The sequence below is a fragment of the Anastrepha obliqua genome, chromosome 1 (assembly GCF_027943255.1).
Source record: "Anastrepha obliqua isolate idAnaObli1 chromosome 1, idAnaObli1_1.0, whole genome shotgun sequence".
NCBI lineage: Eukaryota > Metazoa > Arthropoda > Insecta > Diptera > Tephritidae > Anastrepha > Anastrepha obliqua.
In genome coordinates, this window is record NC_072892.1 from 1,285,275 (window position 1) to 1,407,170 (window position 121,896).

Genomic DNA, 121,896 nt, shown 5'->3' on the forward strand with positions numbered 1-121,896 from the left:
GAGGAGATAGCAAAGCGAATGCCAAGTGTAAAGGGTGGTAAATACAAGTTTATTTTTGAGTCACAGGTTATAGGCATATTTGGGTACTGCTAAATCTCTTTCAGCTCGAAATCTAGGCTGCCAGGCAATATTGTAAGTTCGCCGTTAGCTTTGAGAATGTTAGTAGATATTTTGAGTTAGTTGTTGTTTCATTGTTTTAGTAGCTTGCAAATCACAGCTAGAGCGTTAAAATGGACAGCCGTCGTCGCTTATAGTTACTATCTAACGATAGTCCCAGAAAACTGGTAATAATAACGCTGGCGGCATTAGTGAGACTAACTTTGGTATACCATCAAAAATTATTTTCCTAAATTAAGTTTTATTTTTAAAAACAAATTTGTATTTGCACCACCCTTTGTTGCGGCGGTAACCAAAGCTGATCGCCATGGTAGCGCGACATAAAATTGCAATCAAAGTCCGGTAGTTCCCTGCCTGTGTGAGCCCACGACAATCAATCAGCGGTGTTAATTAAGCGTCATTGAAGGCGATGACTAAGCGACCCTGCCGAAGACAGTGTAAAAAATCTACCACTGGCTGTGGGTAAGCGAAAGCAAAACAAAAGTGATAATCAAGTGTAATAGAGAAAACAGCTAAGAAGAAAAGCGAAATATATAAACAAGACCTTTTGGCAATTGTTTGTAATTTTTACAATTTTATTGATTTCGAATTTTGTTAGCGTGGCTGTAATTTTTGCAAAATTAAGCTATAATGTATTATTGGGTATATATACAGTGAGTGGCACTGTAAATCGTACAGTAATTTTTTGCATTGTTTCTAAAGTTTATTTCGTTTGGAAATAATGATGTAATAAAAAAATTTAAAAGAATTCTACGAACTTTCATTCTTTTTTAAAGCAATTTCGTTTAAAAAGCAGTTCCAAACACTTTAATCCGATTTTTGTAAAACTTTTTTAAAATGTAAAAATAAATTTGGAGGTTTTGGAAAAGTCTTTAGCTTGGACTTGAATTGAATTTTTTCAGTTTTTTGTAAAGTTTTAAATAGTTTGGAGCGTTTTTATGAGAATATGAGTAAAATGACAATTTGACAATTAACACAAAAAATAAATAAATTTAATATAAAGAAAAAACGTGTACAATTTCAGCGACACTCACTGTATTGAGGTTAAAAGCTTATTTACGTACACGCACCACTGCATACTAAAAAAGGGTCCCACAGTTTAACAAAATCTGTAAATTTTAATGAAATGCGCCCGCTTTTCAAAAAGTTTGAGATTTATACGTTTTTTTTGTTTTCTGTTCTCTTGTTTTTTTTTTTTGTTTTTTGCCTTTTTTGTTTTTTTTTTTTTTTTGTTATACAAGGTGGCGCAAATTTAATCATCCAATTATTAGAACGTAGGTTCGAATCTCGGTGAAACACCAAAATTAAGAAAATCATTTTTTTAATAGCGGTCGCCCCTCGGCAGGCAATGGCCAACCTCCGATTGTATTTTTGCCATGAAAAAGCTCCTGATAAAAAAAATATCTGCCGTTCGTAGTCGGCTTGAAATTGTAGGTCCCTCCATTTGTGGAACAACATCAAGACGCACGCCGCAAATAGGAGGAGGAGCTCGGCCAAACACCCAAACTGGTCAGAACGATCAAATTTGCAAACTCGAAAAAGCGGCAAAAAATCTTATATAATTTTAAGATTTGGGCTATGATTTGTAAATATATGTTCGAATATGAGGCTTCTTTTTGTAGATATTAAATAAGTTAATAAAAAAATATATTAATAAATAAACAAATAAATATTAAAAATAAAAGTAAAATTTAAAAATAATAATGACAAATTTATGTCCGATTTTCAATGGCACTCACTGCGTGCAGTAATAAGGCCTATTAATACCCGATAATGGACTATGAATAAGTTCGTGCGGTTTTACAACAGAGAGCTACTGTCGTAAGGCACAAACGTCAGTATAAGTTTTTTATTTGAAGCGTAAACAACAATATTTTTACCACACTTGAAAATGTCGAATTTCGTGCCAAATAATGTGTTTTTGCGGGGAATTCTTCTTCATTATTTTAATATGAAGAAAAAAGCAGCCGAAAGTCATCGTATCTTGGTGGAAGTTTATGGTGAGCATGCTCTAGCTGAGCGAACGTGCCAGAAGTGGTTTGCACGCTTTAAAAGTGGTGATTTTGGCTTGGAAGACGAAGAACGCGAGGGTGCGCCGCCAAAGTTCATGGATACCGAATTGGAGGAATTGCTCGATCAAGATCCGGCTCAAACGCAAGAAGAGGTTGCAAAAACTTTGGGAGTTGATCAATCAACCATTTCCAAACGTTTAAAAGCCATGGGAATGATCCGAAAGGTAGGCCATTGGGTGCCGTATGAATTGAAGCCAAGAGACGTTGAACGCCGTTTTATGGCATGCGAACAACTGCTTCAACGGCACAAAAGAAAGGGTTTTTTGCATCGAATTGTGACTGGCGATGAAAAGTGGGTCCATTACGACAATCCAAAACGTCGGACAACGTATGGATACCCTGGCCATGCTTCAACATCGACGTCGGCGCAGAATATTCATGGCCTGAAGGTTATGCTGTGTATCTGGTGGGACCAGCTGGGTGTTGTGTATTATGAGCTACTGAAACCGAATGAAACGATTACGGGGGATGTCTACCGACGACAATTGATGCGTTTGAGCCGAGCACTGCGAGAAAAACGGCCGCAATACGCCGATAGACACGACAAAGTTATTTTGCAACATGACAATGCTCGGCCACATGTTGCACAAGTGGTCAAAACATACTTAGAAACGCTCAAATGGGATGTCCTACCCCACCCGCCGTATAGTCCAGACCTTGCGCCATCCGATTACTATCTCTTCCGATCGATGCAACATGGCCTGGCTGACCAGCACTTCCGTAATTACGATGAAGTCAAAAAATGGATCGATTCGTGGATTGCGGCAAAACCGACCGAATTTTTCACAAAGGGAATCCGTGAATTGCCAGAAAGATGGGAAAAAGTAGTAGTAAGCGATGGACAATACTTTGAATATTAAATTTGTAACCATTTTACGTCAATAAAGTTTCAAATTTCGAAAAAACCCGCACGAACTTATTCATAGTCCTATTATTTCTACCGACTGTGAACTAACTTTTTTCGTATTCATTTCACGTCCCTATTTCTTCACATTTAGTTGACGTGATTTTTATTTATTATTTTATTGAATGCTCCAACTTAAAGCATCTCTTAAATATGTTAAGTAATAATTTTGAGTAATGACAAATCGCAAATATTATATTGTAAATAGTGAATGTGAAAAGATAATAGGTTTTAAAAATCTAGACGGATTTTTGAGCATTTATATATATTTTTCCCCCTCAAATAATTTTTACTTTTATTTAAGGTCTCTTTTGCTTCTTTCTTATGCTTCATAAGCTGCTTATGCAATTGTTGCCTACACCATTTCCTCTTTATTGTATTGATTTTTTTTTTGTGTCATGAAATGAAATTTTTACTTTTCTTACCTAATTTTATTTTATTGTTTGTTGTCCATCAATGCCCATGATTTCGATGTTATTTGCTCAAACAGAAATGTGACCTGAATTCGATGGTTTTGAAAAATTGATAGATATTTGCTTTGACATCGTTCGAAGCTGAGTTAGACCAAGATAAGACCATCCTTAATGGCATGATTGTGTGCGATGCATAGATTAGTTGAAGTGCCATGAGTGCCGAAAGCTTAGCTGTCCTCATCAAATAATGGCTATTCATAAAATATGAGAAATACAAAATATCCGGTCATGCAGCCGCTAGTTAATCTCCCAATTGCTTGCTAGGGCTTGCGTGAGCAGCCAAAATGTAGGTTCAGATATGCATTTTAATTCATTTCGACTATTTACTTTCGACTTACGACTTTCGACAAATACTCAGCTAAATAATTTAGAATTTAGATTGGCGTAGCATCTTCCAAGCTGAGATCGACAATAAGACTACCCGTAATAAGACTTACCTCCATCAAACCTTACGATTTCTGTTGCTAGTCAAGCAACGATCAAGGCACTAGCCTCAGCGCATATCAATTCTAGATGTGTTAAAAAATGCAGGAGATCGCTCTCGCTTATCCAACAACGCAACACTACACTTTGTACGGTTCGCTGCCACTCTGGAGGGGAGGGAAATGAAAGAGCGGATGAGTGTGCAAGGAAAGGCTTTGAGCTTGAACTTCAGCGAGTGGTAGAGGACATAAGAATTCTTCTAAACGATCTGTACACTCCGATTGGCTTGAGCGTAATCGCGTAAACCAATAACAGGTGACCTCTGACTACTAACTGCAGGGTCTCCAAAGCGCTCTGACCAAAACTGAATCTTAAAAGGATAAAATGTCTGCTTGGATTAAACAGATCAACTACCAGCGTCCTCACAGATGTTATAACGGGTCATTGCACTAGCCAGTAGAATGGGTCACAATGACTTCTGCAGGAGTTGTGGAGACGAAGAAGAAATTGAGTTGGTACGATACTTCCTCTGTGAATGCCCCACTTTAGTGTCAAATGACTAAGGCACTGTTTTATTACTGGAAATTTGAAAGAACAGGCCAATTATTATAAGACAACTATTTAATAGCTCTGGGACATACGTGTGGGTTCCACCTACAAAAAGTTTTTCGTTTTTTTAGTTGCACAAGAACTATCGATATCGAGATATCAATAGAGATTTGGCAGCTGAGAAAGGCAGACTGTGTTCGCATTTCTGTTGAGTACAGTACGCTTACGGATGTTGGGAATTTACTTTGAAAAAAATAAATTTGCTCGCGTAGTTCATAAAGCGATGTGTTGAAGAAGGCGTCGAAATGTCGACTCTCCGTCATTCTCAACTTGTTGACCTTTGCTCTTCGACTACTCACAAAACTTTGTGTAAGGGTATTGGCTCACGTGCCCCTAAAATACAGCCCGTGGAAGAATTGAATCCAAATGATCAGAAAAGGGATTACAAAAATAGTCAAAAATTAGACTGATCGAATGGGCCATATAACTCGTAGCCGGAGAGAATATATGCCGGAAATTATATTCAAAAAACAAATTCCAAATAATAATTAAATACAACCATTCCATCTTTATTTAAATTTTTTATTATCATTTTAGTTCTCAATCTGTTAAATACACCCTTTAGAAGGCTATAAAAACTCAAAAATGTATATAAATGGGCTTCATTTATTCATTATAATTTTTCAAGCGGCAAGATTGGTAAAATTGGGAGTTTCACTTCACTCTCGAGGGAATGAAGCAGTTAAAAACACAAATTTAATTTGATTTACGTAATAATTTGCCCTTTGGAGTCACTTAATTTGTTGTAAAAGCTGTGAAAGGTGCCAATATTACCAACTCAAGATGTCTGATGAGATGGGATGAATAAGTTTTCCAAATTTTCAAAAATGTTTGCAGTTTCACTTGCAATTCTAATGATAATTTTGAAAATTTTTTCCGGGTGGGCGTAGGGCTAAATTTCAGTAGTCAGTTTCCTTCGGAAAGATGTTGGACGTGCGCAGGTTTTCTAATCCAATGGTAGAACCGCAATCTTTAATTGTAGGCTGCAATTGCCAGGCATATAAACACACCTTGGTAACACATTTAAATCGCGTGCCATTTAATGCCAGACGGACGCCCTCTATATGATTGCTTGAACTTCGGCGCTCACCGCCAACCTTTTCGGCTTGGAGGCCCTATCAATAGCTACGCTACTGCCGTCATCGTTGTCATATTAAGCCCCTAATCACGGCAAGATAACAATCCCTAGAGGAGGATCAAACAAAACCCTAGTAAAAACATTTTTATTTTTCTGTATTAGCGACTAGATGGAGTTTATCAAAGCGCGTATGTTATTTTTTAACTCTCTATCTCTGCGAAATACTTACAGACGTTGTCGCTGACTGCTAACACATCGGCAAGGCTCGAGATATGGTCATCGTTGTCAGCATCATTGTACATATTAAGCCCCTAATCACGGCAAGATAACAATCCCTAGAGGAGGATCAAACAAAACCCTAGTAAAAACATTTTTATTTTTCTGTATTAGCGACTAGATGGAGTTTATCAAAGCGCGTATGTTATTTTTTAACTCTCTATCTCTGCGAAATACTTACAGACGTTGTCCCTGACTGCTAACATATCGGCAAGGCTCGAGATACGGTGTTGCGACTTTTGCCGATTCTGCAGCTCATCGCCAGAGACACCATCATACCTGCTACTTGCCTATTGGTCTGGTAAGACAGAAGGAGAAGCATATATCCCCAACACACTCCAGTACTATCTTCGATTTCTTTAGAGAACTGAGTCTGGATGAGGTCTTGTAAGAGGCACGACAGAGCTAACAGCCAAAATACATAGATTTCTTTCATATCTACTTATATTTTTCCCCCTTTTGGGAGGAGGTGGAAGGAAATGTCAGAAATGATATGTTGGGCATACTCCCGCTAAAACAGACCTCCCCTCTTCAGCTAACCTCCGCCCCGGGACCGCATTTGCACATACGTCGCTGATACTCTCCATTACTCATGAAGCAGATGTATCTTCAGAGCATGAGTCGTTGACTCAAGCGTCTGTAATTGTCATCGGTACGTCTGAGACGACCTCCTCTGGAACACTGTTTCATGTTGAATTCAGCACTTATCGGGAAGTTCGGTGTAGTCAAACGCGGCCCAGGGCATTGATATTATTTAGATCTAGCGGCCGGTGCTAAAAAAGCTCTATTGTTCGGCTTTCTCGTCTTGCTTGCGTAACGTACACAATACTTCATTGGCAAACTTGCATGAAGGGTAGGGATATGAGTCCCTCAGAAATGAGTCCATCAGCTTCTGGAGCTTTGCTTGTTTTGAGTCTCTGCGCTCGCAATGGTCAAAGTCGAAAAATTGCAGATACATGTCATCGTCAATTGAAGTATGGGAACTTTTAGCCTCCATGTCGGTGTCAAAGAGTGAGCACCGTGGAAAAATGCTCACACGATAAACGAAGTATGCTCTTGTCTCTTCCTTCAATAGGTCGCTGTTCTTATTGTTACACGCATTCAACGAGATCTTTTAAATTTCTATGGACGAGCGAGCTTTCTAGTAGAATTTGTACACTTTATTTATCTATTGTTTGGTTTTCAGCTGAGCATGATACTGTATAAATTTTTTTTTTGTACTTTTTTTGATACTTTTTATGACCTTTTTTTGGATTCCCTATCACACTAGTATGGGTTAAGTTTTCGAACTCGCTGAGATTCAAAGTGCAACCTCGGCAGCGATTTGTAGAGCGCGAGAAAACAAATACCATTACCACGGCCATAACTTCCAAGAACAGTTCTGCCAGAGGGAAGCAATACAACTGTTTGATGTCACTCTTTTTCCGCTACGATCTGCTGCCTGTAAACTCAGCGCATTCCAAGCTCTTGAAACAAAGTAACTGAAATTTATCGACCCTCACGAAAAAAACATTCTATTATAAGTTGACAATATCAAAATTATTATCAATGACTGTAAATTCGATTTCGGAAAAGTGTTTTCCAAAAACGTCCAAAATCCTTGCCCCAAAATCTTTCTCACATACCTACATCTTCATAATGTTTGTAAGTGTGTGTTGGCATCCATGAAGGAATAAATCAATAAGTAATAAATTTGTTGAAACTTTTACTACTGCCTTCACATAATTAACATTTTCTGTCAATTATACGCTGTCCTCATTTTTTACGTCACATATACAGGGTGCTCCATTTAGCACGTATTTAATTGCGGCTATTAATAAAAGACAGCGGATTCGATAGACGCAGAGAAAACCACAAGATAGCATCACGAGAATGGCATTTACTGGAACTCGCAAGGGAACAAAGGTCCAGGTCGGCCAACGAATGCTTGCAGAAAGTAGCAGATGCCGACATCACACGGGACAGATTCAAAAACAACAGCGCAGAGCCGTGTACTATGGAAGTGTGCTGTCGAGGCCCTATACTCCCGAACGAAGTGAACAAGGCAAAACAAACTCATAAAATACGCATTTCTAGTTTGAAATGATTTTTTTTTTGTTTTCTTGAGAAGGAAAACAATCTATTATATATAATATTAAGAATTATTTTTTTTATTAATTTTTTTTACAATTTTTTAGTAAACATTTTATTAGACCTTGTAATCTACACAGATTTGTATACATTCATATAAAAAGCTACATTCAAATTACTTTAACGCATGGCTGAAAAATTCCGGGCCTAACAAAGAACACTCGTTTTTTGTTCAAAATTAGCTTTATTCATCAACGTAATTCTCATTCGCAATGATACCAGCGCCGGTGTAACATTTCGATACAAATTTTGCAGAACGATTTATCTATTGGTCTGCGAACAGCCAGTAAGCCCTGGGAACCAAATCTGGCGAATGCGTTGGATGTGGAAGCAATTCGTAGTTTAATTCATGTAGTTTTGCTTTGATTGAGTTGTGACTGACTTGGTTTTGGTCAATAGTGAGCAAACGCGACACCCACTTTACGATGTCAGCTAACCCACGTAACTTCACTTTTCAATCATTCAAAACGGTTTTGTGGCTATTTTTGATGTTTTATGGTGTTACCACCTCATTTGGACGTCCACTGCGTGGTCCCCTTAACAGATAACACTTTCCAAGCCATTGCTTCGCCTGAACGGTATTTTTCCAATCAACCCATCAACAGGTAGTGTAAAATTAAAACTCGAAACTCTTGTTGGTCCATTGTTTTGAAGATAACAAAAGTAGCGTCACTCTTAGCCAAAAACTCACGAACTAAGGAATAGAATATCATGAAATTTTAATATCCGCCTCCTTAAGGTTAGTGCAATAAAATTTTAATGCCATCCATGTATTAGGCCGTAGACTTTTCAATCCATGTGTTATATTCTTTCACGCCCAACCTTTAGTCTTTCAGCCTAATTTTTAATAGATTTTCGCTGCTTTCGTCATTTGTCCCACCTACGTCAACTTCGGTTTCAGGGATCAACTCTTGAAACTTCTCTGAATGCTTGGCGTAGCATTTATCTTCAACGGCCTGCCACCAAAAGTAGCCTAATGAAGTCAAATCGCAAAAAGTGGCTCATTTTGTGAATATCTAACCATAGCCCATGCTATTTTTTTTCAACTGATAAAGTGGAAAAAAATGTATTGTGAAACTCCAAACACTTAACGAACCACCCTGTATGGGATGGTTGTTTTTTACTAATTTTATTTGAAGTCAATTTATTGCCTATTTGTCATCGCACATTGCTTTATAACTACATATAACCTTTTACGCCATTAGGTGTCGAAAAAATAATCGCGATGAAAAAAATCTTAACAAATGAAAAACAAGAAAACGAAAAACAACAACAGCACTATATTTCAACTTTAGTACACCCATGTACCTACTTAAATGCTACTAACTTCCAGCGCAAATCAATAGTCACCAGCGCCACTCGATCGAGTCCCACTTTGGGGCGAAGCGCTTAATTCTTGCTAAATTTGATCGACGATTTGGCAGCTGCGCTGCAGCCACCACCAGTGCCACTGCCACTGCGTAATGGCCGTGTTGACCGAGCCATTGCAGATGGCTTTCATGGTTTTCAAATCTTGGTCTGAGTAATTTCTACGCTAATCGCCTGCAGTTCATCTCTATAACGGTGATAAATGTGCCCATCAAACGACTGTGAGGCATTAATCTTATGTTGGCGTTTTATTGTGTCACAAAATAAAATTGCTAACATTTATTCGCCACACAATGTGAAATAAATTGTAAAGTATTTTTCACAGACCCACAGACATATACGTATGCACAGATGCATTCATACATACGTACATTAATATTAGTAATCGTAAATTGATCGCTCCAAAGAACGTAACGAGTGTGAAGGATTCACACAAAGATCCATCTACTAGGTATTAACAATTTACCGTAAGTCATTAACCATTCGCAATTAGCTGCGATTATTTTGGCTGGAACTGGCTTCGGTTGTCGAGATTCCAGTTTTTATGTTTCCTTTTTGTACTAGTGGAGGAAAACAAAGCCCCCACTAATTGTGGACAATTTTAATTCTCAAATTATTCCCACTTACGCTACCAGCCCCGGATAGCGAACGACCTCCTCTGCCTCTTTCTCAACTGAGTTTGGTCATAAAAAGTTGACTGCATATTTTTCAATGAACGAAGAAGAAGAGTTCAGAATTCTTGAAGTCTTTCATGCGACTAACAGTTTTAAAGAATTATGAATTGATTGATTCGAGTCATTACCAGCGGGCAACAACAAAACGTGTGTAACAAACAGCAAATGTAGTAATTAATAAAATTTGAAGACCGTTGGAAAGAATGTGATACGATTCCTGTTAACCAGCAACTTGTTCAATGTTAAATCAATAAAAAATATATGAAAAAGCGTCTAGAGTTAAGAGTGCAGTCGCTGTCGCCTAGCATTCTGCAAATTATAAGAATTGTTACAGTTTTTATTCATTACAATGAAACAAGTAAATTATAAGATTAATTTATTTTTGATTGAATTATTTAGCATCAAACTGTTCCATAGTCTGTAAAAAGTACTGGAGTTTTAGATTACTAAATGAATAAATAAATAAAGAGGTCTTGTGATACTCGCCCTCGTTTTAGACAATAGAAAAGTGTTTCGTAGAAGCAGCGATGTCTTGACAGACAATAAAAAGAATTTGAAAAGCAAATAAAGGTTTGTTCTTTTTATAAATATACGCAGGGGAGCGCAGAAGCGATGAAGCTCCATATCCTTATGTGCCATTTCGAAAAGTTTTTGGCTAAAATAGACGCTGGACTTAGAAAGTGCTAAATAAGAATTCTCATAGGGAGTGGAAGTCGCATTTGAAAACGTTGAAGAACGTTGCCGGTACTTCCTTTACCGAGTGAAGGGAATATTGGCCGGACTTTAATCTCCTGCTTTAGCTCACTAATTTTTCTTCGACTTATAAGTACAGGAAGTGTGATGGACTGCGTTAAGAAAAACGACACACAAAACCCTATGGAAAGTATTCAATGTCTCGTTGCACTCTGCACTACAGGGGCAATTAAAACTACTCCTACGGCAACACTTGAAAGAATACTGAACCTATCACCGGTTGGTATTGGGGCAGATGGTCTAGCAGCTAGATCTGCCGCAGGATTTAACGCAACTGATGAATTTACCTGTAAAATATTCGGGCATAGCTTAATAGGTATGAGTTATCGGACGAATACGAGTTAAATGACTCCAAAATACAATTGGGAAGAGACTCCGAACAACAATAGAAGAAGAGGGGTGGAAAAGAGATATGAAACCTAGCCCCAATACGCTTAATATAATATATTTCCTGACAGCTCGAAAATGATGGACGGAGTAGGTGCAGTGATTTATTTCGCAGAGCTGGACATCAGATGGTCAGTGAAGCTCCCTGACCAGTACAGTATTTTTTAAGCAAAAATCTTTTCGGTAGGAAAGGCTGCAGAAATAGCAACTCCAACATAAATGTATACGTTGAGATTCAAGCGGCAATAAAGGTAATAAACTCATATGAAACTTCATCTAAAAACGTTCTGAGGACTAGGGAAGCCATAGAGAGACTAGCCGCAGACAGACGGTTACACATCTATGTCCGAGTACCCAGGACATAACGACATTGCAGGAAATGAAATTGTAGATGAGACTGCCAAGAGCGCTAAACAGCGCATACAATTCGAACAAGAAAACAACTTACTGAAACCTTTGAATACAGTATACAATGGTATCGCTGCGAACAAAAAAGAACGGATAGACAGGAGGTGGAATAATCTATCCACTTTCGTACTAGCCCTATCTAGAAAGGAAAACAGAACTATCGTAGGTATGCTGACAGGGCATAATTTGCTAGCGGCGCACGCAAACAAAATAGGAATTACCAACTATGAGAGCAGCAGATTTTGCAATGAACTAAAGGAAAGGGAAACTCTAGAACACCTTCTATGTTCTCTCCCTGTATTACACAGCTCTTCGTTATGTCCCCATACCAAGTGTGTAAATTCGAATATTTAAGAATAAATCAATAAATGTTTATCTGTGGTGGACCCAATCGTCGGCAATTTGACCTAAAAGATATTTTGTGTCCTACAACATGTTTTGGAAGTACGGTGTAATCTTTTTTAACGGACACCTCTCTTAAGCGGACATCTCCCATAGGCAGACCCTTTTTTTAGTACATTCCACAAATCCTTAAGAATTTAAAAAAAAAATTTTCTCTTGAGTTGACAAAAATCTGGTGACCATGAAAAATAAGAACCGAGAGGTTGTGGCATACCTCCTTAATCAGAAAGCTCCCGGAATATATTCAGAAAATTCAAAGTTCCTTCAAAGAACTCCCATTAACTGTAACACACTTATTCCAGCGTTTTATTCAGCTCTCAAAATATTTCTGGAACTCTTTTCATAGAGCAGTTTTCGATTTTTCATTACTTTCTCTCGGCTATTAAAACGCCTACTTACCGTTGTAATCCATAAAAACTGTGAGCATCGACTTGGTTTTTTTGGTCTTGGTTCATTCGTTCACTCGAAGTTCTCCACTGACTCGCCTGATGCCTGCATTGCCACGTCTCGTCTCCAAAATGTTAATCACAACAAGAACAAGGGGCAGATCGAGAAACCGTACAAGCTGGAAGAATTATGCGAAAGAACTTGTCGCTTGTTGAAATTTTTTCTTTTTTGTGAGTAATTGAAGTTGTTACTTTATTTTGGTTTTTGTGAATAGACAATATTTATACATTTATAAATAGTCATAATAATAAGAAGCTAGTATGTAACCCCCGAAAATCGGGTGGGCTTTTTTCCCACGGAAAGTAAACAGCATATGTGACACTTTTATATATTAAAAGTTATGATGATTAGAAAAGTGTATATTTTTATTCATATGTAATATGTAAGAACTTATGCATATAACATTTTTAAAATTTTTTTCAGTTAAATCAGTAATTTTTTTTTTAAATTACTTCATTATAAACTACATTCAACGTCAAGTTTTCGTTATTGCCCATTTGAACTCGTATATTTTCCCAGGATCTAACCCGGCTTAACGCAACATAAAGTTGGCCGTGAGCAAAGCAGTCCTCCTTTAAATGAAGCCCCACCCTTGATAATGTTTGCCCCTGGGCCTTATTTATTGTTACGGCGAAGGCTATCATAATGGGAAATTGGAGGGGCTTCAACATAAAAGGAAGTGTGGTATCGCTCGGCTGCAAATTTATACGAGGCAATAGAAATCGCCTTCCCTGAGCCTTCCCGCTTAATACTTCCGCGTGCAAACAATTCGGATGCATTTGTTTTATGATAAGTCGTGTGCCATTCACCAACACAATTATACATTTTTTTTTTGCCATTCGTAAAATTTCTTGGATTTGCAAAAGTAAAAATTTTGTTTTCACAGATCTTTACGTTTTAAAAAATTTTAAGAAGAATGGTAAAAAAAATTTTCAAAGTTCATATTCATATATGATTTGATAATGGCTGCATACATAAAAATATACAAAAAACCCACTTAAAATGTATATCTGTGTCAAAAAGTTCGTTGATTTGATGGGTAATAGTGTTCTTTTAAATGGCGTTGGGCATCGTCTATTACTATAAAATTTGTCTGAGAATAGCCCAAATACAGTTTACCTTTGAAATAGTATCAAATAAATAACTAATTTGTCTCTCTCTCCTCATTTTTTAAAACTATTTAAAATTTTGAGTTTTGCAAAAAGGATCAAACGCACACAAAATTTTTAAGTACATACATACGTTTATATATTGTAGTTCAATTGTACCACATATGAACGAAAACAAAAGAGGATGCTTCTACTAATCATATCCAATGCGTGACGTTTCAAACATTTATCACTTACTTACCTGCTCTATTCCTCCACTTAAAGTAGGAACTCTTCTACGAACTCTTCTTGGTCGTCCTCTAGGCATATTTTAAAATTAAATATGGATGTACTTTTTTTTTTAAATAAATTCTATTTTGCGTCTGTCCAAAACTCTTTCTAATTTGCACTGTTACCGTTGTTTTAAGTGAATTGACAAATTTCAAGTCAATTATCAATTCATACCAATTATTGCCATCACAACAAAATTTTGAAAAAAATTCGCAGCACCCGTTGGGACTATGTTCATGAATACATATTTATTAGTAAAGAGAACAAAACAAAACAATTATTGAGAATCCAAATGTATAGAATGCTGTGCTCATTAGAAAGAGAGCTAAACAAAGCAAACGTACCCATATATATGCGTATATTTGTGTGTCATCCCGCTTTGCATAGACATCGCTGTTATCAATATGAAAATTTTGATAATTTTACACGCAAATATTTCATGAACAAATTAACCAATTTTAATTTTTATAATTTTCCGGAAATATGCTCATCAAAACCTTTCTTTTGATATATATTTCATATCTGTACATATTGTAGTTTAGTCAGAATAAGCGCCATGTTTTAAAATAATACTATAGATTGTAAAGCTACTCGACATTATTGCACGCAATGCCTTAAATGTTCTTAAAAGATAAAAGTGGAAAATGTATTAAAAATTAAAATAAATTAAATAAATTAATGCATTAAAAGTTTATTGAAAAATGTTCTAAGGGAACCCAGAAAATTCCCTGCCATATTGAGCAAGTGTAATATCTCTTCTAGCTCCTAGTAGCAGTGAACGATATTTTTTCTAAAAAATCTCTTTAGTCGTTAAAGCAACATCAAAAAGTCGGAAAAATGTTACAACTTAGCGTCCCCATTTCAAAGAATGAGCTTCAACAGAATCACTTTTCAAGGGCCACATTATTATGTTACTGTTATGTTCTGTAATGTAATGTAATACTATTATATGTTACGTTTTGTAATTAATGTTGTTTTGTATTTCGTGTCTATGGCTTGATCTTTTTTATTGAATGTCCAAATTTCGAAGACTGAACTTCAGATTTCTAGGGAATATCTTGTTCAAGGGATTGAATAGTGAAGTTACAACTTGACCAGACATACGTTAAGTCATGGTTTAAAAACAGGTATAACAGGTATAAGAACAGGCATAAGTTGTACAAATCTCTTTCTGTACACCACAATAAATCTTCTATGTTTATTGACAGAACTCACTTTAAGAGCAGCCTGTCTAAGATACCCAACGAAGATGAGTAAGAGTTTTTTCTGGAAGCTCTTAGCTTGAAAGCCATGCATTCACTCCAGACTGACCTAATACATTTTAAGACTGTAATCATTATTGCACATAAAGAACTGCCCCAAACTGACGCAAACTTCTATTTGAATCCACTCAACGTAGGAGAGTCTGATTATGGACCCTTTTTACATGAAAACTATTGTCAATAAGAACATCTCAACTAAAATGATTTTTTAGAGTTTCGAATAAACACTTAGAGGTAAACGTACTCTGCAACTATATACCTATAGCATGCCATCTTCAAATTGAATAAAAAGTTGTACTAAATAATTACGAGCAATGCTTCAATAAATAAATACAAAAATAAATCAAGTGAATACTTCTTTCACTCTCTCCTCTCCCTTGCGGGTACTTACAAACTTAACCACTAAGGTGTACTGTGTGTTTCGAGTGTCTACTCCTAACTTACATAGTGGCAATTTCGTAAAATCTTTAAACATAAACTGGATTGAAAAACAAAATGAATTGAAAAAATTTAATAAATAGGAGAAATACTTATAAAGAAATGTCAATATATGTTATATATATATATATTACATAGTTCAGAAAAACTATTTTATCAGTAATTTTTCTGCAAACTTCGACGTTATGCTTTTTTCTGTAATGAAATATAATGCTATCTTATGTTATGTTATGTGTTGTTATGTATGTTATTTTATTTGTTTTTTTTCATTTTTTTCATTTTCTTTTGTGTTTTTCGTAAATGTTGTTGTTTTTGCTTGTTTGTTGTGTATCTTATGTTGCGTTATATTTGTTATGCTTATCAGTTTTTAATAAATTTATGCTATTTCATGATCTGTTGCTAAATTTTTCATGATTTGCTCTGTTTTTTTGCTATGTTATGATGTGTTAAGTTATGTTTATTGTGTTTCCTATGTTGCGGTATGCCATGCCTCGTTACTTTATTTGCTTATTCATTTCTTCTTTTATTTATTTTTTGTTTAATTTTCTTTCCAATTTTTAATAAATTTTGATATTTTCCCTTAAATTTTTCTTGACTTTGTTTATTTAGCTATGTTATGTTTGTTGTGTTTCTTATGTTGCGTTATGTTATGTTATTTTATTTGCTTATTCATTTATTTTTTTGTCTGATGTTCTCTTCATTTTTTAATACATTTTTTTATTTTTCTTTAAATTTTCCCTCATATTTTCATTTTTGTTTATTTGTTTTCTTTTTTTTTTTTGTATTCACGAGCGCTGCTGCCTATTTCACATTCATTCAAATAAGCTCTCGGAATGAACCAATGCAGCCCAAACCATTGCATCCGATGAACTTCATTGCATTCGACCGATCGTGTGCGGCGAGTGAACCAATGCTTCACTTCGTGTGGCAGGAAATAACATGAATGAATGGTCACGTTTCGTGCAAGTAACAAAAAACAATAAAACTAAGTAAATATTGAGGCAAAGTAGCATCCCAATACCGTCGGGAGCGCTGCCCTACTGCTGAGCACCGACTTATAATCTTCGGCTTGGGCAAGCCACCTTAATTTGCGCAAACTCAATTTTTTTATTCAGATTGGCTTGCTTTACCTTCCATTTGTCTTTGCTTTACCTTAAAACTGAAATTAGGCGCCAAGCTTCTCCTGCTGCTTCACAGATCCGCTCAGTGTTTGTAAAAATATTCATTTGCTTTGCTCTCAGCGCTTAACCTGTTTGTTGCTGTGATTTTGCCTGCTTTTGCTTGGTTTATTTTCAGTTTTTGTATTTTCGTTGGCATCACCCAACATCGTCTATCGTCCGCCCCATACTCGTGGCTGCCGTTGTTGGGGTTGTTCGCCGTCGCTGTTGCGGTTGTAGTGTCAGCCTCATCTTCGCTGTCGCTTTGCTGTGTCATCCCAACGACCTGACCACCAACTCCACGCCGTCGCCGCTGCCGCTGCTATCGGCCAATTGTTATTATGGCTTAAACCGCTTTTTTTTATTCGTACTCTATGAACTTTTGTTGTTGTTGTTATAGATGTTAATGTTGCCGTTGCTATTTCTTATTTTTCCACTTATTTTCATCTTCGTTTTTGTGTCGCTGAAGAAGCGCCGATCAGACAATAAGGCAGTAAGTACTACTAAAGTTCGTCGGCACATTTGCCAAATGAAACATTCAAATGTTGGTAACGATCGCGTAAAGACGTCTTCAGCGTCCGCGTCTTCGGTAGTTTTGTGAAAATCTTTTGGGAAAATCTTAAAATCTCTAACGACTTCCTCAACTACGAGTGTCAATAAAGTGGTTGGTGTTTGTACTTATTTTTTTTTTTTTGTTTTTTCTCAAAATCCGAGGCTTTGAAAATTACGTTAACCGATTTCAAGTGTTTTCGAAAACATTAAAAAAAAAACAAGAAAAACAAAGTATAAAACAGTTAACGAAGTAAGGAGAGTAAAACTAAAACTAATATTTTCCTAAGTCAATGAAGTTCATGTAAAATGTTGAAGTAAAAGTTTATAGCTATGAAGTGTTAGTTAAAATAGCTCTGTGACATTTTCGAAAGTAATGAAATTTCACGAGACCAATTTTAAGCGATCTTAGCGACCAATAAATTTTCAAAGTAAAAAACAACTAAAAACATAGACAATACAAAGTGGACAATAATTGGGATTAAATAATAAAAGCTATTTTGAAACGAGCTATGAAGGAAATATAACGTAACAATTTATAAAAAAAAAATTGTACCAACCTAAAATTTCAATTACAGAGTAACAAAATTGCTGATAATTTTCTTCTTTTAAGTGCACCTAATTTTTTTTGAATGACACACGACATTTGTAAATGAATGTTTATGTAAAGTAAAAGTAATATCGCAAATTAAAACTGAAATTAGGGTAAGGAAATATTTTCAAGTGACTGTTAAATTTTAATTTATGCAGTTTACAAAAAATTGGGGACAATTTTTGATTGCTGTTTTAATCTTTGCACGGTACTTAGATGGCCATGACAGGCATTTTTGTAACGCTAATAAGTAAAACTTAAAAAATAAAACTAGAGGGTAAAACATTTATCCAAAATTAAAAAAAATGGTGATTTGAATTGATTTTCTATCAATTATTAAATTTGTCTTTAGAGTTGGAAAAGAAGTACTTAAAATTTCAATAAAAAAATGGTAAAAATTTAAAAATTAAAGATTAAAATTTGATTTTGAAAAGTAAAATTAATATTACAATTTAAATTTAAATTAAAACAAAAATTTTATTTCAAATTAAAATTAAAACGTTGACTAAAATGAGAAATAAAATTAATATTGAAATAAATATTGAAACAGAGTCCAAATACATTTTATTGAAATTTTAAAATATTAATATAAGTAAGTATTAACTAAAATTATTAAATTAAAAAATTAGAAGCTCAAATTAAAATCTTATTAAAACATAGTAAATGTTAAATTAAAATATCAACTCTAATTAGAAATAAAGTTTATTAAAGCTTCAATTAAATAAAACATAATAAAGGTCGAAGTCATTTTTTTATTAATTTTAATTAAAAACTAGTAAATATCAAAAATATTATAATTAAAGCAAAAATTGTAATAAAAATATCTGTTAAAAATAAATATTAAAACTAAAGTCAAATAAAAAATAATAAAGCTACAAACACAAAATATTTTTTTATTAACATTGGTTATCAAATAAACATTAATTAAAGTTAAAGGTAAAATTAAAAATTTAATTAAAACAGTAAAAATTACAAAATTAAAAATAATTTCAATTAAATTAAAACCAACGTTTTAATTCGAAAAAAAGTTGCTTAAAAACTAAAAATTGTATTACATTAAAAGACAGACTTTAAATAGAATCACAAAAAATCCTAGAAATATAAATTATTTAAAAAAAAAATAAGTAAAATGTAAACTAGTGGAATTAAAGTATTGATTAAAATTAATAATAAAACTTATTTATTTATTTATTTATTTTTACAAGAGTAACAATTATAAATAACTGCCACACGTAAGTACTAAGCGCTGGCTGCCAGGGCCTTCGGCTTATAATAAAACTTAAATAAAATAAAAGCCAATAAGAAATAAAATAATAAATATATAATAAATTATGAATAATAATAAAAATATTTAAAATTAATTTAGTAAAATACAAAATACCTATTTTAGCAATACTTCATAATTTTGCGAAAATATGAATTAATACAAATGCAAAATATTGAAAATAAAATTAAAAACGAAATGTTTAATTCTTAAAGTTAAAATATTGATTGAAATTAAAAATTAAATTAATTTTTAAATTAAAATAAAATACAATATAAAGCGAAATAACAAATCAAGAATAAATAATACGTAATAATAAAAAAATAAAAAATAAATTATCAAAATATAAATGCTTGTTTTGTGTTTATTATTGAAATTAAAATATTGATTATAATTAAAAATATAACTAATGTTAAAATTTAAATTAAATAAAAATTTAAATTAATAAAAATATATAATAATTAATAAAGCAATAAATAAATAATAGTAATAAAAAACTAGAAAGTTTAAAAGTTATCAGAATCAATTATCGAAATATAAAAGCCTATTAAGAAATATTTTATAATAATTTTCCAGAAATACAAAATAATACAATTACAATTTAATATATAAAACGTTGAAAATAAAACTATGCTCAAAGTTACAACTAAAATTATTATCTTATAAAATTTATAAATTTAAAAAATTTATATGAAACCGAAGTTAAAGTTGAAATACATTTTTTTAAATTATAGCTCTTTTTTCGCGGATAAGGAACTCACAAACACCCCGTTCTTTGCAAAAATGATTATTTCAATCTTTTGAAAGAACATATAATATAAAGCAGGCAAGTTTAATTTTCAAAAATTTCAAGGTAATGCAAAGACGACTCGAAATTACAAAAAAACTTAAGATATGTATAATTAACCCTCTGTTGGACACCTTTTTCAAAACCTACGGTTCGGCAGCTGGTTCTAGCCTTTTTAGTCCTGTTCGATGTTCCTTTTTAAAAGGTTGTATCCATAAATCGATAGAAAATTAGATTTTAGGAAGCTACCTGGCAGCTCAAATAGAAATATGTTAAATGCACGTCCAAAGCCGAAAAGCCCAACTAAAAATTAATGAAAATAAAATTGCACAAAGAACTAAGCGTTAAATTAGTAGTAGTAACAATAAAAATTTGATCGAAGCAGAAATAAACTAAAAAATTATACTAATAACTTTTATTTATAATTCGTGTGAAAAGTGAACTTTAACCAAAACTTTAATTAATTCTAGTAAATGTAAATAACAGTATAAAAATATCAAAAGCCTTTAACTTTAAATTGTTTGGTCGATACTTGATCACTAGAGCCATGTACCTACAAAATAATAGATTTATTTTTCCCAAACTAATATTAATATGTTGTCTACATAAGCAATGATTAGTAGATAAAAAAGAAAATATTTTCAATATTTGTGACCTGGTCTACGAAAAGGTACCTTACGTGCGAAAACAAGTTTTCGAGAAAACAGCAGTTAAAGTTTAAACTTCTAAAAACCCGTGTAACTTTTTTAAATATTAATATTTTTCAATCCGGTTTGGCTTATTTTCTTCAGCATAGATCACAGTATCAATAAAATTACGGAAGCAGTGAAAAACCTTTTTTATATATAAATAAATAAGAAAAAGTTAATGCAAATCGCAGAACTCGTTTTAAAAAATAAGTTAGCTTTTATACCGACATCCATGCCAAAAAAAACTTATAAGACGCGGTGACAAAAATTTTTCGAAGTACTGAATACGATTCTGGTGTCAAATTTGAAAATTTTTAAATAATTTAAGTTTTCCAAATAGCAACAATAACTATAAATAAGTGGCACATGTTTGTAAAGGTTTTTAAAGCCACTGACTACGAATATAATGTCAAATTGACAATTTTACAGTTGACATCTGCGTTACGTCTCCTTATTCTACTTCGTGGCTTTTCTGTTACTACGTTTATGTAATCATTTCTGTTAGTCTTTTGTTCACAAAATAGTGAAAAATGAGTGTTGACAAGGAGTTTAGTGCCATTTACAGTAAATATTTTCCTAAAAACGATGATGTTAGTTCGAATAACGATGATGATGGTGAACTATATTTCACTTATTCAGAAGATGATATGGAAAAAGCTTTCGTTAAGATAGATTTATCTACTGTGGATGAAGAGGAACAGGAGATGGTAACCAAATTTCTCTCTAATAATTGTTGTACTAACAAATGCCAAACAATTGTACCACGAAAAATGATCGAGAGTACGCGAAACAAAAAATTTGTCCGCCATATTGGATCAGCTATTTTGATTTTTTTAAATCTCACAACAGATTCGTCATCAGCGATCTCGCAAACCCCCGAATAACAGTTTTTAAATATTTTAATTAACTTTTGATGTTGAAACAATGGCACAATTCGTGACAAAAATTTTGACAAATCCTTAAAAACCACCATTTATAAAGTTATGAATACATTTTTTGTAACAAATTTTTTGAAAACAGACTTCAGTATCGTATTCACTGCACCTCAGACTGTCCAGGAATGGTTCAGTTTTTAATTTGCACAAATTATTGTCTTCGTTATTCTAATTTGTATCATGACAAAAAAAACAGTCTTTTTCGTATTTTTACTTCTCTTTTTTTTACTTTTAACAAACTTTTAAACAAATTATGACTTTCTGGTTTTCACCATTTTAAAGAGCCTTTCATACACTATTCGAATCAACAAAAAAGTGAAAATGATTTTTTGACACGTAAGGTACCTTTTCATAGACCAGGTCACATTTAGTAACCATAAATTTCAGAACAACTCATGCAGATATGTAAACGGCCCTGACGAATTGTTTGAATTAAATATTTTTAATAAATATTTTCATCAATTGATGTTTTCTGGCCATATATATAAATATACATATATATATATATATATCCCTGTGGCTCCATAGTAACGCAGAGGGCCACCTTATAGTATATTTTAACTTTTTTTGCAAATATTTTGCTTTTAATCCAGCGCACTTTTATATAGGAATTCATTAAAGGTTTGAATGTTGTGGAGTTATAAGCTTACTCTACTATACATTTTTTTATTTTCAGTAACGATATTTCATATTTTGATAACAGATATTTATGTATATTTTTGGCCCCATTTTTGAAGTTAAATACAGTTTATTATAATACAATTTGATTAAATATCCTAAGTATATAATTTAGCTTTATATTGAAAATTAAATTAAAAACACAACATAATTTTACACCTTTGCTTGCTATATGCTTTTTTTTATTGAAATAAGAATTTATAGAAGAGTTCAGAAGATTAATGAAAACATTATTAGACAAAAAAAAATCAAGTTCGATAAGAGATGATATCTGGTTGAACTTATTAAGAGCGCGAGAAATTGAATCGTTTCGGACAAATTTGTTGTATTACTTCTACTAAAAAAGGGTAGGAATTTCAAAGTTTTCTTCTTAGAGCATTAAAGTTCATTTTTTCTAGAAGGACAGTACAGTCAAAATCTCATTTTATAACGCCATATAGAAAAGTATAGTGTTTCCTATTTTCAAAAAGGGTGATCTTACCCTGCAACTGCAAAGTTATGATGGGCACAATTAATGAAAAAATTACCTCTTGGACTGAAAGAAACAGTATTTTAAAAGAGTATCAAGCCGACCTCGGGAAGAATTATTCCACAGTAGGCAATATATTCAATTTAGACGTTTTTGTTCATTTAAAACTCGAATAAAAGAAGAAATTTTACGCGTTTGATAGAGTATCAAGAAACGCCTTAATATACAAGCTGCACCACATTAGGTTAGGTTAAGTTATGGTGGTAGTCAGTCCATATGACCAACTCACTTAGACCTTACTGGTACGTTGTGATACCACTGTGCGACACGGGAACCTTGTTTATTTATTTTCATGAAACCATTTTGAGGCTCTTATGAAGCGCAGGATTGGTCTATTCCCGCACTGGATAGTTCTGTAAGAGAATTGAAAAAGTGTTTACCTAGACAACCTGCTCTGATTTTAGCTAAGGCTGGACAATTGCAAATTGTTTCTTCCTCTTACTAATCTCTAAAACTTCTGCAATATTCATGGGAGAATCCTCCTAGTCTCAAGGAATGCCTGCCAAATAGCCAGTGGCCGGTGACACAACCACGATCTTCGAGATATATTCTATTGAGAGGCTAAGCAATTCCTTTTTCCATTTCATGTTTGTTTCCGGCCATAGTAGCCTGGCTGTTACGCATGTACCTTCATCTTCCCATGACCTATTGGCCTCTTGGGTAATGTTGTTTTTTATTATTAATTTGCTCGTGGCCAAAGGTATTCCAATGGTACTTTTATCACGGAACACTTGAAGAGCAGTACCTTTTCTGGCTAGCTCATCAGCTCTACAGTTTCCCCCAATATCTCTGTGTCCCGGACCCCAATAAAGCTGACCTTGAATACGACGCTAATATCATTTAGGGCTGCTCGGCATTCCTGAGCAACCTTTGATCTTAGTATAACCGCATTCATTGATTTTATGGCTATCCGAGAATATGTTAGGTATGTAGCCACTTTTGATAAATGCTGCAGTAGTCTGGTAGTCGAACGGATAGTTCCAGCGCTAATTCTTTCGAAAATACTTTATAGCCAACTTTATCGTCTAGCTTGGAACCATCTATATAAAAATTTAATTCCCCCCCTTCTCCATGGTAAATTAATAATTTAGCACTTCTAGCGCTTTATTTGGGGTAGTTCTTAAAGCACCAGAGGTGCATAAGAGACCTGTTCTTTGGACCTTGCTCATGATTTTAACGTAACTCGTCTTTAGAGCAGATGGCCACCATACAAGTATTCTGCACCATATTAGCCTTGTAAAGAAACTGTAGAGGTTCATAGAGTTCATATAGGTATACAGCGATACAAAGACAGTTGAGTGGAATGACTCAGAAATTTCAGATACATTCAAAATAAAGAATACATATTTTTTAATGGATGCAACTAAAGCTTTCTAGAAATTAATAATCAAATGAAAAATATATGATTATATAAAAACATAACAATTTTCGCTTATAATAAAAATTTTATTAAATTTATATTTCTAATATAAAAAAAAACTTTATAAATTTTAATTAGTAACACAATTTTCTTCTTTAATAATTACAATTAAATTTTTTAAGCGAGAAAAAAATGTGTGTCATATATACAGATATATTTCCCGTAGTTTTTAGGTGGAACCAAAAACAAAATATTTATCATAAATACATATATTTTCATTTTGTCAGCCAAAGGCGTATGTAGCTGCCACTGCGTATTCTAGTTTACATAATAATTTTTAGTATGTAAACTATGTTAAAATAAAACACACAAATATTTAAATATTCAACTCCGACTCGCTTCAACAGTTGAAATAAAAACTATTTATTTTTTATGTGTTCAAAAATGCAGAAGAATAATTACCTACAAAATTTTACATCTCTGCGTGAAGAATTCATATTTTTCTTTTCTTTTTTGTTTTGCTTTTAGGAATTTAATTGCATTTTTTTTATATACTAATATATACCATAGTTATATTTTTTGTGCATGAATTTTGTATTTGAGTAATATAACTTTTTTTATAAATTTTTATTGAATATAATTTTTTTTAAATGCCCATACTTGAAAATATTTTAAATATCTTTTTAATTTGTATTTGTTTTACAAACTGAGTTATTTTAAAAATATATTTTTTTAATTACATTGTTTTTATAAAAACATGTAAGTATTTGTGTCTCTCGAATACGTGCATTTTTTCTAAAGTTATTTATGCATCAATTAGAAATTTAAAATTTTATTTTTATTTTTTATACGCACAACTTTTTTTATTGTATTTATATTAAATATTCTTAAACAATAATTGACAAAATTAATTTAAATTAATTTTAAACATCTTTTTAATTGATATCTTTCTACAAACATTTTAATTTAACTAGGTTTTTTTTAATTATTTTGTTTTTTATAAAAACATCTGAATATTTTTTTTATAAAACATATGCATTTTTTATTGTAAAAACATATGAAGACTGCTTATGGATCACTTAAATATTTACAATTTTATTTTCATTTATTATACGCACACCTTTTTTTATAAATTTTTACAATATCTAACATTTTTTAATGTACCCATATTTTTATGAAATGATGGAAAATGTTTTAAATAATTTTTTTAATGGAATTTTTTTATTAAAAAATTTAGTGTTTTGTTAAATAAATTTTTTTTAATATTTTTTTTTTATAAAATACATGCATATTGTTTTTTGTAAAAACATATAAGTACTGTTTACGCATCAATTAAAAATTTATAATTTTATTTTTATTTATTGTAGACATAACTTGTTTAATGAATTTTAAGGTAAATTTAAATTTTTTTGAGAACAAATTACAGTTGTATGCATAAAAAAAATTCAACATTATGACACAGAAATATAAAATATAATTTTATCTCAAACTTAAAACAAACAAAAACCACTCCACCTTCGGGGCAACCTTTAAAGACTAGAATAAAATAATAGAATACACATTGCAAAGATAAAAAATTTCGGACTCAAAAACGAAGGCCTACAGTAACTAATTTTACTAATTAAGAAAAAACAAACAGTACTAAAACTAAGGCGTTTCGGCGCTATAAAAACTAAAAGACCAAACCCTCTTCACACAAAAAAAAAGTTACTAGCACTTAAGCAATAAAAAACGCTTTTAAAAAGTGGAGCTCATTTGTTAGGACAAAAACCAAGGGGAAAAAAAATATAAACCTCATATACAATAATAACTATTCATGTTCAAAAGTATAACAAAATAAAGAATTATTACATACGTAAAGAACATAAATCACAATAAAAAATGCACAGAAACCTTAACACTAGAAACAACAAAAAAATGCAGCGCAAAGATATAAAAATCTGAAAGATAATTAAAAGTTAAACTAGCAGAAAGGCGTAAAACGCTTGAAGACATTGCATTGAGACAGAATGTTGAACATGCCATATGCAACAGGCGACAAGCAGCGTGAAACGTGAAACAGTTGCAGACAATTCGAACATTTCGACTTTTCATTTTTTTTCTTGCCATTTTTATTTCTCCTCTTATTTTCTTAGTGTTTCATATTTTCGGTATTGTTTTTTCTTTTCTAAATCTAACGTGAAAATCAAAAAGTAGTCAACGGTATATTTGCGATTACATCAATTTTGCAGTGCAGCAACAGCAGCATCAGCTTCAGCGCCGATTAGCGCACGAATAAACACATAGATACAAACGTAGATATCTTACATAAAATAAAATAAAGAAATATTTTATAAAAAAATACTACAACGAAAAATAGTGCAACATTTGCACACAAAAAAGAAAAACAGTGGAACAAAACCCAAAACGAAGATAGTAGAAACTGACGCAGAAGCAAAAACAGAAGTAGAAAAAAAGCACGCAAACGTCAAGCCAACAGTGACAGCCAGCAGTGACAGAAATGCGACCTTTTAAAGGTGAGTCGAATGTGACGTTTATTATCACATATGTATGTATGTATGTATGTATGTAATGTATGGATGTGTGCACGAGTATATTTAGAAATATGTATTTGTGACCTTCTTGTGCTTTGTAACAAAAAAAAGTTCTGTATTTATTTCATATTCTACTCGATTGGCCTTATAAGCATATGAATGATTAGGTCTATAAGTGAAGGTGGGGGTTCGCCATTGCCTGCCGAGAAGCGACTGCGCTTAAAAAAATCTGCTTGTATCATTTGGTGTTCCGTGCCCTAAATTGGTTTTGAATCTTGGCTATATAGAATAATAGCCACGCACAAACTTATTCGACCACGGTGACCGCCTCAAACATTTAAATTTGAAATCTTCCAGTAATTATACAAATTTGCGATCAAGAAATGCATCGTGTGACACCACTTCACACTCCCGGGGTTTGGTACTTCTTTGCAGAACGATAGCGTTGGGTGACAATGTCAAAACTTCCAAAGTTAGTTTTTTATACTTCATAATTCTTTTTATGGTATAAATTTGTCTTATTTATGAATTTTTTTATCGAAAACAAAACGAAACAAACATTTCATTTTTATAAAATTTTATTTGTGAATAGTTTGAAAAATTTTTTTTTCATCTTCATGATTTTACTCTTATATTATTTTCTAGTAGTTTTTTAACTTTTGTTTCTTAAAAAAAACACTTTTATGTATTTTTATGAATTCACATTTTTTATTAAAAAGCTTAATTTTTTTTTAATCTTAATATAAGTTTAAATGTAAATGTAGTTTTTGCTTTAACAGATATCAGTACTACTATGGTATTAATAATTTTCGGGTCGTAAATTTTTATTTATTAAATTTTACACTTTTTAAAATATTAAATTTTATATTTTTTATAGGTTTTTAAACATTTTCTTGTCGCAAATTTTTATTTATAGAGTTTTACATTTTTTGTAATTTTTTTAAAATTAACAGGTAGCAAATTTTTATTTATTAAATTTTATATTTTTTTATAAGTTTTTAGTAATTTGCTGGTCGTAAATTTTTGTACTTTTACATTTTTTTTTATTATTTATTATTTTACTGTTATATATATTTTTTATTTTAAAATTTTAAATTTGCTAGAATTTTTTTCTTGTTTTAGAAAAATTTCAATTTTTATATTTAAACATGTTTTTGTGCCAATTTATTTAACAAATTTCAATTTCCACAAACTTTATCTTTTTGAAATAAATTTTAGTACTAGTTTTTAATAATATAGAACAGCTACTTTAACGGGTTTTTGTTAATTTTTTGGTATTTTTTTAGTTTTAATGTTCTGGAGTTTATTTCAAACTCGTATGCATGGGTTAGCTTTAAATAATTTTATTATTTTAAAGTTGCGTAATATTTTTTAACTTTTTTTAGATTTATTCTGCACATTTACTTAAAAAAATTTGAGCTTTTTACAATTTTTAAAATTCCTTTGTTCAGCAGTATGACATTTTATTAAATTTTCGAAAAGTTAATCGAAAAAAAAAAAACAATTGCGATTCAAACAAAACGATAAAAGGCCAACTCAAAGATATATTCTAAGAGTCTCAGTACTCAAGCACGTTCTTGCATTTCTAATTTAAATTTTGTGTTCTGTATGACCACAATTTGTAATAGCCTATAATAGCGTACGTTTTTCTCGCTTAGTTGCTTGGCTGTCCACGGGATTTGCTCAGCCTTTACCTTTGCTAACGTTCTGCCATGCATACTTCCCTTTTCCCTCAACTGGGTTTATGACACATTAATATTAACTATAGCGACAACAGCAAATTAACATTTAATGGACCGCACTTCAAGAAGTGGCAACAGCTGTAAACAACAGTAAAAACAGTAAGAAGCAACATGCAAAGGCTATAAAACCAGCTCTACAACTTTGTTTCATTTGGACTTCTAAGCGACTCTTTTTCGTTTCTGTGTCACTTTTGCAGCAAATTGCAAATTTTTGAAAGGTTACGACGCGACTTGTATCTGCATCTGTTTTTATTGCCAAAAGCAGAAACAAATAACTACAAAAATAATAAAAAGCGAAATAAGCAAACACAAGCAAATAGCAGTGATAAAAAGTAATTTAAAAAATACATCGAAAAAAATATAAATCCAGTTGCGGCTGCTGTAGACACAAACACCTTCGCCAGCATGAGCCATGTCATCAGCAGTGCAGTTAAACAACTGTAAACATTTACAGCACTCAAATAATATACATTCACATACATGCATACCTGCATACTTAGCTGTCCATCCACCAGCTGATCCGCCAGCCAGCGCGCTGAGCCACTCGTTTGCCGCCAAATGTCCAGCGGTGCGCTTGTCAAGAGCAAAACCGTACATTCTAAATATACACACATATTTGGTTGTTTACGGCAATGGGAAATATTGCATCTGGATTAAATTGATGCTGCGCATACGTACTAAAACTGGCATATGAGCGTGCATACATACACACATTTAAAGTCAACATTTTTTGTATGAAAATTCATAATAGCTCAAATTGCAGTCTTCATTGGCTGTGCGTTTGCTGTGTCTTCTTTTATTTGTCCAATCGAGTTCATTCAATTCTTCAGATTTTTTATTCATCCCAAACGCTTCTTCTTATTTCTCCAAGCATTGCCACAGTCCAATTCTGTTACGTACTTAAAAAAAATCGTGGTGAATGTGTCTAAGGTAAGCGAATCTATTAAAATACTTTATCAAGTGTGCATTGGTTTCGTCGGCTAAAATAGTTGAAGCACAAAATAAGTACTAAGGAGTTTGAGCATAATATCAGTTTAAAATAAAATTATTTCAAATGCACAAACAGAAAAGTCTGACCAGGAAATTTTTTGCGCGAAGCAATTTCTTGACTTTTGGCAATAAATCAAAATCAGAGTGGACTAAATCTGGGGTATAGGGTGGCATCCATTCTCTAACATAATTTCTTCGAGTTCCTCAACAACATCTGAGGATGTCGCCTGAAGCGGCTGGACTGAGCGCAGATCATCTTAAATTGATGCTCTACCTCACTTTTTTGTTTTTATTTATTTTTTAAAGCGTTGTACAAGTGCACCTAGTATTTATAAAATTATACTAATAAGCAATTTTCATTTGATCATTAAACTTGTTTTAAGAAGCATTTGACAATATAATCGCTATTCGCTCTCCATAAGGTCTGCTACCGTTATACCTTTTAAACGTCATCGAGAAGAATTCAGCCAAAGTAAGCAGGATGCTGCAGCGTTAGCATGCATTTTTAGTGGCTGTTTGTGAGCTATGGCAAATTGCTTTGTTACTACAGTCACAGTTGGTATGCCAGAATTTCGTTTTCCAAACGTTGGAGAGAGGTGATGACTTTTGGCTAGCGCAACTACGAACTGTGGTACTTACGTTTCAAAACAAAAGCACCTCTAATGTCATCTGCTTTAACTCAGTGTGACATTTAAAACAATACAGGAAATATTTCATGTGCACGTGAATCTAGAAATTATATACAGTAATGCTGCATACTCAGTTTTTTATTTCCTTATCAATTAAAGGACTTCAGAAAATAAATTTTCAAAAAATATTTTAAAACAGTCTTAGCTACTCATTGATATTAATAGATAGAATATATTCAGAATGTATCTGCTATAAAAAAGTTTGCTCACTTTTCTAGTTCCTTTTTCATACTGTTTTATAAAAGCGTAAAAAATAGTTGAACTTTCCTCCAACAAAATAAAGTATACGCAGTGGATACACTGAAAAATCTATAGAATTTGAATGTTTGTTCTGACGCAAAGTACGAATGTCAAAAATAGCCATTCGTTTCTGCAATCACCTCCTCGTTTTAATAACATATTTTTGACGCCAGTCATTTCTTCAAATCGGAGAACAAATAATAGCCGGAGGTATCTGATGGAGCCAAGTCTGAAAAGAAACGAATTGGAACCCTATTTCTAGAAATTTGGCGATCACAACTGCTTAGTCTTCAGCTGGCGCGTTGCCGTGATAGAAAAGGACTTTTCGAAAATCACTCGACTTCCTCGATGCAAACGAATGCCAAACCCAAAGAAATATATATATATACTTAGATATGCGCCAGCAGTGCCACCTCTCGGACTTGTCAAATGACCCTCATAAAAAAAATTGTTTACAAAAAATAATTTTTTAATTTTTTTTAACACATTTTATTTTTTTATATAAATCCATTCCTTCGCTTTATATCCCTACTAGAATCGTAAACTGATTAAAATTATCTAAAACGATTTTCTGAATATTTAGTTCTTTGTATTTTTAAAGTCGTTCAAAAAGTGAAAGTAGTATGGCATTACTAGTATGAGGCATTACTAGGTAAAATCCATAGATTCACGTGAGTATGAAATTTTACCTCCATAATAAAAACCAAAAATATTTTTTGTATTGATTTTTGTATATTTTCCATATTTGGCAAGCTCTGAATGAATTAATTTTAAATATTTTATTTATTTTAAATTATTTTATCAAATTTATTTATAACCGCATATAGCAACAAATTTTATGAATATTTTTATATGGGTATTTTTAAAATATAATTATAATTATCACAATATAAATATATAATATAAGTTCAGTTCACATAACTAAAATTGGTTCTAAAATAAATTGACCTCCACCCGATGCAATGCAGCGTATAAAATATTCTGATAATTATGTTTCCTAACCCATTGCTGTAAAAAAGTCCTTGAAATAACTTCTGTTTAATTTCTCTAAATATAAACTTTTTTTCAATTGTAAACAGTTAGGAAAAAAATGTATTATCTTTATGTGTGGAAGTGGGTTTGCGAAATAGTTCGGCACCCAATTATCAAAATTAGCAAATATTTTCAATTTAATGTTTTATCTTCTGAGATTAGTTTCATATATTTCCTGCATTTTTGTGGTAAATTTGTACAACTAATTAATTAAGTTTTTTTAATTGATAATTTTGTAATCTTTTGTTTCTCTACTTAACACTTCGAAATTCTGTTTATTTTGTATTTCATAAAACTATTTATTTTTTTTTTAATTTATTAATATTATATTTATTTTAATATTCATACGCTTTTTAATTGTTGGTGCCAATTTGCATATTTTCCGCCTATTATGACATGCATCATAAATAAGCGTTAAAAACGTCAAAAACGAAATAATCCCATGAAACCAATGCCACATTTTTTCTAGAATTCATTTTATATATATCGGCCAAAGAATACTTGGACAAGTATTCCTGTGAATAACTTCTTGTAGAAAATAAAACTGCTAATATCTGTGATTTTGTTTTTGGAAAACATTTTTTGGAAATTTTTACATCGCACGTGTCAAATATGTTTGACGTATAACGAGCAAAAATTTTGCAAAAATTATAAATCTTCCGATAGGTTCATTACTTTTGCGTCACTTTGTAGAAGGCAGAGACCATCTGAAAAATATAGAAGCAATGCGTAGCAGGCTTTCTATTTTGGTACAGAATGCGATCTTATCGAAAACTGACTAGCTGATACAAACGCCTAAGAGAGGAATAAGTCCTACGTCCCCAGTATGGTACAAATTTATTGTCCATTTTTTTTCACATAGCCACCTTATAGCCTTGCCCTATATGGCAAAGTCTGCTTGGATTGGTTTCAAATACCCGAATCTAGTGGAGGTTCCTGGCGGGGAGTATCATTTAACTTTTAGCAGCGTTTGCTTTAAATCTGCTCCCCTATATCATATATCAGGAATTTTAGATTAGTTTACCCAGATAGTAAAGATATTACCAGTTGCTGTAAGTGCAATGTCATCAGCATAAGCTGTGATTTGACTGTCTTCAAATCTGCAAGTTTGAAAATACTGCATTCCAGGTATATTCTCGGTGGACGGAAGATAACAAAAAAATTGGTAAAGTAGTCCATGGATTCGAAGTAAAAATAATAAAAAACAAAAAAGTTTAGGAATTTGACAGAGAATCGAAGTGGAAGAGCAATGAAGATTAACATATCAGAGTTTACCAAGGTTGTCCTTAATAATTTACTTTCTTTTTGGCTGAATGACATACAAAAAATGTTATCATTTCCCTACTATTTAAATGTAGTAACGTATCATTATTCAGCACCGAAACGTTCCGGACCGCACCCACTTTTCCTCTAACAAATTGTGCTAGCCGACGAGCCCTTCACTGGAAATACAAATTGAAAACATCAATTCTTCTTCTTGATTGGTGCGATAAAAGATTAAGCTAGTTTGGCCGAGTTTTACAAAGCACGCCAGTTGGACAAACCAAGTGAAGTCAAGTTCTTCTCCACCTGATCTTTCCAACACTCGCTCAGCTCATTGTTCCATCGCCTACAATACTCGCCGTCGCTAAGGTGCAAATATCCAAATATCTTCCGCTTAATTCACCGCAGTTGGATATTTCACTCGTGAGAGAAATCAAGTTCTCTTCCCTCTTTCTCCTCCCTAGGGGACTTGCGGTCTACGGCTTGGCCTCAAGGCTGCATTCTTCGCTAAAGGTTACTGTTGAAAATCAAAATGTGAAAATTGGTAATCTTTTTGATACAGGACTCTTAAAATATGGTTTATATTAAACAATCTCACTCCAAAGAGCCAGCAGTATTCTTTTTCAACAATATTTCCTTGCTATAACAGGTCGAGGGGTCGTATTTATGCAGTCGAACCCACAAGCGCAGCCACCACCTAAATTATTTTAGGCAAATAGTTAATTTTAAAAAGCAAGAGTTTACTAATAATGGCTAATTTTTTAAAAACGAATGCCCAATTTGGTGACCAGATACTATGGAAATAACATTTTTTTTAATACATTTTTCATTTTCTTCATCGCCTCTTCTGGCACTGCTCCTAGTACGAGTAACAGCAACGAACTGATCTACAGTAGAAAGCATATTCCAAAATTATATTCGAATTCCTTCAAAGCTATTCTAAAATACCTCTAAACTCTTCTAATGTCCACTTACATGTCAAACTTTTTTACACTTCAAATTTTTTTTGTAATCAATTTTGTGCATCGTTTTAAATAACCATTTAAGAGACCTTTTAACTCTTTTGAACATAATTGTCGTTTTTATTTTCTTTTGCCTCAACTTCTTCGTTGCTGTTTGAATGTCAACACTCTGAATAGCCCTAATTAAATGACCAGCTCTAAAACAGCCAAAAGAAAATAAAGCAGGTTCGTGGCCTAAGTCTTTTATATCAAACTTCCCAGCGGCTTTATAGTTTGTAATTTTTTCGGATTGTGAATGGATGCCATCGGCCTTGAACTCCATCTGCAACTGCATCGCAGACATACAAAAACACACAGCACAATACATGCATCTATATATAAATAATCCTATGCGTATTTCTCCGCCCCTTTGCGGTGGTTTAGCCTCAAAATACACGTGCCGCAGTTGCAAAACCACATTCAAGTGATCAGCAGCAATTCGAAACTTATCCCCACCGCCACCTGCAACAGCCAACAGCAGTTGCCATTGTCGCCGATTATTGCCTGTAACTTGAGACGCAACCGGCAATGCCAGCAGAAATTGCGTTGGATTGAGAAGAGGTCGCGGCAAACCAAAATTGCACTAAACCGCAGTAATTAAAAATTATGAATTTAAAATTGTGTTTAATGGCTCACTGGTGGACAAGGCGGCAGGTTGGGAATGATTCAGCCGAGATTCAGTTGTTGGTGTGTCACTCTTGACGACACAGAAATTTAACACAACCGTAAAAACCAACAATAAAATACTTACATCACCCAGCATATGTGTGCGTGTGTGTATGCCTGGTTCACCTACAGCTTCTTTTCTTTTTTTCGAGTATTCAATTTTATTCATTGTTCAAAAGTTGGTCATTAATTTAATCAACGCAAGTAATAATTAAAAAAAAAACAAGATAGATGCCTTATGCAAATACTTTCAATTATGTAAAAGTGTGAATAAATTTCCTTTTTTTAACTTTAATTTGTGGGAAACAATTGCACAAAAATGTTTTTAAAGTGAAAAATTTTACTTTTATGTTCGAGATGTGTGAGCAAATGCATTTCCACATATCAACGAATTCATTTTGAGAATTGAGCAAGAGGGATTATGTAATGATGCAAATCTCCTAAGGCAAGTTTATTAAAAACAAAAATTATTATAAATAAACTAAATTTAAATTTAAACAAAGTAAGGAATGAATTAAACAAAAACTTTAAATCAATTTAAAAATATAAAGAAAAATAAATAAATAAAAAAAGCAAGAAAGGGAATAAATTAAAAATAAGTTTAATAACAAAGAATAATAAAATAAAAAAAGAGAACTAAATTGAAAGCAAAAATAAGTTAAATATATAAAGAAATAATGGAAAAAAATTACAAAAAAAAATTTTAAAAAAATTTAAAATGAGAATAAACATTAAAATAAGTTAAATAAATAAAGAAATAATAAAATAAAAACAAGAGTTAAAATAACTAAAAAATTAAAATATGTTAAAATATAGAAAAAAAGTAAATAAATATAAAATAAAAAAAGGAAGTTAAATTGCATGAGAAATAAAAGTAAAAAAGAGAACTAATTTAAAAATAAAAAAAAAGTTGAATTAACAAAGAAAAAATAATTCAAATGAAGAAAAAGTAAATTTACATAAATAAGTGAGAAAGTTAATAAATAAAGAACAAAAATAAAAATAAGTTCAATAAATAAAGAAGTAACAAAATAAGACAAATAAAAAGAAATAATAATTTAAAAAATTTAAATAAATGAATCTCTTATCACCGGCCACTGCCTTTTGGGCACTCACGCACGTCGGCTCGGGGTTCCTCAAAACGACCTGTGCAGATACTGCGAGGACGAAGATGAGGAAGTATCGAGCAGACATTTGCTGTGCAGTTGTCCCGGTCTAGCCAGAAGTTGACTCGCTCTTCTAGGCTCTCCAACAATTGAAAATCTTTCAGTACTCTCGAACCTGAAAATCGAATCTCTCATCAAATTCTCGAAACGAATTAATATCTTTGACCAAAATCTACAATAAAAATCTCGGTTAGGTGGGGAAATCATATAACATAATGAGCTCTAGGGCAACACAACGGACCCAACTTGTGGTCTATGTGGCACTCCGATGCGGGGTCACCCTTAAACCAACCAACCAACCAAATAAATGAAGCAAAATAAATAAATAAAAAAAAAATCAGAATTAAAATAAAAATAAATTTACTAAATCAAGAAAAATAACGAAATAAGGAAGTAAAAAATGAAAAAGAAAATATATCAAAAATAAAAATATATTAAAATAAATAAATTTAATAAGGATTTGTTTTGACCAGTAAGAATTGTCTTAGTGTTGGTGGATGTCTTTGTAAGAATTTTTTTTTTTTGCTTAGTAAAAAAGTTATTCGGAAACAAGATTGAATGATAAATTTTGCGCCACCTTGTACTTAAAATTCTTTCAACAGTAAGAATTATCTAAGTGCTGGTAGATTTCTTTGCCATCAGAAAACTTCGCCTTTCCCTATTCGCATTCCTGGCTACGTTGAAAATTATGAGTTGCCAAACATTTTTACAAATTTTTAGTTTTCTTTCAAAGAATTTGAATAACGCTTCTTCCCTTCGTAGACAATCTTTTTCAAACTGAAGTTATCTACTCCCAATTGAGTCATATTTCCAGCCTCAAGTGAACTTCCGCAATTGTGCCCTAAAGTCATGCCTACCAGCCAAAGAAATAAAATCCGAGAAGGAACGCTTCAAATGCAATCGATTCTTGTACAGTTTTTTGTATTTAAATTTGTTTTTTATTTGTATTTTATTTGTATTTGTAGCTTCGCAACAGCCATAGCCACACTTATTATTTGCAAATTTGTTGCAATAGGGCTGATAAAAATCAGCAGCAGCATAGCCAAATGAGTCAAAAATAGACAAAGCAGCAAAGAAGCAAAAGGTGGGAATAAATTAGCAAATCGAAAGAGTCAAATAACTAAAACAAATATAAATAGACAACAAAAAACCACATACGTATATAAGAAAAAGACAAATAAAAAGAAAAATATAACGCAGAAAAGAATCAGAAGAAGCCAAACTATGTGGCATTACAGCTTACGGCGGAAATTCCGGCTGTGCATATTTTGTTTACTGTGGCTGAGCTGCGGAGCAAAAAGCAGTGATTCGCAAGGCAAATGGCCTTTATGGCTGCTGTTGGTACGATTCTACCAAGTTATCTACCGGCACGCATGCCCACACACACACCCATCCATCCCTCCACTGTGCTTCCACCCATTTAGCTGTTGATAGAACAATTTTGTATTTTTGGCTGAATATTTTTATCTTTACTGCACACGCGCATCGCAGCGCTTTTATTGCAGATGTACGAGTATTTTCAAGTTTTTTTACTAATTTTGTTCACATTTTTCGTTGCTTCGATTCTTGCTGCCTCGTCATGTAAATTTTCTTATGCTGCCGGCTGGGAAGTGATTGCTACATTGTACCACGAAGCAAAATTTATGTGCACCTATGTATGTATATCTACTTATTGTGTGCATTTATTGCAGTGGTTTTGGCATTTTTTGGCTGTTTTCTATATTTTTTTTATTTAAATTTTTTTTATTTTGGTCTATTTATAGTTGTTTTTTGTATATGCTTGTTTTGGTTTTGGTTTTATTAGCGTAAACATACGTTTGTGTAAAATTTGGTATTGTCGCTCTTTTGATGTTGTTGCTAATTGTAATTGCATCTCATCTTCATGCATAACTGCACTTTTGTGGCAGCTGACGCCTTTGGTGTCAAGTCGAGTTCATTGCTTAAGTCCTTTGTTGTTCGAATAAACTTATTGTATGCATGCATCAAAGGGAAACCGATTGCGTACATGTTTCTGGAGATTTCTCAAGCATATTGGGCAAGGGGCATTAAAATTTAAAATCAAATACCCCTTAGAGGAGTGATAATCGAAATGGAGGGAATTGCAGTTTTTTAACTCAAAAATCGCGTGTCTAATTTTCGATATGCTACCTGTGGCATGATCAAATAAAACTAATTGGGTTTGAATAAGGCAAATGAAATTGTGAAAGCTATTTAATAAATAAATGCTAAAAATTGTACTTAGGTTTATTGCATCTAATAAATAAAATCTTAAACAAACTAATTTTATATACTTCTGTAGAAAAACGTTATGGAACGGTAAATTTTCATACCAAAATGTAATAACTACATAATTAGCAGCCATGTAGTTAAATGGTGAGTTAAATTTTATACTTAAAGCTGCCAAAAATTCGACAATGAATCAAAATTTTAACTAGGACTTAAAATTTATGAGGAAGTATCATTGACTTTGTACGATAGCAGTCGCCTCGACGGGCAATAGCAAGCCTCCGGTGTATTTCTATCCTGAAAGAGTTTCTTACAAAAACCATCGGGCATGCAGAGGCGATATAAAACTGCAAGCTTTTCCATTTGTAAGAAAAAATCAATTCCAGCTAAATATTATAAATATAAAAAAATATTTTTCGAAAAATTAAAACAAAGCCATCTTGAGATCTTAAGAATAAACACTACTTCATTATCATTATTGCTTGCTAGAGCACAACCTTTGGGCGCATAGTGGCGAAACTCTGATGTATGAATAGTAAGAAATTTTTTTTAACTCCTCTTCCATATTAACATACACGCTTACGAAAAAGATTTGGCGAGCCTAACAAAAGTTCGGTAAATTGAATTCAAAAAAGGAGAATTTTATTTTTTTATTTTCAATCTTCATTATTTTTACTCTATTCACTACTAATTTAAATATATTTTTTTAAGTTGTATTTTCCTCTACATTTTTTTTAACGGGAAATAACCACAAAATCACACAGCATCAGATCCGAAGAATATGGGGATGGACGAATTTCTTCAATGCCGGAAAGCGTTATCAAGCTTTTGAATTTAGTTCCAGCAGTAACTAACTATGAACTTATAACTAAAATAACTGACGATTACGTATCAGATTACTAAATAAATAAATCAAACGCGTCTTGTATATTAATTTTCCAAGGCCACTTTTTTCCGGCCCATACCTCGATGGCCAACATTTTCTCATGAGAGTTGGTGAAACTCAATTCCAATTTGATTTTTATTTCCAATTTATTATGAATAGCTCTAATCTTTCTTTAATAAAGACACTGATTGTAGTGGAATGGATACAGGTCAGTATGTGTGAAAAAATGTGTGTGCGCAGATGCCCTCAAAAAATTATAAACAGCTTATAATAAATGAGGATAATCAAAAACTTAATTGCAAGAGTGATACAAAGCATCCAAAGTCGGCCGAAAAGTATTCATAGATTTCTTTTGAAGTGCATACATGGCGTTCAGCCGAGACAAAAAAAAGCAGGTATACCGAAGCAAATCAGCATCAATAATCACCATACAAGTTTTGGGAAATATAACTTTTGCACCTTGCAGAAGTGGATTAGTTCGATTTGGGCCAAAGCTTTAGGAATAAGATGTACAATATCATGCAAAGGACTGTAAAAAAAGGCTTCGGTACACGAACTTTCGAAAACTTAATATACAAAATATTATAGCTAACTTCATTTGAATTTAACGGCGTCCACTAAAGCTTCGCAAATTCAATTAAATTTGAATAAGAAGCTGAAGTGGTAGACAAACTACTTCACTGATATGAGAAGGCGGCTCCAGTTGTCTATGTTATATCTGTAGAAGAGCCATTGCTTGCATGCTGACCCGCTTTAGGTAAGACGACTTACCTCAACCTGCTTTAAAAAGTGCAAGCAGTTAGTGGGGTTTGCCTAATTCAACTCCAAGTGAACTCTATGTTCCAGGTCCTAAGTCCTACAGCTTATCAAGTCAAAATAAACATTCCAATGAAGCCATTAAACTACGGATAATAGGGGTGGACTACACAAATGTTTATCTTCCTTTCGAGCAGAAAAAATCGCTGTACTCTACGGTTTCTGAAAGTAGTTTTAACACAAAACTTGCTAGCAGAGAGGAAGGGAGAGACAAGTACTGCACTCCTTCTAAAAGTGTACCCATCCAAACGGATGATTATAAGATGGTGATGGTTATAGAAGTTGTGGAAGCAGATGTGTGTTTGCGCGCAACCACTCTCCAAGCTCTTTTTCTGCCTTAGCCGATTATTGCAACGACCTCTTAAAGGAGCTCTAAGTTATTCTGGAAGCTGGAGATTCTTAAAATAGCATTCCCCTGGAAGAATTGTCTTCATATCGCTCATTGCTGCAATAGTGTCATAATTCAAAAAATTTTAGGGTAAAAAACTTTGAAGATTTCAAGTTACTATGCCTTCTGAAGTAAAAATTTCCACTATTAATTTAATTTATAAAAAAACACATATCAGACGAGCTTGCAAGGCAAACTACAACTACAAACAGATTCTTCCTCTTAAGAAAGCAAAGCAAGCAACCATACTTAGGGGGTTTACAGCAAAACTAGTGTGAACTAGTGAAGCTAAGGCACAGCTTGTTGGATATCAAGAAAAATATCGACGAAATGTGACCAGCAACGAGGTGTTCGTTCTCACGTCAGTGTGTTCTACGTTACCGAAACGACACTGATTGGTATACGACCAAGGACTCCAGCAGCATTCCTCATTACATTAAAGGGATATGCTTATTAGGGTGTCCGTTATTTACCAATTTGATTATTTTTTTTGCGACGCCCCCTCAACTTTAAGTTTTCCGTCTAAGAAAAATTATCAGATCAAAATCAGCTCTTAATATTCAGAATAAACCTTGCCCCAAACACGATATGTTTCCCATATACATTACATGGGATTTTGCTACTTTTTGGAATAAACTTTTTTTAATAAACTTTTTTTAATAAGAGAATAAACTAGTATGCTAATTTACAGCAATCAAAAACACATATTCTGATGGCAATTTTAACTCTCTACAAAAAAGATCTCTTAAAATTTTTCGATAAATTGACTCCTTTAAAAGTTAATCGAAGTTAAAGTTGAACTGTGTGTACATTTCAGACATTTTCACTTTTGCAGCAAAATTATTATTCTCACGTTTATATAAAAAAATAATCAATGGACCAGAGCTAAGTAAAAATTATTCAAACATTTTTCCATTTACAGTATCTAATCAACTAATATTTTTGACATATTTCATCAATTTTGGTCTATTGCTATGAAATGTCTTTTTCAATTATTTTTACAAGCATTTCTGCCAACATATGGTTTGGTTTTTTCTTGCATATGCCCACTCAAGCATATGTAGTACTTTGACTATAGTTTAGTCGGCACTCTCAACTCTCAATATTGTATGTAAATATCTTCTCATACTGTTGTGGATGTTCTCTGTCATATCAACAACAATTAATAATATATTGAAATTTGTTAAGTTTATAATTCTTTGATTTAGAATCGGTGTAATTATTGAGATACATAAACTTAAATATTCAATTAATATTAAATATCAGAATACAATTTAATTTTTAAATACTGTACTAACCCAAAAAAAAATTAACTTTACTTTTTTTATTGATAAGTGACAATAGATCGATGGATCTTAGACAAAATATATTTCTGATTGGAAAAACAATCAGCTCATTTTTTTTGTTATAACAGTAATAATTTTGCTGCATAAGTGAAAAAGTCTGAAATTTACACACAGTTCAACTTTAACTTCGATTAACTTTTAAAGGAGTCAATTTATCGAAAAATTTTAAGAGATCTTTTTTGTAGAGAGTTGAAATTTCCATCCGAATATGTGTTTCTGATAGCTGTAAATTAGCATACTAGAGAAAAAAAAAGTTTATTCCAAAAAGTAGCAAAATCCCATGTAATGTATATGGGAAACATATCGTGTTTGGGGCAAGGTTTATTCTGAATATTAAGAGCTGATTTTGATGATAATTTTTCTTAGACGGAAAACTAAAAGTTTAGGGAGCGTCGCAAAAAAAATAATGAAATTGGTAAATAAATAATAAATAGCTTATGCTATCACAACAATAAAAAATAACAATGGGATATATCTAAAAAGGAGGCTTATGAGGGTTGCTATTTACATTTCAAGGTTTGAAAACGTCTGGTGTTATCAGGCGCCATCTGACGTCTCCATTGGAAAGCTTGCCATAATTTACCATAAACGTACTCAGAACGTTTGTATGTGTGAACTATATCAGAGTTGTTTTCAGTAACTTTGAAAATTGATCTCAGCAAAAACACAAAAATGAAATTAAGCCGTCAACATTTTGTCCGATTATTCTTCACAAGTTCTTCTTCTTCTTGATTGGCGCGATAACCGATTACGCGTTTTTGGCTGAGTTTAACACAGTGCGCTAGACATTTCTTTCTCGTGTTAACCGGCGCCATGTGGACACACCAAGCGAAGCCAAGTCTTTCTCCACCTTATCTTTCCAACGCAGAGGAAGCCTTTTCTCCTTCTCTGCTACCGCCAGCATCGAATACTTTCAGAACCGGAGGGAAGCCGCTGAATCGTTATTCGTTGCGCTATGTTCATGCTTTACGATCCTCAGCGTGCACAACGAAATATCCGGTAACGGACAGAGGCTAATCGACTTCGCCGCGGCTCAAACCCTAGTACAGCAGCACCAGATTCTAGCACACAAAAGTACACAAAGCTATGTGGCTATCTCCTCATGGAAAAACGCGGAACCAGATCGATCAAGACATGTTTCTAGTATTTTAGATATCCGTAGGGTTCGAAGACCCAACAAGGACTCGGATCAGTATCTTGTTATAGCCAAAATACGCACACGCTTCTGTGCAGCAAAAAACATAAATCTAACTACGCAAAGAATGTTCGCCATGCTGCTGCTATCGCAACAGACAATCAAAATATTCACAACTCGACTCTTACTCCTGCCCTCAAAGAGTATTTTTCACGACGCTAATAACGTAACCGCTTACGCGATTTTGGCCGAGTTTAACAAAGCGCGCCAGTCGTCTCTTTCTCGTGCTAACCGGCGTCCTTCTCCACCTGATCTTTCCAACGCAGAGGAGGCCTTCCTCTTCCTCTACTACCACCAGCTGGTACCGCATCGAATACTTTCAAAGCCGGAGCGTTTGTATCCATTCGGACGACATGACCCAGCCAACGTAGCCGCTGGATCTTTATTTGCTGCGCTATGTCTATGTCGTCGTAAAGCTCATACAGCTCATCATTCCTTCGTTTGCGATATTCGCCGCTGCCAATGTGCAAAGGTCCAAAAATCTTACGCAGAATCTTTCTCTCCAACACTCCGAGCGTCACTTCATCGGATGTTGTCATCGTCCAAGCTTCTGTGCCATATGTTAGGACGGGCATGATGAGAGTCTTGTAGAGTGTTAGTTTTGTTCGTCGAGAGAGGACTTTACTAATCAATTGCCTACTTAGTCCAAAGTAGCACTTGTTGGCAAGAGAGATTCTACGTTGGATTTCAAGGCTGACATTGTTATCGGTGTTAATGCTGGTTCCTAAATAAACGAAGTCTTTTACAACCTCGAAATTATAACTGTCAACAGTGACGTGGGTGCCGATACGCGAGTGCGCCGACTGTTTGTTTGAAGACAGGAGGTACTTCGTTTTGTCCTCGTTCACCACCAAACTCATTCGCTTTGCCTCTTTATCCAGTTTGGAGAATGCAGAACTAACAGCGCGGTTGTTAAGGCCGATGATATCGATATCATCGGCATACGCCAACGATTGTACGCTCTTATAAAATATTGTGCCTGAGCGATTAAGTTCTGCGGCTCGTACGATGCTCTCCAACATCAGGTTAAAGAAGTCACACGACAGCGATTCAGCCTGTCCGAAACCTCGTTTGGTATCAAACGGCTAGGAGAGGTCCTTCCCAATTCTGACGGCGCTGCTGATGTTGAGCAACGTCATCTTGCAAAGCCGTATTAGTTTTGTGGGGATACCAAATTCAGACATCGCGGCATACAAGTAACTCTTTTCCGTACTGTCGAATGCAGCTTTGAAATCGACGAAAAGATGGTGTTTGTCGATTCTCCTTTCGTGAGTCTTTTCCAAGATTTGTCGTAGTGTAAATATTTGGTCGATGGTAGACTTTCCAGGTCTAAAGCCACACTGATAAGGTCCAATCAGTTGGTTGACGGTGGGCTTCAGCCTTTCACACAATAAGCTCGCTAGAACCTTATAGGCGATATTTAGAAGACTAATCCCGCGTTAATTGGCACAGATTTCACGATCACCCTTCTTATGGATTGGGCAGAGCATACTTAAATTCCAATCGGCAGGCATGCTTTCATCCGACCATATTTTGCATAGGAGCTGATGCATGCAGCTTACCAGCTCCTCGCCGCCATGTTTGAATAGCTCAGTCGGCAGTCCTTCGGCGCCCGCGGCTTTGTTGTTCTTTAGCCGTGATATTTCTATTCTCACCTTGTCATGGTGGGGTAACGGAACGATAATTCGTTTCTTCTTTCGGATAATACGTCTCTCTTCCTTTTTTAGCTTTCTGTAGCGATCCCACATGGCTCGCGTTGCGCCCAATCGCAGGGTTGCTCTATAGGCGGCATTCTTTCTTTCAGCGGCAGCATGACATTCCTCGTCGTACCAATTGTTTTTTCGGGCTCGCCGGTATCCGATTTCTTCTTCGGCGGCGGTACGTAGGGAACGAGAAATGTTGCTCCATTGCTCGTGCATGCCGGTTTGTTGGGCCATGGTCTCTGAGAGCAGGAGTGAAAGTCGAGTGGCGAATCTTCTGGCTGTCTGTTGTGATTGCAGCATTTCGATGTTAAACATTATTTGAGTAGGTAGATGTACGTTTTTTGCTGCACAGAGGCGTGTGCGCAGTTTGGCTACAACGAGGTAATGATCCGAGTCGATGTTGGGTCCTCGGATCGTACGTATATCTAATACACTAGAAGCGTGTCTTCCATCTATCACAACATGATCGATCTGGTTTCGCGTTTTTCGATCAGGAGACAGCCAGGTAGCTTGGTGTATCTTTTTATGCTGGAATCTGGTGCTGCAGACTACCATGTTTCGGGCCCCGGCGAAGTCGATCAACCTCTGTCCGTTACCAGATGTTTCGTTGTGCAGGCTGAATTTTCCGACTGTGGGACCAAAAATTCCCTCCTTGCCCACCCTGGCGTTGAAGTCGCCAAGCACGATTTTTATGTCGTGGCGGGGGCAGCGCTCATAGGAATGTTCCTAGCGCTCATAGAAGGAATCTTTGGTCGCATCGTCCTTCTCTTCCGTCGAAGCGTGGGCGCATATTAGCGAGATGTTAAAAAATCGCGCTTTGATGCGGATTATTGCAAGACGCTCGTTCACCGGAGTGAACGACAGTACTTGGCGAGGAAGTCTCTCTCCCACAACAAATCCGACACCGAATTTGCACTCCTTTATATGGCAGCTGTAGTAGACGTCGCAAGGTCCTATGGTTTTCTTACCTTGCCCCGTCCATCGCATCTCTTGGATGGCAGTGATGTCAGCCTTTACTCTCACGAGGACATCAACCAGCCGGCCAGAGGCACCTTCCCCATTAAGGGACCGGACATTCCAGGTGCATGCCCTCAAATAACGTAACTAGGCGTATTATTTTGCGTTGGAAGTGCACAGAAAATGGAAGAAAATGTTTCAGTAGTAGTCGCGCCTCGACAGGCAATGCAAACTTTCGAGTACACTCTTCCATAAAAGAGTTTGTCATAAAAAACTATCTGTCATTCGGAAGCGGTATAAAATTGTATGTATTATATCTACATCCTCAAGCGTTGTAGTTTTAGTCTGAGCTCAATTCTTCAACTTTCGTCAGGCTTATGAAGTGATTTATTTTTCTTTGTTCTCTCCGTTAGGCACTGGGCTGCTATTTGAGCCCGTGTGATGTCGACACCTTCTAGCTCGCACAACCTCAACCCTCTCCAAATATTCTTTGGCCGACCGCACCTCTGCTGCCTTGCAGCTTCCAATCCAGTGCCATTCTCGTGATTCTATCTCATGTGTCCCATTCACCGCCATCTGCTGCGTGTGATTTGCATAGGATGGCTTGATTAGGAAGAAATGCAAAGCTGGCTTTATATATGTGTGTCCACATCGTGAGCTAGATAAATAAACACTCAACGATGGAATAAAACATAAATTCAACACGCCCCCTCCCAGTCCCGCGCTTTCTAAGGTTATGTTTAGGTAAATAGGACAAATAAAAGCCCACCAGTGTTAGCAACAAAAAAATATTTTTTCTCTCACATTGTTAAATGAAGCAACGCAAAGTCGTATTTTTACACACTTGGCAAAAGTTGTAAACAAAGACTGAAATAAAAAAAAAACAAAAACCATCTAATAAACAGACCATTGAGGAGCTTACTACAAAAAGAACAAAGGGAAATTGTAAAACTCGCAAAAAAAATTGCGAGAATGTGCATAGAAGAGCACGCACTCCCACAATAGTGACTGCAAAAACAACAAAGCCAATATCAACACCAACAAAATCGACTGAGAAGGCGCCTCGCGTAAAATCAATAAATGACTTATTTTAAGGCAACCTAAAAATTCGCAGGCGAACACCTTTGCCACACAGGTTTACATACAAATACAAGTTTTAACGACACCAAGACAAACAACAAGACAAATAAACAAAAACAAAGCAAGCACTGACATCATAATAACAAATAACAAACAAGCGGGCAACAACAACATTTCACATTGGCGTGCACGCGCAACATACGCCTAAAGACAAATTGTGCGCAAAGCAAAAAAAGTTAAGAAAAAATAAATAAATGAGTATATGAATAAATGAAAAACTAAAAAAGTGTTGAAATCAACACAAAAGTCAACTGCACAACCATCAATAACAGCCACAAGCTGCACTAGTATAATAACTATTTGGAAAAACTACACCCTCACACAGTCGACACGCCGTTCAAGCAACTCACCTTGCTTCCCAGCACCTTCATCGTGGCAACGCTAGGTGAGTTAGTCATCAGTTCCATCATTATTTACACTTCATTAATCAGACAAAACATTGATCGGCGCAATGTGAGGCGGATGCGCGTACAGCACAAGTGCCATTAATGTTTGTTGCTGTGGTGTGTTGTTGCTGTGTGTTGATTTTTTTGTTTGCTTTGGTTGGTGTTGTGTTTCGCTGCGTTACATGTGCGTTGCAACCTGTTGGTTGGATAGGCTGCCTCCGAAAAGGTCGTTTCGCAGTGGTGTTCGAGATTTATTTGTACATACAGAAGGGGCGTTGCGAGTTAAAAAGGTTTTAAAAGCAATTATTTGTTGTTTTGGGAAATATTTGGATTTATTTTTAGGAATTCAAGTTTTGGTCTTTTTAATACTTACTTATTGAAATTGCTTAGTACGAAAAGCCTAAGAGTCAGTTTTGAAAGGTGGGACTATTACTTTTTTTTTTTTTTTTTTTGAAAGTTGTTTAGCCATTGATTCTGCTTATTAAGACAGGCTAATAATCAGCTCTTAAAGGTGGGCATTTCTTTTTATTTCAATATATTTTTTTTTTTGTAATAGTATTTACCTATTGATTCTGTTTGATAAGAAACGCATAACAAGTAGTTTTAAAAGATTGTCGAAACTCTGAAGGCGGGTCTGAATTTTTGTGTTCTGCATTTACTAGATTTTTTTTATATGCCACTTTAGTTTTGACCACAAGATTTGAGTATTTGGCGCATGTTTCCTTAGCACTTTAATGGACGATCTGTGCAGTTATCTATTTATTTTTTATTTATTTCATCAAATAGAACACGCCACTAATAGGTTTCTAAAATTAAGGTATAAAAACAATATACGCAGCAATAAAATAAATCAATCGCAGTTCAAAAAATTTGGCAACAGAGAATATATCTAAACCTGTGCAAAGTTGGTTAGTCCAGCTAAGACGGCGTGTGAACGGTTTGTTAAGACTAAATTTGGCTCTATGACACGGTAAATGAAATATGTTGCTAAATCTGAGGCCACGAACAGCCAGCCAGCTACAACGTGAAGTCAAGAAAAAGTGTCTTGAGGTACCTCTGAGATCTTTTTCGAACTTACAGTCGAAATGTACGAGTTTAAAATCCTCGCTAAGCGTAAACGGCTGTGTAACATAACGTGGAGTAAAATCAATAGGGGAGCCTCTCCCGATAGTTTATTTGCAAATAAGGTTTCAGCTAAGATGACTATCATGGGCTTTCGTTACTCTTATATTGCAGCAGATATCACAATCGTTCACAGCACAATCTTCTTCTTCTTCATTGGCGCGATAATCGCTTACGCGATTTTGGCCGAGTTTAACAAAGTGCGCTAGTCGTTTCTTTCTCGTTCCAACCGGTGCCATTTGGCCACAAAAACGGCCCACCTCTTCCTCTGCTATCACCAGCTGGTACCACATCGGATACTTTCAGAGCCGGAGCGTTTTTTCCCATTCGGTCGACATGACCCAGCCCACGAAGCCGCTTGATCTTTATTCGCTGTTCTTTGTATATGCCTTACTATTGGACAGAAAGTGTGGGTTTTGCCGATTTGCCTATTAAAAACTTTAAGCATATTTTTTTTGTTCTGTTCGTTACAGTCGGATACACAATTTTTTATATTTTTTTTGTAATTATTGAAATGCTACAAGTAGAATTAGCGTCCATAACATGAAATCTAGTTTAAAACTAATAAATACTTTTCATTTAACAAATCCAAGTTGAAATCAAATCACACAATATTGAAGACTTTGTTGCAGGTTATTTTCTCTTTGATCTTCTTAAAAAGTTGCTTCTTCACTTAGTATGGAACCTTAGCATTAATGTGTGTTTTTATCCTTTCAGCAAGTCTCATGGCCAAGAGATTGACTGTATCTGACACAGTTTTTATAGTTAAGCCCTTGTGCAAATCTGCATTACTCGCGTTCCAGGAGCTTTAACGATTTCCCTAATTTCCTTGCTTTGAAAACGCTGTATACCGTCAATGCTGGTCTTTGCGGTACATCGCCATAATTGAGGACCATAGGTTCCTACCGTTTTTAGCACTTGGTTGCAAATGAGGAGTTTGTTAACCAATGAAGGTTTTGCAATTTTAAATTGATTTCAGCTTTAATTTTTATGTGCACTTTCCACTTGAGCTTTGCAACCAAAACCATGCCCATATACTTGGCATTATCGCTGACACATGATAGAATATATACAGATTTAAATAAAGTTTTCTTGTTAGTGAAATCCATTAGTGATTTCAGTTCATGTAAATACACCCATAAAAATTGAAATTCCAGCTATTGTACATTTATACTTTTAAATTAGGCATATTTTGGCAGCAATCTCGGAACTTTCAGGCATTTTACAAACCAGTAATAATGCACCGGATATACAAATTCCAAATGCAAAAGTTTTCAAGGCCGACTTTAGTTAAAGCTCATGGTTTTCAGCAATTCATTTTTCGCCTCAAGCTTTAAACGGTTCTATCTTTTTATCACGACTTATTTATTGTTTACCTTGATTTGACTCTGTTTGGTTGACCAACAACAAATATTTCAATCGCGTAAGATTGTCTGAACATTCCGAAACAAAAACAAGAAAACAATTTCCCAGGCTATATTTCTATGCAGGCTCATCTTTGCAGGCATTCAAAGGTAACAAATAACCCAAAAAAAATCACATAAATAAGAACAGCAAAAACAACAAAACGCAATAACTGAATCGAATGAGAAACAAATGTATATACACCTATACTTTCGTACATTGGCATTGCCTTTGAGCGCCTGTGAACGTAATGCTGCAGCGCTGCGCTTAGTTGATTAGCTGCCAAAAACTGACACTATGGACTAATAAACGAGTAAGCAAAAATCGAAAGGTAGCTCTGAAAATAATGAAAAATGATTTTAACAATGCCAAAGGCAGTGAGTCTTTCATTTTATTTGATTTGTGTGCTGACAGTAATTTGAGCTGTTGAAGCGGCTGTTGCGGTCAAATGTCAAATTAGTTGGCAAGTCAGTGAGAATCGAAATTGGAAACAAAAAATAAATAAATAGAAACTAAAAATGAAATGTATAAAACATTTATATAACTTAAAGAATTGGTTGTTGCAGTTTAGCGAGTAGTTCATTCAATGCGAATACTGCAGAAACTGCAACGGAGTGCAATTGAAATGTTTCTGAATGAGGTGTTAATGAAACTTGTGGCAATGCAACATCAAATTGTTATTGTATTGTATTTTTCTTTTTGTTGTTTTTTGCTACCTCGCTTTGCCTTATATTATATTATGCTAGCTTTTATTGATCTGACTTCTGTTTCGACTTTTTTTACCCTGCCGTTAACCTTAGCTGCCTTCCCCTTCAATGCCCAAGTGAATCCGCAAGAAATAAGCGTGGAACTTAAGATTTCTGGCATGCGGCATTGTGTGAAATTAGTAGCATACAGTTTTAGTAGCAATGGCATTAAAATGTTTGGATTTTCGTCTTGATTTTGTGTGGTTCGATACAGCGCGAGTCCGCTGTTAATAAGTGGAGAATTGATTAGTGTTTGGCTGTGCACTCGCAATTGCACTTGACTGCTGCTTTGATTTTATTTATTACTGAACACTTTTTTGAAGGTCGCACATGCTACTGTGCTTGACATTTTTATGGCAGAGCAAAGATATTAATTAATCACTTTCACGCCAAGCCAGAATTTTATATAAGCGAAAAAATTCATTTTTAATGCACCCTGAAATATAAAGAGTGAACAGATTAGAGGTACTTCGGCGCTACTTGTCATACAGCCCATGAAATAATGGATTCAGTGCGTCTTCGTTTGGATGAGCAATTAATCTCTCGTCTCGGACCAGTGGATTGGCCAACAAAGACCGTGTGATATCACACCTTTGAACTTTTAATTGTAAGAGTATGTAAAGTATAATTAATTTGTGAATAAACCAGCTTCGATTGAGGCATTGAAGACAAAATTACTAGAGTCATTGGCGAGATACCAACGGAAGTTCTCAAGCGAGTTGGGAGTCATTCGAAATTGGTGTTTACGGATAGCCGAATTACGTCGCAGTTGCGGTCAACATTCGAAATAGATTATCTTTAAAAAACAAATATCATGAATGGTTCAACACAAAAATAATAAAAACCTCAAACAATTTGAACTTTCGTTATTTTATTTCAATTTAAAATCCGATACCTCTAAATTGATCCGCCTTTACTTTTAATGCTCACTTTACCTTACCTTCCTTTATCTAATATTCTGTAGATTCCATTGCTTTTAACTGTGGTATGTAGATCGCATTCCTAGACAGAGGGATATATTTCAAAAGGCAAAAGAAAATTTTGTAAAGCCTCTGACATTAAATCATTCTCTGGTGTCCGGAGTCTCCTGCAAGGGAACAGTAAAAAAATTCTCTTCAGGAGATTCTCAATATATAGGTTGGTGAAAAAGTCTTGCGGTATTTTTATTGAATTTTCAATTGTTCATAAAATTGGTTATAATAATGCGATTTAGGTCAAATATGCGCCGTTTTGTTCGATGACGAGTTCCCAACGAGATGCCAACTTGATAATGCCCCTCTTATAGAAGCTCGCTTCCCTATTGTCAAAAAACTCGGAGAGCCAATTTTCACAGGACTCTCTTGTGGACAACTTCCGACTACCAAGCTCGTTCGCCATGGACAGAAATAGGTGGTAATCACTTGGTGAGTGATCCGGACTATACGGCGGATGCAAAAGAACCTCCCATCCGAGCTCCCGTAGCTTCTGGCGCGTCACCAAAGATGTGTGTGGCCTGGCGTTGTCCTGATGGAAGACAATTCGGCCTCTGTTGATCAAAGATGGCCTCTTCTGCATGAGTGCTGCATTCAAGCGGTCCAGTTGTTGGGAGTATAGGTCCGAATTGAGCGTTTGGCCATAGGGGAGCAGCTCACCACCCACCAAACACACAGAAGAACCTTCCTGGCCGTCAATCCAGGCTTGGCCACCGTCTGGGCAGCTTCACCGCTTTTCGACCACGACCGTTTGCGCTTCACGTTGTCGTAAGTGACCCACTTTTCATCGCCAGTCACCATCCACGATTCAGAAGCGATTCGCATGCATGCATACGGGCAAAAATGTTGTTTTGCGTCAAGTCGTGTGGCACCCATACATCGAGCTTCTTTTTGAATCCAAGCTTCTTCAAATGGTTTATAACGGTTTGATAACTCATGCCCAGCTCTTGGCCGATGCTACGGCTGCTACTATGCCGGTCTTTTTCGATCAATTCAGCGATTTTATCGCAATTTTTGACGACAGGCCTTCCGGACCGTGGCGCATCTTCGATCACCTCTGCACCAGAACGAAAACGTTGAAACCATCGTTGTGCGGTGGAAATGGAAACTGTATCGGATCCATAAACTGCACAAATTTTATTGGCAGCATGAGATGCATTTTTGCCTTTATCGTGGTAGTACTGTAAAATATGCCGTATTTTCTCTTTATTTTGCTCCATGTTTGCGACGCTATAACTCACGAACGACTAAAAGCAAACAACAATTAATCAAACACGTGTGAACCGATGCGACGAATACAAATAGAACTACGCGCTTGCAAAGACAAGCTTGCGGAAATACCGCAAGACTTTTTTGCCAACCTTTATTTTGTATGTATTCTAATAAAAAATTTAAGTATCCGCCTTTCATTGCAGTAACGCTAAACTAAAGTGCGCATATCAAAAATGCTCTAAAGTATAAGTTAAAGCATACGTTGTGCTATATGTATGCCGAAGTATACGATAAAGTATATGTTAAAGGTTGGGTGTAAGTATATGTTGATGTATACGTTAAACTATAAGTTAATGGTATTTGTTGATGTATACAATAAAATATGCTGTAGAGTGCATTAGACTGTACATTAAGCCGTACGTTAACGTATACGTTAAAGTATATATTAATATATGCCAGAGTAACGTTAAAGTTAAAACTTCAACATTGATATCTTAACGTTCTCAACAATTAGGCATTCATGAATCGACTAATGGACTGTTTGACGTATTTTCGCTGTAGGTGGATATTTAAATGCTGTAATTTTTCAAATATAAATTTTAAGGGTCCTGTTTTTGAATTTTAGATGAAAATAGCTAAACCTGAAAGAATCCAGATTTTTACATGTTTTTTTTTAACACAACATTTAGGCGCGTCTTTTGAAAGACCCTTTACATTACGTTATTTCCAGACTGGCGGTAGAATTAAGAATTACATTTCTTCATTATATTCAACTGCAAAAAGTTAATTACAATATCTGCTGGTAGAAGATAACACCCAAACTATCACTTAACCAAATTGCAGTTACTAATTTTACTATCACCCATTAATTGTTATCATCCTTTGCTGGCATTTCGCCATAAGCGTTGGCCTCAGCAGGTCATCACAGCACTGATTCATTCGCTTTTTGATCGCCCACTGCCTCCTGGTAAAATAAATTTCTATATCGCAAACGGATTTGCTGGTGGTTTTGATGCCAAAAATAGCCAAAGATTATTATGCCGTGAACTCTTTTAATATAGTCGATAAATTCAATAATGTAGGCATTTTGCGGGCTGACAGTTAGTAATAAATAAAACTGTAACTTCAAACGTAAAAGTCAAAATTAATCATGAAGAAGTTAAATAGAGGTCTTGCCGTGCTTAAATTTAATTGCCATTAAAGAAGTGTAATAAATCATTAACAGACGCTACTAGTGGGATTTTTTTTCAATCCATGCTAAGGAACGAGTTAAATGGCCACTAAGTGAGTCTGAATGAGGCAGTTTTAATGCAGAAACATACAAATGAAGTAGAATTGCAGTAAAATTATTGGTTGTAGAGGCAATTCTTTTTAATGTTAAGCCATTTAGATGGTTAGATGATCAAATATTTGACTGCTCTATTTGCATATAATTTTTCTTCATAATTAAATCTAGAATCTTACTACTTACAGTTGTATTGATTTTTCTATAGCTTTACAACCAACGCATTAGTTATTCTAAATTAATTTTATGTTTCTCATATTTGTATCGTTGCAGGTAAGAAATAATACACAATTCTGGATATAATATTATATCTTGACTTAACTAAAGCACGGGAAAGCTGTAAGTGTGACGAAGTAATATTTATATAAGTACAGTTATGGACAACTAAAAGCGGCTATTCTAGGTTTGCCAAAATTTAGGAATGATTTCACTTTTAATTTTTGTTTATTAATTTTGTTACTGCAGGACGTTGAATTCTCTTTTCTCAGCTATATTCTAACATTTTTGCTCACCCTTAAATACATTTTCTGAGTGTTGATAGGAAAATTCTTACAAAATCAAGATAGCTTTGTTTAATTATCCAACTGAAATTGCTCCATCGAGACATTTACTGAAGGGTATCCAAACACATAAGATATTTTTAATTTTATTCCATAGCTAATAAAGATTTTGCAAGTCTGCATAACTTGAAAAAAAGGGGAATATAAAATATTATGTTGACTTTATTTAATTGTCCACATCTTTATTTGCCGATTAAAATTGCTCAACAAATAAGAGATTTTTTTTTAATTACATAAAATGTAATTATAACCAAATGAAGCAATCCGAATCCAGCTCAGCTTTTGAAATAGACACCAGCATTACAGCTTTGCTAATTGCGTTTATAAATACCGCGTCTAAAAAAACATAGTATTACTGGTTTTCAATTTTTGTTTACTGTCGCTGTAACGGTACTTTCATTATTAAGCTTCTATTTGAATTCCTCTCCGCCTTGCACTGAATTTGTGTTGTAGTTTTTTTATTGCCAAAGCAATAATTAAATAATTAAATTTGCAATGAAATCGAAAGTAAAAATGAAGCGCAAAAAATTCTAAAATTACGCCGAAGTGAGAGTAATATGAAAGAGTTGGCGAAAAGCCGCAAAGACTAAGAGGTATTTCCATTAAATAAGGAAATGTATGCTTTAAATATTTTATTTTGATGTTAACAATATTTATTTATTACCACTGTATATATCCCTACAACGCTCCATAACAATATTGCAGCATACCGAAAAGGCGCCACTTTGTTTTTATATAAATATTTATTTCTTTCTTTATTTATTTATCATCAGCCTTTACAAAAGTTTCTTCCTAGTAACACTAAACCTAACTAATAATTACTTTTAAAGTAATTTAAGGTATTTAGAATCGCTTAATATTCCTCCAGAAATTGAGAGGTCAATAATAATTCGATTAAGTTCTCTAAGACCTCGATTGGAAAATGCTTTGATGGAATATTTAGACTCAGCTATGAATAAGTAGAAGAAGCCAGGAGACGCGAATTCCTAGTAGGGATATTGAGAGGTATCCAACTTAGATTGTCAGGACAGTCCATAGTTCCAGTTGGCACTTTTAGAATATATAAGCTGGCGATATTTTTTTCTACTCTGAAGTGATTCTAAACTTAAGAATAAACACCGGGAATCTGCGAATTTTGTAAAACTGATTTGAATGCGCTCTATTCCATTAAAAGTTCAACAACTCTCCGCGCCTTGTATTGTGGGAGCTATGAACCCAACTCCAACGTCAGCTCACGAGGCTTTCCTCAATTAACACCGATTGATCTCTATGTGGAAAATCGGTTTGCAAGCTCAGCTGTGAGGCTACAACCTCTCAAACGATCAACTCACCTCTAGAACCTTCGCATATAACTCTATTACTGGGAATGCCACGGTATACTATTTGGTTCTAGTTACGAGTTGCAGAAAACCGTTAAAGATCGTTATAGAAGCAGATGGATGGCGCAAAGACTTAGTTCCAAGGAGTACCATGGATCGATGGATCAAAAATTGAAGAGGGGGTCGGCGCTGTCATATATTGTGAGGAAATAAGAACCAAAAAGTCATTTAAACTCCCTAACTATTGCACTGGGTTCCAAGATGTAATCTTTGCTTAAAGAAAACAGCAGAGCTTGCTACTGTTGGAAACTACTCTCTCGAAAACTAGACTATGCTACATGGGTGCTCTCAGTTTTGGAAGCATAGAAAGTATCCCTGAACTGGAGATTGAGCGACTCCTAAAAAGCGCGCACCTTAAGGGGTAACACCACTGTACACGCGTAAAATACACACGATTTTTAAAGAATTTTTTTGTATAGAAGGAAAGGGGAAACAACCACTCTCATTTGGGAAGTTATTACTTATATACTAAAATACAAAACTACAAAGTTTGATCGAAAAATTTTACAAAATGGCGGCCTTGGAGACATTTTTGTAATGTGGTTTCTCTTGAAGGAGCTCCGCGGCACGCAGCACAGAGGGTGCAAATTTTAATCTGGAACAAAGAAACATTTTTTTTCTTAATCTAGATAAAAATAGCTAGAGAAACACGTAGGGGATTTAAAAAATATTTATTTTTGTGGAATTAGCAAGCATTTGAAGGAAAAAACTCTATTTTGGACTAAAAAAACGGCACTTAAATAATTATAACAATCGTTTAAATTAATCTATCGAAAATCCACTACGCTCTTCTCTTAAGAAGGTTATTATACAGACATAGTGAAAAACCTGATTAAAAATATTTAAAATTTTTTGAGTTATGCTGCGTGCCAATTTCAGAAAACGTGTTTTGAGAAAAACGCGTTTAAAGTTTGGAAATTTGGAGAAGTCGTTAGGTAGCAGTCACTAACGCTTGGTTAAAAGCTTAAAATATTTATGAAATAGACTTCGGTAACGTATAAAACTTTTTGTTCTGTATTTTAAAAGGTTCAAAGAATTTTTTAAGCCTATAAAAAAAAAATCAATTTTTTTAAATTTCTACAGTGGTGTTACCCCTTAAGTGATTCATATTTTCGCTAAAAAAAAGGGTCCTGATCTCGTACTGTTGTGCAACAAATTGGTCTCTGTGTGGCTTCGGCCAGCCAGTATAACCTAACCATTTAGATATGACACTCCGGTAGGTCTTCAGATAATAGAAACATATTCCAACAGCAGCAGGGGCTTTTCCAAATCAGCTAGTTGAACTATGAATTTCCTTTAAACTGCCGAACACTTTGGTGTTTTTCGGACAGAAGCCTTTGCGATCCTGCAGACAGAATGCTTATGTAATGAGGGAGCGGGAGGTATTAATATTTGTTTCGCTAATCACACTACGATAAAGATACTAACGACGCCATGGTGCAGATCCAAACCGGTCAGCTCCTGCAAGTGATATTTCTTTGATCTGGGTTCCAGGACAGAGGAAAATAGAAGGAAATGAAATTTCTGTTGAGCTTGCCAAGAAGTGGTCGACTGAATTGGTCCAAGAGGTTTCCTACCCAGACATAGACATCCCTTTGACTATTAAAGTTGACAGTTAAAGAGGTTATTTCTCAGAATAGCGCAGGACAGATGGAACTCCATTTTTTCACCTGCTTAGAAATCAATTCAAGATGTCATGCCAAAAAATATTACCAATTTTGTAGGCAATGCCTTTTGAAAATAAAAATTCAGTCATCATGGCTCGATAGCGTTCGCCATTCAACATAGCGACAGCTCCTTCCTTATTTCGAAGAAAAAATAGGGCCGAAGATGACGCCAGTGATCTATGAACTTCGCAAACAGGTTTATTTCTTTGAAAGTAAATTTCCACAATTTGGAAGCTTTGTCCTAGCATTAAAAATTCAAAATGACTTATCAAATCTTACTGAATGGAAATTTCAATAGTTTGCAACTCTCAGCTATCAAACCAAAGTTATCGATACCGATAGTTCTCAAGCAGCTGAAAAAGTACGAATACTAGCCAGCTGGTGATTCCTCTAGTTTGGCGCATGCATATTTTTTCCTCGCTTATTTCTTATAGCCACAGCTCGTATGTTATTGACTTTTTAACGTTTAGTAGCCACAATCTCTTTTCAATATTTGCATGCATCATTGCATTAATAAAAACCGCCGTTTTATGGTAATAGCCATAAAGGAGCATTTTAATGCTTTCAGTGCATCAATCCCTTTTAAAACAACACAAATTCATATACATTTGTGAGGGAAAGTGGTTAGAATAAAATCCGTTATTTTTTTCTCCTTTTTTTGTTCTTTGTTTTTTGTTTTTGTCTTTTATTCTTTCTTTTGTTAGACGATAAAACCTCCTAACTTTTATGAGATTATAAAAAAATCAACAAATGTATTAAGCTTTTAAAAGCAAACCTTTGTTAATTCTTTATCTAGTTAGGCAAGTATCTCCATTTGGTTTGGTATTAGGGTGCGTCTCATGAAACCTAATACAAAACAAGTATTCACTTAAAATCAAAATGATATAATTTGGCGATGATGTAATTAAATGGAGGTGGCTGCCGAACCGAATGGGTTTGCGCGTGACTACTATTCGATGGAACCTAGTAATCTATTTGGAGGTAAGAAACATCAAGCGACAAAAGAGGATAAGAGGTCACCACCTCTTGACAGATTTGTATTTCTGAGAAAAATCTGCCGATAACCACCATTCGGAGTGGCCTACAGCCACAGATTCCTTCATTTGTGGAACAACATCAAGATCCACATCACAGATACGATGAAAGATAAACTGAGCTAATATACTATACTAGGTTGTTCAATACGTTTTCGGTTCGATAAGAAAAATACAAGTTTATGATTTGAAAAACTCTTCACTAATCAGAATAGTCTCCCGGAATATCAATACACTTATTCCAACGAGCTTCTAATTTATAAATTCCATAACTGACGTCAGAATCTACGCCTTCACAGCTGTTATGATCTCATCAACTGATGAAAAACGCCTTCCGCGCATGAAATTGTTTAGGTCTGCAAACAGATGGAAGTCACTAGGGTCCCAATCTGGTAAATGCGGTGGATCCTCCAACAATTTGAACTCTAATACATGGATTTTAGCCATTGTCAAAATGCTCTTGTGACACGGTACATAGTCCTGATCAAAAATAATTTTTTTCTTTTGCAAGCTGGGGCTTTTTACGAATTATTTCTTCAGCTGATCTAAAATACTACAATAATATTCAGAATTTTTGTTTTACCAGTTTGCAAGTAATCCACTAACAAAATTCCTTCCGCATCCCAAAAACCTAATGCTAACACCTTCTTGGCCGATTTATGGACAAGGCACTCGTTTCGGTGCCGAAGAACCAAGTTCACACCTCGCTTTAACTCTGGTTTTGATTTAGGATTATGGTGATAGGCCTAAGTTTCATACTTGTTGATGAACACAAAATTACCTTTATCTTTTCCAAAACGCTCTGAGTGTTGCTAACAAGAAGTGTTTTTGTTCCATTGTTAGCGAATGCACACAGCTTTCTGAAACCCAATAGTCCAGTTTAAGTATTTCTAACACTGCCCAATGAGATGCTGTTCCATTGTTAGCGAATGCACACAGCTTTCTGAAACCCAATAGTCCAGTTTAAGTATTTCTTACACTGCCCAATGAGATGCCTAGGGCTTCTTCTAAATCTCTTTTACTCATTCAATGAGTTTCCTGTATTTCTTCTACCGTTTCCAGTGTGCTGCTGTTTTTGGACGTCTTTGACGTGGATCCTCTTCCAGGCTTTACGACAATAGAGACTTCATCAAATAAATTATTATTTTTTTATTTATTTAGTAAAAAAGTTATTCCAAAACAAAATTGGATGATTCATTTTGCGTCAAATGAAAAAGTGTAGTGACAAAATTAGCTCACTTCGGGGATGGAATTCATAAATTGGAATCTCATTGGAGCAAGTGTATTGATGTTCAGGGAGACTATACTGAATATATTACTCAAGTATATTTCAAATCCCGAAGTTGAGTTTTTGTTATTGAACGGCAAAACTTATTGACCACCTAGTATCCCAGAGAAAAAATGTTAAGAAGAATCATGACGAGAACTTGTCTTGATTATTCTTCTAAATATACATACAGATATTTATGGCATTTTGTAATCTAGGGAAACATTTGTAACATTTTGAAAAAAGTGCCACTAACTTCTTTTCCTCAAACTTATTTTTGTTTAGTATTCAAAATGTTATCCTGTTCATATCATAAAATTTATACTTAAAACAATTAGTATCTATTATTTTCAAAAAGGTGCAGCTTTCATCGAGAGTTTTAGTATTGTAGAAGCCTAAATTTATTATTAAATAAATGTTTATAATCATATATAAATATGTGATGACATAATTTAAGTTCAATTAACAACCACTATTTTTCATACACAATATTTTAACAAAACCGTTTTTCTCGGCTTTGTTCTCTACTGAATCCTGAAAGCACAAACAAATGAAGCCGCTTAATAAATTAAGCATTAAAATAGCGCGGCGGAAAGAAAAAACTCGTATTAACAGAACTTAAATTTTAATAAATATGTTTGGACTTCGCATTCTCATATTTACCGCTTACAACTTCTTTCTATTTATTATAAATCAGTTTTAGTTTTAACAAATAATCAACATCATTAAATTATAAAACCAAAACCAAAACAAAAAAAACTAAAACTAAAACCAAAAAAAAAAGTAATGCTCAGCGCATTGCTACACAACAAAAATCGGGTAGAGAGCCACTTTTGAATAGCCTTTTTGCGTCACGCCATTACATCAGGTTTGTTTTTTAAGTCTTTTGTCTGCCCATAATGAACTTTTGCTTTTGATGTGGATTGGTGAATGATAATTTGTGAAACTTTTGCTGGAGAAAACTTAAATTCAATGTTAATTTGAATAGAAAAGTGCCGAAAATAAACCACCTTATTGAATTAGTCCAGAAAAAATCGACGAAATTATAAGCCGCAAGCTTCCGTGAATTTGGTAATGAGTAATTACGCCGCACTCTTTATATTGTAGATAAAAGCTGCGCACTTTGAATGCAATTTAGTGGTAAGTGGGGAATTATTTACGCAAAATGGTGATGCCTTTAAGTAAATTGTAGGTTAAGTACTTTTTATTTAGAGTAATCATGAAGTCATGTGGTTCGCATGTATTTGCTTTCTGCATGAAGTTTTCAAATATATCCGAGAACACACATATATGTAAGTAATGCATTAAACATAGAAATTGGTTATCATGGTTGCAATAACATAAAAAAAAACATTTCGCACATCACGAAAGTAATTCTGTAGTACCCTCGGCCGCATATAAGTCCTGCCATTTCAATAGCCTAGACTCACCAGTTGTGAAAACGGAAATAAAAAAATTTTACGCAAAAGTAATCGATTTCCTTTCCTCAAACTAGTATTTGAAAAAAAAAGTATTACGAATGCAGAAAATCAAGATGCATGAAACTTTGATACGTCCGGTTCTTACTTATGGTGCTGAATTCTGGACACTGAAAGCTAATGATAAAAACCAGCTACTGCGAAAAATGCGAAAAATTTACGGTCCTATTCGACTTGAAAACGGCACGTATCGCATCCGTTATAACAATGAAATTGAAAACCTTATTGGTGGTGAAAATGTGAAACGTTTTATTAAAGCGCAGCGGATTAGATGGATTGGCCACATCATAAGAACGCCCAAAGAAATATTCCAAAAAAGGGTGTTTACTTTGCGTGCAATTGGAGGAAGAAAGAGAGGTCGACCAAGAAAGAGATGGCTTGATGACGCAGAAGCAGACTTAAAAGCGATGAGCGTTCGTAATGGGAGAATTGAGGCAAGAGAGAGATTGAATTGGAGGAGGATTGTTGATGAAGCTATGATCCACCACAGACTGTGAAGCTAAGAAAGAGAGAGAGTATTTGAAAAAAACAATAAATATGAACGAACATACATTCTATAAACGCAATAATCTGCAAACCTACAAAAATAGTAACGAAATCCTAAACATGATAATATATGTAACAGTATTAGTGTTGGCAAGTTTTACTAAAGTAGGGTACACAAATTACTTAATAATAAGAAAATGTTTTTCAAAAGCAGCAAACTCTTGTTCGACCTCCCTTACTCCCACATCGAACCAATCGAACTGCCATCATTATGAAATCCAAATTCCATAACGAAATTTGTAAGCGGCATTCCGTCTACCCTTTATTGCATTCGTTTAATTTCCAGACTGACTAGGTAAAATTAACATCAGCTTCTTGCAAATTGGTTCCTATTGAGCAACAGTAAACCGACATTATTCTTCGTTGCGGGCAAGACTTTCGCTGCTCCATTCATATGCCAGCTATTGGCTTTCGAATCGTGACGATGTTTTGTTTTTTTTTTTTTCAATAAAGCATTTTTTTTTTTTGCTATCCATTTGCCATTTCTGTGCCTTTATATTAGTTTTTCCTGCTGCACTGTATTACTCAAAGCCATAATGGGCCAAGAAAGAAAATTTGTTATTGCAATGGTTTATGAGGTTAGAGGCACCGCTCAACAATACTTTGTTTGAACTAAGGGCATTTTGTATTACTTATTCTATAAGGAGGTGCAGATATATACAAGGTGCTTTGTTACCGATTACAAAGACTTTAGGTTTACGCTGTGGATAGTTTCATAGCGAAAGAGACTTAAAAGTTAGTGCTAGTAAAAGTTGCTCCTAGGTAGCGCAAAATTAATCATCCTAGCGGAAGATATATAATTTCTGAAAATTTTTGCATTTGACAAACAATGTTCCTAGAAACATTTCATGGCAAGCCAAATGCATGTTGTGAAATTTCAGGGCTGTGAAGTTATTACTAACTTTTCTTCGAGAAAATTATTTTCAATATTTCTCAGCAAAGCTTGCGAAATCATGATAGTTTCTGGGAAGGAATGGTTATAACGGTAATGGTTATTATGCTTCCAATGCCCCGATTTCTAGAACTTTGATTGAATTCAATTCGCTTTCGAACCATATTAGGCCAGACTTTTCTTCCACAAAGGACCAAAAGGACTTCAAAATATTACTAAATAAATTGTTGAATTAGATTCTTATTATCCTCTAATATTCTTTCTCTTTAAATTATTTCTTAAATTTTCTTCATTAAAGTTATATAAGCAAAATGTAATTTTAATTTTTTTTAATTAAGCTTTTCTTCACAACTTATAAAAAATACCGCATTTCTAGTCTATTATTAATTGTATAAATAAAATTATAAATATACCAAAAAGGTTAAGAGACAAAAATAATTTATAGTTTTCAGAATAGAATAAAATACAAAATAAAATAAATACAAACTCTGCTTGCTTTTGATCGCTGCCTATTTTTCAATGTGACGGAAATTCGTATCAAAATAAATATTTTATATAATTAATTACAACTTATTAATGCATATGATGACGATTAGAAAAATATGAATATGGCGTGGTTGATTGTATTTCAACAGAAATATTTGTTCTGCATTAATTAACATAAATATAAAAATACTGGAAATTTGCTATTTCTATTAGAATCAGGTAAGTGTATTAAAAAGGTATTAAATGGCTAAATAAATGTGTAATAAAAATTTATTTAAAATTTGTTGCTACTGAAGCTTAATTTCTTAACACGCAAATGCTAATGAGCTTGTGGTTGTATGAAAAGTTCATGAGCTAATAAAGGGTGTTTTTTTAGAGGTTAGGTTTTCAAGATGAAATAAAACGTATATAATTTAATGTTATGGCCAAGAATTTAGCTTTATTATAAAGATAAGGGTTTGCCATTATGTTTTAAAAATGATTTCGGGCAAGTGGCCGCCGCGGCTGGCTCGAATAAATTCCAGCCGAGAGGCCCAATTTTCGACCACTTTTTGCAGCAATTGGGGCCGTATGTCAGCAATAACGCGCCGAATATTCTCTTCCAAGACGTCAATCGGCTCGGGCTTATCTGCGTAGACAAGCGACTTCACATAGCCCTACAAAAAATAGTCCAGCGGTGTTATATCGCACGATCTTGGAGGCCACGCCACAGGTCCACGGCGCGAGATAATGCGCTCACCAAAAGTTTCCTTCAATAAATCGATTGTTGCGTTGGCTGTATGGCATGTAGCGCCGTCTTGTTGGAACCAAAGGTCGTCCACATCAACATCGTCCAATTCAGGCACGAAAAAGTCATTAATCATGGCTCTATAGCGCTCTCCATTGACTGTAACATTATGGCCGGCTTCATTTTTAAAGAAATATGGACCAATGATTCCCTCTGCCCATAGAGCACACCAAACAGTGACTTTTTGAGGATGTAACGGCGTCTCAGCAATGGCTTGTGGATTATGTTCACTCCAAATGCGACAATTTTGCTTATTGACCTACCCATTCAACCAAAAGTGAGCTTCATCGCTGAACAAAATTTTCTTGTGAAAATCGGGATCGGTGGCCATCTCGTTTTGGGCCCATTCACCGAACGTGCGACGCGCTTGATGGTCGTTCGGCTTCAATTCTTGCACGAGTTGGATTTTGTAAGCCCGCAAACCAAGATCCTTCCGCAAATTCTTCCATAAAGTGGATGGGCACATCTCCAATTGCTGCGCGCGATGGCGGATGGACTCATTCGGGTCTTCTTCGATACTCTGCTCCACAGCAGCAATAGCGTCTTCGGTGCGCACTGTACGACGTCTCTGATGATGCGTATTATCCACTAGAGCAAACGTGGTGCGAAACCGATCCATTAGTGACTCTGATGGACGATTATGTCGACCGAATATTGGACGCAGCGCGCGATGCGTCGCGCGAACCGAACCATTATTTTCGTAATAAATTTGCACGATTTGCAAACGTTGTTCAGGTGTAATTTTATTCATTATGAAATGGCAAACCAAACTGAGCATAAATCAAGTGACAGCTGTCAAAAAGATCATCTACGAAAAAAGTAGTGCCAACTTGAAAACCTAACCTCTAAAAAAACACGCTGTATTTATACTCACAAAACTCTATATTTACGTAAAACTTTTAAAACGTTCTAAAGAGTTTAATTTCATAACACAATGATTTCTGTAAAATACACAGCTGGAAACAGCTTTTTCTAGAAAGGGGGATTTTCAAGTCACGCAATAGTTGTTGACCAAAAACAAGTCAGTCAAAACTCAACCAAAGCAAAAGCAAAACTACATGAATTCAGCCACGAGGCCAGCGAATACAGGCTGTTCGCATACCTAAAAAATGCTATCCGGTAAGAAATTTTGCTAGAATGAAGGTGTTATCGCGGAAACTGAGGCAACTGTCAATTTTGTGGCAAAAGATAAATCGTTCCACAAAAGTGGTATTGAAATATTAAACCGGCGCTGGAATGACTGCCTTGTTCTTGATGGAAATCACCTTGATAAATAAAGGAATTTTGAAAAAAAACTGTTTTCTTCGGTAGGCCCCGGACTTTTCAGTCCATATGTTATTTTCAGTTGCTTTCTGTAAAACTGTAGTTTTGCTGTTCAAATGGAAAATAGCAAAATTTTTAAAAGAATTAATCGAAAATATCGACAAATAAATCAAAGCGATCATTTTATTAGCTCTTTTATTGTTAAACCGGCACTGTGCACTTTCTCCTTACAGAAAACATGACATCGTCGTTCACGCAAATTTTCGTTTTCGCTATAGTACATTCACGCATTCACATCTACTCTCTCAACATATCTATGACCTCCAGCGCAGCTATGCGAGAACAACCGCAGATGCAACCGCAATCGCTGCCAACGCCAAACCATAATTATATTCACCACAGTTCTACTCTCGTCGCTCAAATTTTTGTCACCTAATTGTTGTAATTAGTAATTAAGTAATTACAACAGCTTATACAAAATACAGTATATTCATACATACACAATACAACTGCCAAATCTACTACTTTTTCGTGTGCCTGAAATTCGTCACCAGGGCGGCCGCCGTAGCCGAATGGGTTGGAGCGTGATTATCATTCGGAATTATTTTAATTCGTCACCATCAGTGAAATTTGTAGAAATTTATAGAAAAGGTTTTACAAAATAAATGTAAGCTATTTACTGATTCTAAACTTGTTTACACTGGTTTTTGTGAATTTTTTTTCGGGTGCGTTCTTGTGCATTTTCTCCATTTAGCGTCCACTCCACATTTTTTTACATAAAGGAAAACACCCAACACCGTCAGCGGAAAAAATTGTCAAAAATCAATGCAATTCTTGAACTACTCGAAACTTGCACCTTATTTAGAACCAAACCTTAGTGATCTATAAAACTGTATAACCAAAATTTTTCAAAAATTCTGAGCAATAAGTTTCAAATTTTAGCCAAAACTTGCCAATAAATTGCGTTTCTTAATACTACGACCTGCTCACTATCACCCTTAGCGTTGGTCATGAGATCAGCCTTCATTTATTTTTATATTTTTGGCAGCTGACGTCCTCACTACTTACCGCTTATGCTAGTATAAGAAATTCCAAAAAATAAAATAAGAAAAGAATCGGCAAAATCCCATAAACTTTGCTTACTAATCAACGACTTAATTTTATTATTTATTTATACAAAATATTATTAAAAATTCATATTCTAAAAGAGTGCAGAAGCAAATGCGCACTAACAAAGCATTTCATTGCTGTTCATTAGAATTACTTACAGTCCTTTTCTTTTGTGGCTTTTTCAGTTTTTATTTCTTCTTTCCATTTTTCGTTGAGCACTGCTTCTTTATTGGCGATGATTTCATAAAAACATAAAGAATAATAATTTTTCTTCTTCTTCAAAAATGTATGGTCGCTTCTCTGGTGCTATGCAAAGTGCTCAGTAGTCTATTACGCATGTGGGCCACATTCAACATCCCTTGCCTAAGCGCGCATATGATAACTAACGGGTATGCGTCTGCTTCAGTGAAGCTTTTTCCAACAAACCAACAAAAAACGACACAACAAAATAGTTGAACAGTGGAACAGTAGAACAGAAATAACCATCATTATTAAAAGAGCACACAGATTTTCAATCCTCGGTGGTGCTGTTGACAAACAGGTTCGCTGCAACGTTACAGCCCGCTGACGATGGGCTTGACAGGGAGAGGTCTCAGGTAGTTACGCCGGTTTGTCGGCAGCCTGGTAAACCGGTCGAGCTTACTTCAAGCATTTGCTTGCGCACTACGCGCAATGCCTATGTGTGTGTGTAAATGTTAAGTCAACTTGTGGCAAGCCCCCGTGCATACCTGCGCGCATAGCTTTACATATGCATTCGCATAGTCTATTACAAAGCTAGGCATACTTATGCTAATGATTCATGCGCATATCGTCAATTTGTTTTTAAGTAACTTGTTTGTGTTCACTTTGTATGTTATTGTTGTTGTTTGGTTTATGCTGTTTATAAATATTTCGATTATGTTGTTTCCATCATTTATGCTAGTAATTTGTTTGTTTATATGCCTTAAGTGTGCTAAGCCGATAATGTCAAGTTTAGTAATCAGATTTGTTTGCCTTCAAAATCTGTTCTCGTTAACGTAACATGTGCTCAACGGTCTCCAGTGCCTTGATTGCAGGTTGAATATTGGAACAACTCCTGCGTTCCCTAAGCATTTTGCATGCCTGTAGGATCGCAAAGACTTCTGGCTGAAAAACACTATCAGTACTCGGCAGTTTTAAAGAAATAGATAAGAAAATCAATATTGGATTTCAGAAAGCAGTGCATACAACAGGTGCCACATTCGCTAGTAATGCAACAAAAACCAAATTTAAATGCGACTTTCTTAGCAACATTTAGACCGTCTTCGAAAGGGAACTTGGGCCTATTAACATAATCCTAAATCAAAACAAGAGGCTAAACAGTGGTGTGATCCTAATTGGCCAAGAAGGTGTTAGTATCAGTCTTTTTGGGTTTTGGAATTTTGTTTGCGGATTACTTCCAAACTAATAAAGCCATAAATCTGAATATTAACCTCATAGACCAGCTGAAGGAAATAAAAATGTGAAAAAGACCGAGTTTGCAAAAAAAAGCAAAATATTTTTCATTAGGACAATACACCGTGTCAAAAGAGAATTAGACTATATCTAAAATCCATGAATTAAAGTTCGAACTGTTGGAACATCCATCGTATTCACCAGATTTGGCCCCTAGTGGTTTCCATTAATTGATGAGGTCATAACAATTGTGGAAGCGTATTTTACAGCCCTTCCAGGATCTCACTTCAGTTATAGAATTCATAAATTGGAATCTCATTGAAACAGCGTTTTGATGATCAGGAAGACTATACTAAAAATAAAGTGTATTTCAAACCATAAAATTGTATTTTTCTTATCGGCCAGTAAAACTTAGTAAATGAAAACGTTTATGGTGTACTAAGTTTAACAAAAATTTAAGCCTGTATACAATTCCTCCAGTGTATGTCGCTAGTTTATTGATCGAACGCCATAACTAAAAAAAATGAAAATTAGAAAAAATATTTTTCGAGTTTTCAATTTACTAAGATTACTACTGAGATGCTGTTAATAAATATATATATTTATTATTTTGGTTTATCGCCATGAAATTTTAACACAGCATAAAAGAAGCGCTGGTGGTCATTTTTGCATGCTGATCAACTTTTTTTTATTTGTTTTTTCTGATTATGGCACTCGTGCAGAATATGAGCGATGGGGTAATTACTGCTTAGGGTATTTTTTCGAATTACATAAACAATCAACTGCAAAATGAAAAACAGTCGCGGGTTTGTGCACTGCCATAGTGCCCAAGCTTTACAACAGCAATATTTTTAAAACAGTTGAAAAGTCTATAGCGCATTACTGCTTCCAAATAGCACTTAAGCACTTTGGAGGCAAAAAAATATTCCACTCTTAATTGTATTCCATGGTGAGGCCTGGCACATACGAAAATCACATATATAGTATCCCTCCGATGTTTTTAATTAATTTTTTTGTCTCCTTTGTACTTCGCGCCTTTCATACAATAATCTATTGTAATAAAAAATGGTTTTAAATGAAAACATTCGCAGCATTAACGATTTTTTATTTTTTCAAGTCTATCACAAACAAGTTCTTTTCTTAAGTCTTTCCTTACAACAAACTGCGCCAGACTCAAGTGCCAATTATAGTCATTTGCTTCGAAGTGTATCACAGCAGTGTATTTTAATTCAAATTAAGATCTCTTCTTTGCACATATATACATACATATGTAATTTTCTTCTATCCAAACGTTTGTAATTCTTCATCTTCTCTAAATCCCCATCATTCCACTGCTTTAACCCATCGCTGAGCACCACACCATATCGCACATGAGTAGGAGATTTTACAAATTAAAGCTGTCAGTTGGTACAAAGTAGTTTCACGCTCTAACACACACACAGGCAAATACAAATACATCCATGCTCATCTTATTTTTAGCGATTACGAGTGCAGAGCTGATTTCATGATTTAATTTATCGCTGACTAATGGTGCTTAGGATGTTTCATTTCATACCGAAGAATGAGAAGTGAATTTTTTCACATTTAGTGTTTAGATGTTGCGAGGATGCCATATACAAAAACCCGTTCCATTTAACACCTCTTTCTTATTTGAGCTATAATTTCGCATAATTGATTGTAGGCATTTTTCATTTGTCTTTGAAGCGCTTTGTTCTAGTGAAATATCAAACTTCAACTGGAAATTTTTTGCACTCAATGCTATTTTAAAAATAATTGATGGTCTATTAATTTAATGATAGTGCTTCTGAGAAATACACAACGTTATTTAAAATCTGCTGAAGTCTTGTGAAATGTGATCTCTGCTCTTTGCCAAGTAGAGCACTTAATCAGCTCAAGCATAGTTGGCATTTGGATGTTTTTGTTGCAGTTTTGATTTAAACTCTTTTTGGCTTTGAATTCCTATTACCTTTGGCAGTTTGTACACAAAAGAGTAGTAGTTACTTATTTCAGTTGGTATTTGCCTGTACATGAAGTTTATTAATAAAGGAATAAGATTAATAATTTTTTTTTATGCATATGCTGAAAAACACAAATCAAAAATTCCAAATTAAATACAAAATACCTGTAGTGCGCATCAAACTAAAAACTTGCTGTCATTAAAAAGTATTTTATTTATTTATTTACCTAAAATAGAGTTTTAAATAATTATATTACAGTAGTGAGATAATTAGCAGCTGGGGCCATCAACCTGTTAAAAAAATCAGAACTACTATTAATACTATAGCGAAAAACTCTAAATATTTTATTAAAAGTGTGAGGCTAAGGAATTCTCATGGCTTAGAAAACCCCAAAGTACCTTTTCACCAAAATCTGGCAAAGTCACGATTAAAGGTCATCCTGGAGTATAAAGGTCAAACGGCCTTTCTCCTTAACACGCTGATTAAGCCTTCAAAGTGTATTCTAATCTAGTCTGCCAAGGTGCGATTGCCTTGTAGGATGGAAAGTGCGCCATGGAAATGCTTCTGAGAAAAGCGTGCGTCTTTAATAATATTCAATAAACTTATGGCTATATTGGAAAAAAATTAAACAGTAATAGTAGATGAAGCTTTAAGGAACCGATAAGCAAATTTAATAAATAAACATAGCACTTTATTTACAAATTGTCTGGGCAGTTCCAATGCAGCGAAATCAGGCCCACCACTTTTTACAAAGCGTTAAAAATTATCAAAATTAATCAACCTTCCAAAATATTTGAGAGCCTCTTCAACACTGAAGTAACACAAGGAATAGCTTCACAACAAACCGTTATGGCAGCTTAATGTTGAGAAAAGTTGATTAAAGCTTCTAAGCCGCTTTGTTCTAGCAAAATTATGCTATAGAATATTTCTTTGAACGCCTTCTAGAATTGGGCTCAAAATTTGAGATCTAATTTTCAAAGTTTCAGCACGAAAAAGTATTGGATTTATATATACACTTGTATATATACATAACTAGCAAACCCGGCCCGCTTCGCTCGGCAAAGACACGGTGGCTCCACGTTTTGGCATATATTTCGAGACCCTAGTCATCAATAAGTATGAAAATTACCCCGTATTAGAGCACTTATCAACAGCTTTCATTTGATACCCATATTGTACATACACAACCAAAGGTTACCCGGGTCCACGTTTTGACTTATATCTCGAGACCCCAGTCACGGAGCGGCATGAAAACTACTCTCTACTAAAGCATTCACCAACAGCTTCCTTTTGATTTCCATATTGTACAAACGCATTCTAGGGTCCACGTGTTGGTCTCTATCTCGAGACCCTAGTCACGTAGTGGCATGAAAAATACTCTGAACTGAAGCATTCACCAACAGCTTCAATTTGATATCCATATTGTACAAACACATTCTAGGGCCCACGGTTTGGTCTCTATCTCGAGACCCTAGCCCTATCTACCAATAGGTATCCAAACTATACGGAAACCATCTTCAATACCTACTTAACAATGTGTGTAAGTTTGGTTTAATTCGGTGCAAAGACACGGCCGGTTAGCGAACACACACAAAAAGTTGACTTTATTTTATATATGTATAAGATTGGCGGTTACACCCTTTTCGGATGTTTGGAAGAGTTCCTCAGCCTATTTGTGGTGTTTGTCCTGATATTGTTCCACAAATGGAGGAACCCATAGTTTTAAGACGAGCACGAATGGCAAATAGTTTGGTAGAATGGTAGACACGCAAGAGCCCATTCGGCTACGGCGGCCGCTGGATTTATCACATGACGAAATAAGATGGAAAAAATTTATAACTCCCTCAAAGGGCGTAACAATGGCCTGAGTCACTTATGTATGTCCCTCTATTCGTCGTGGAGGTCAACACCTACTACTTCCTAAAATAGCACACGAAGCTCCTCTTCGTGCTGAATTCAATATTCAATAAGTACAGAGTTCTCCGACATAGAGGGTAAAGAAAAACCATACGTCCTACCAATAAAAAAATAAAACTCGATACTTCAAGATTGCTAGGTTGTGATTTTCATTTTACTCTCATATCACAGTATCTGTAATTCTCAGCCAGCTTATAAAAATAAATAATACATTTTGCGGTGGGTGAGGTAGGGTTTAAAATGCCTTCGCACTTCAGCGACCGTCGTCTACTGTGTCGAGGGGTGTAATCACTAAAATAGTCCCTCCTCTCCTTCTGGGGAGACACTCTTCCCAGGACTACTTTCTGCATTACTTCGGAAGGGCCCAGAACGGCATCCATAAGAAGTAATTCATTTCACCGAAGTTCCTTTGGATCCATTCGTTCCCGAATACCAATATTAGACGATGTAACATAAACAAATACTGGTATTGGTATCGAGAAGCCAGAAATGATAGCACTTTATAGGAAACACAAGCAATGCACTTGAAAGTGAGAAATCGGCTTCGGTGGAAGTGATTTTCTTGCCCGACAGCGCTCGGCCATATATTCATCAAGTCAAAAAAACCCACCTAACAACAGCGAAATTAAAAGTCTTGTCCCATGCGCTTTATATACCAAACATTGGACATTTTGACCTCCAATAGTTTCAATCAGTGACGAGTAATATAGTTCTAAAGTACCCTATTCCTAGAAAAAACAAGCAAAAAGAAAAAAAAACAAAAAAAAAATATTAGAAGACGATGGGCATGCGTATACTTCCAGAGAGAAGGGAGGAAGTGCAGCCAGCGGTGAACCGCATTTTCAAAAATAAATGTATAATTATTATCCGCTAATAAAACTAAGATTCTTAAATTTATGTACCCTATGCGAAAATTATTTCAGCAGTTTTAAAGCCATTTATATGTAATTTCTTGAGGACTATCATTTCCATTACTCTTCTAAAATAAAAAAATAAACATATAGTTGACCCAAATCCTAAATTAATTGCTTGCGTTCTTTAATTTATTTACCTACGATTATTCAATACTTTAGCACAAATTTTATATGCAAAAATTCTACTACTAAAGATGCAACGATGTCAATTAAGATTTACTAAGTTAGTTATAGCCACCTTATCGATGCCTTTAGTCAATTTCCGACGCAATTCAACTCTTCTGGCACTATGAGTATTTAAATACTTAACCAAGGGACCTTCGATGCTTTTTGCTACTCTGGCATATACTGCAATACTGGCATCTCAGGCGTACACGGCATAAACGCCTAGGCGACAATAAAACCAAACCTTATAATGCAATAATTACACACATACATAGAAGCAAGTAAGAAAACAATCAAGCTGGAGCTATAAAAATATTTGAAGACGCCCGCAAAGCAACAACCCGTTGTTGGCAGTAAAATTGGCCAAAGAAAAATAAAAGCCATAAAAAAGTCTATCAGCTACCAACGGTCAAAAGAGCTAATAAGTGGGAACTAAAAAATTTAAATAAAAAACGTTTAAAATAAAAAGCAATAGCAATAGCAATTATTGATGCAAACAAGCAATAGGGGCAGCCAACTACAGCTATCATTGCAACACCTCTGCTATGAGCTGATGAAACTGAGAGAGAAGGATAAATTGCAGTTGGTGGGTTAATCAGGGCTTGCAAGTTACACAGTGTTGTAGTGCTAGTAGGAGCTTTTTTGTTATGTTCGTAGGTATATTTGTTGTTGCCTTAATTACAATTAATAACAAATTGCAACATTCATTTCAACGCCCACATACTCGTAGGTAGGTGCACGTATTTGTGATGGTATTTTTTTCAAATTATTTTTTCGCTTATTCTGCTTCCTTTATTCGTTTTATTATGCCCTATGAAATTAAATATGTGGTAAGCAGTGGGAAGGAGAAAATATTTTAGTGGGATATGGGAAGAGTCGATATGGCGTCGCTCATTATGCGCATAAGCGGCAAAATTTGTTATGGGCGCTGAAATATTTTCAACTTTTCAGCACTTGAGTCACCACCTTTGGAGTTTGCCGTGAAAATATTATAAAGCAATGATTGTTTGCCCCATTGCCAATGGATATGCAATTTTTGGGATTTGTGTAAATGATTTCAATTAATATGGCGTAATATTTTGCTTAACTGTTTAAATAATTTATACTTTGTTTAAACCGTCGCTCATTTGGTTTCTCGATTGTGAAATTCCGTTATTGTGCTATTTTATTTGTCTGATATTCAAACTAGGTGGCAACCCTACTCAAAAACTTTTCGAATTAATGCTGTTAAAATCGTCGCTCATTTGATTTCTTGATTGTGACATTTTATTTTTTCACCTTAGATGGCAACTCTGCTATGCCAGTTTCTGGATTAAAGCTGTTTAAAATCCATCCTTTTTAATAAACTCTTTGTGATATTTTATATAGGGTGGGCCATGTAAAATTTGCTTTTTGAATTGGCTATAACAAAAACTAATCAATATTTTTTCAAACATTTTTGTTTTTATTTTGAAGATTGAACATTGTCATTTATGAATGAAAAATAATATTGTTCAAATGACTGGTTTTACAGCAGGCCATTCAATCAACCCAATTTTTAAGCACATTTTCGATTGAATGAATGGCAATTTCGATTTCGTGTTTTAAAGCATCAATCGTCTCTGTATGGTTCGCATAGCATTTGTCCTTAACGGCTCCCCACAAAAAATAGTCCAACGGGCTTAAATCACAGCTCCGAGGCGGCCAATTGATATCGGAACTCAGAAACTGTAGCCAAAAGTTGGAGTGTAACTTTGGCAGTGTGACAAGTTGAAACCAAATGTCGTCCATGTCATCCTCTTCAATTTTTGGAAACAAAAACTCGTTGAGCATGTCACGGTAACGCTCGCCATTTACTGTAACCGCGGAAGAAGAAGAAGACTCACCACTTTGGAAATAGGTTTTCAATGTTTCCCAATTTTGTTCAATCGTATAGCGTCCCATTTCGTAAATATCAAACCTTTAAGTAAATTATGAACACATTGGACATGTCATTTGTGTTACCATTCTCAAAAAAATAGGTGGTTCAAAAAGCAAACGCTATATGGCCCACTCGTTATTTATGATATTCAATTTAGGTATTCAGCAATACGTAACTAAAATCTGCAACATTTATGATATCACACCTAAGTGGCAGCTCTGCTAATCAATTAGCCGTTGAATATAATACTTGAGCTCTGTTTTGCCAAAATCAATATACTATAAAACTGCATACTCAAAATGTTCTAAAAATTCAGATTAAAAAGTTCAAAATATAGACAAAACTTGGTTGAATTTTTTTAATTGTGTGTTACTTTGAACGTTAGTTTATAATAATAAAAAAAAAGTTTCCGCATATCAAAAAAAACTGCTTTCCACTGTATTTTCTGAGGTACTTTTTATTCATACAAACTCCTCCTAAGCTTGTCATAATATTTTTATTCGTAGCGCTTTATCTCCTTCCTTCGTCCTTCCTTCATGGTGGATGATTCCATATGATTGTTCCATATCTAGAAGTCCACGCAAGTGGGGAAAGTTACTTATCGCCATTCACTTGGGAGTGGCCAGGACGGATCTTCTGCATATGTTTCAAGCAGCTCACAACTCCCGGGATAAGCCTAAGTCCTAATCCTATGGGTAGCTTCCGAACACCCATTCGGGATTGAGCTGACGTGAGAAGGCGAAACATTCCAGGAAAGCTGGTTGTGCGCTGGGTTTCGGATCCGCCACTTAAAAACAAACGCTCTAGCTCTGAAAGTATTCGATGCGGTCCAGCTGGCGGTAGCAGAGGACGAGAAAGGCCTCCTTTGCGTTGGAAAGATCTGGTGGAGAAGGACTAGACTTGACTTGGCGAGAAAGAAACGACTGGCGCGCTTTGTTAAACTCACCAAAAATCGCGGAAACGGTTATCGCGCCAATTAAGAAGAAGAAGTCCTTCCTTCAAAGGTATGATTCATTCATATGGCTAATTGAATTCCAAAGAATTCGACCTATCAACTCAGTTTGAAATTGCATTCAATTTTGGCATTTTGCTTTTAAAATCAATGATTTATTATGCTTTTATCGCGGATATCCCTTTCAATTAAATCTCAAATTCTGATGCTGAAATATAGAATAAAAGCAGAATATTCTTTACAGAATATATTCTAGTTGATGACGCAATTTTCTTTAATGCAAAATCTAACACTGCGATTGCGTTGTGTCCAACTTCTTGCATCAGTCCATTTACCAGCATTAGAAACGGACAATAACTATTAATAAGAAGCCAATATTGTTATATTTAAGCAGAGATATCAGCCACACTTATCCCCGAGTATAAATTACCATATAATAAAGGGTTTTCCAATAAGAAGTGTTATTTTGATATTCAAAGAAAAATGCTACTTTTCATATAAATGATCGTATGTTTATATCACTATAAAGAGGAAGGTATGCCGTTAATAGTGGAAAATAACATCAGGCAAATGACCACCATGACCACGCTTGCAGGACAGTACCCTTTTCATGAAATTTTCCATAACCGAATTGCAAAGTGGCTGCCCTATGTCCTCGATAGCTTCATGAATTCCATCTTTGAGGTCTTGAATCGACCCTGGGCTGTAGGCGTAGTTTTTCTTTCACGTGGTCCCAAACAAAAAAGTCTTAAGGTGTTAAATCACAAGATCTCGGTGGCTAATTGTGATCACCTCTTCGAGGGATAACACGGTCCGGAAACTTTTCCCATAAAAGATCGATGGTTTCGTTGATTGTGTGGAACGTAGCGCTGTCTTGTTGAAAATAAACGTTGTCCATATCAATACCATCCAATTCCGGCCATAAAAAATCGTTTATCATCTCTCGATCGCGCAATCCTATTCAAAATAGCACCTGTTATTGGAAAACCCTTTATATACCTAGGTGTATAACTAATTAAATATTTATTTTACGTAGGGAGCGCGTCTTTTGTTTCTATGCAGAAAGGTACTCGAAGCGGCAGGTCACGATATTCTCTGTGGTATTTTTTACCCAGTAGCGACGAACACCAGATGCACACTTAATCTGTGTTTTAAGTTTTTTTTATGTGGGTAATATGTTTAAAAAAAAGAGGTTGTCTGTAAAGTCGGTTTACTGACGATAGTTTAACGTGACAACGTCATAAGGAAATACTGATGGAATGGTTGCAATTTTCAAAACAAAATTTGAATTTTACTTGTTTGATAGATATTTTGTATGGATATAGAGAAGGAGGTAAATGGAATCGCAATGGAATAGGTCAGTCACATTTACACAAACGTGAAAAATGACGAAACATTTATCAAATTCATGAAAGGTATGTTCAATTTCGATTGTGCATCAGATGTTAATAAGTCAACAACACTAAGAGGCAACATCTAGTCCAGTCAAAAGAAGATTTAACTTAGTAATTTTAGGAGTATGCGAGTTTATGGTTTTATAATGTAAAGCCCATCACTGTGAACTTAAGTTTCTGTTTTCGGGGTCGGGGGTTGTGTCCCGCGGCCGCCATCTTGGAAATAAGGGTGCAACTGATTTTTTGCGTTTATCTCGTGACTTCCGAAAGTTACGAACATTTTGTAAGATACTTTTTTGTAGACAATAAGATTATCTACAACTTTCATTCAAAACTTTTTATTGTAAAATTAATAATAAAAAAGTTATAAACAAAATTACGCGAAAAATTAAGGGATGAATTGTTTTAAAGCGTAATAACGTCTTTTTTATAGATTTTATGGAAAATATACTTTAGAGCTTTTTTATAGAGGATTCTTTTGTGAACATTTTTGTCTATAGGTTTTTTCCGCTATCTTTATTTAGTCGTATGATTTTGAGCTGCTAAGCGGAGCAACCAATACATTAGCGAAGCGCGTACATGATTACACAGGCCGACAAAATTTAACCAACATTCAGACCCAGCAACCAGAATATATATTTCCGAAGGTTTATGATGCGCTGTATCCAAATCTGGCCAAAGGCAAATCGCTGATTAGTCCAGTCAAAAGAGACAAAAAAATAGCCAACTAAGTAATTTTAGGAGTATGCGAGTTTATGGTTTTATTATGTAAAGCCCATCACTGTGAACTTAACATTACACTCGAAACACCCCCTTTCATTTCCTACTTTTCCTATCATCTCCTATTCTCAACAGTGAAATGGTTCATTACCATGCACATAGGAAGAAGGCATTTGCAAATACAAATATGTGAATTTATATACACATGCGCATATACATACATATATATGCTCACTCAAGTAGGACAGAGCCAGATGTCGAACGTTGCCGAACGCGGAGGCCGATTGTGCTCTTTGTCGTTCGTTCCGCGCTGATATGTCCATATGACTTGTATGCATCTTTATATATAGATTTGTTCTTTTTGTTTGAAAATTGCTCGAATTTGAATATATGCATGCATGTTTATATGTATTGGCATAAGACATATGCATGTATATTATATATATATATATATATATATATATTATATAATTGGCGCGTACATATGTACATATATTAGTCTATGAAAATTGCACCAAAGTATATACATGTATGCATGTTTGTATACATATATTAGTATACAACATATCTGATACGGTACATACATTTTTTCCTTCATATATACCTAATAATAAATTAATAATAAAAACATTAAAACAACAGGTATTATTAACAACTAGTCACTAATTATAAATTCGGTAAGGATGATGATGATAATTTGTTTTTATTTTAAATTCTTCAAGTAAATCAAATTAATAATAATCAATAAGAAGGCATATGCAAATACAAATATATATATATTGTATAATATACAAATATATAATATATAATATATTTATATACATACTAGCAAGCCCGGCCCACTTCGCTGGGCACACTAAAATAGAATAGATATGGTTTAGAACAGAAAAGATATGGTTTTCATATTATTTATTTCTTTAATCTTTATTCAAGCGCTTTGGCATAAACAATATTTTTTGTTTTTCTATTTGTTTTTGAGTAAATATAAAATATATATAAAATATAAATTGAAAATCAGGAAAAAAGAAGATTGTTTTTAAATTTCAAATCAACGCATACTAATTACTAAGAAACAATCGTCTTTTTTCCTGATCATCCATGAATTTTTCGTTTCAATTTTTATGTTTTATTAAGCATTGGAGCTTTTTTAACCATTATCCATTTATATTTTTCAACAAAAAAAAACGAAAAAAATTTCATTCACACATAATTTCATTCGGATTTCACATTAAATTCTCAAATTTCGTAAGAAGTTATTCACTGTTCCAAAATCCACTCCAAAAAAATTCACAAACAATTTTTACATATTGCACTTACGTTTTTTCCTTATGGCATCCAAATCAGAAAGAAATATTGACACATTGTAACTCACACTGTCAATTTGACAGTTCAATTCCGCCCCAAGCGTTAAAAAAGTAAGCGACATTATGGCTGGATCAAAAGAACGCTGTACCCGTGGTTCTAATTCGGTGCAAAGACACGGCGGGTCTACGTTTTGGCATATATTTCGAGACCCTAGTCATCAATAGGTATGAAAATTAACCCGTATTAAAGCACTTATCAACAGCTTTCATTTGATACCCATATTTTACATACACAACCAAAGGTTACCCGGGTCCACGTTTTGACCTATATCTCGAGACCCCAGTCACGGAGCGGCATGAAAAATACTCTGTACTAAAGCATTCACCAACAGCTTCAATTTTATATCCATATTGTACAAACACATTCTAGAGTCCACGTTTTGGTCTCTACCTCGAGACCCTAGTCACGGAGCGGCATGAAAAATACTCTGAACTAAAGCATTCACCAACAGCTTCCATTTGATACTCATATTGGTCCTAAGGTTACCCGGGTCCACGTTTTGACCTATATCTTTATTCGAATTTTTCTCACCTTTTAAACCTTCCCTAGACCTCCACGAATAATTCAAGACCAAGATAAGATAAATCCGTTCAGCCGTTCTCGAGTTTTAGCGAGACTAACGAACAGCAATTCATTTTTATATATATAGATGCGCTTATACAAGTTAACCCAAACCAAGTTAACGAACTCTTTGCTTCTTATATTCTTTTTAATAAAATTGCTTACTCACTTTTCATATTAATTTCTGCAATAATGCAAGTATTATAAAATTGCTTATTTAAGTTCCTAGAATTAAGTCACGCCACAATTTTTATTAATATAAATTAAGTAGTTTACTTGTTTAAGCGGCTTTTTGTTTTGGAAGTTAGTGAATAAAGTGCGGTCAGTTGGACCGGTAATAAAAAAATTTATTTTTTTAGAACTTGTATTTTACAAGTTCTTAACTTACATACATATACATACATATATATGCTCACTCAAGTAGGTGTGCAGATGTCGAACGTTGCCGAATGCAGTGGCCGATTGTGCTCTTTGTCGTTCGTTCCGTGCTTTCGCTTGCAGTCCAAGCAAGGTAACGACGCATGAGCAAGATAACGACGATTGAGCAAGGAAACGACACATTTTTTCGTGCGTGCAGCCGGCTAAATCGAATTATAAGACGTTATCACGTCAAAAAAATATATCCTCGCAGTATTCCATATAAAATGGCAGGACATAATTCATGCATAAGATGCGAGAAAATCATACGTCTTGTTTCGTACCCAATAATGGTAAAACTTGATCACCTGGAATGAAAAAATTCAAGCGTAAACTAGAAAAGTGGTGAACCAATATATTGTAGTGGCGGAAAATTAATCACCCGATTTTGTTTCTGAATCGCATTTTTACTAAATAAAAAGATGAGTTTAAGTGATGAAATCCTTTATTTTGAGCTTTACGCGCTAATTTGCTTGCTGAAGTGAACAAGACGCCGACAAAGTTTCTTGAAGTTTCGGATCTTCTAAAACCGAGTCTGCTAGCCGCAAATGCTGGGCACACAAAAAACACTTAACTCTTTATATATCGATGGGCGTCAAGCCCGCAACCTCGTCCGAAGTAGTTTTGTATGCGCTTATCAAATTCAATATCGGGCAGCAGTTTGGCTACAAGCACCAGAGCTATGTCAACCGTAAAGCCGATGATTTATTTGACTTCTGATAACTGGCATATGATACAAACACAAACATGGCTAGATTCACGTGGCCTCAAATTAGCCACAGAGAAAACGGGCTAACACTTCTAACCAAGAAGCACATCCCACTAGAAGTGAGCATGGAAACTTACTTCAATACGCTAACCACAAAAAGGTTATAAAGTACCTGGACTGGACCAAAGACTTACTTTCCGGGCCCAAATAAAACACGCAGCAGAGAAAGCCGCTAAGATGGCATCCCTACTCAGTGGACTGATGACAAACATAGGGGGGCCAACCCAAAGGAAACGGAAAATAATGAAGACTTTCACGCCCATCGTTTTCTTATACGGAGCTGAACTATGTATGAACAAATACGCTAAAAGTAACATACTTTTCTTAGCGGCTTTTAATTATTTTTGGAGGGTTGCCGACCTAACTCGAAACTCATATTAATGCGTCTTGTAGTTAGCCTCTATCATACACCACCGAACTGCGATGGCTATCAACAAAACAAAGTAGCACCAAAAGCAAGAACTCGGTGTTGCAATACATCATTACATAATTCATATAATTTTATTTTTTAAGCAGCCGTTTCATAAGACTTGTTCTCCCTCGTATACTCCATCGTTTTATTGCTTTATTGCTTTCATTTAAGCGACTGCATCTCACATTTTAACACCTCGCTAAGTTTATGGCAACAACAAAACAATTGTAATAGCAATAAACAAAGTAATCATAAACAAAATTAATACAGCCATATATGTTGCTCTAAGCTGTTACACCAGGCTAACGAAAGGCAAATCAAAATGAAGAAAAATAGTTAGAAGATGGAAAAACAATTAAAGCGGGCGCTGTATGTGCTTTGGAAGAAATTAAGTAATTTAAAATTGCAAGCAACGAACGCAAATCGAGTGAGTGTGACACTGCAAAAAACACTGGATTGTTATAATCAAATCATAGCACTTGAGGTGATGCGGGAGTTGGCAGTGTGTCATTTACATGAACCGGTGGGAAAGGTGTTAAGAAAAGAAAAAAAAACATATTTATTTTATTTAGTAGCATAAAGGCCGTCTCAAAGGGAAAGAATGTGCAACGAGATGGCAGATCGAAAGAAATGAAGCCTTTCACCTCTTTTTTTCCAATCCCCTTACATCGCCTTCACGTGGTGACACTGTTAACCTAGTGCAGAGATCAAGTAGCTATCTTTTTACAAGAAAGAACAAACCTTGGTGGATGCTCTAGGAACGGAAGACGTAAGGTGAGCACCCCCGAAAGGGGACTGGCCTTTAGGCTGACAACCTAATGTCAGTATAAAAAGAAACTTGTCTCGACACATCAACAACAGCCTCGGATAAGAAATGGACATCAATACCGACCCCTGCAACGTTTAAAGGACTATGATTTGACACTTGGAACATGGAATGTATTGACTATGCTGCAACCTGGAAAAATGGCGGAAATTGCAGACGAACTAATGAAATATCGGACAAATATTTGTGCACTACAAGAAATAAGGTGGAAAGGTGATGGTGAAGTGAGAAAGAAAGCTTACTCGATTTTTTTTAGTGGTTCTGAAACTCAAGGCTTACGCGGAACAGGATTCTATGTAGACAGTAAAACCAGAAAAAGCATATTGAATTTTTCTCCCGTGAACGATCGTATATGTTATTTAAGACTACAAGGTAAATTTCAAAATATAACTATTATAAGTATATATGCACCTACAAACGATAGCACTGATGCTATAAAAGATAAATTCTATGACGACCTTAGTGACGTAACTAACAATATTTGCAAACACGACATTTTATTGATTGTAGGCGATTATAATGCAAAAGTAGGAAGGAAGGTAGTAGAAAGGAAGAAGGCATCATCGATAAAATTGCGGGAAAATTCTCTATACACAACCACACAAATGACAATGGTATGCGAATGTGTAGCTTTGCGAGTGCCCACGGGTTAGTTGTCAGTAGTACAGCCTTCAAGCACAAACGAATTCATCTTCAAACTTGGAAAATGCCGGGCCGCAATATGGCTAATCAGATCGATCATATACTTGCTGACAAAAGACATGCTACATCAGTCATAGATGTGAGATCATATAGAGGCGCTTGCTGCGACACAGATCACTATCTCGTGGTAGCTAAGTTACGACAACGAATTTCAATAGTAAATGACAACAAAGGCTATAAAAAATTAAAGTGGAATACAGATGAACTTATAAATAATGAAGATATGAAAGCAAAGTACAAATATGCGATTGAAAACATTTTATTTAATGAAAATAGCACAAATAATGACTCAACTGAATTAGATATTGAAGATCAATGGAATAAACTGAAAGCTACAATCATAAAATCCGCAAAGAATACTATTGGAGAGAAGAGATCAGTAATGAACGAATGGTATGATGAGGAATGCAGAGTAGCTAATTATGCGAAAAAGGAAGCTAGAATAAAATATATGGAAAGAAACACACGTACAAATAGATTATATTATGTAAACAAAAGAAAAGAAGCTAAGAAAATAATGCGAAAAAAGAAAAAAACCTACATGAAGCGGCAAATTGAACAAATTGAAAGCAATTTTAGAAACAAAAATGTCAGAGCTATGTATCAGAACATCAAAAAACAGACTAAAACATTTCAACCTCGAACAAATATATGCAAAGTATAGGATGGTTCCATAATCAGCGAAAAACAACAAGTAATAGATAGATGGAAAGAATATTTCAACGAACTACTTAACAAAGAAAACTACGATAATACAAGTAAGGAGGAACAAGTAGTACATACGGCCGAAATCTATGTTGAAGAACCTAGCTTTGACGAAGTACTATTGGCTATAAGAAAACTTAAAAACCATAAAAGCTGTGGTGAAGATGGAATACCCGCAGAACTTCTGAAATATGGCGGACATGAACTACATAAACAAATATTTACCTTAGTAAGCCAAATATGGCATTCAAATGAAATACCCACTGGATGGGCATCAAGCATAATAGTACCTATACACAAAAAAGGACATAAAACTGAATGCCAAAATTACAGAGGCATATCTTTACTTAATACAGGTTATAAAGTATTTACAAACATTCTATTTGAAAGGCTGAATATTTATGCTGAGAACATCCTAGACGATTACCAATGTGGTTTTAGAAACAACCGCTCAACGATTGATCAAGGTTTTACTGTCCACCAGATATTCGAAAAGTTTTACGAATATAAAATTGATATATTTTGCCTCTTTGTTGACTTCAAACAGGCATTTGACAGTATAAATAGAAAACGGATAAAATACTGCTTTCAGAAAATTGGAATACCTCTGAAGTTAATTAATTTGATTCTCTGTACATTGTCGAACACAACAAGTAAAGTACTGGTGCAAGGAAGCCTGTCAGACCCATTCGAAATCATATCCGGAGTAAAACAAGGAGACGCATTGTCATGTTTAGTATTCAATTTAATGCTACACACGACTGTTAAAGAAATAAACACGAATGGAACATTATTTAATAATGATTTTCAGATATGTGCCTACGCAGATGATATTCTTATTATGGCTAAAGATAGAAACACTCTTATACGCGTCTTTAAATGTATTGATAAAGATGCAAAAGCTCTGGGACTACACGTAAATACCGAGAAAACCAAATACATGATTCGGTCAGTCAACAACACGACACGCGATGACCTAAGTATTAACAACTTTGCTTTCGAAAATATCACTGAATTTAAATACTTGGGTTTTAAACTATCAGCAGATAAAGATTCGGCGATAGCTATTAACGACAGAATCCAAGCTGCAAATAACGCCTACTACGTTAACATAAAACTATTTAAATCAAAAGATTTGTCCAGAGCACAGAAAATAAGAATGTACAAAGTACTGATACGACCCGTCCTTACATATGGTGCAGAAATATGGACGCTGAAAACAAATGACATTCATCAGCTGATGTGCTTCGAAAGACGTATCATAAGGAAAATATATGGTCCGGTTGCAACAATAGATGGCAGCTACCGCATTCGCTACAATAATGAAATCGAAGAAATCGTTCAAGGACAAAATATAATACGTTTTATCAAAGCCCAACGAATTAGATGGATTGGGCACGTACTGCGCATGCCGAAAGAGCGAAATGCTAGGAAAGCTTTTATTTTAACACCAATTGGAGGAAGAAAAAGAGGACGCCCACGAAAGCGATGGTTAGATGACGTCGAATCAGATCTTAAGCAAATGAACGTACACAACTGGAGAGATGTAGCCATGGATAGAATAAAGTGGAGAAAAATTGTTGATGAAGCTATGGTCCACCACGGACTGTGAGGCTAAGAAGAAGAAGAAGAAGAAGCATAAAGGCCGATGACCAACATTTCTCAATAAGTGAAATTAAGACATACGCATATTTGTAATTCTTCTTCTCCTAAATAAATATAATTCAATCATCGTGAGAAGCAACGATAGACCTAAGCTGACATGGTTACACAACATCACCAAAGATCTGAAGAAGCTAAAATTAAAAACTTGAAGAAGATCGTTGAGCAAGATTAAGCTCACCCCGTGCTATAATGCTGATTGATGATGACGTTGATGTGGGGCCTGAACTCCAATCGGCATCTCCATCTACTAATGTTCATGAACACTCGTCCCCAAATTAAAATAATGGTGGCCTGGCCAAAGATTGCTTCATTGGCTGTTGGAGTGAAACCAAAGACAGCAGAAAAAGCTGCAGAAAGAAGGCAATATATGGTCGAATGTCAAAGAAAATGGGATCAGCCGACCAAAGGCCGATGGATATACAGGCGAGAGCGCAGACCACGTGGCATTTCACTTCAAACGTTTCAATAAAAAACGAGCAGTGGTGGAGAAGGCCTTCTGCCGTCTCACACAAGGCTTGTTCTGGGTACGTCTGCGTCCATTGCTAAATGTGACATCGTAAAAACGTTCGCGGCTACAGTCGTGAGGATTCTCAACCACATTGACTGGCAATAGTTTATACGTACCGGACTATAGCACATTGTCTGATGTTGCATTTCCTTCACAACCGCTTATGAACACAATGGGATGAATGGATACCATGGATGGCGTAAACTCTCTATACGTCCACAGGAGTGAAACCTGGGCACAGAAACATGTTGTGTCAATACATATAAACGTGGCTCCAGCTAGAAGAAATTGCTAATGCGTTCCAGGGTAGAGATCAGCGAAGAAGGAGGAATGTCAAAAAGTTTGTGGAGCTATTGGTGTAACGGTAGCTTTAATAATGTTTCTGACATTTGGATTTTAACCTCCTTACCAAAAACAAAACACAAAAACATAAAAAGGAACAAAGAAGTGTATGTATTATATATTTACAGTGGCAGTTCTCGAAAAGCTGCTTACAGCCGAGGTATTCTTCATTCGCTTAGTGAAAAGAGGTCTTAGGAAAAGAACCATCATCCCATAAATCGGAAAGTGGTGATCTTGGAAAGAACTCTCTGCATATAAGTATACTCTATACTACTTGTATAATTACAAGCATCGAATAAACTGTAAAGCAAATCCTGTTCCTTTCAAAGCATAGTTGGCCTTAACCTCGGCAAAAGGTTGTAGAATTACTTTTGTCACGAAATCGATCAGCCACAGAAACAAGTTTGCAGATGCTATAAATGCTGAAGTTTTATATTATAAATCTTCTTGTTTCTTGGCGCAAAAGTTTTTCGCATCTCTTCAATGCATCTTCTATGTAAAAATGCAGACTTGCATGAATAGCTGTATGAGATACTATGCTTCTGGCTGGTCTTAATACTTACTCGTACAAGGAGTTACGTTAGTTTACGCTACAGAGCAGCGCTTATTATTTGTAATGATGCAGTGCAGTGGTACTACCAGCATGCAAATGATGATAAAAGTGATGATAGCACTATTGAGACTTTGCCGCCGTCCGCTCAACCGATTTCTTGGTGTGATGTCGACGTAATGTGATGTGAAGTGATGTGATGTGTTGATGTTGAGAGCCTTACGCTGTTACTCGTGCTGATGCTAAGCATCTGACGCTGCTGCTGCTTATGTTAGTGACCCCAATGTAGTAAGCAGTAAGTCACTTTCAACAGCACTAAGTCCCCACACACACACCAACTCATGGGTATGCACACAGACACAAATTTTGTTGCTTATATGTGAGTAAATATGCTTTTGTGAAGCAAAGTGAAATGAAATTGCGAGCTTTTCAAGAGGTTGTATCAAGAGCAGAAAAAATAGAAAATAAAAAATTACAATAAAAACTCTCTAAGATTTTGCACAAAGCAATAATGGAGTACTTTGTTCGTACGAACCAAAACAGCAAAGACTTATTAGCTGATTCATTAAATATATCCCTTTTATGTAATTCTCTTTTTCGGGTGTTAGATAAGCAAATATGAAGAAAATATGTGTGTGTATGTGTTAGTAAAAATCAAAGTAGTAAAAAAGATGTGACAAGTGAATGCATGAATGAAGAGCTGTGTTAGGCAAATGCAAAGAAAAATCAAAACAGGTAAATAAATAAAAAAGTTATAGTTTTGAAATGTAAACAAAGCCTAGTTGATACGGCCCAAATACTTACTTATGTGTATGTGTATGTAGGTCTTTGTCTGCATAATGCTTTAGTGAAGCGCGAAAACAGGCCCGTCAGTCTCCACAACTGCAACTAAGCCCATTGAAAAATTAAAATTTTTAGATTCCGTGAATGCGTTGCATTCACCGGTTTACACACCGCATTTGTGCAATTTTTCGTTTTTTTTCTCCTGCCTGACTCGTTTTTTCCCAAAGTAACGCAACGGCTACGTTTGTGTACATGCGGCTCGCTGTCGACTGGGTGTTACTAATTAATTAGCGTCAGATTGTTTAACCGAGTGACATAAAATCACAGACGCACCGAGATAAAGAGGGGAAGCAAGTGAGTAAAGCCAACCAGAAAAGGGGCAGGAGTGACACGAGCCGTCAGACAGCGTGGCACACATCATTGCATGTTGCTGTGGAAAACTTGCATGGCACACACTTCTTGCAGACAATTTTTGCATATGCATTTCTTTGTATGCTTTGTGGCTGTCACTTAAGGAGTTTCAAAAAAAAAAAACAACAGAAAAACTAAGACGTAACCATAGGAACCGCGCAGTTACAAATCGCTCAGATAGCTTGTTGACTTGTGACCCAATGAAATTACGCAGATATTTGCATTTTTCTCAGCAAATGTTTTTTGAATTTATTTTTATTTGATTTTTATTTTCTGCCCAAAAGCTTGAAGTGGTGCAGAAAATGCAGAAAAATACACCCAACAGCTTACATATAATAAGCAAAGAAGGGAAATACCTCGTATTACTCTTGTAGACCGCTGCATTTCGAGGTATAACTTCCCCAAAAATTTATGGTATTCTGGTATTCTGCCCAAAAATAGTAATTATTTATTTATTTATTTATTCATCAAACACACAACCATAGGTTATTTTAGAGAGCTTGAGCTTAATTTTAAAATTACAAAAAAAAACAAAAAATAATAAAAATAGAGGTGTTTTATGGAAACAGATTTGACAAGGGGAAGTAGTAGGCTGCAAAAAAGTGGAAGTAGGAGGAGAAGGGCAAGGAAGTATTAGAAGGCGAAATAATGTAGGAGTTCATTTTTAAAGCGCCTCGAATGGCTTCGATCTTTTGTGGCGTTCCAAGGACGAAGAACCGACGTTCAGACAACTGTAAGTGTTCGGGCCGACCTAGCGAATTGAAGTGGTCCCACAAGATATTTCGGCTCACAAGAGTTAATGACCTTGTAAAGCAGAAAAAGGCATTTTACTTTTAATAAATCATGAAATTTTACAGAAAATATTTTTAAGGCAAAACCTAGTATGACTAAAATACTCCTAAAAATTGTTTGACTTGTAGACTTGAGTACAAAAGGTAGTAAACCGAAATGGTTTTTTTTATTTAATGATTTTGAGATTTATTCAATGTTGAAAATTTTAGCATAGAGTTTTTTTTAAGAAATAGTTTAAGTTGTTTTGAAAATTTTACTGTCAGTTAGTATCAGATGCATTTGTAAGGAAAACCTAGTAGCCAGCCTCGGAGAGTATTGAGTTAAGAAAAAATGTCTCAGAAAACTTAAACTACCCTTTGTTTCCTAATTATTTGTACAGGAGCTTTCCAGTGGGTCGTGGTGAAACTGAAGAAAACGAACTGTATGCGAGATACTAGCGGTTTTTTAATATGTTTTTTAATTCTTTTATTTTATTGCTCAAATCCCAGCCATGACAGATACGAATCCAAGAGCTCCAATTGTTAATAACGCTGGGCCTTGGGTTATATAGACTTTCATTTATTGAGCCTTTGTTTTGCTAAATGACCAATTTTTGAGACATATATAATGCTATATACGCAAGATATTGAGGACATGAGACATGACCTCGATCAGCGTGCTTGGTTTAATGCTAAATACTCACCACCCTACACACCACACACGCCAGGTAGGATGCTAACTGGCAGCCAGAAGAGCAGTGTGTTTCAATTTAGCAGACATATCGAGAGTATTAGCAACAGTTTGCAAGGTGGGGGATAAACTAGGCCAAAAGTTGCCAAATAAATAAGCAAGCAGAATGGCGGACTTAAACGAACTGTTACCATCAACATTTGTGCGTGTTAAGCACGTCGTTTTTAGCACTTTTTCCTAATCACACAGGACATGCTAGCATTCAGTACTCTTCAAAGGTCAAAAAACAGTACCCGACTACTTCACACGTCGTTAGCGCAGCCGATACTTCCACAAAAAAAGTGCGTGTAGGGTAGTACACATAACAGAAGTGAAACTTTCAAGGTAGACAAAGAAAGAGGGAGAGGCCCGAGAGAGAATGAGAGAGAGAGAGAAAGAATATATATCTAAATAAATTCACAACATTTGCAGAGAATACAAATAGAGAAAATTTGCAAAAAACGGAGAAGGGTCGACCGGCGTAGGTAAACCAGCGTTGCCAACCATACCATTTTAATGGTATCTATACCATGAAACTGAGTTCCATACCATATACCATGATGTCTATCATGGTATCATGGTATAACATTTTTTCCTCAGGAGAAACGGAATGAATGATTTGGGAAAATTTTTTTTTTCGATGCGTTTATTTAAAATTTTTATCTTAGTTTTTGGACAATTTTATCGATGACACGGCTTCAGTCCGTGACTGAATCATTTGTATACCGTTCGTTCGCAGCTACAATTGAAGTGATCAATCGGTTTATTCTATTCTATTTTGAATTGTTGTTAGTTATATTCTGTCCATGAAAGTAGAGGTGTAAGAATGGAAAGCTAGATACTAATCACATTCCGAGAGCGCCACAAAAATTCACTAGAACCTCCGGTCGATCAAATCACATCCGTCCAATTGAAAACTCTCTTTATGATAAGCCGAAGGAAACTAGAAGTACAGCGGTTGACAGCGGGGAAGAGGATGGCGGAGATAATTCTATTTTCGAAGATGTCTGAATCGGATTCTATAGCTATTGAATAACTATTAATGTCATTGAGAAAAATTTATGTTGTTGAGAAGTTTATCATATAAAAAATTTGAATTTCCCTGAGGCAGCCTGTTTTATCGGTAGATACCATTATTTTCCCTGAAATACCATCATTTCTCCCTCTCCATACCATGATCCGAGCGCTACGGGTTGGCAACGCTGAGGTAAACGCCGGACACAAACCGTGCAACAACGCGCACTACCCCGAGCGTTTATCACCCGCACAAACGCAGCGATACCAATAAATCCGACGCCGGAATGGATAGGACTTTATAGTACATACAAGCACTAGCAGGAAACGGAAACAAGCGCCAAAAAGTAGGCACCAAGAATAAACGCCATAAAATTGGGACCAAAAAACGCCCCAAACAGTAGGCAATAAAAATATATTTCCTTCAAGTTTGCACCAACAGACAAGCGCCAAAAAGTAAGCAGTGTTATTTCTCACTAGAAATTAGCAACCACAAGGAAAACCTCAGGAAAAATAGCCTAAAGTGTATCTAAGATATATATAAGGTATAGCTCTCTCTCTCCTTTTCCTCTACGTTATATCTTTTTTCTCTCTCAGGGAACGAAAATGCCCAAAACATTGCATGGCCTGGAAATTTTACTCTCCATTCTCGCTCGTCCATCGACGCCTAAGAAGTTTCACTTTAAAAAGCGTATTAAACGAAATAGTAAATTTGTGAAATTTATATTAATTTGTAAATTAAATTTAAAATATTAAATTAGTGAAACAATGAAAAAAAGAGTAAACGGAATATTGTACACTGAAAAAAGACAATTCGCTCGACAGAATTTCTCGGTGCATCAAAGAGCCAGGGAAGTTTGACGTGAAGTAATTTAACAGGTGTCTCTCCTCTCATGCCCCTTTTTCTTAACCTTACTTGGAGATTATATAGCTGCAAATGCAATGAATTGTCACTTACTGCTATGACCAACTCTCTGATTAAATAACTTTTAGACATATCGCATGCCGCATTAAAGCAAACAACTATAATACTTTTTTGAATACAAGAGTACGCGTGTATGACAAGACATACATTTAAGCTCATGTTAAACACATTTTAAATAAACACTTTAGCGACGTGTTAAAATGCTAATTCAACTGTCAGATGCCAACGGCTAATAGTTTGCTGCCAGAATCCAATGGCACCCGCATATCAAAGCCAGCGTACACGCACGCAAACCATCAAAACATCAAACACACAAAAGTAAATAAGTTTATTTTGACACCATTCATACACACACACATATACATATGTTTGATCACATGCTGTTCTTCCCTGCTATTTGTAATCAGCATACGGCACGCTTGAGCTTCCGGCGACCGCGGTCAATCACACACAGCACAACTTACCAGTGCCAACACATACAATTTACATATGTGGTGTGTATGTGTGTGTAGGTATGAGCACAAGAAATGCAATGCAATCAAAATTGACAACATAATGCGAAAATGACATGAAGATGGAGATGAAAATTAATGATGATGTGGATGAATATGCGGTGGAGTTGAAAGAGTAGCAGGAGGTGAAAAAAAGAAGTCCAAACCAATGCGGTTAGGCGCAAGCTAAACACGTCGAGCTGGCTGAGCAGGTAAATACACTTAGTAGCTGTCGTTTTTTTTTTTTGTTTTTCTCTTTTTTTTTTGCTTGGTAGTTATCAATTCAACAAACGAGCTTCTAACGCAGCAGGTGTATAAGATAATACCAAAAATAGCCTACCCAAAAAATGGAAAACACAAGCAGCGCATAGCAGCAGCCTGATTAGCCGAAAATTGCAATTGATATTTGAATACACCAATACACTAAAGCAAACGCGCTAAAGATCAACTGCTTTGTGGACTTGCGAAAATACAGGCGATTTGTATGGAAAAACTGATCGCCACTACAGTAGCACAAAAAAAGCAAAAATTAAAACCAAAATAAAATAAAAATATCATCCAACTACATGCAATGGGTTGCAATAAACGCGACTGAGAATGCTAAATAAAAAAACGATAACAGCAAAAATGCGACGCAGCAGCAAAAACACTAATGGCTATGCGTTTTTACCACACAATTGACCTCAAATTCTATCAGCATCAAAAACAGGGAGCGCACAAAAAATCTAACCTTAGAAAACAACCAAAAAAAGGTGCACTTTAGGCAAATTTCTAAGCAAAAGAAAATGTAGTGGAATTTTTTTTTATTTGCTATGTTTAAATCCGAAGAGAGCTTAACGGAATTGCGACAGCTGACAAAGGCATATTTGTGCTAAAATATTTAGTATGACAATAGCAGTAGGTATAGCTTGAAAGTGCAGAGAATTTTGGATAAAATCGATAACTGATGCGCAATAGAAGGCCTTTCCGTCAATCCGAACAAAACAACCTAAGTTTTGTTCACGAGAAATCGGAAATTGGATGGACTTAGTCTTCCAGCACTGAAAGGTGTGACACTCAGTTTTGCTGACACAGTCAAATATCCAGGATACTAGAGCCTTTACTAAGGCCTGAGGTCTGAAAGCTGCTGTGGTCTTGTGGATATACGCACTTATCAGACCAATCATCACTTATCCCTCTGTGGTTGAGTCCACTCATCAGGAACTATACAGACTACAAAAAAGTGCAGGTTTGTTGCATCATGGGGGCTATGAGCCCGGCGATGCCCTAATGCTGTGATTTATTTGCTCCCCTTGTATCTGAAGATACAACAGGAAGCAACGATATTATGTCCTTAGTAATAAGTAATCCAGAGTGCATTCAAAGAAATTTTATGCATATATTCTTTACCGATGCGTCCAAGAATGAAATAGGTTCCGGAGCCGGTTGGTACTTAAACGACAGAAGAAGTATCATTACGCTATGGGATGAATGGCAACTGTTTTCTCGAAATTTGCTCCATCCTGAAAATAGCAGTATAATTGAGTGGTAAAGGTAGAATTTACATTCACGGTTTAGCAGGTTTTTACTTCAGCATTTTTTATTAACACTCCTAAATATTTAAGTGTTTAATTCTCTCAAAGGTAAAGGAAAAGGATTTTTGTTTACTCTCGTAATTACTGTAAGGCACGTAAATATCTACTGCGAAATCCAGATGACAGTTAGGGAAGTGAGCTCGTTGTTTGTGAGTCAGGGAAGGTCAGACTTCTCTCCCGACTGCATCCCAATACTTTAATGTTTAGGTCCCCGGTCACAGTGACATAGAGGGAAACAGCTAAGCTGATGAGCTGGCTAGACAAAGGACCCTCGAGATGGTTTCATCGCCAAATGAAAGGATTGGTGTTCCCTTGAGAACATGTGGTCGACTTCTGGAAAGATGGGTCTCGCGCCAAGCGTGCAAAGTCGCGAGATCCTTCTGGCCACGAGTATATAGGACGTGTTCGAGGGAACTTCTGAGGCTAACAAAGCCAAATCTTTCGAATTTGGTGAGTATCCTTACCGGGCATTGTCCATTCAGTATCCATGCGGTACTGGGAATACTTCACCTGGTTCTGCAGAAGCTAAATGTCAACTCACTTTTCCAGTATCAGATGTCAAAACATAGTTATCGATAGTTCTCATGCAACTAAAAAACACTCTACATATAAAGGTCGGTTTCATCAAACACGAATTTTTCTAAATCCGTTGGATGTCTTCCTCCTTCTTCTTCTTCCGCTTCCTCAAATATCCCCTACATATTGCGCTTGCATTCTTGACCAGCAATTAATGCCAGAAGACTGTGAATTCATTTAAATCAAGTGGCGTCAAGTTAAGCTTTGCTGTTTTTCACATCAGTCAAACGCGCAATCAGTCAGCCATTCTTTGCCATGTAATTTTGCTGCCATTTAAGACGATTTCTTATTTTTTCCACATTTTCTTGCCTTTTTTTTGTTTTTCGATCAACATAGATTTTTCAGTCGACGCGCAACGGAGGCCAATTGATGTATTTTCGCACTAACATACCTATGTGGGCATGCATGTCTGTGTGTCCAGACTCAGATATACATATTCCAGCGCTTTTGACCATCTCTGAAGTTCATACTGTCTGCTGCTTTACATAGTTAGGTTTTTTTCTTTCTGTTGCCCAAATTTTGTATCGGTTTTTTGTGTCGTTTCCGTTAGTAGTTTGGAACAGCCTCGCGTTCTAGCGAAATGATTGCCAAATTTTTTCTACGCTACTTATGGTAAATACTAATAAGTATATCTGTTCAATACTGGTGAATTTGTTGGTGGACGTGTTCGCGACTGTCTAGTGATCGCGCGATTCATTCATACTCTTACCTTTTGGAATGAAAACAAAAGGAAATACATGTTGGCTACCTAAAACTCAATAAAGACATTTTTCTTTCTTTTTTCCCCCCTACGCTCCTTCTTCTTTTTTTCGCTGCCTTTTTGATTGACAAAGCATAAAACAAAAATTAATAAGGTTTAAAAATAAGATCTGAAAATCGCACGGCTAGCCACCATAAATTTGTTTTCATGGAATCAGTTTGTCCCGAACTATAAAAAAATTAATGCAGCGTGGACGATTAGCCCTTCCTGGAGCATCTGAGTTTTAACCTGCAGGTCTGAATTCACTTTAGGTTCATAACTGTGCGGCTCGCACTTCTCTAAATTTGTGGCGTATATTTTTCCAAATATTCCATCCAGGCGTAAGTTAATGAAATACTAAATAAATTCACTTTGAGTGAACCGATTTGCTCCTTCAAACGCTGATGTGTTCTCTCAAATTGTGGATTTTAATTACTTTTTTATTTACCACCCATGTTTTCACATTCATTCATGCCATCGTTCATCCTTTTTATGCACACCTTTTTAAATCTGTTTTCGCGTTTTCATTTGTATTTTCTTACTGGCACCACAAGTATGTAAGTAAACAAGTGCTTGGCCACGCTTGATGCCAATCTACGTTTACCCACAACTAAATGCGCCGAGCAAATGAGAAAATACAGAATAAAACGCAATAATCTAAAGAAAAACGCCGAAAACAAAAATGTGTACTTGCAACATGTTTGTCTTTTGAACTTGTACTCGCACTTCTTTTGCAGTAAAAACAAAAACAAACATAAGCAAAAAAACCCATTATATGAACATACAAATATACATTTAAGCAGCTATGGGCGCTCCCATTTTAAGCTTTGCGCACATCTTCAATTCGATTGCCAACCTTAACTTGTTTTCTTTTGCTAAAACACACAAAGCTCCGATGCTACGACTTTGCTGCTACTTTTCGCTACACCAACTTTGCCTTTTGCATAATTTTTGTTTTTTGCTGCTCATTTTAAAATTTTTTTCTTCTGCTGGTCTAAGATTAATTGTTATGTGGTTAGACTTGAAGTTCAAATGCTATATAAGACTTATTGTAATGTAGTTGTTGCTTTTATTTTTGTAACTGCAATAATTAGTGGAGCCGTCGATGAGAACATTTTTTCTTTTCTTTATAATTTTGCTAAGTAAACGATATTATAATGCGATAAGATGAATGGAAAATTATTTAATATTAGATAGAGCTCAACAAAAGACTTCCGGCACAAACTTTCCTACTTGAATATTTTTCAACTTGCCTACAGGCTTATTGAATCGAAATTTGTACTTTTCAAGCTAAAAATGGTGACAACACTAATACTCTCACTCTGTTTTAAGTATTTGGCATTCACTTTTCACCATTCTTTTCAACTGCAGAGGCGATTCCTTAACTTGTTGAAACTCTTATTCGATGCAAGGCTGTATTATTAAGCCAAGGAACTAATAGCTATTATAAACTTCACTATAACCATAAAGGCTATTAACTAGTTTCGACTTTTTTTTCCACTACCCTCAAAAAATAAAAAATTAAATCTACCAAATATAAAGCTTAAGTGAGCACTAAAATTAGGAATAGTAATATGAAAACTTTGAAGCCGGTTTTCTAGATGTTTTGGCAAACTTTGTTTTTTTTTTTGAGGTGCCTTTTAATGGCTGAAAGGCATTTGCTATTGCCCATCGAGTGTCAATCAATATTGGCAAAAACGTTGCCTTTCCTTTTATGTTCGACACCTATAATAGGCAGGATCACACCGAATGATGCTATGAATACGCCTTGTACCTTTGCAAATTGAATACGACTGCGCTATCGAGAGATGATCAACAATTTTTTATGGCCGAAATTGGATGATATTGATTTGGACAACGTTTATTTTCAACAAGATGACGCTAAGTGCCACACGATCAACGATACCATTGATCTTTTATGGGAAAAGCTTCCGGACCGTGTTATCTCTCGAAAAGGTGATCACAATTGGCCACCAAGATCTTGTGATTTAACACTTTATGACTTTTTTCTTTGGGGCTACGTGAAAGAGAAGGTCTACGCCAACAGCCCAGGGTCGATTCAAGACCTCAAAGATGAAATTCGTAAGGCGATCGAGGGCATAGGGCAGCCACTATGCAATTCGGTTATGGAAATTTTCATGAAAAGGAGATTGTCCTGTAAGCGTGGTCATGGTGGTCATTTGCCTAATGTTATTTTCCGGCATACCTTCCTCTTTATAATGAAATAAACATCCGACCATTTATAGTAAAAAATAGCATTTTTCTTTGAATATCAAAATAAACCCTATATGAGGAACTACAGATACCAGCCAGGTTAGCTGAAAAAAAGAGAAAAACTCCAAATTTTTTGGCAGAATTTAAGAGAAATTTTTTAAGTTCGAGTTCAAGCCATCACTCGTCAGCTTGTTTGAAAAGTTTGGTTGCATTACTTGAGTTAAGGCTCCATGAAAACTTTTGTAACTTTAAACTCACAGTCTTGGGCAAAAAAAGAAGGATTGGAAATATTTTGTGAGTTCAAGCCCATCAACAGTTTTGGAACTCAGTTTAAGCTAGAATGGCAAAATTCATCTTGCAAATAGCACAGAAGATTAAATAATCTATGAGTAAAAAACTTTATATGGACTCACCAAATAAAATAAATTAAAAAAGGAAGCTACTGAAAAAGATATTCTGACAAAAATTAGTTTTTACTGACCTTTATTCCAGAATATCAGTCAGCAAACCGGTAATTAGTTCTAAGGGGGGTTCAGGTGGAGATAAAGGTCCGAAGCATCAGAACCGGTATGCCTGACGCTCATGGAAACGCTCGTTACCACTCTTTTTCCTGCCCAGGAGGTATTCACGTATGATATCGCCAATGATAATCAACCCATTCCTCAAGTGAGCGCAGAAGAAGTTCAAGCCTCATTAGATCGTATTAAGGACAATCCCAACATCTCCCACCCTCAAGAAGGTTATCAAAGCGAGTCCAAACGTTTTCGCCATTTTGTTTCACACCTGTCTCCTGGAAGGCGTATTCCCTGGCGAATGGAAAAAGCAGTGCTCTTACTAAAGCCGGTAAAACTACGAAAGCAATCATCATCGTATCGTCCACTTTGTATGGAAAAGCCTGATGGACTCTCTTCCAACCAATTTTGTTTTCGAAAAGCGTGCTTGACAATGGATGTCATTAGCATAGGAATGCGCATTGCACAAGAAACCACAAGACGAAGGATTTGGAGACTGGCAACTAATGCGCGACGCTAACACTAGACTTAAAAAATGAGTTCAACTCTGCGAACTGGATGAATGTGTCCAAAAGGCGAAACTACGCTATCCTCAGCTTGACCTCCTCGCTAATGGAAATGCTGAAGAGTCATTGCAAGACGAACAGCGGACAGATTCTTGTACTGACTGATTTGAGTTAATATACTCAATAACGGCCTCCCGACGTATTACTTAACGGCAAGGTTCCGGGAGGAGCAACCGTTTGAACAAGAGAAGGTTTTTGTTCGGTTTAAAGTCATATAGAGGGATAGAGACAGAGAGAAAGAGAGAGAGAGAGAGATACAGAGGCAAAGACAGAGGAGGGAGAGAGAGAATTAGGAATGGAGAAGGCAGTTTTAAGAGGTGTTTTTGAGTTTTTAGCTATTTGCTATGAGATATTTATCGATATGCAGTTTGTAAGCACACATTAAGGCAACTATGCATTTCATAGGCCTAATAAGAGAGTTAGATGGAAAGCAAAAGAAACCATAGAGAATGAAGCGAGTCTTAAGCCATTTAAAAAGTGTGTGAGTTTTGTGGCTAAGGTACCAAATGGGAAGAATCTTCAGCTTACGGAGAAGAGAATAAGAACTACACCTCGCAAACAGTGCAAGCTTTCGAGCAGCTGCAATTAAAAGCGAAATTTCATGGTTTTGGTTAATGTTTTTAGATATTAAAGCGCGATGAGCATGCAACTACACACAAGTCTTAATAAGCAAAAGCTGGAAGAGCATCACATAAAATTTACTTTTACTTACTGAATCAACAATTTTAAACCATAACAAGGTTGCCACTTATTTCCGGGCATTAAAGACTCCATGCATATGTACAATAATTAGTGAAATAATGCATTTTTTTTGTAACAGATAGCCACTGCTAGACTTTTGTGTTCATCCGCTCAATATAAATATTTGTGTATTTGAAGTGCTTCTCAACGCTCAACAGCAACCTATTGCTATAAATCATAGACTTATTTGAGCATTCGAAACGAAAATTTCACAGCTTTTGGAGTAGCATTAAATTTCTCAATTAATAACTTAAGCTAAAAGACAGTAACAACAATGAGGCACTGAATGCCTGAATAGAAGCAAAAAAAAGCGTGCTATTTCTTGAAGTTTTATAGAAAATATGAAATATTATTAAAAATCACCTTCAGCGGTTCATAATTGTAGTAATTGCTAACTGATAGGCAATGAGAAGCAAATGAGCGCTTAGACTTAACTCATGTGCTATATGTATGCATGGGTCAGTATGTGCAAGTAAATGTGATGTTGATGAGATGGCTATAAAATGTTTTCGTGCATACGAGTTTTTGCATGCACACAGACATGCAGACATTCGTATATTTATTATGTTTTAAGAGTAGTAAATAAAGAAATGAAATTTATGCTGAAAAAAGAAGCTATTAAAAACAGCAATTATATCATCCAGGATGTGGTGATTAACTCGTGCACATACAAAAAGTTATATCTACGTACACAGATTTATAATTCCATTTTAACACTTACCTTCCATAGCGGAAGTGATGCGACGCAACTGAAAAGAAAAGTTATGGTTGTTAGTCAAGTACTGAGGGTAAAAACGAAACCAAAGTATTTATATTTGTAAAATATACAGTGAGTGTGTGTGTATGGAAAGAAGGTATTTCAAAAGACACGCCTAAATCTTTTTTTTTAAATAAAATATGTAAATATTTAGATCCTTCCAGATTTCAATGTTTTCATTCAAAATACGGCTCTTAATTGAATTATTTCAGAAAAATGGCACCGTTTAAATATCCACCCTGAGCATATTCACAGGCAGTGATTCAGCTCTGGAAACGTTGTTGGCTTCTTCACAATACATTTTTGTGGACGTAATAATATTTCTGAATTACTCGAGGGTTTTTTTCTTCCTAGTGAAATGAGCTTCATCACTAAAGAAATTTGCGTGAAACCCCAGAAATTTAATGCGTTGTTCTATCGTGTTAAAACATAAGAACATAGAGGGGCATGAAATTACTGATGCGCTTAACCGAAGTGGTGGTGGAGACCTCTGAGCGCCTACCCAGACATCGGCATCCCCTTCATTGTTGTTAAGGGGGAATTGCTCGATTTATTTCTCAGAAAGGTGCAGAACAGATGAAGCCCCATTGCATCGTGTGCTAAACCGAAAACCCTGCACAAAAGCTAGAGGACTCCGAAAGTCCTGGGGACTCAACGACAACGTATTTCCAAACTCGGTCATTGAATGATCGGCACATACGCAGAAAAGATAACTTCACCATTTAACCGCCTTTGCAGAAGCTGTGGGGACCTTCCAGAAGGGGAGACTGGTGAGCACTTTCTCTGTAAATGTCAGACGATTAAGTTCACTGGGTGCCCCTCTTTTCGACAACCTGGGATAGTGCTCCAACCTAAATTCCATCAAACTTCTCGATTACAGGCTTTCGGCGCTTTAGTGCTACTTACATAGGAAGGGTCAGACTGGTACTTCAACGTACCTTCCTCTATCGTGTATTGAACTTCTGTCTTCTTGACAAATTTTAAAGATGATATGAAAACAAAGTACCGTTTGGGAATTATTCACCACAGCAACTAGGCGCCACTTTTGAAAAACCCTTTATATACTATTATTGTACACGCATACATATGCATTTGTACATGAGTCAGAAATTCAGTCAATTTCATGTGTATAAAAATTGGCGTGGGGGTCGCTGAGGCGAGTCGTTCGTGGATCTTTCCGTTTAGTCTAACTATAAGATACAAAAGTTATCATAGCGTACTCATTCGGAACTAAGTAATCTATATTGTTACTTAATATGGGGTCGAGTTGAAAAATGTCCCTAAGTCTTTTATTTAGCCATCAGGTTGCAGTTTAGACCCGAGAATGTGATTGCTTTGGTGTAATAATACCATGTATTATCGTACACATAGAGATTTCCTATTGCTATTTAGCGGAGAGCTTAACTGAGAAAAGAGGACTTACTAAGGGGCTTCTTCGAACGTTGTGAAGCTGGGAAAAAGAGTTGCATGATATATAGCTTCCGTAAGGAATTGTAAGCGTGCTGGGTGGTGAGCTTATAGCTGAGTTTCTGTAAGCCAATAGCCATGATGCCATTTTCGATCAGAGAACGGATATGGTATTCTAGAAATGCATAACTATAGTCAGACGAATACTCACGTATTCTGCTATAGGATGGAGGCGCAGAACCACAGTCAAAACCGCGGTTTCCGTGTTAGAGCGGCTACAAAACTATTACGTAGATCATGAGTGCAACATCAAGAGCGCCTCTTAATGACAGCTGCATTGCTATAGATTATGCCACGACAATAAGATTTACAGGCATAGAGGGTTTTTTTAAAGATTGTCAGAGCAGTACCTTCTATTTTTTGGTACCTTATTACAAACTCATACTGAAAATCTCTTAAAAGAAATTATATCGTTAGATTTCCTACACGAGAACAATGAAGAGATTTATATACTCTCTGGGCGAGCTCGGTAAGAACTTTCCACGTCAATGGCTTCAAGATTGAAAATGATACTGGAGGGGGATGGTATTTGAAAAGTAATTTGAGAGCTAAAGCCTCTAGAGAAGCCAAGTTGCTTTAAACCCCTTGGAAGCTACTCGAACCTCTTCCAAAATTACTCAGGAATGAAAGTTGAGACTAGGCTCCGTTACAAGGTGGTATGGGTTTGAACCTTTGTGGGTGCCGGAATACTATGGTACCCTTAGGTAACGCATTGGCTGATGAAGTGGCGAACTGTGTTTCTTTGAAGTGTCGAATTAGGCCGCAACAAATTTTAGGCGCACATGCAGCAGCAGTGGTTGGATAAATGAAGGCTTTTAGGCAAAGCTTATGAGAATCATGGGTGTAATGCGAAGACCTGCAAAACAACCCAGAGTTTCCGGAAAAGGCATAAAAAGGTGGTAGCAGAATTACTTCTCACACGACACCATTCATGAGGACGGCAAACGGTAATTATCTGCTACGATCCATTGTGTACAATTTCTTCGAAAGATGAGAATTTCTTTTATTCGCATCATTTTCTCTGCCGTTGTCTGGATTTCGCTCGACTTATAAACTGATATACTGAGAAATGACAAGTTACTTCTCTTTCCACAATAAACTGTTGGGATTTGTAAAAAAATCTAGGTGTGCTGAGGTATAATGAATGCTCACCCCACTTGGCTCTCCGGATTCTTTAAATTCTAACTCTTGACCTTGACCGGACAATTTGCTTGAATTTTAGCTGTTAGATAGTGGGAAAAACCTCTAAGTGATACAGGTCAGTTCAATATCAACATAATAACAAGACTTTGAGGATAAGGCTTCAGCAAGCAAGCTGGGAAGAAAGCATCTGTGATTCTTAGCCCGAGTAAAATTAAGTCAAGCACTTTACATATTTGCTATCAATATACCTCTCTCTGTTGCTAAGACTTGTCCTCAGAATTATTTTTTATTTTTGTTATTCGTTTACTATTGATTTTACCCCGTATGCGAATACTTCGCTTTATGCTCATTTGGGTTCCCGGTCACAGTGGTATAGAAGTAAATTGCTGGACTGATGAGCTGGCTAGACAGACGAAACGAAATGATTGGGGTTCCTTTAAGAATCTGTAGTCTACTTCAGGAAAGTTGTACCTCACGTCGACTCAGCGAAGGTTAGTGCGCAAACGTGCAAAGTCGCAAGATCATTTTAGCCACGAATAAATCGTGGAGGCTTGAAAGAGCTTCTACGGCTAACAACACAAAAGCTCTAAAATTTGGTGTATACCTTTATCAAACATTAGTTAGGTATCCATGTGAGAGGCCTTGGAAATACTTCAAGTTCTCTCTGCAGAAGTTGTCTAGAGGATGAGATGAAATCTTCTCGTTGGGCTAAGATTCAGACATCTGGGCTCCCATTTTCTTGGTTCAAATGCGGATATATAGTAGCCGGTTTAAATATCACACACCTGGTGAATTTTGTCAGTTGCTTGAATCGTTTAACGCAATGATTGTTTGGTCGTCATCGTCCAATTCAAAGCCCCTTCTTCCTTTTTTACCCAGTTTGGCTCTTCTGTTTTTCCTCTGTATGGCATCACAATGGACGAATTTTGATTCTTTGTACCCAACTAGTATTGATTTCGACCAATTTGCACTGCATTTCTTCAAAAGACCTGTAAGGCAAATGCATCCGGTTCCGGTTCCAGTTGCTTTGTTGTAGTTGTGGTAATGGCTTGTTAAACCACAAATTGCTTAGGAAAACCTTATTATAGTGTACACCAGTTTTTTGCTTTTATTTTAAGGTTTGTTTCCATCCCTTCATTTAATTTCCATGAAGTGCAACAACCGTTATTGTTTTGTTGTTGTTGTTTTAGTTTAACTATCTTTTCTTTGCTTTCATGCATGATTTATTTAACGCGCTTAACTTGTTATTGTTTTTTTTTTTTGCTATGTTGTGGTCGCATGCTTGTCACTCAAGAATCTGTCGTGGCTGCTGCGTCCGTGTCTGTTACATCTCCGCATAATTGGACTTTCGCTTAACAGGCATTTTAATGTTTTTCTGCTTGTTTTGTTTTTTCATTTTATACGGAAGTGGTATGCTAAATATGCCACGGCAATAACAACAACAGCAGCGGTTAGATAAAAAGTAGTAGAAAAAGCGCGCCAACATGCAACATATGGTCGCAAGAGGTGTCAGCAAACGGTTACACGTTTGTTAAATTAAAAATTTCAAATGATGATGCACTTAGCTGCTGTTACACTAACAACAATAGCAACAACAAATCTGAGTAAAAATATAGTAAGAGAAAAAATGTGCAAAAGCAAAAATACTAAATACTATGCGCTTCCGTTCAGTTATCCGATAAGAGTACCCAATCGTCCGCACTTCAACTCCACTGTCTCTACACATCTGTACAGCTCATCAGCACACACCGTCGAGGTTGCCTCGCTTCCTTAACAGTTTTACAGCTCTTAACGTTGCACTCTCTCAACTTTTTTCTTATTCACCCCCTCCTCGTGTCTGCCTCCTTCTTTGCAAAGGACAGTTTTGAGCTGCTGGCTGTAGCGCTGATGGATCGCGGCTGTCGCATAGCTAATCGGCAGAAAACCGCATTGCAGTTGTTAAAAGACGTTTTTTTCTTCTTCTGCATTTGCGTTAACTACCTTGCCAATGCTGGTTGTTGGTGTACATACATACATACATACATACATATTTTGTCGATATATCAATTATGCGCTTGAAAGTTCACTTCCACGCGAAAATCAATTTTTTTGCACACTTTCTGCGGCAGTCAGTTAGTCAGTCAGCACTTTTTTTGCTGCATGCTTTTATACATATACTTGAAAGTGTGGTCACAAACACTTACAGCCGTATATATTTACAACATTTTACGGCAGCCGTCTCGAGCTCTTGGCCAATTGGCGCTTTTTACTTTGTCATTTCTTTGTTTTGTTGTTTTTTTTTTTTTAATTTTATGTTGGTGTCTATGAACTACAACAGTTGCTGCTGCTGCTGCTACAAGTGACTTTAATCTTTTTCCGTCAACCTACAATTTAATCTTTGCAAGGCTACTTTGTATTTGTGGCATATGGCGATCTTATTGTTGTAACAGTAAAAATATTCCGCAGAAATGTCTGAGGAATGCTCTGCGGTCAGTTTCGGGAACGTAGAACCGCCTTTCTTAATCATTCCCCATATATGTGCGGGGAAAGCTTCTGTAGTGACCGTCCTTGTCGTGGGAACGACGACTGCCGTGATAGTTGTTATTCGTGCCAGCTGACATTTTTTCTCTTTGTTCGAATTTTATGTTTTGTCGCTTTTCTTTTTATTCTTAATACTTATATATAAAAATAATAGGGGGTGAAATAAAAGAACAAATTTTCAAATTGATTGGGCAATCTTTATTATTATATTTATGTAGAACCATTCATAAGATTTATTTTCTAAAGATAATCCCTTTCAAATGTTGACCGCAACTGCGCCGTAATTCGGCCATCCGTAATCACCAATTTTCAATGACTCGCTGGAGCACTTCGGTTGGTATTTCGTGAATAACTTTAGTAATGTTGGGTTCCAATGCCCCAATCGCAGCTGGTTTATCTACAAAGTATTTAAACTTTCCATACCCCTACAAATAAAAGTTCAAAGGTGTGATATTACTTCGTCTTAGTGGCCAATCCACTGGTCCGAAACGAGAGATAAATTGCTCATCGAAACGACTACGCAGTAGATCCATTGTTTCACGGGCTGTATGGCAAGTACCGCCGGCCGCCGTCTTGTTGGAACCAAATGTTTAGATGATCACGGGCTTCAATTTCCAACATCAAAAAATCGTTCATCAGTTTGAAATTCACTGTTACATTGGCGCCAGCCTCGTCTTTGAAGAAATATTGGCTATTCCTCCAGTCGTAGGCCGTACCAAACTGCTTCATTGGATGTAATGGCTGTTCTTGAATGGGTTCGGGTTGCTCTATAGCTCAAATACGGCAATTTTGCTTATTTACGTAGCCATTAAGTCAAAAATGGACCTCATCGCTGCTGAACACCATAAATTGGCCAGAGCGCGCGAGAACACTTTTCACAAAGCGTCGATTTTTCTAATTCAATTCAACGATTTGTAAACGTTGTTGAGGTGTAAATCTTTCAAGTGGAATGTCAATGAATACTGAAAAAATTATGCATTTAGTTTGACAGTAGTCACCCGTGATTTGTCAAAGTAACCCTATTGCAAAGAAGTACCTTCAATCTGATCACCCTTTATAATTGGCGTTAACATTCTTTTTTAGTTATTTGACCGAGCGCTCTGGTTCAACTGCTTTGTTTCTACAAATGGCGGTACCTACAATTTTAAGCCACCTCCGAATGTCAGTTAGTTTTAAGCGAAGCCCGAAGGTTTGCCTTAACTGCCGAGGCTCGAGAGCCATTTGGAAAAACTTATTCGTTTCATATCTCGGATTAAGCATCAGACCTGTATTGATTGATAGCCACGCACAGAGCACTTTGCTACGGGGTCGTCTTTTATTATTACATTTACTTGTTGTTACGTCAATTTCATGGTCATAAATCAGATTGAATGGTAACTTGAGCTAGAGAAATATTTATGAAAAAAATTGAAAATTTGCCTAATTTACTTTTTTTCGATTTTTCCATTGCATTTATGTAAATTTGCATGGTAATTAAAGTTTATGGAAAACAAATTGTTTGTTCATATTTTATCTGATGTTCCCTTTAATTAACAGTCTATTAAAATGCAAATCATTACACATATGTAGGTGTGCGTGCTTGTGTGAAAGCATACACATGAAAGTAGTGATGTGTGAGTGAACGCTGGTCTTGTCGGACACATTTTCTGGCTTTTCCATTGTAATTGTTATTATTCGTCTCTTTTATAAAATGATGTATCTGCCTCGTTAGACTACAGACACATATGAATACGCACTTATGTTCACATATCTTTGTTACATTTTTAATTACACTACGCAACACATTTTTTTGGATATCATTGAAAATTTATTAGTGCGCGTTTGATTGCTTGTGGGCGCTGACTTTAAATTTGACATCGAAAGTATTGCATCCTGTCAGAGTTTTTAGAACATTTGAATTAAACTGTCGAAAAACGCCCTTTTAGTCAGAAAATGAGTTCATGCAGATGCATGTGAGCAGTTACTACTACAAAGTCGCACCTCTTCTTAATCTTCCACGACCACTACTGGAGGTTTTAGCCACCATGGCCGGCGCCCTTCATTCAATTGCATTGCACGGAATGTTAACAAAGCTGTTAGACGCTTAGGTAGCACTCATGAGAAATTCCGACTAAATGAAAGAAACTGAGAATGAGTACTAGCTTAAATTTCCATTAAAACCCGCATTTTTTTAAAAGTGTTTCTCTAAATTATAAGAGGGTGTAAAATTTATGAGCCCATGCAAATCAAAATCTATCGAAGCAGAATAACCTCTATAAGTGAAAAAATCAATGTTGCATAGTGTTGTTTTATTGCTTCGTCAATCTGCCTTATTACTTTTATTATATTTCTTTTTTGTATTGTATATTTTATATAGTGTGAACCGAATTCGTAGTTGGTTTGCTAAGCATGAGAATTGGATTAAAGGGGGGCCTAAGCCTATTCAGAGTACAATTGAAATTGTATTTAAACGCCAACACAAATATTTTTTATGTGTGAATTCAATTTTTTTCTTTGTTGTTAGTTGTGGCCTCTTCTTTAACAACATTTTTTATAAAAAATGCTAATAAAATAAAATTAGAGTGGAACACAATTTCCGCAACAGACCTTAACCACCCTTTTCCAAGTGATAAATATTAATTCGCGACATTAAATTAATAAAATAAATCAAATTTTACATAATTTTAATTTTAGACAATTTTCAGTAAATAGTTTTTATTGTGACAACAACAAGCTATCTGAACGGTTTTTACAGTTTATGTTGTTTTCCGAACACTGGTTACAGCAACAAAATATTAGCCTCTGGGGTTATTTTACTTCTTTATATGAGCATTTCGTGCATACGAAAGTATGTGCCATCGTCCGATAGTCTTTTTTTGCAATTGCATTTCAGAAACCATAAAATGTACTTCGAAATAGTCAATTATATTATATTTCAGATACCGTAAGGTAAACTTCGTATTATTCAAATGCACTGCAGAAATGATAAAATATATTTCAGAAAGCGTCAACTCTTTTTCAGAAATCATTGTACATTGTGTGTTTCAGAATAATCAAATGGACTTCAGAAACCATAAATTGAACTTTAGAATAGTCAAATGCATTTTGAAAACCGTAAATGGACTTCATATTAGTCAATTGCGCTTCGAAAATACTAAAATATACTTTAGAATAGTCAAATGCACTTCAGAAACCACAAAATGTACTTCATAAAAGTTAATTATACTTCAGAAATTGCAAAATGCGCTTCTGAATAGTTAATCGAACATCAGAAATAACAAAATGTAGTTCATATAAGTAGAAACCATAAAAGCTACTTCAGAATAGTAAATTGTACTTCAGATAAAAATAAAATATAAAGATTTCGCTCCAAATCCTCCTTATTTGAGAATATTGACATTACCAGTAATTATTTGTCTGCAATCCCTAATTGTAATATCTGCGTCGAACAAATTTTTCGTAAACGATGTGGTATAAAGATTTTGGCATAAAAGGAGAACAGCCTTTCGCTTCATGCTTACATGACAAATTAAGGAAATATCCTGGGCCTCCTTTGTGGCAATGCATTTTTTGGGAAAATATAAATACATACCAAACAGTAACTAATGCTTCTGAAGTACAGTTAAATATTCTGAAGTTCATTTTACGGTTTCCGAAATACAATTGGAAGAGCTTTCTGCTTTTCGACAGCTGAAACTTACTGGAGCTACCAATCTCATATAAATACCCTTTAGAGACTCAATACACAATGAATAAAAATACGCTCCAAGGTACTAAACAAAACTTTATTACGCACATGCATTTTTCCAGGTAACACAGTAACATCGGTTCATCCTATACTTAACATTCAGTGGTCCTACAAAAAATATTTACAAATAGAGAAATTTCCCCGAAACATGTATGGTAGTTGTTGTTCGAATACCGCAATGGCGCAACAAAAACAAACAAGTTGCACAGCCAGTTTGGAAAATATGCTCACAGCCTACACAAACGTCCTTCCCAGTTGTATGGGACTCGTCACACCTTCAAAGCACACCAAAACTAAATATAAACTGTAAATCAACTTGTGTTGAGTAATCCTAATCGCACACAATCGTACACAATCGCACACAACATTGGCGCAGGTACAGAAATGCAGCAACAAAACCAACCTTTGAGTACAGTGACCAAATGCGGCGAGTAAATAGGTGAATTACCGTCAAAGTTGCGTCAAGTGAGGCAAGTGCGCCAAACATTTACAGCGAGTAGCATACAGCTTCGTGTACTCATCTCTTGTTGCCCTAAGCTGGTATTCATTTTGTGTTGGGTATATTATTTTAAACCTTTTTTTTACGGAAACTTTTTTCTCGAATTTTTACTTTTATGCAACATTTGGCGGCGAAGCGCTTTAAGCGTTTGTACCTGGTTTGCATGCGTTTGTAGGTATGCATGTATGTTCATAGTTATGTATGTTGTTTATCGTTTTTTTGTTTTCTGTGTCTTTTCCTATCGGGCGTCTGAGGTTAAAGCGCATCTTCTGCACGTTTTTCCGCTTTCACACTTGAAAGCACACTGTGTGTTCGACCGGACATTTTGATTTGCTGTCTCGTCGCTTTATCAAAGTTTAAATTTCTATGAATAAATAAAATCTAAACACTACTTGTGGTATTTAAAGAATTGGCAGTAGTAGTTCAGCCGAATATTGGCAACACGAGATTTTTTTTGTGATGTAAATTTGAAAGCAATTTTCATGCAAATTCATTGGAACGACACACATTGTTTCTGTGCTCTTCGATAAAAAGGTACGTTCGTAGGTTCGAATCTCCCTGCATGAAACACAAAAATGAAGAAAAAGTTCTTTCTAATAGCGGTCACCCTCTGAGTGTATTTCTGCCATGATAAAGCTCCCCATAAAGGTCATTTGCCATTCGGAGGCGGCTTAAAACACAAATAGGAGGAGGAGCTCCTGGACGTCTTGCACTAATTACAAGTAATATAAAGATGTTTTTGATCAAAATTTGGAAATTCGGCCCCACTGTCCAGAAATTTCGTAATGCTGGAATACATTTTTCTATCACAATGCATCTTCAACATTATTTATTTATTTATTTTTAATGAGGTATTTGACTGCAGGTTTAAATATCAAAATTAAAATTAAATTAGAAATTAAAATTTTTATAATATTATGCTATCTTAAACCTAGCATGAAACAAATTTGTAATCCACGCAATATTATTATATGTTAATTAAACAAAAAAATAGAAAAATAATTAATTAAATTTTTTTTAATTGCAGATTTTTCTGTCTTTAAAATGGAAACCCCACCTTTTGAAAGCAAATTCATGTTAAGTGGTAAGTTGCGAAAATCAAAAAACCGGAAGTGCCATTTTAAAATTTGCATATCTCTCAGTATTTATTTGTAAAATACATTTTAATTTTCCAAAATATTGAATATAAGGCTAGAAACTTCACATTAGTTGCACCATTAATAAAAACCAACGACAAATTTCTACATTTACACACAAGGCGGCGCAAAATTAACCACCCTATTGGAAAATTTATAAATTTTGTACATAGTGTCGGGCATCTATCATGCATGCATTGACACTTGTGACATAGACAACTGATGTATAATATACAAACAGACAAGGAATGGATCGTATAGGTCAAAATAAAGGAATCCATCACTAAAAAATTGTTTTTGTTTTATTTAGCAAATCAAATTGGATGATTAATTATGCACCACCTTGTGTGTAAAAGCATTTCAAATCATAAAGCACTTATTTTCAATAATTTTATTCATACATATTATATATCCAAGTACGAGTATGTCCACTGTAGCATATGCCAGCGCAGCCGACACTTAGTTATGTTGCTTAATTGGTGTCAGAACAACGACTGAGTTTAAGATCGTAAGAATACGTGTGTTGTGTGTACTACGCGAGTAAGCTTTGCCGACCACTGATCTGCACCTTTGAAAAATTAAGAACATTCATTTATTTAAATAATTTAATTTAATTTCATACTCCAGCACTATTTGCATTTCTTTTCTTTCAGAAATTTCGCTCTATTTTCTACAAGTTGATTTTTATACTAATCCCTACATCGAAAAAAAGAAACATATTTCATTAGTAAGGACATTGATCATTTAATTAAAATGTTCAATACTTAATCCATTCTCTTCCGATAGTTTCTACCAATAAATAATTTATTTTTAAGATGTCCTAACTATGTAAAAGTATCTACTTTTTATCCAATTTATCCAATTCTTAAGTGGCTAAAATTCCCATTACTTTTCACAAGTCTCCGGTAATGGCCATCGATCGCGTATTACATATCAATATGTATATGCAGTTACATTGTGATCTCACCTATATTCATAAGTTATGTTAACTCTCATTTACATACAATATTATCAACTCCACTAACACACTCTACAGAAGACGCGTTCTTTAAAATGCATAGATTTCCTAATGTTAATATTTATATCAAGGACTGATAATACATTCTCTTTTAAAACTTACCTATACTCATCTCTGCTAACCTTATATTATTTCATTCAACTAACTTCTGTTACTGTTACTACCTCTTACTGCTTAAGCATAAGTATACTCATGTACTTATTTATACTTACTCACTGTTCATCCCAATGTTAATCGATACCTACACACATCTGTATATAATTGGCGCGTACACTCTTTTTGGGTGTTTGGCAGAGCTCCTCTCCTGTTTGTGGTGTGCGTCTTGATGTTGTTCAACAAATGAAGGGACCTACAGTTTCAAGCCGACTCCGAGCGGCAGATATTTTTATGAGGAGCTTTTTCATGGCAGAAATACACTCGGAGGTTTGCCATTGCCTGCCGAGGGGCGACCGCTATTAGAAAAAATGTTTTTCTTAATTTTGGTGTTTTCACCGAGATTCGAACCGACGTTCTCTCTGTGAATTCCGAATGATAGTCACGCACTAACCCATTCGGCTACGGTGGCCGCCAAGACTTCGCTTTACTATATGTTAATTGAGGTCTTCTAGATTTTATGCATTTAAGGTATTTCATCGTACAAAAGTTTTCATTTATGTCAAAACTCAGCTATACGGTTTTATTGATTTTTCGAGTGTCGCGTTGAATGACTCATTGCAATGCGAGTTGTCAAGTATGCCACTTGATCTGCCATAATCACAATTCTAATAGCAATACTGCTTTTTTGGAACATAAAAAACTGTTATTCAACAATATCACAGCCAATCAAACTAGTAACCAGTTCATGGTCAATAAAGTGTGCATAAAATAAGTCATATATGTCTGCAGTAAATTATTGTACAAATGCAAATTGAAATCTCAATATTCAAAAGATTAAAACTACTTTTTAATATTTTAAATGTGACATCATTTCCTTTGATTCACTCAATGTTTTCCGAATGTTCCTAGATTTCATATGTATGCACCTCTTCAGTGTAGCCTAAAATCAGAGGAACGTATGTAATTATAAACTGGAACTGGTGCTAGGCGAAGGAAACCAAGAGATCTCAGAGATCTCCTTCGGCTGTTTTAACGAATTGCGATATTTTCTTATTATGTTTATTAATAAATATCTGCAGTTCATATCTGGCTTATGAGAGGCTTTACTGCGACGTATGCTGCTTGCAACTTATCTGCAAGCTCTTACTTGTACGGATAGTGGTGTGAGATTTACATATAAGCCAAAACTAGAGCTCTTGAGCCATAGTGCACATTCGTATGAACTCATTTGTGTTCCCTCTTGCCTAGTCTCCGTAGTTCTCTCAAATTATTCGAACGAATAAAGCCAAGATCTTTAATTTCAGCCAAACTTTGCAACAAAGAATGAGAAATGTTGATATCTGCAAAATATTGTGAGTTTTCGAATACGTGACTTTAAAGCACTTTTTGGTGTTTTAACAAAGCCCAAGACTTGCACGCACTTGCAATGTCATTTGGAACCTCAAATGCGTTATTTGGTTTCGAAATTTTGGAAAATACTTTTAAACCATCAGTATAAATTAAAAATTTCGCGAAACGAAAACAGCTACTTAACACATAGGCTGAAAAGCCCTGGGTCTAATGCTTGTGCCATCTATGCATCAATGCATCTATTGCATTCAACTCTTTTTCACTTAGTATATATATATATAATTGGAGCGTACACCCATTTTGGGTGTTTGGGTGGGCTCCTCCTCCTATTTGTGGTGTGCGTCTTGATGTTACTCCATAAATGGTAGAATTAGTAACAACCTTAAAAAGACAGCTGTTAAAATTACACAAGATTACGTTCGTGAGTTTTTGGCCTAAGAATAACGATACTTTAGTTATTTTCAAAGCAATGGACCCAAGAGAATTCCGTGTTTTAATTTTACACTGGTTTTTGATGGGAAAAAATACCGTTCAAGCAAAGCAAAGGCTTGGAAAGTGTTATGAGGCCTCCGCTCCATCAGATAAGGTTATGATTTGCTGACTTCAAACGTCGTCGTAGAGAGACAAAATCGTTTTGAATGATCAAAAAGTGAAGTTGCGTGAGTTAGCTGACATCGTAAAGATATCAAATGAATGTTTTGGCTTCATATTGAGAGACCTCACTGTTGACCACAAATAAGAACGTAGAAGAGCTCCCACATCGACCGCATTCACAAAATTTGGTCCCGACGACTACTAGCTGTTCGCAGACCTAAAAAAATGCTCGCCGGTAAGAAATTTCGCTCGAAATCTTGGTAGAAATAATGTTGATTAATAAAGCTAATTTTGAACAAAAAAACGAGAGTTTTTTGCAAAGTCTAGGGACTTTTCAGCCCATGTGTTAAGTATTTGTATTTTTAAAAAACATAAAAAAAGTTCAATGATAAAAATGTCATCAAGCAAGTCCCGTATGATCGGCAGTTACTTTCCAGGCAATAAAAAATACCACAGTTAAATTTTCTAATCATCTACAGACACATAGAAGTTCACATTGAATAGTAAGCAAACTTGACCCAACAACCCATTGCGACACGCTAACAATTTTCGAACGCAAAACGACATAATTTCGGAATTTCAAATTTTAAATTTGCCATTGTGCGTTGACCCTCCATCTTTGCGAATTTCAACGCCACCAAAGCTCACTCAAATTGATGAACATTTTTGCGCAACAGCATACAAGAGCATGCAAATACCTACACATATATCGTAATTGTAGTCACGAAATACCAGCATAAAACAAATGCCTGGCATATTGAAGAGAAACTTAAGCATTAAAAAGTGTGCACAAATGAACATTTAAAAATACATAATAATTTTACAACATTAATCACACATCGACCGATCAATTCAAATCGACCGGCAACAGCTTCGAGGCTAAGCAAATGGACTGGGTGCGCAGCAGCTGTGCAGACGAGCAGACGAGTGCAGGCAGCCACGGTGGCAGTCAAAACTATTTACATATGTATGCATTCGTCGAGATACCGATGCGTCCAATCGCGTAACTAATTCGTAATAATTCAATTTATTAAATAATTATTTGGTACGGAGGTACATGCGGTTGCATAATTGTGCACAATAATTTCTGTGAGTGTTACTGAGTGCGAAATCTTCAATTCAGCCAATATTGAATTCAATACCCAAATTCGTTGCCGCTTCATATTGTCAGTTTTTTTTTACTTATTTCGCTAATTTCAAACAGAATTAAACTTTCAAGACACGTTTTTTCGAAAGTTTTTATGTAGCAGCCTATTAATACTAGAAAGAGATTTTTTCTGTAAAAATTCCAAGAAAAGTACTGAATTTTAAGTATATACAAAAACTATAATAACTTGTTCGAGCATTTTTAATCGATTTATTCCAAAAATAATTTTTTAATCGATTTATTCAAAACATATTTGTAAACACCTTAGTTGGCCGACTACCTTCAGTTTTTAAATTTATTAATACGCATCAGTGCCTTGTGCCGATTTGACCCTAAAATTGCTTCATTGTGTGTGAAAAATATTAAGCACAATGAATATGTTTTTTTTTTTCAATATATTTTGACTCGTTTTCTATAAATATATAAGAGTTCTTTTACTTCTCCATTTTTCATTGCTAAATTTGTTTTTTTTTTTTTTATTTTGAGTCAAATCCACATTTTTTCACAATCAACAGGAAATTGGGCCGAGATTTGAACATCCCTGAAATCAAATCTACATATTTCAATATTTTGAGGCTGCACTGCCAATGCCACGGTACTCACTCAGCCGAGTCTGTCGCATATAAACAAACACTGTTTAAAAACTACAAACTGCAAATAGGAAATTTTTATAAAATTTTCTATAGTTGTTTGTCTCACAACAACTTTCTTTGTGTATTAGTTCCATGACTGTTGTTGTTATAGCAGACACCGATCATCGTCTAACGGCGGGTCTAGAAAACATGTTGCTTCGACGGATTGGGTGCGTAGGAAGACGGGTGTTAGGTGAGTGTGTTTAAGAGGGCATTTGAATATATATATATACACCCTGTTTGGGTGTTTGGCAGAGCTGTTCCTCCTTTTTGTGGTGTGCGTCTTGATGTTGTTCCACAAATAGGGGAACCTACTGTTTCAAGCCGACTTCGGACGGCAAGTATTTTTTTTTTTGAGGATCCATGGCTGAAATACACTTGGAGGTTTGCCATTGCCTGCCGAGGGGCGACCGCTATTAGAAAAATATTTTTCTGTGTCACCAAGATTCGAACCTACGTTCTCTCTGTGAATTCCGAATGGTAGTCACACAACAACCCATTCAGCTACGGCGGCTGCATATGAATAGGAGGTTGGTATCGTGCGGGTTATTTTCACATGCCCAACATATATTGAGTATGTCCGGGTCAGTTCTGGATAAGTAGGAGTTTAAGCTACTGTAATATCCAGAACGTAATTGAGCTAGGACTTGAGCAGAAAGACTTGGCTTCACTTGGTGTGTCCAACTTGCGCCGCTAAGCATGAGAAAGGAACGACTGGCGCGCTTTGTTAAACTTGGCCAATATCGCGAAAGTAGTTATCGCGCCAATTAAGAAGAAGAAGAATTGAGCCAAAATTACGCAGGTCCCTCGAGGCAGCTGAAGCTCTTCGTCTGCAGTGGGTGGTGGTTAGACTCCGATGACGGCATTAGAGGGTCAGGAGCTTAGGAAGGTGGCAAGAGACTTCCGATAAATGTCGTTTCATCTCAGCCTGTGTACTCCCCATTGCAGTAGTTGTAGGCGTGTTTGGTACTGGATCTCGTCCGTATACTCGAAGAGATGTCTTCTGACTCGCCTGGGATGTAGCTCAGGCTCTTGCAAGTGGGACTTCTATGGTAACAACGCAGCCGAAAGCATGAAAGGCTCCTATGAGCAAAAGAGACATCAGGAGGCAGTATTCTAACAGGTCTGAAGCTTTGTCCACTGCGAATCACTAGTGCCAGGTGGCCAGGCGGGAGTGTAGCGTAATTTTAAACCCACCGGGTAATTGACTTCAATGGCGCCAGTAACATATCTTTGTCTTTGCCCCAAATGCTACCGGCTAGAAAACCTTGTTGCGGTTTTGGGCTTTAGTGGCAATTGCGGTTGTATGCGCCGAGAAGGAAGGTTTAAAGTTTTGCGACTTCGCACTTAGCAACTAGCATAAAGTTAATTTATTTTTGCCTCGTGTACGAAACCCAATGTGGTTAAATGAAATGCCAAATGATTGAGAAGTGAGTAATAGGGATCGCCATTTGGCAGGTAATAGCAAACTTCTGAAGGTGTTTTTGCATGAAAAAATGTCTCATAAAAGACCACTCGCCGTTCAGAGACCTCATAAAACTGGAAGAGAGATCTTGACTAAGCCCCCAACAAAACGGTGTATGCGCCTATTTATACATACATATATGTATGTATATATGACATGTTTTTATTCGAATTGCAATTTTTCCCCAATTTTTCATTTGAAGCTACATTCAACGAAAGCCCGCTGTTTGACTTTCTGACTGAATTTATTGCGTTAGAAATTAGATTATTGGTGTGGACATTTCTAAGTTCTGTAATTGCACTGTTGAATCTTCCATGGAAATCGAGGAATTCATTCACTGATTGATGGGACTGATTATGAAAGGTCTAATCAAAATACCAATGAAATATATTTACTTATAAGTGCACTGGGTATTTTTAATTAAACTATCCGCATTTTATAGGAAATTCATTTTATTTCATATGAATTATTTAAATATGTATGTGTATATATGCTTATGGGTAAAGTTTTATTGTACAAAAAAATCTCATTAAAAAATTATACTTTACCGATTAAAAAATGCTATCAATTCTAATTATAGCCTTCTACTGTATTTACAGCTCTACTGCTCGTCACATTTCTCAGCATCAGCAGCGCCGAAGCGAGAGTAAGTCACAGTCGGAGTAGAGAATTTTTTTTAAGATTAAATAAAAAACAGTTTTTCAAAATTCTTACTCAGAAGACGCTAAATTTTCAACGATTTACGCGATAATCACAAAACTCAACGCGATAATCACACAAACTGAGCTATTCTACACATGCACACTCTCCCAGCGTTCTCCTTTAACTTTTACAGCGTTACTTATTTACAGCGCACTCTTTGTATATTGCGCAACAACTTTGACTCTTAAATAAAATGTGTTTATTCTTTTATTTGTTTCTCATTCCACAGAGCGACAGTACACCAGCGCGCGTTTTAGCTAAACAAACCGGTGCCGCTCAATTTGAAGAGGAACCCTATGAGTCGCACACAGATTGCATCGACCACAAGCATCATCTGAAGAAGCGCTCTTCCGACGAGGATGTTGACTATGAGGTATATCAGGGTGTAGTCGGTAGGCCAGGTATTGATTTTCCTATCTATCCTCGCATACCGAAGACAACATTTAGTTGTCGTTCATTTGGCAATGGATACTTCGCCGACATGGAAACGGACTGCCAGGTAACTGCACGCGTGCGCTCTATAAATTATCATTGAATTACACTAAATTTACGTCATTTCCTTTTCAGGTCTTTCACATCTGCGAAGAGGGTCGCAAGATATCGTTTCTCTGTCCGAATGGTACCATCTTTCAGCAAAGCGAACTCACTTGCGACTGGTGGTTCAAGGTCAATTGCTTAGGTTCGCCAGGTTACTATGCAGACAGCGCAGAAATACTCAACAAACAGCGTGTGCAGCGCATACGTCCCTCCGTACCGGTGCAGGGCTTCAATATTGTTGGCGGTGGTCTGAATATCAAACCTAAAGTAAACAACCAAGTACCGCGTCCACGACAGTCTGCAAAACCGGAACGACGTTTCGACTCGAATGAAGAGCCTTCGCTGGAAACGGTCGACTTTGAGGATATATCGGGAGAGAAGCAATTGAAGGGGGAAAAGACGCAGATACCGGCGAGCATCGATAACAACAACAATAATGATGAGACGCAAATAGCGGCAGAAAGTGGATCTTTTGTGGATGGACGGAGACGCAATAGTTTTGGATATGACAAGCCAAATGTGGATGCGGTGGAAGTAAAGTCGGCAGAAACCCGTACGAGAAATAATGGACGGAAAAGCGCATATGTGGATGGACGGCGCGGCACTGCTAGCAACAATGTAGATAGCAGTAAAAATGGCAATGGAAATGGTAATGGAAATAGTAATGGAAATGGAATTGGAAATGACAGTGGAAACGCAAAAAGTAACGGCAACGGAAGTGGAAATGGCAATGACAAAGGAAAAGGAAAAAGCAATAAAAATGGAAATAATAGTAACAATGGTGAGAGTAGCAACAGCGATCGTTCCGCTCCTACACGCAGTGGCTACGTTTATCAGAAAGAATCGACCGTGCGGGCACGAGATGGTAAACGTGGCCAACAGCGTTATCGTGAGGACTCGAAGCCTCAACTTAGTTCATCAGAATCTAGAGAAGTCAGTATAGAGAGTCGTGAGTACAACAAAAAGCCTTCACTCCTTGAGAAGCCACTCCGACAAGTAACTCCGGTTGAGGGTCGCGCCAAATCACGCTCTGGTACTTCAATTAAGGCAGAAACAGACACGGACTCGAATGAGCCACGATACTCGACACGCTTTGCAGAGTCACGTTTACAAAACACCACACCATACCACTCAATCGGTACATATTCGACAGCACGACGACTGGATACGACTCGCAGCACACCATTCTATACACCAACAGTACCAACGGTGGCTAAGTCAAAGACAACCGAAGGTAAAGGATTTTACATCAAGGGTTCTCCGGTCGTTGGATCGAATATTGTAGCCTCCACACCGAATCCAAATCGCTATAACGTCGGCACCGAGTCACCAATTGGATCCAAAAGAAGAGTGAGTTCACAAGAAACCACAACAATAGCATCACCTATTACAACGCTTCGTCCACTCATTATTGGCATGCGTTACAATAAAGAATCATCTGCCGAAAAATATAAAGCAATAAAGAATTCATTCGACGCCGACTTATCAGTGCAGCGGTCAAGAAAGCGTCCGGACTCAGCAGATCTTATTACAACTTCGACAACACCAGCGCCCACGGGACCCACATACTTGCCCCGTAACGCTGGTCGTCCGAAAGGTACATTGAATGCAGGTGGTGACGATTTTCTCTTTGCACCGCAACCAGCCGTTGAAAGCGATAACTCGGTTACACGCAATGTACAGGAAATGATCAAAACTATTAATCTGTTGAACACCAAGTTTGATGATGTTGACTTGTCCAAATACCAAGGACAAACGCGCGAAGGCTTAGAGATACCACCCTCTTCTGGCCCTGATGCTTTAGTCTCACTGGCCAAGTACTTTGCAGGTGAACAGAATGCAGCATCAAGCAACTCGGTTAGCGCCTCAGCTGACAACAATGGCGGATCGGGTACCGACCAAAACATACCCATAACCACGCTTTCCACATTGAAGTACTCGGTTAAGCCCATCAAAGTCTCTGAGAGCGCAACTGACTCGACAGCCAACACCACACCCGGTGTAAGTACAAAGGCAGATGATATACGTGCCAGTCTATTAAGTGAACGTACAGTCAATAAGTACTCAACTCTATTCGGTTTGCAAGATGCCAAAAGTAGACAAGCAACAGATGATAGCAAAGGAATACCAAGTGGTACAAATTCGACAAGCACACCAAGTGATAAATTCAACTTTTTCCCACAAATAGGTACAACTGGTGCTACGATTAGTGAGCTAGCAGAAGCACCAGACTCACGACAAATCGCACATGTATTCTCGGAAGCGATCTCCAGCTACTTAGAGGATCCCAAAACATTCCGTGCACAGCTTGAAGCAGTTAGACCAACGGAACCCACAATAGTAAGCGGCAAACCAAACTTTGAGCCCATCACCGTCACCGACCGATCGCTCTTTAACTCAGGCACCGCCGCCACTTATCTTCCCACACAATCGCCAGCAGCTACCGAATCGACGGCTACTGCATCCAGCATTGCTGCCGAGATTAATAGTAACTTTGACTTTTCCACGCCATCCAATGATTTATTGAGTACCACAGAAGTACCCGATACGACAACTTTCAGACCACGCTTTGGTGACGCACGACAACAACTGAGGCAACAGATATCAGCTAAATTAGCACCAGCTTCCGACGACTCGAACGAACATGAGGAGTTCCTTCACGGTGAACACACCCATTCGTTTGTTATGCAGCGCAATAATTTCAATGCATTTAATGGTAAAATTAGTGCAGCTTATGTCGAGACTGAAAAGAAACCCACTGAGAATCCCTGGAACCACATTTCACAGACTGACTTCCTCGATCCACTCACAATCAATGATGGGCTCATGAAGGAATCACGCACCAGCACCATTAGTTCATTGAGTTTTGCGAAAACAGAAACAACAACACTAGTCCCGGACACAACATTGCGCGGCCAGCAGAGTGTGCTTGCAGCAGATTTACAACGGACTACAGGGCGTACCAACGAGCAGTACACACGCATCGGTTCCGCTGAGGAGACTACACGCCACACCACTGTCACACACCAATCACCCGAATTTGACTCATGGCAAGAACTATTCCACACATATAATCTGCCACAAGAGTCACTACCATCCAGCAACGGATTGCAACGCATCGCCAACAAGCTCTTCGGCGGCCTCAACGAATCGGAGGCATTGCATTTGAAGAATGTTATGCAACAGGCGGAACATAATCGTCAGGTTTTAAGCCTGCTTTTGCTACTCATACAGACATGTGACGATCAGAATGGCAAGGCATTAGAGCGCTCACGCAAGCATCTCTTGAATGCGCTCATCGACATGGATAGTAAGTTGGCTTCCAATGAGAGTGGCAAGACGACGCATCAGAAAGGGGATAAGGTAGCAGCGGCGGCGGCAACGCAGTCAGTGGTTACAACTACTTCGCGCACGGCAGAGACCACAACCAATTCCCCGGCGCCCGCTGCTAGCACGATCACAGATGTCAGCACGTGGACAACAACATTACCGCCAGCCATCACACAGTCAAATGGCAGCGTAGAAGAGACGACGAAATTCGAAATACGCGTCGAGGATCCGGAGGAGAGCACTGCCAGCGCGGTCGCTTCCAGCAGTGTCGGCAGCAATGGCGGCAGTAGCAATTCGGATGAACGCGCCTTGGAGCTACTCAAGTCATTATACTCATTGGCCTCGAAATTCAACAGCAGACGATAAAACTGGCGAGCGGCAACGAAAAAACAAAAATAAAAATAAAAAGGCACGAGACTTGTTGGCTGCGACACTAGTGCACTACTACATACATATATTGCCACTTTGTACATTGAGGTCTGTCATCAGTCGTGAATCGGCAGTCGCGTTTAATGTCTACTCGCTGATCGAATACTTCGCAATAACCGCTTAATCAAGCGAAAATACTTTTATTTCTTTCTTCCAACCTTTTCGGTTATTTAATTCCATTTGTACCAATTTAATTTCATGATTTTTTATTCTTTTTGATTATTTGTATTTCTTATATTTGTATTTAATTTAATTACCCTTATTTGCTATTTTTAATTTTAGCTAATATTTTTTAAGTACCCGCAGACTAGGTTGAAATTGTATTACGCAGTGGAAGTTAAATTTTACGAAATGAAAAGAGTTTACTGTTCAAAATCGTTAAGAATGAAGAAACGATGCTTTTGTTTAATTATAACGTTAAATAATTTTTTTTTGTAAATAATTTTAAATGTTTACTACTCGATATTTTAGCTCAACAGCATATGCAGACCGTTTTGCATTTGTATTGTGGAAAATCGAAAATACTCAAATTACGTATTTTATTGTACCAAGCGCTTAGAAGCGCTTTATTTCTTATAAAAACTTTCGAGATTATTGAAATGTGTTTTTTTTTGATTATTTTTGTATTGCTTTTTGCGATACGTCCTCTTACGCTTTATTTCTTATAAAAACTTTCGAGATTATTGAAATGTGTTTTTTTTTTGATTATTTCTGTATTGCTTTTTGCCATACGTCCTCTTATGCTTTATTTAAAAAATTATTACTGTTGCCGTCGCTCGTGTAAATATTTATTACCTTTTAGAGACACGTTTCATTTTGCCCCATTGTAACATTTTTTTCTTGTATATTAATACCAACAATTTATACAATGAACGAATAAACAAATAAAAATATAAATTAATTAGTAAGAAACGTTTTAATTCACTAGAAAATGCAGATGATTTGCAAAATTGTTTGTTTTAACTAACGGTAAGTAAGCAGGCAGTCCATGCATCGCTTTTAGAAATAATAAAACGAAAATAAATTTTTAATATAATAATATATATGCAATGATGACAGATTACCAGGTTTGGCCTTCAACTGTGGTGAGAAATGGAATGAAACCACGTCACCGGGTACTCGGCATCAGAATTCTGTCCGATCATTTCACACGCATTCACTCGTCAATCATTCATTCGTCCAATCAGTCGTCCAGGTAACGAAGCCACATGAGTGTAGACCACGACGGACAGAATAATAAGGTGGCGCCGATCGTGATGCCACTACTTTGCACTCAGCAAATTCAACAGAATCGCGTTGTGTGTGGCGTCGCATTTGTACCAATTATTCGTGTGTTGTTTGTGTATTTTCTTTTTCTTCTTGCATTCATGTTTACATTTAACATCTCTCTGCTACAACCATATCACCACTGTGATGTCACGCACTTTATGA

At 35.8% G+C, this 121,896-nt stretch overlaps 1 protein-coding gene across 3 annotated transcripts; it reads left to right on the plus strand.

The window, feature by feature from the left end:
- The first annotated feature begins 17,006 nt into the window (after positions 1-17,006).
- Positions 17,007-121,324, plus strand: LOC129249674 (dentin sialophosphoprotein). 3 transcript variants are annotated; one of them, XM_054889379.1, is made up of 6 exons: positions 17,007-17,421; positions 26,372-26,656; positions 109,057-109,113; positions 116,067-116,113; positions 116,399-116,668; positions 116,737-121,324. In XM_054889379.1, exons 2-6 carry the CDS (start codon positions 26,641-26,643, stop codon positions 120,400-120,402), a joined length of 4,056 nt encoding a protein of 1,351 aa, XP_054745354.1. In that variant the 5' UTR covers positions 17,007-17,421; positions 26,372-26,640; the 3' UTR covers positions 120,403-121,324. The 3 variants fall into 3 exon arrangements, with proteins under 3 accessions (XP_054745354.1, XP_054745355.1, XP_054745356.1); XM_054889380.1 differs by having other exon boundaries at positions 17,007-17,250; positions 26,334-26,656; XM_054889381.1 differs by lacking the exon at positions 17,007-17,421 and having other exon boundaries at positions 26,332-26,656.
- The last annotated feature ends 572 nt before the right edge of the window (positions 121,325-121,896 follow it).

Coding starts and splice junctions, on each gene's coding strand:
- LOC129249674 (XM_054889379.1), top strand. Junction 109,114..116,066: donor AAGCAAATTCATGTTAAGTG/GTAAGTTGCGAA, acceptor CTGTATTTACAG/CTCTACTGCTCGTCACATTT. Junction 116,114..116,398: donor TCAGCAGCGCCGAAGCGAGA/GTAAGTCACAGT, acceptor CTCATTCCACAG/AGCGACAGTACACCAGCGCG.